At 34.8% G+C, this 144,179-nt stretch overlaps 4 protein-coding genes across 4 annotated transcripts; 3 read left to right on the plus strand and 1 right to left on the minus strand.

Annotated features, from left to right (window-relative positions):
* Positions 1 to 19,693: 19,693 nt before the first annotated feature.
* LOC144450559 (uncharacterized) lies at positions 19,694 to 107,256 on the plus strand. The gene is made up of 17 exons (XM_078141203.1): positions 19,694 to 19,908; positions 72,817 to 73,038; positions 76,321 to 76,430; positions 76,983 to 77,117; positions 85,128 to 85,258; positions 92,681 to 96,691; positions 96,857 to 97,036; positions 97,528 to 97,671; positions 98,520 to 98,597; positions 99,104 to 99,178; positions 99,672 to 99,846; positions 100,229 to 100,362; positions 100,735 to 100,896; positions 102,507 to 102,828; positions 103,566 to 103,725; positions 103,968 to 104,062; positions 106,131 to 107,256. Exons 1-17 carry the CDS (start codon positions 19,694 to 19,696, stop codon positions 106,202 to 106,204), a joined length of 6,423 nt encoding a protein of 2,140 aa, XP_077997329.1. The 3' UTR covers positions 106,205 to 107,256.
* Positions 107,257 to 113,649: 6,393 nt separating this feature from the next.
* LOC144450560 (multicopper oxidase mco-like) lies at positions 113,650 to 115,602 on the minus strand. Its single transcript, XM_078141204.1, has one exon. The coding sequence runs from the start codon at positions 115,600 to 115,602 to the stop codon at positions 113,650 to 113,652; it is 1,953 nt and encodes a 650-aa protein (XP_077997330.1).
* A 16,654-nt stretch (positions 115,603 to 132,256) lies between these two features.
* Positions 132,257 to 133,213, plus strand: LOC144450561 (adenosine receptor A1-like). Its single transcript, XM_078141205.1, has one exon. The coding sequence runs from the start codon at positions 132,257 to 132,259 to the stop codon at positions 133,211 to 133,213; it is 957 nt and encodes a 318-aa protein (XP_077997331.1).
* Positions 133,214 to 140,444: 7,231 nt separating this feature from the next.
* Positions 140,445 to 141,401, plus strand: LOC144450562 (adenosine receptor A1-like). The gene has a single exon (XM_078141206.1). It carries the CDS (start codon positions 140,445 to 140,447, stop codon positions 141,399 to 141,401), a length of 957 nt encoding a protein of 318 aa, XP_077997332.1.
* Positions 141,402 to 144,179: the final 2,778 nt, after the last annotated feature.

The following is a 144,179-nucleotide window of genomic DNA, read 5'->3' on the forward strand; positions in this document are numbered from 1 at the left end:
TAAACCATCTTTAGTCAATAAAAGGACATTTTTTTGATCAGATAACGAAATAACTCGAATACAATACAATAGTCTCACTAATCACAATGTGATGAGTATTAGATATATGGCATTTCTGAAAGAGATGTCGATTCTTATCAAAACAACTTAAAACTTAGCGTACCATTTAAACCAATTATCTATGACTCATTTAATCTGACGATTTCTTTTCAAGTACACGAAATCCGTCGTTTCAGCACTCTGTGAAAAGATGTCAGTGAAAGTGACTCACTAGATAATCATATAAATGTTCAATTTTAGACTGATAATAAATTATCTGTTATGTTGAACAGAGCTGACTGATTAGATCTATAGATACACAAATCTAATAATACCTGTATGAGTCATAGTATTATTATTTCTTCATCTTCAGTGTTTTCCTTGAGGCTAATTTTTTTGCAATATAGCTTTTTACTATAATACCTTCAAATTTGGCTTTAATTTGGCAAATATTTTGAAATATCATTTTTTTACTGTAGAACATTTTATTTTGGTTAATTGTTGGCGATATTGCATTTTATTGTAATACTGTCAAATTTTGGCTCTAATTTGGCTACTTTCTTGGTAATGTCGCTTTTTACTACGCCTTCAAAATGATGAATCGATAGGTATAGGTTCACACAGGTGATGTGAAAGAAACAAAAACTGGCATGGAATTCTCACTTTTGGCCTCATTTTGGCAATGCTGCAAATGTTTTGCAATGTTCATCTTTGAAAATGTTCTGTGGTGCTGTAATGTCTTCAAAATAATGAGACAATAGGTTATAATATAACAGAGTTACAAGAATGAAACAAAAAACTGCCATGAAATTCTGACTTTTGGCTGGCTTGACATTCAGTCTTGCAATGAGAATTCCACTTAGGTGTCATTTTGTGTGCATGCAAAAAATAATCGACAAAAAATGACCTCGGCAATTTTGAAGAATTTGTATGCAAGCCAAAAATCTTTGACAAAAAAGAATTCTGAAGAATTTTTGCAAATTACTACATAAAAAGCTACGATTGAGAATCCCATAGAAATGGATGTACACTAGACTGTATCCAAGGTACAGAAAAATATGTTGCTGTTACCATGGTGACTAATTTGAATTCAGGTCATGACCTATTCAGGTGTATAATTAAGATGAGTATTTGCAAACAGGAGACAAGATATGTAACCAAGCAGATGACATATGTACGGTAGTCAAACTTCTGTCTGACTACTGCTGTACTTTGAGATGTTATTACCCAATCTTTTTCTTCGTTCAGGCAAGGAAAATACAAGTGACCTAAGGGGTCTTTGTCACTACGAGTTGCTAAATGAGTAGTGACAACCCTTAGGTCACAAGTATTTGAATCTGAATGAAGAAAAATGTTGGAGAATAACGTAAGTTACGAGCGGCAGTAATATCAAAGAAAAATTGGGGAAAGTAATGACAATTGTGAACGCTTTGACTCATATTATCTGTCATATTTCGAACACAGGCAGAGCCAGTGACACTACCAAGCCTCTTTGTGGGATGGCAGCGGGATAAGGGTGAAGGTGGGGGCTTGGGCTACGTCAGTGGGTTTCATCTACCTGCCCATTGATCTCTGCATCCATGCATAGCCTTACAGCTGAAGTTGAGGCTTGTATTTGTAATGGCAGCTACCTTTCAAACCCAAAACAAAGGTGATATACTATAGGGCCTATATATAGACACATCACTTTGTTTAGTGACCTTATTTCATTTGAACGGTTACCCTGTAATGACAGCCATTTTTAACATAAAGAAAAAAAATCCCTGATGATGCGTGAATAGAATAATTTGTTGAATAAAATATCAACCAGTTTAAAAGCATTTTCATAGATTCATAATGGCATGAATGTATAATGTATAACTTTGATAAATTTAGACGCTAAACAGCGGTATGATTAGGGTTGATTTGTATACGAGCTGACATAGTTAAATTATATCTTTACTGATTTATTATTAATAATGATAATAATGTTGGTTTTTATGTCGTGCTTTTCCACTCTGTGCTCAAAGCACTTTACAATTATTACCCCTGACATGGATCTATAGCGACGCAACCTGAATTTGTTATTTAATAGACAGACAGACAGACAGACAGACAGACAGGCAGACAGACAGACCGAGAGACAGAGAGGCACAGGCAGGCAAGCAGACAGGCAGACAGGCAGACAGACAGACAGAGAGGCACAGGCAGGCAGGCAGACAGACAGACAGGCAGACAGACAGAGACAGACAGACAGACTAATGTGAATTATAATATGACATATAGTTTCTGAAAGTCACACAGTTCAGTATTATCTCCATCTTATGCAATGTTTAGAAAGCTGTGTTTTTGCTAAATATTTAGATAACATATTCTCATGTTATATTCCAAAATTAATATGAAATATCACCATGGAAACTGAAAACTTTATTATACATGCCTTTGTTGTATTCTACATCTTTGAAAACCGTGTGATGTATATTATAGATGAATTACAACACTTCGCTAAAATTGAATTTATGTCAGTTACTGAGCACAGTCAATATATGTGTTTTGGCTTTATATCTCACTTAGCATATTTAGGTGAAACAATTTTTGTGTCAAAATAAACCACCGTTCAAATTGAACCACTTTCACCTGATAAATTGTTTATGTTTATTTATTGTACATGTAAATCAGTACGTAAATTTAGCTGTAATATGGCTGTAAGCACACTTTTTGTCAAAATTGTTTATGAAACTTAAAATACAGTGGAGCCAAAATATGAAAAAAAGGAAATTGTATAAATTTGTTATGCACTAAAAGAAATAAATAGACAGTACCTATTATTTGAAATTCTTGTGCCAAGAGATCAATAATTGAGTAGGTCATGCCTGCGTGGTTGTATAACTCGTTACTGTATGTAGTGGGTGGTTTGATTAACGAGATATGACAGCTCGTCAGGCATCCTGTAAACATGCGTTGATTGGGGGTCTAGCCTTGTTGTGACCCCAGGAAGTGTGTCGCAAAATAAGAAATTGATATTAAATTGTTTCGACGTCTAAGCTGTGACAATCTATAAACTGAACACTGTTTTAGGGAGTGCATAGCTGCAATTTGGCCATAGAGGGCGCTATACAACTTAAATTGCCTGAGGAAATTCTACTGCAATATTATTGGATGTTTTGTGATAATTATGTCTTTTATGTCATGTAACTGTTGGAAAGTTCTAGGACTTAAGTCATGTGTTTACTAAGAGAAATGATCACTATTGCAAAGTGTATTTTTTTTTTTATGTGTGTGTGTGTCGAACGTAGAATGGCATACTGATAACAATACAGACTTGTATATGCTTGTCAGTATTCGGAAGATATGAAAATTCATTATATTTTTCAGGAATGGAATTGGGAATGTGAAACAAAATTCACCCCTAAGATGCTGTAGACTTTTCATATAAAAGACTCCGTAGGGGAAGGACTTTTCATGCAAAAGACTCCCTAGGCCAATGGCTTTTCCCACTGCAGAGTAGGATCTTACCTACTCTGGAATAAAATATACAACCAATTCTATTATTTCTTTATCCACACACACTACATTTACCGGTACATTGTCAAATGAATATTAATTTACCCAGATATGAGGTGAAGAGGTGAAAATTGGGCTTATGCAAATGAGTAAAACTTGTCTGCATATAATTATGCAGATGTGGCCTGGGAACCAGGAAGGGACTGTCAGTAAGCATGGAGACATAGTGTTGTGGGGTTAAGATACACCCAAATACACATAAAGGAAAGCATGGACAATATTTTGTGTGGAAAGAACCGGGCTTGTAGAACAAAAAGAAAATCTCAAGAATGCCGTACTATATCTGCAGCAGTCTCAAATCATATATGAAACAATAAACAGAATTGTATTATCTTGGGAATTCATAATATTGAAATTTTCAACCATATTTTCTAGATAACATTTTTCTTCTTCATAATTGATGTTGAGAAATTTGTCTCATTTGAAAAATTATTGAATAACCTTATCTCAAATGAATGAAATGATACGTGCGAAAATTGTTGAAATATTGATGATGTTAGTTATTTTTTTTTATACAAAGGCTACTCAGATAGAAAACTATCATTGTACACCTGCTACTATCAGTTATTCAAATATGCTAATTTATGCTTTTTCTGTTGACAGGCAGTCTAACCTTCTGTGAACAAAATTTGTCATTTTGCATCAGGAAATAGGAAAAGCTTACATAAAATTGAATATGGAACATTTCCTTTGATCGGTGAGAATGCACTGTGTAGACAGAGTACTAGAAATAATGGAGCTTTTTTGCTAAGGTCTGGGAACCGTGGTAACAGAGGGGTGAATCTGGTAAAACTTGCATAGTTTCCTATATATTATACCATAATATTGATGGGGAACCCCGGGTAAAATGACAGGGGATCTCAGGTAGATTTTACCTACTTACTGCCCTTAACAAAAACATTGGTAGGGAACCCTGGTAAAATGACAGGGGAACTCAGGTAGATTTTACCTGCTTACTACCCTTAACAAAAACATTGGTAGGGAACCCTGGTAAAATGACAGGGGAACTCAGGTAGATTTTACCTGCTTACTACCCTTAACAAAAACATTGGTAGGGAACCCTGGTAAAATGACAGGGGAACTCAGGTAGATTTTACCTGCTTACTACCCTTAACAAAAACATTGGTAGGGAACCCAGGTAAAATGACTGGGGAACTCAGGTAGATTTTACCTGCTTACCACCCATAACAAAAACATTGTAATGTATGGGATTTCCTACTAGTTTGTAACACTGAGGGCTTTTTCCAGCAGCTTGTCGATGAAAATATTACAGTAAAATTTAAAAGAAGAAACTCTTTCATTTTATCAGTTTTGGATTTTAATGTATATCACACATTTGTGATTGTGAAATAGTCAAATACATGCATTTTTGTTGAAAGCATAAAATAATAACTACAATTTTTGAAAAATGAGACAAAATCTTGGAATATTGAAAGAGAGTAAATACTGCACACAGATAACTGTGTTGCACTGTAAACTATTTGTATTTTACAGAAAAATCGGACAAAATGAAAAAGGAGATTTTAAAAAAAGTGAAAAAATAGCACACAGAGATAAAGTGTGTGAAACTGTATGTATTTAACAAAAAATGAAGGAAAATGAAAGGAAAAATCTCAAATACCTTACACTGATAAATATCGTAAAACTATTTGTAGTTTGCAGAAAAATCAAAAGAAAAAATCTTTTACAAAATGGTGAAATGTAATGAATACCATGCATACACAGATATATGTATTTCACAGAAAAATGAAAGAAAATATTGTAAAGTAATATTATTTCAAGAAATATACATGAATGAATGTGTGTATTTCATAGATGTTGGGTTGTGAGTCAGATACAAGGTAATGGTATTTCCCTTCATGTTGGCCTCCAGATCTGATATTATTATGGTGAGATCCGGCAAAATTCTACATGATTCCCTGGAGATGAAGAAGTTGATGCATATCTTAGAGTCAAGAAATCTCATGAGATCTCATGAGAGTTCATATTTCCCTGTACTTCTTTTGTTAAAAATTTGTTTTTAAACAGTTGTGTTGTTGTTACATGGACAGGTCAAAGGTCATGAGACAAAGTTCATTGCTTTTGTTGAGGGTGGTATTAGTAGATTAAACCTACTGGTGATCCCTTGTAGTTACAATATTAGGGTACAAACAAAAAGATGGTAGTATATGGGAAACTGCTTTAGCTATATCCCCCCCCCCCCCCCTCCCACTAGAGATATTTGATCAAACTGTACAAGTAGGTCAAGCGAATTCAGAGCATGTCCTCAATAAACCATGTTTTCTAATCATACGGCAAACCTTGAAATAGTTGAGTTTGGAAAACGGAAATGGCAAGTAGTGTCAGCACTTCCTAAATCTTGAATTAGTATTTTTTCGAACAATATCCCGTTCTCTGTTTGCTAAGAAATCTACGTCATTATAACACAGATACACTACGAGTGACACCCTCTGAAAAAACCCACAGTTGAACGTATACGTCAGTCTCTCAGTGACATGTGTATCGTTGCAGGAAATTCCAATAAGTACTCCTGACAGACGTACGTACAGTTCATGCAAGAACAGTGATGTATTAGACGAACTGTTTTTTACGTCACAAAATGGACAGACAGGAAATGGAGTAATCTGTACTTGCAAACCACACAGAATTCAAATATATCACCCGAGATAAAACTATACAGTGAGGTTAATAAATAAGTAATTCGTGTGACTCCGTTTACCAATCATTTATTCTGGGTCACTGACTTGCTAATACATGATTTTTTTTATATATAAAGTAACATGATGTTTATTCAATTTTGTGCGAAATTTTCAAAACAGTTGCAAAATTGCTTTTCTTAAAATCATAAATACTGATGTTGACATGGAAAAAATCCATGGATTTTAGCCAATGTTTGTTGATTCTGTGTTTTTTCCTAAGCTGATGATGGTAAAAATGATGTTAGAGACATGGAAAAACCATGAATATCTACTGATGCCATGATTTTCTTTATGATAGAGAAAAAAATCCTGGAATAGACAGTGTGCAAATTTGTCAATCCCGCTTCAGATTATGAAATCCTAGATTTAAAAACAAAGATGGGGATATGCAGGTATCCGTTCGAGGTTATAATTTGTTTTAAAATAAAATTCCCTGTGACAGACAAAAGAAAATTAATCTCCGTAATTGCCTTTTCGAAATACTCAATGTGTTTTTCAAAACCTTGTTAAAATTAAGTTGTGGTAAATTTGATAGTATTCATTTAATCGTATCAAAAGGAACTGTATTTATGTGCAGAAACAGGGGATTTCTTTTCTGTAGAGTTATACCATCAAATGTATCTCACTAAGTCAGTGTGCCTTTATACTGAAAGACGAAAGTTTGTTCTTTTTGAATTTCGACTTATATACTTCAGTTTGAATTAATTTGTGTAACTCATTCCTTTACAAATTTTACCCGCTGAGGTGTGAAATTAGTCTGACTTTCCAACTGCCTTTCTCAATAACTAGATATTTGATAAGGAGGAGGATAATTAGCATATTTAAATGATGTGCTAATAGACTATGCAAATTTGGTGTTTGGCTTGTTTGGAGTGGTAGGCAGGGTTAAGGTAGATATGAGTTGTACGAGAGAACATAGAAACATGTACATTTCAACATTAGCATACACACACATACACACCCACACACATACACACACATTCCCCCCCCCCCCCCACACACACACACACACACCCACACACACAGATGTATATATGCATATGTTATATATTATATGTTATTGTTATTTATTCAGATTTCTAGTCATTTTGTATGACTTAAGCTTTCTAGTGTCTGATACGAGAATTGCAAATGTTTGTACATAAGGCTAGTGGCCATATAGTATTGATTGATTGATTGATTGATTGACATGTTATTGCCCTGATATACATTTTATTTATTTATTACTTATATTTATTATTTATTATTACTTTATTATCCCTCACAGGGAAATTTTTCTTTGTATAAATTATGATTTGCATCTTGTGAGATAACCAATATGTGAGAGTATCTCACCTGCATTAGATGTAACTGCATGATCACACAACCAACGATATACTTAAAATTGTAATAATTAGACATTGTAGATGTCAATTAGAGGTTTATTTTATCTATAAGTAGTATAGTAATTCGTTGAAATTGTGATTCATACAGACTCAAAAATCTTACATCATACTTTTAGATATGTATACAGCTACACAAATATGTTTATACCCACAGGTGATTCAATACTGTTCAGGGTGTACAATATTACAAGTAAGTTATTATATCTCACAAAACAGGTAATACATAAAACATCCCTGTCGCAGCTAGTGTACCGTTGACATGAAAAGGTATTTATCTTAATGATGTGCTGTGTTGTTGTGTACATAGCCCAAAGCAACTTGTAAGCTTCACTTGTTTGGCACAAGTGTCGACTAGGTTCCTATCTAAAACAATGGTATGATAACGTATGTATATTACTGAGGCATATAATGACCTACAACTTGCCATTAGCTAAGTAATTAATTGCCAACATGTTGTGAGATTAATTGATTTAGATTGTGTGACTAATGGATAGATGTCACAGCAATGTCAATGTCATTGTCAACAGAGCAGGGGTTAATTGATCCTTCTAATTCTTCCACATCAATTTAAAACAGGTAACTAAAAGAAAAGTGACTTTTATGTAAACACCACGTCTCTCAAACAGAAGATTAAAAATGTTTCAATTTCTGTTTACCTTGTGTAGGATATTGAAAGGTTGTTTGGCCATATAACGTAAACTCTTAGTTTCTCATATATCTCCTCTGGATTTCAGTGTTGTATATATTGAAAACTTGCTGAACAAATGTTGGACATATAAGTAAACTCTTAGTTTCTCATATATCTCCTCTGGATTTCAGTGTTGTATATTTTGAAAACTTGCTGAACAAATGTTGGACATATAACCTAAACTTTTAGTTTCTCTTTTATCTCCTCTAGATTTCCGTGTATATTTCCTGTATTGTTTATTGACAGCTTGCTGGTCATACAACCTAAACTCTTAGTTTCTCATTTTATTCTTGCAAGATTTTAGTAATTCCCTGAGTGATGTGGAGTATTGAAAGCTTATCAGACATATTAGTGAAATCTTAGTTTCGTACCTCATGAAGATTTCAGGGATTCCCTGATGAAGCTGTGTGGTGTATAGAAAGCTTGTTGGACATCCCATTTAGAATCATAGTTTCTCACTGTATTCCATGGTTCTGAGAGACGTGTATTGAAAGCTTGTTGGACATCCCATATAAAATCATAGTTTCTCAATGTATTCCATGGTTCTGAGAGACTTCTGTATTGAAAGCTTGTTGGACATACTATTTAAAATCATAGTTTCTCACTTTATTCCATCTAGATTTCAGTGGTTCTAAAAGCCTTGTGTATTGAAAGCTGTTGGACATACCATTTAAAATAATAGTTTCTCACTTTATTTCTGCTAGATTTCAGTCATTCTGAGAGTCTTCTGTTATGCAAGCTTTGTAGACATACAGCTCAAAAGCTTAGTTTCTCTTAGTTTGTCGTGATTTTAGCATATGGTCTTTTGTTTAGATTGGACAAATTCAATGGGGGGGGGGGGGGGCCTTCATTTGTCATGATTTCTGCATGTATTTCTCATGGCTAGATTGAACAAATTCATAAGGTAGGTGGGTGGGGGTGGGGGGCTGTAATGTTCCTGTACAGTTTTTCATATCTTTTAAGAGTCTAAGAAATACCTTCGGGGTGAACACAAAAGACAAGAAACTTGTTTCTCTGGCAGCTTTGTCATTCACCTCTATTTTAAACAAAAGACATTCCTAAAATATGTAAAACTATTTCAATTATACTGAGCTATATTTATCAACCTGAAAAAAAGGTGACAAAAATAAAAACATTCTATTCTCTTCATGTACGAAAAAATGTGATAAATTATTAGACATACAATACACATTGTGTTATATAATATTATGTATTAGTATTATGTATTGTTATTATTGTACCTATTGTGCAAAATAGAATTATTCTTTTCTGCAGTAGAGTATCTCAAATTAAAATAACTTTTTTTTGTATTGTTGTATTTAAAATATAAATGATAATGGTAAACAATTTTTAATACACCATTCACAATGAACGTCATGGTCATAGCACTTTATAGTTATTACCTCTGGTATTGAGTCATAACAGCATAGCGGCTGTAGATTTCCTTAGATTTCCATAAATTTCCATAGATTTCCATAAATTGCCATAGCTTTCCCTAGATTTCCATGGATTTCTATACTAGTACCATAATTTTAGGGGAACCTAGTTAATACCTGGAGAACATCGGTAGATCTTATTTCCGATTAATAAGAAAATACTACATATTACGGAAAATTTTCAAAGCAAAGGATGGTCAATATTTCAACTTTCAACTGTCATATTAGTAGTGAAAAGTATACTCCACAAAAAGTAGTGATTACTGAATTATTACCATGGCGATGTGTATTTTGTAGACTCCCATGACATGTAAATGCGTTAAGTGTCGAAATGACATGATGACTTTTACTTTACTGTTTGTAAAAAGTTTAGTACGCTATCAAAAATATGTATATCATGTTCTAACGAAATGTTTCATTTCGGATGGCAGAAACATTTTCCAGTCATAGAAAAAAATACTTGTAGGCCAAAAGATTATTCAATTTTGGGTTGTTGTTTTAGCACGTATACATGAATTGAAACATGACAACATATTTTGAATGAATGTGACATTGTACAGACTATTTCAAACATTTCCTACAAACATATGTTTATGATTCTGTTGGTGTGATCATATCGATTTTGTGTGATGTCAAATCATTAAGTTCTTTGACAGTGGTGGCATCGATTGAATCAGCGGAATATTGATTTTGTGTGATATCAAATCCTTAAATTCTTTGACAGTGGTGGCATTGATTGAACCAGTGGGATATTGATTTTGTGTGATATCAAATCCTTAAATTCTTTGACAGTGGTGGCATCTATTAGATCAGCGGGATATTGATTTTGTGTGATGTCAAATCATTAAATTCATTGACAGTGGTGGCATTGATTGAACCAGTGGGATATTGATTTTGTGTGATGTCAATCATTAAGTTCTTTGACAGTGGTGGCATCGATTGGATCAGTGGGATAATGATTCTGTGTGATGTCAAATCATTAAATTCATTGACAGTGGTGGCATCGATTGGATCAGTCAGATATTGATCCAATTAGACCTTTACGTCTACTAGCAGTTCAAATCAATTACAGTTGATAACCTGGTCTATGTCTTGAAGTAACGGCGCCATTGATGAAGCACTTAATGACTGAGTCTGTGTAGGTTAAATCAGGCAAACCTCTGACTTAATGAAGGACAATCAACCAAATGATACTTGTACGCAAAGAGTGTTTTATCCACTTTGGCTCAAGCTTAAAGCTGCACTGCTATAACTGGAGTACTGGGGTATAATTTTGTCAATCAGCAAACCAACGATACATTCACTCAAAATTTTGAAAATGCCAATAATTAGATGTTGTACATGTCAATTAGAGGGTAGTTTTATCCGCAAGTAATACCGTAACAGGTTGAAATCAATATTGGTTTGGATTGCTGACTTTTGGGTGTAGACCCAAAATCAATTTGATTTGATATATTTTTCCATATTACATGTCTAGCTATACATTAATGGTTTACCCACAGGTGATTCAGGATGTACGATATTATTAAAGTCATTACATTCAATGAAAGTTTTAAAAAAAACGTTTCAGTTAGACCTAGTGATTCCTTAATGTACCTCTATTTCCATCATTTTGATTTTGTTCTGGAAATTATTGCCTTCTTCCTTTCCGGAAAAACAAAATGGAAAACAAATGGGAACAAATGAAGGAAATAGAGATAAAATTGAGCTGTATTCCAACATTATAGTTTAATCAGATCGGTAGAAAGGGGATCATTCCCGGAATAACAAAATAAAAAAACAAATGAGAATAAATGAGGGAAATAGAGATAAATAAAATTGAGCGATATTCCTACAGCGAATTTTAATCAGATTGCGTCCCAGTCTAGATACGTAGAATTGTTTCACAGAACAGATGTAACTTGGCTGCCAACCTTTCCTTGTAAACGAGACCATGGAATGAACTATAGTGTCTTCAAATGGAATATGATCCCAGACTAAAAATAGGTACTGATTATTGGAACAACAAATATGCCTACAATTAATCAGACAAGTGTTAAATATCAGTGTGTAATTATGTAATTATTTGGTGGTAGAAATACCTTTATTCAGATGGGTATGTGATTACATACTTCATAAGATTATACTGACATTGCAGTACTCAACATTTGTAGATAAAATTCCATGTTTGAATGAGTTACGTAAACGGTTTCATCTTTGTAACAACAAAAGCAGTAATGTAATTAATATGATGAGTGTCATCAAGTATAGATTGAAGTCAGTACGTCAATCTGTGATCAGAATAATGATCGTGGTACTACCAAACCAGAGTGACTATAGAGTTTCAACCAGGTGGTATGTCATTACATCAATCTATGATCAGAATAATGGCTGTAGTACTACCAAACCAGAGTGACTATAGAGTTTCAACTAGGTAGTATGTTTTTTTTTTACATTTCACAAAGTTTTTTTGTTATGAATTACACAAACAAAGTACTGATAGCATGCACTTATATGAAGTGTTATTTTATCTCGCTGTGAACGCAAATACACAGTTTTGTATTTGAATCTTCCTTGTGGTATTTGACTGATGTTGATGTGTGTTCACAGTGAGATACATCTAAAAGTGTATAATTTTATATGCTTGCATGCTATATAAATTGTCTATATTTTGTTTTATGTAATTTGTGACAAAACATGTTGTGTGAGATGTAAAAACATTGTGCTGCGTAATTGAAACTCTATAGTCACTCTGGTTTGGTAGTATCTCTCGAATCAATATGAATAAAGAATGTGTGTGCACCACAGATGCAACCAGAAAGCCAGAAAGAGTGTTCTTATAATGGTTTTTGTGTGAAGTGGTATAAATGGTGGAAATACAAAAAAAGCACTACTAATAGAACTTTCTGCTGAACAGCACACACAGTGTACAGGCTATGTCATCGTACTATCACAAGAGGATACTACCAATAGACCTTTCAACTGAACAACATACCCAACTGTTCTACATGTATACAGGCTATATATCATTGTTTGTCATATCACAAGAAAGCAATTCCAATAGACCTTTATGCTTAACAGTGCTCCCAACCTACAGGCTATATCTACCGATTGTACATAACTGGAAGTGATTTGTAAACAAACTTGGGAAACACATTCAAGTAATCACAGTAATACAAACTATTTAGTTATGTTTGGGAAAGTGACAGACACATATACAGACTTGACATTACATAGCGATTACATCAGTCTATTTAATACCAAGATTCACAAACCACTTTTTTAAACAACACATTGTTTTACACATTTTTTTCATATTAAAAATTATTGTGTTACAAACGCAGTTTTGGGGATGTTGTTTCACATTACTTCTTCAAGTAGAAAAACATGTCGAATTTTTTTAGACATGAAACAATCGAAACTAAATACCCATTTCTCATTCATATTGAATTACATAGTGTGGAGATTGTGTGCCGTTTTCCATACAGGTCTATCATATTGAATTACTTAGTCTGGAGATTGAGTGTGCTGTTTTCCATAAAGGTCTATCATATTGAATTACATAGTGTGGAGATTGAGTGTGCTGTTTTCCATAAAGGTCTATCATATTGAATTACATAGTCTGGAGATTGAGTGTGCTGTTTTCCATAAAGGTCTATCATATTGAATTACATAGTGTGGAGATTGAGTGTGCCGTTTTCCATAAAGGTCTATCATATTGAATTACATAGTGTGGAGATTGAGTGTGCTGTTTTCCATAAAGGTCTATCATATTGAATGACATAGTGTGGAGATTGAGTGTGCTGTTTTCCATAAAGGTCTATCATATTGAATTACATAGTGTGGAGATTGAGTGTGCTGTTTTCCATAAAGGTCTATCATATTGAATTACATAGTGTGGAGATTGAGTGTGCTGTTTTCCATAAAGGTCTATCATATTGAATTACATAGTCTGGAGATTGAGTGTGCTGTTTTCCATACAGGTCTATCATATTGAATTACATAGTCTGGAGATTGAGTGTGCTGTTTTCCATAAAGGTCTATCATATTGAATTACATTGTCTGGAGATTGAGTGTGCTGTTTTCCATAAAGGTCTATCATATTGAATTACATTGTCTGGAGATTGAGTGTGCTGTTTTCCATAAAGGTCTATCATACATGATAATGCATTTCTTTTGATATTACATAGATTATAGCGCCAGTAGATTAAGTGCACTGTTCAGTAGAAAAGTCTATTGGGGATTCGTTCAATTTACCGACAACATTGATTGCGAAAACTATTTTGACATATTTTATCCAAGGTGTTAGTGATGGAATAATCAGGAAGCAAAATGTCAATGCTTCTGTAATTTTCTGTCAAATTTCCGATTGAAAGTGAGTGAGATTGATAAGTTTTCAATATTGGGATGTCTTTGATTGACATAAATGTACCGTAATCTATCATTGATGCCAACCAGACAATAGCATTATCTTTTCGTAGCTCTTTTTACGGCGCCTACATCATCATGTGCTCTATCAAATACTTTTGTGTCATCATTTTTGTGGTAATCTATACCTGCTCAAGGTCAAACATGGGGTTTGTGTGTCATTGATAGTTGTCGGGCTTCATGCATGTGTACATGTACTGTGTTGCAGTGAAAAAGGGAAATGCTAGGAAATCAGAAATTTGAAAAAAATAATTATCACAAAAAATATACACAGGATCAAGGTCAAGTTCGTTTTGAAGTCGCTGAGTTACCAATAATATCATTCATTTATGTTGTGTTAGGATTACCGTCAAATGTAGTGCAAATCAGAAATTTTGATAAAATGATTAAAATATGTTGACATTTTTTAATAACTAGTTCTTATACACAGCCAAGGATTCTAGTTACTTACGAGCAACGTTTCGCCTGTTTAGGTGTCGACAGGCTTTGTCAAACTGTATCCATTTGTTTACCTAGTGGTATTAACAGGCAGCAAACCGATAGTTTGACATAGCATGTTGACGTGCACAGACAAAAACACTACTTGTAAGTAATTCAAACTCTTGGTCGTGGTACAAGAACTAATAATTATTTTGTTTTACTGACCTGATGGTCAAATTTAATAAGTGAAGTAAAGTAAAAACATAAGTGAAGTAAAATGAAAAAATTCTTTAGTTTTTTACACAATTATGAAAGAAAATCAGTTGAGATTGTCACTAAGACAAAATTAGTCAAAAGTAACCTTAGAACCAATATCTACACACAGTAAGCAAGGTCTTACGACAATACCGAAACTTTCATCATTTTAATATAGCTTATATGTGGAGAAACATATAATTTTATCTGAGTGTCTCAAAAGACTTTGAAAGCCTCTTAGTGTGATGTCATTTATGTACTTTGTAACTTGTAATCAGTAAAAAGTGGAATATTTTTACAAATGTATATAGTGTGCACTTTGTATCTTGACAAGCTCTGTGATATGACAGACGTAATGACCATTGACGAGCAGCTTATTTTCATAAAGGATGTGAACACAAAATGTCACATGAATGGACTCTGTGTTCAGGTCAAAGGTCAAAAGTCTTAGTAGCTGACAATTATGATTTTGACAGCTGAGGATTCTGGATGATATGAAATGAATATATAAATATAAAATTAGTTGCGAGTAAAAGGGACTTCTACTTTGAGTAATTAAACTGACTGAGGAACTCAGGTAGATTTTTACATACTGTACTTTACCACTCTGTATACAAACATGGGTACATAGGAACTCTGATAAAATGACTGGAGAACTCAGGTAGATTTTTACATACTGTACTTTACCACTCTGTATACAAACATGAGTACGTAGAAACTCTGATAAAATGACTGGAGAACTCAGGTAGATTTTACATACTGTACTTTACCACTCTGTATACAAACATGGGTACATAGGAACTCTGATAAAATGACTGGAGAACTCAGGTAGATTTTACATACTATACTTTTACCACTCTCTATACAAACATGAGTACGTAGAAACTCTGATAAAATGACTGGAGAACTCAGGTAGATTTTACATACTGTAGTTTACCACTCTGTATACAAACATGAGAACATAGAAAGTCTGATAAAATGACTGGAGAACTCAGGTAGATTTTACACAGTTACATGTGCATGTATACCTCTTGGACAACACTCCTGGAGAACCAAAGTACAATGAGTAGGGGACAGTAGATTTTAAAGTAAGTATGAACAACCCCTGGTGACAAATGGTGGCAGGAAATATTGGTATTGATAATGACAAGAGAACTTGAATAGATTCTGTGTCTTTGTAATCATAGTAAAACAAATCACAATGTCCTTGTAAAATAATTTGAAACTTTTTTGCAGTTTTATAGTTGATTGTTAAATTCTTTTTCTATTGTGAATAATAGTTGACTAAGTTTGTATGAATATTAATAAATGTGTACTTCCTGACAATCACACATAGAACTTGTTTAGGCATGCATTGATGGTAATCAGTTGACCCAACCCAATAGAAAAATTAAATCTCTTAATCTAAATATGAATTAATGTTACATCAAAAACATTTTGATACAAAGATAATGGCATTGTATTAATCGGAATATTGAGGTGTCTTTGTGAATAGTTGAGAGATACGTTTGGGTTGGTGGTTGTCTCACTGCTGCATCTACAAAGATCTCACATCTACAGTTTGGGACTCAAAAAACAACAGCTTCACGATGTTGCGGGTTCTTGAGATAAGGTGGGTGCTTAGGGTAGGGAATGTTGATATAATTAAGAATATATACTTTTCAGTAAATAAGGTGGGATGGGAAAGTAAAAGTATTTTTTGGTTCACTTATCTGAGTAATGGCCCTGTCATGTTGTTACATGTTTGTTGTATTATATGTTGAGATTGGGTGGGTCGTGAGTGCATAAAATGGCTGCCTCACATAGTGTTTTTGCTTTGAAAGGTTTGGCAACCTAATAGGGAAATCTGGTAAACCTTACAGAGGTTTATATGCTTTGTACCATAGTTTTGGTGGCAAGCCCCACTATCTTATCTGGAGAACTTGAGTACATTTTACTACCCTTTACAAAAAAACACCCAAAACATAGTGTTTTTGCTTTGAAAGGTTTGGCAACCTAATAGGGAAATCTGGTAAACCTTACAGAGGTTTATATGCTTTGTACCATAGTTTTGGTGGCAAGCCCCACTATCTTACCTGGAGAGCTTGAGTACATTTTACTACCCTTAACAGAAAAACCACCCAAAACATAGTGTTTTTGCTTTGAAAGGTTTTGCAACCTAATAGGGGAAATCTGGTAAACCTTACAGAGGTTTATATGCTTTGTACCATAGTTTTGGTGGCAAGCTCCACTATCTTATCTGGAGAACTTGAGTACATTTTACTGCCTTAACAAAAAAACACCCAAAACTGAGAGTAGGTATCTGAATTGATTTTTGCAAAGTGGTTAAAAGTAATGTTTTTCTATTTAGTTAGAAGGTACATGCTATTTGAAATAAAATGATATCTCATTTGTCAACATTACTCAAATATAAAGTGAAATATATGAATTTTTGTAATTTTCAAAGTTGGTATGGCACGCCATGACCATTAGTTTTTACAAAATTTGAATATATGGCATTTTGGCAGTGTCCATTTTTCAAAAAAGTAGTCTATTAGTTTGCCCCTTTTCCAATTTTTACTGCAGAAAATAACCAAGGTAGTCACTTTACAAAGGTTAAAGCTACATCTAAAGTATATAGTGATTGGGACATCGGTTAGCATTACTGGGGACCTCGCAGGTAGATTTATTCTAGTCGCCAACCTTACAAAAACATCACCACGTCATAGCGTAAGCGGGTACACTGTACTTACAGAAATGGATTTTGCAATTTTTTTTCCTTCAGAAATGTCAGTTTTGTGTTAGCAACTAATCATAGTTGCTACATGAGAATGGAAAATGGTTTTTAATTTCAGAGGATGTCAGAAAACACAGTTTAGAAATATTTCATTTTAATAGCCTTCATTACTTTTTGTCAAGTGCAGTCTGCCAAATTAAACCTGTCAAATATTTTTATTCTTTTTGAAAATTTTTTAACATTGTGTAGTCTCATATTCAGAATCAGCTCTCAAGTTGATAAAAATAACAGAAACAAGGACGCATAAAGAAATTTGGGATATCACAACTCAATGTCAAATTCATGACTTAGTATATACGCGTATCTCAACCTTTTGTTGCATATGTATACACATGTATTAGCTGTCACGAGGCTCTATACCACAAAACAGGTTGTACACATTTATACAAAAATATGGGTTTTATACCCAGGTTGTTCTAGATCACAAAATCTTGTGTCTATGTTTCTATGTTCTGTGGTGCTTGAAATGTAAGTCAAAACGTTCCAAATTCTCGGTACCTGAAATAGAATATTACTGCCTAGGTGCATTATAAAAATAATGCACATTCAATTTCTTGGTCGACACCAAAACATCCACTGCATGCGCTTGACATGCATTACTGTAGGCGCGCATGAGAATAAAGTCGACCTTCTTGTTCTATTTTGACCTTCTTGCATAAGGTCAAATGCTCTTGCAGGTTCTGAGAATCGTCATTATTTTCCCCGGTTTTTCACAAATTATGTTTGATGTATACCAGAGTAATTATATTATTCTCGAATATTTTCTTCAGATTTGTCATTTATTTGTTTTTCGACTTTTAACAAAGTGTCTTAGTAAACTCATTTGTATTTTCCTTGGGTGAATGAAGAAAAATATCTAATTAATAAAAATACACGGTGTACATGTACATTGATGAAAAAATGGGTTTGCTGACTATGAGATTATAAAATTATAAAAAAATTATAGTCAGGAAAATTTATGAAGTTATCAGAACATTTTGACAGTAAAAGAGTGAAGAAATGTAAGGGATGGTAAGAAAGAAAATGAAATTGTAAAATACAAATTTTGTAATGATGGTCCTTCATATACATTTATACCTAGACAATGTAATTTACGATATTACTACGAAAATAGCTTCAAGTGTATGTTTTACCCAAGAAATGGCTATTTGCACTTTGTACGATAATTTTTTTTGATAAACTTAATTCCTATACATATTTGTAGAATACAATATTTTTAACAGATTATGTGAAAATGAAGTAATACTACTTACAAAATATGAAGACATTTGATTACAAAGTTAGCATCTTTATTTTGAAGTTATACAGTTTACAAAAAAATACTTACGTGATACAAAAACACCTCTTTTCCACTTTTAACCGTAATATAAATCAGTGTTTTTTATGTAAAAAAAATTGTATACACAAAACGGCGGCGTTTTTTTTACAAAAACAGTTGTAAATAGGACATTTAGTGCAATACATTGTTTACTATGCTTCATAAGTTGACAACCAAAATAGCCATGTAATATAACCTATCTGTCTGTGTATATTGAACCAATGTCTGTTTAAATTGGTGATGGACGTTATGACTAAATTATCAGATTTGTCAGAATAAAAGAAATATCCTAAAAACCAATAAAATTCTTCCTTTAGTGGAAGCATGGACGAATGAACTGGAGTGACGGTGATTTTGAGTGATGTATTTGAGAAAATGAAATCAAATTGCTTATTCATCTTAAGCAGTGGTTTCATGAGATATAGTCTGTCATGATCTTCATTTGTAGTCAGCAACATGCTTCAACCGTTCTCCCATTTTACATCCTAATTCTATGTCGGAATGCTATTAGCTTATTCATAAGGCTGATCAAATGAAACACTTGCTCGTCATTGGTGACTCATACAGGCCTTTAGTCACTGCTGGTTCATTGACAACCTCAGCCGTTCCATTCATTTCTTGCTTTTGTCAAGCAAGCAGTTTTCGGATTTTCATCTCATAATCACCGTTCTCTGCTTTCACTGGGAAATATACGTACGTGTACGCGTACATACAACACTGCATCGTGATGGTTTACGAAAGGGAAAATTTATCCATGGATGTTTTATCCGTTACTAGGTACTTGGACAAAGATCTGGAAGGTGATCTTGAGATTGAACTTGGATTTGAAGAAATGGGACGTAAACTAAACCTCAGTCACCTCAGTGAGGAGGAATGTAAGCAGATTCTTGAGGTTATCCAGCGTGACTTCAAGTTACGACAGTCTGAAGAAGAACGGTTAAAGTAAGTGATACCCATCTTTAATTCTATTCTCTATACTCCACTGCCAATTATAAAACATCGTCTACATTCCGTCAACTCTGAAAATGAATGAATCCCTAGAGATGTGAGAAATCAGTGAAGATCTTTTTATTTGCTCGGTCTCAACTTGACTACATGTTCAGTTGGATGTAAAAGCTGTCATTGTCAGTTCACTACTTGATGAGGTAAATAAGACCTTGCTTTAAGTACTGTTATTTGAATTCATTAAGTTTTAATACCTACTATTCGATGTCTGCTTGTCGTACTCAGGAACATTGACCTTTCATCAGTAAGATCTAATTAAATTGTAAATCATAACTGTGTATAAAATGTTGTAGAGTCAGAACACTTGAGGTCTCGCCAGACATAGTGCTTGAATAGGACAGCATACAAGTGTCCTTGTACGAACCGCTTCATTACCAACTAGTTTCCCGCCAAAAAGAACATTTGTCAAAAAATATCATTTTTTTCAGTAAAATTGAACTAACTCGTAAATCATAAAATCATTAAACATGTTGTCATAATACTAAATGTCTCTCCAGACACACTGCTAAAGTAGTACAGCATACAAATGTATAATAAATCACTTTTTCACTAACCAATATCCTCTGCCAAAAATATTTCTCAAAACTCATATTTCTGTATGCACTAATCGTAAATTATAATTGTGTTCAAAGTGTTATAGAGTTAAAACACCAAAGGTCTGTCCAGACACAGTGCTTGAGTAGTATAGTATATCAACTACTTCTTCGCCAACCAATTTCCCTCCAAAAATATTTTTGTCAAAAATTCTAAATTTTTCTGTAACTTTTTGATGCTGCTCAGCCTAATTTTGGATAAAATTCAGGTGAAACATCCAGATATGTAAATTGATTTTAAAACTTTGGCTGATAATTAAGATAATCAAACATGTCAGTTGTATAGTGGATTTTACACACAGTGTAACTAAAAAGAAGCGGGAATCAAATTTACATCGTCCAGTAAATTAGTCACTTTTTAAAAACAAAACCATAGCAAGAAAGACTCAAAGACAAGACAATTTCCTGAACATCTGACTGAAAAATTATAAGGATTCATTTTTTTGAAGCAAACCCATAGCAATAAAGAGAGTCTATAATTTCCTGACCTTTTGACTGAAATTTTATAGGATTTCAAATCACAAATCCAAAGTAAGAAAGAGACTATATTAATTTCCTGAACTCTTGGCTGAGATTTTCTAGGGTTTCAATTTTGGAAAGAAGGCACAGTATGAGAGATTAGGAAATAAAATTTATAGTTCCTACTTTAGAATTAAATTGATAGTTTTAAATACGTTTAATGTTGATTTTGGAGGCAAAGTTTAATTGAAATGCTGATAGATTATGTCTTCTTATGACCCTTCACTGTAGATATATATTGCATGGAAAATGTATGGGCTATCTAAAGGATTTTACTGTTGGAGAGGACTATAAACATGGCAGTGTAGTTTCCCTCCAATTTTTATCGGTCAATTTTATAGTCTGCCTGAATTTTAGAGGCTTCTTAATTTTATTTTGGATGGAATATGTAGAAATGGTTGTTGTTTATATAATTATTTCAAAATTTTCGTTTAAAAATGATCATTTATCTTCCAAACTCACTGTCAAAATTTTTGTTTAAAAGTGATCGTTTATCTTCCAAACTCACCGAAGTATTGTCTTTCTGTGTACCTCGAAGGTAAAGGTTAATGAATATTCAACATCGTAAGGTGCTCAGTTATGCATGTCTGTATAACGAGGACATTTAGTCAGTTGTTGTAAATGTATGCTGATGCATTATGGTAAATGATGTAGAAAAACTGCAAAACTACTAATCAAGTGTATGTCACCCCCATAGTTTGAGTAATTTGGTACATTCCTATTATTTTTGTTGGAAACTTGACCTATTCCATTTCATGATAGGTAGTTGATCAATGAAAGTAGGAGTTTGGGGATTGTAATATCAATTATGATGTGAAATTATTCTATCTCGATTATGGAGTGGCATCACGTGTGTCCCCTTAGGTTTGATGGAGTCAGCTGGACTATGGTGAAAAAACCCAAGTCAACTAAAATCTGATATCGATATTTGACCGTAGCTTTTCAACTATCTTCTCAAAACATTGTTCGTGTACTTAGCAAAACTGACTACTGGTTCAATTAATTTTCAAGCTTTCTTTGAGGTGTCTTTGAGTTGTTTTGGCAAATTTAAATAGAACTGTACCTTGATGGCCACTGGCCAAAAATAGAAACTATTGTTCTGTGTAAATATTAAACTGAAGATCCATTTTCAAAGTTTTCAAAGCAACGTTGATAACAATGATCTTGTAAATGTTTGAAACGATTGTTTAAATTCATATGATAATTTTTTTTGTTCAGCTAAACTGCCCAGCAGAGTGGAATGTGCAAATGCTGAACTGTCGTGTAGCATATCTGCATTTCATTCTGGTTAATTAAACTCCATTTGTCATTTGATTTCAGTTTATTTGATTTGGGTGAGGTTACTAACCTTACAAGGCTTGAGTAGTCAGGTGGGAGATTAGAGTGACGTTCTTTGCTGACTCAGCTCCATGCATAAACATGTATGCTAATATTTGTGAAGTAGTATCTACCTAACATCAATAGGTCAAATCTATACTGGAAATTTGACTAGCAGATATTGTTCCCAATATTGTACTTCATTCAGCCAAGGAAAATACAAGTGACCTAAGGGGCCTTGTCACTATGAGTCATTGACGAGTCATTATATGATTATTATATGATATGATTTATTTTTAAATCATAATTTATTTTGTGGTTTATTTCCAAATCATAATTTATTCTGATTTATTTCTAAATTATAATTTTAGAGGATTTTTAGAGGAAATCTTTTATACATGTTAAATGCTTTTAGAATTCAGTGATGTTGATTTTACCTACTTGCTGTCCTTAACGAAAAATGGATGCTGATAGTCATTGAATATTGGTACTCATGAATATTCATGACCATATTGGGTTATTTGTGCTCATGAATATTCATGGCATATATTAGGTTAGGTAACCTGTACATTCCACAACTTGTTTGCACTATTGTTCTGAGAAAGACATAACCTTGTGTAAAATTTTATAGTTTTAACTTTGATTTTGACAGAATGAAACATTTCTATTAGGAAATTTACAGATATTCACACAGAATTATGCACTGCCAACTGCTGGTGCAACAGAAGTGTAGGTTAATATATAGTCGCAGTTTTTAGGTTTGATCAAGATGCAAAATTTGTGAGAAATAATCCATTATATAGTTACAAAGCACAAACTTGGTGGACTATTTTAATAGTACACTCACAATAGTGATGAACATTAGAGATGTATGTTGCCAGGGGGTACTAAAAAAATAGATAAATAATGAAAAAAAAAAAACTAATGAAAAAATGAATTTTCATTTTTGGTATTGGTACAAATGCTTCATTTTTAGAACCATGATGATGTGTGTCAGAAGAGAAAACAAAATGTTATTGACAGTTGGCATTGAGAATTTTGAACACTTTTACCAAAGTTACAATTGATTGGGCAAAAGAGAAAATAAAAAATATGTATTTGATCATTAAAAAAAGGCAAATATAAGTAAAACTAGAATTGATTGAAAAAATGAAATCGGAATTGATAAAGAAAACAAGTAAATAAAGAGCTAAAATAATTGAATTCACACCTAACAGAATGTTATCTTTCAAAATCATGATGACTTGTCTGGCGTAAAGAAGATGTTGCCATGGTGACATTGAGAATTTTGAATACCTTTACAGAACAAAATTAGAAATTAGTAAAAAATAGTAAATAAAGTGATAAAATAAGAAGCAAGTACATCAGATACAATAACTTTATGTTTTGAAGTCACGACTTATCTTTTAAAGTCATGATTTTGGAGCATATGTTGTCTACAGTTGGTATTTAGAATTTGAATACTTGTAAAAGTGAAAATTTATAATTTAACAAGAAAAACAAGGAAATATCAAACAAAGTAATGCCATCAGGTACAATGACTATCTTTTGAAGTTAAAACTTATCATGACACAAATAAATGTGTCGTCGACAGGTATCATTGAAAAAATTCAGTATTGCCAAAAAAAGGGTAATAAGTAAAAACAAATATTAACTTGATCAGGTACAATCACTTTGTCTTTTGAAGTCATGATAAATGATCTTGGAATAAATGAAAATGTGTTGTTGACAGAATTTTGAGTACGGTTTATGAAAAAAGTTTATTTATTATGTACAGTGACTTAATCTTTGAAATCGCAATGACTTAATTTTTTTGGAGTAAACAAAATGTGTTTTTGACAGTTGACATTAATAGTTTTGAATTGAAGCTATGGCCAAGACGGAGAAGAAAATTTAGATGTACAAGAAAAAGAGAAGTATATTTAGGCTTCAAAAAAATTGTGTCGTTCCAATTACACTCAATTTTAGAATAGGTGGAGTAGGTAGTAGATTTTTTATTTCATTTTATTATTTCATTTTATGTCTAGTTCAGGTAGTTATGTTTTCTGTTGTTTTCCATATGGTCGCTGTATTATTGGTTTCTTCCCATCAGATGTGCAGTCATTACAGATTGGCTTTATAAATTGATGTAAGTTTCCGTGTCCACTATTTCTCTCGAGACTTCACAATTTTCATGATTTTATTATTTTTTTGAATATGTAAAAAAAAGTTTAGGGTCGGCAGTGAAAAACTTTGAAAAATTGCGATGACTAACTTTTCTTGGGGGCAAATTGAAATGTGTTGTTGACAGTTGACATTGAGAATTTTGAATCAAAGACATGGCAATGACAAGTGAAGTGGTCTTACTTCCTGTTTCATCTAATTGGTATTTTCTTCATGGTCTTGGCACACATTACTTGTACAGATGATTCACTGTCAACTTAATTATTCATGCCGTGTTGCATATATAGTTATTTAGTTACTCCACTGACATGATCTATGATGGCCAACCATTAAACTTTGTGACCTTAGCGATGGCTTCATCATTCAAATTAATTTTGATGAGGCTGTATTTATTAGTAATGATAGTATAGCCAGGTTGAATTGATAGTCAGTAAATTACAATATATAGTATTTACCGGGCAGGATACTGATTCCATTTGATTTGCTGGGCTGGGTTTGTAGGAGGTATTGAAACTGAAAGATCTGTTCATGCATGTCTCCTTTTTGCTATTTTTGTCATCATATGAGGTCATCTCAGTGGAGCTACAATATTCTAATTTTGAAAGGATGACTAAAAACTGTCCATCAAGGGAATTTTCAGCACAGTACCTGACTAAAAACAGCCTGTACACCAAGGTACTTTATATAACTATTGTTACCAACCCATCATGTGTGCCAATAAGTATATCTCTCGCCATACCTATGACTAGAGGGACCATTGAATAACTTTTATCCTGTTTTTATAAGGTTAGAAACCTTGATAAAGACTATAAAATTGCACCAGGTTCAGTAATTCATTAAAAAATTGTCTTTGGAAATTAGTTTTAGATTATAAAAATTCAACTTAAATTTGTACATTAGTTTGATGGAAAACTGTTCTTGTCAATTTGCCAGGTCCTATAATTCATGAAAATTAGTCTTTGAGAACTTGCAGTCCATAAAAATGCAAAAGTTTCTAGCTCTGAAATATCTAGATTTATTGAACAAGAGTATTGCCTACCCACACTTGTTTTTGTGTTCAGTTTTCTCAAAAACCTGAAAATTACTTGTAACTATAAATTTCTCCTCGTATGTAAACAATGCACTGTGCTCAGTAATCCATAAAAATTAGTCTCTCGGAACTTAATTGTAGACTATAAACTTGCAAAATTTTCTAGTCATGAAAATATCTAGGATTCACCTACTCTTTATCCGTGTTTTTGCTAAGTTTGAGGAACCCCAGTAACAGAAAGGGAGAAAGGGGTAAAAATGGCAGTGTTTCCCCCATAGAGTATATGACAATTTTGTTTGGGAACCCAGGTAAAATGACATGTAGCCTTGGTAGATTTTAACTACTTACTGCCCTTAGCAAAAAACATTGTTTATACTTGTGATGTACGATTTTCTCCAAATCTCATTAATGATGTTCTAATTCTCGGTGTCATCACCTTACCACACACTTTAATATGATAGATAACTACATTTTCAATTACTAGCATATCAGACATGGCACCACTAAGTATGTGTATGACACCTTGAGGTATACCTACAACACCTCTGCTCACTTAAGGTCACTCAAATCAGCAGTTTCTCTGCAAGGCTGTTGTACGTAAGAGTATGAGTAGTGACACCTCTGCCTACTGTACGACACTCAAATCATGGGTTTTCCTGCAAGCCTGTTTTCTACCTACATTTCTACATCTACTTCTAGCCGGCCTCACTTTCTAAATGTCATCATTAGTACGTAATGCGTTGATGAGAACTGTACAATTACTACTTTTTGAATTGCAAACTCTTCAGACAAGATACAACTTTGTCTGACACACACTTTAAATCTTAGAAATCAATGTTCTCCTACAAAATTGCCATCCACCACACATAAAATTTCTTATCATATATTTCATTATTCTTGATGACATCACAAAATCCCACAATAGGGAAATGAGGAAAGAAAAATATGGAACTGTTTTAATAATAAGTTCAAAATCTGAAAGCAAATGTTTTATAGTTGTTTTTTGGTTTGTAACAAGAAGACAACGTCTTGGCTGTTGTTAACAGTGTGCTATTTAGGCTCGTTTAAATTTTTCGCTCTGTGGCTAAATGAAGGCTAATGAACTGCTTAATAACTGTTAATGCCCCCTATATACTGCTATCTGACCTGAATAAGTTTCTTTGTCTTTGTGTTATCTAAGAGCCTGTACATACTAATTAGAACTGTTAACTGCAGGCCTGCAAGTTCCATCAGAGAACCCATCATCCTGCAATGTATTGTGGGTATAAAAGACATAGTCCTAAGATAATGTAATTGCAATAAAGCTTATATATTTTATACTGCAAAGTTCCATACTATGGGGCTCCATGGCAGTTTAAAGGCTCATATCTTAAGCCTTTAATAAAGGCTAAATGCAGGCCTGCAAGTTCTGTAAGGAACCTATCATCCTGCAATGAATTGTGGGTATAGAAGACATATTGCTAAGATAATTTATGGTGCATCATAACTTAATAATTTATTGATTGAGATGTTTATCTTGTATGATCACAAAACAAGAGTATCCTAAATTACACTGACATTTTTAATAGCCTTGAAGAAAATAACAGATCTGCACTTGATTTATTCATGAAGTACATCTTGTTAGATGCTGACAGACCTGATGTATGGTCTCAGTAGGTAAACACAATAAACCAAATGTCATCCAAATATAATGAATTAATGATTACAAAAGCCTACATAAACATCATCAATTTATGTTTTAAAAAAGCCTGGGAATACATCAACTAGATCAACTAATTTACAGAATGCTTTTAAAAGTGGCAAATTTACGACTTTGACTTTTTGTAATGTGAGTTGGTACAGAGAAGTAGAAGCTAGCGAGATAAAAAGTGTGATTAATTACACAACTTGTAGACCCATAAATGTCAGAGGTACATGTTGAATGTACATGTAATAGAAAACTTGACCATATTTTACGCCATATATATCTTGGTTTGATCTGTTTTCTTGTACCGATTTTCTCCTCATTTTTGTCAATTGTTGCATAAACATGAAAACATATATACCTATTATTGATACCTTAGAGTTTGAACTTATTAATAGAGCTTTACAGTAAATTGGGCCCTCTCGTGACAAAGTCAAGTAATTCCAAAAGTAACGTCTCCCCATAAGTGATATCGTAGAGTTTGAAATTATTATTTTAATAGACCTTTATAGTAAATTAGGCCCTTTAGTGATGAAGTCAAGTAGTGAAAAAGTCACATGTCTGCCCATTATTGTACCTTAAGAGTTTGAACTGATTAATAGACCTTTACTGTAAATTATGCCCTCTGGTGACAAAGTCAAGTAATTCCAAAGTAACGTCTCCCCGTAAGTGATATCGTAGAGTTTGAAATTATTATTTTAATAGACCTTTATAGTAAATTAGGCCCTTTAGTGATGAAGTCAAGTAGTGACAAAGTGAACATGTCTGCCCATTATTGTACCTTAGAGTTTGAACTGACTAATAGACCTTTACTGTAAATTAGGCCCTCTGGTGACAAAGTCGAATGTTTGCCCATTACTGTCTGATACTTTGGAGAGACATTTACATTACAGTAAAGCTGCTCCTCAATATAGACATACATGTATCTAATATTTACAAAAAGTGGGAAGTTTCAGATTCCCAGGTAGTCATGTTAGTGTACGTGTACTTGTCGAAGAAAATCAAATTTTAGTTACTATGTATTTACAATAACCACAGTTGAGTGTATTATTACTGGTTCAACCTAAATTTTGTGTGTGGTTAGTTGTTACTTTTAGAAAATTGTATTTGGACTGGTTGTTTGTTATCTATTACCTGTCAGATGTGAAGCATGGGAAATGTACAGAAGAAACACCTGTCTTTAAACAAACATTTGAGCAGTGTATCCTGACTCGTGTGATAGTCTTAGAACTATATTTTATCCATTCCTTGGTTATGATAAGAACTGTCTTGTGCACAGTATGAAATTCTTAGTATTTGAAATCAAATTTTACCACCTACCCACATCATATAAATGATGTCATTGCAACTTGATTTGTGGTCAACGTGATGACTTCTATTCCATGTGCTACGTATATGTTACTATAGGAGTACGTGAAAATAAGTCAGTGCTGTTATATTTTTAGAATTAAATGGGCAATAATATAATATACCTCCTCAAACATAATTTATGCGAAATCAGGAGAAATAATGGCTCTTTGAAGCATCTTGATACATATTTCAATGACTGCTGAATCAGTGATGTAGACACGGGTTATCATGACACGAATGACCAGGATATATATTCCATATTTTCTGTTCAAAGAAAATAACTTGAGTTGTGTATGGTATAATATTTATAAATTATATTCTGTAATAAACTGGGAAATTTCCACTTATGGCTAATTTCTCATTTTTTATAAGAAAATAAAGCTTGAAAATACCTTAAAATGTTTTCTTACACGCATACTGAACTGTCAGACTTGATAAATCATAAAAATTAGTGTTTTGGAAACTAATTGAAGACTGTAAAATTGTAAAAATTTCTAGTACCTGAAAATATAATCTAGGTTTCTAGTACATGCTCATTTGTCTTGACATTTTGTCTCTTCATGCAAATATTGACCTGCCCCAGTAAGGTAAGGAGACAGCCTCGCCGTATGTACTGTCATAAAAAAACGAACCGTGATGAATTTTGAATGCATACTGTGACATAGACCGTAACTTATACTTTTTTCTCCCGGGGTATGCTATTTCTTATGTACATATAGATTATAAAATAATACGCAAAGATAATAATAATGATAAAAACTGTGATCAAAATTCTGTAAATACTGTTATGTGTATGATGTAGTATTATTATTTATGAGGCATTTCTAACAGTTGTCATCTCTGTACAGGAAAGCTTGGTGTGAACTTTGTCTAACAATCAATTTACAAAACTGGAAATTTAATGAATATATACAGGGTATAACTAGGAAAAAAGGATAAAATGAAGTGTATAGCAACATAGAAGGATTGTTTTATTGAGGGATTTTGTATATAAAAGTTTATTTGATTTGGGCATCTAATAAGGTCCCTGACCATGTAAGTTATATCACAATAAGAATGATCAGTTTTGTACAAAATAAAACGATGAGCACTACTTCACATACTTGTGTACTGTAAACCTGGAATTGTTCGTGATATAACTGGAAATTTTCGCTAAAGACTTATTATCACTTATTTCGCTAAAACAAAATTACAAAAATAAGGAGTGACTAAAATGCCTTCTTGTACATAAACATAATGTAAGAGTTGGGTAAATAGTAAAAATTAGTCTTTGAGAACTTGCTGAAGACTCTAAAATCACAATGTTTTCTAGTTTTACAGTATTTTGATAAGATAGGTATTTAAAGAAGTGTAACTATTCGACCTGTGAAGGAATCATAAATGATGAATTTGTAGAGTAGGGGGAATAGTTAAGAGAAGGGTAAAAAACATTGAAATGTGTGAATAAATAATGTAAACTCATCTTCAGATAGTGAATTGACTTCAGGCGGTAGAGGTCGAGAAAACGAGATAAGAATGAAGATGAGATGTATTACCAGAAACAGGTACCACTTCGTTACTTCAAGGTAATACTATTGAGTTCAGGTGCTTCAGAAGCCTTCATTAATGATGAAGGCTGATGTACGAAGGTTGATGTATTTCAGTAGGTCTATCATTTATGCAAGGTCAGGAGCTATGATGAAGTGCTGCATGACACGACAATGATCGTCATGTACGATGTAACGACAAAGGCATGAGATAAATTACTACATTTAAATATAATCAAAGAATGTTCACCATCTAATAGATGATGATTCCCTTGTTATTATGGTCACACTGGTACAAGCATATATTCTGTTTTCAATTATTTTTAGATTACATCAAATAGACTTGAATATTATAACTTTTCCCTCAATTTTATTGAAATCTGATTAACTTCAGAAGGCTTGATGTGCTATTTTAATGTCTTTGACATCTAGTCTGTTTGTCCTTATGTTCTCTATTGTTTACCGGTATGTCTGATATTCGCTTTCTTCCGAGGCAGACAGATACACACGTGAGAGAACTAAAGGACAAGAACAGCTAGCAGATAATAAAAAAGCAAAGTGAAAATAGCAAATCTAGCTTGTCCTTGATCAGAATGTCCATACCTTGACCAGAAATCGACTATTTACATCATTCATAAGGGGGCTACTCGGCATCACATTTGCCCTTGATGATTGTCATGCACAGTTTCATAGTCAAATATCTGATAATTTTATACATCAAGCATAAATACCAACATGTCCATATAATTGTATAACCACATACATATGTTTGAGGAAAAGTCTGGTAAATGAAACATTTGAACAAATATGACCTGTTGTGAGAAGACTGTGAAAACCTGGGAAATTTGCTGATAGTGTTCCATGTTGTCATAATGGGCAACAATTGCAATTTAATTTAAAGTATCTGTTATCTGTTTTGAGTCGTGCAGGAATTGTGTGAATAGAGGGATCATTTGTAGTTTGAATTGTAGGTTGGAAAATCCAGTTGAGGAAGTAGACAGCGCAGTTAGTATAAGATCGATAATGATATATTAGGTTCAAGAAAATATCGTCACAGTTGTAACTTGTAATTACTGTGTCAGGCTCTCAGGACAAAATTACAGGGGTATGTGAGCTTTGGAAAAGCAGATGAGTGTCTTGACTCGGATTAAATGGAGATTCTTCATTTAGAAACAGGTATTGATTGTGTCTGTTCTCTGTATCTTGTTGAATTACAATGAAGTAGCAACTTACGGAGATGCGTCTGTTGTGTGCATCTTGTTGAATTATAATGAGGTAGCAACTTACGGAGACATTTCTGTTGTGCACATCTTGTGGAATTACTTAGCAACTTATGGAGATGTGTCTGTTGTGTTTATCTCGTTGAATTACAATGAAGTAACAACTTATGGAAATGTGTCTGTTATGCACACCTTGTTGAATTACAATGAAGTGGCAACTTATAGAGATGTGTCTGCATTTAACTATTTGGAGCCATATGGTAGATTGTGATGCAAGATAGAGTGATGGAAAACACAAGTACAAGAAAGTAATGAATACCAAGTGATATGCAAAGTTTTAGTTTCTAGTGTTAGTGTATGCTCATAATACATTGTATGTACGTAAATGACATGTTCATGTAAAAGGTTCAACTCAAGCTGGCATCTCGCAAACAGATCTGTCTGACCTCATTCCCTCGATATGTAACTGTGATAGAAAAGGGTATACATATTACATCTTCATGAGTGAAAACATTAGCGAGTAAACAGTGGTGATAGAGAGGGGAGTGGGGGGGTTAATATTCCCACGATAAAGCTATAGATAAAGCTGGAAGTGGTGTCCAAAAGGGTCTACTTTTCCCTCAGTCAAGTCTGGAATGGGAATGGGGGTGCCTTTTGCTCTTGTTTTGTCTAAAAGTGGATCCCAGGAAAGGGGTTCATATCAAAATATCATATTTTATTTGTATGGTGAATCATAACTGTAATAACAGCTTGAACTCTGTCAGAAAAGGGGATAGGTAATTTGCTTTTGTTTATGTTTGAAAAGGGATAGGGGTTTTCTTAGGCTGCCACACATCCCTACCACTTCCCTTGGTTCAATTGATTGGCTGTACACGTGAAATCCTGGTTGTAGTGATTGGAGAATTTGGTAAAATGACTTCAAACAAACAGTTTACAATGGAGTACCTAAGTGAAAATATACAGATATTTGTAATAGCTTGATAAGTGGCGTTTACAATTTTTTGCTTTTTTTAACCAAACACTTTCAAATAAGAATTTATGATCCAATCAGTCACTATCAATAAATAAAATGCACAGAGGTTTGTACCGGTAACTCATCTACCTAGGTCCTAAGCTTGTGCACTCAACTGAGTTCGGAGATCATGTGACTAGAAAGATGGTTTTGTTCGAAAGATTATGAACAAGTATGGAATTTTATCCAGAGTTATCATGTTCAAACTTTGTAAAGTGCATGTATTTTTTCTCATATAAAGTAACCATTAAGTCATAAACTCACAGAGTAATAAAAATAGATTAATAAGTGTAATATTATAACTAATAAAGTCAAAAAGCAAATTATGAAAATGATTACTTGTATATAAGTTATATTATGTTTCACTGATGAGCGGTCATCTTGAATCATTATGTAGTTGATACTGTCATTTTATAGTTTGTTATTGTAAAATGCCCCAGGGAACAAAGTATGAATTTATTGCTATAAATGATATATTAGTGAACAAAAACGTTGTGTCAAGGAAGAATACTTGCGGCAGTTGTTTTAGAATTCCACAAGGGTGTTTGAGTGAGATCATACGATATAAGCAGCATTGTACATGGTAATGAGACTCAGAGGTGTTCTATAATGGTGTTTTTAGTTTGATGAGTTAGAGACAAACATGCCAGAAAAGAGATGGACACTTTACAACATATACTTCACAAACAGCTATAGACTGTCATATATGTGTGAGTGTGTTCTTTTCCACAGGGCTAAGGTATTTAAAGAAAAGCAGTGTTGTTTCTCATGACACAGTGCTCAAACGAAACCAATGGGAGTCATATACCTGAAATGGCAACATGCATACAACATATCTAGAGACCATATGTGTGAATGTGTTCTTTTCCATAGGGCTAAGGTATTTAAAGAAAAGCAGTGTTGTTTCTCATACACGCAGTGCACAAACCCAACCTATGAGAGTGACAGGCATACAACATATCTAGACAATCATACATGTGTGAATGTGTTCTTATCCGCATGGCTAAGGTATTTAAAAAAAGAACAATGTCGTTTCTCTTACATAGAAAGTCAAAAATTTCATTTCTCCTTTACACAAACCAAAGTTTTGAATGCCTCATCAAATGTTGACATAAACACAATTTATCTGCACCATTAAATATGTGTGAGTGTGTCTTTTCCTTGGGGCTAAGGTATTTAAAAAAAAAGCAAAGCCATTTCTCATGTGTACAGTGCAAAAGACAATTCTTTAGAAAGTCACACACCTCAAGTTGCAGCATACGCACAACTTATCTAGCCATCAGTTATGTGTCTTGTGCTCAAGTGTGTTCTTTTTCCTCAAGGGTAAAGTATTTTTTAAAAAATCTGTGCCATTTCTCACCTATGAAATGTGCAAACCAATGCTTAAGAAAGTCACATAATTTAATGATGACACACACACAACTTATCCAGACCATTATATATGAGCGAGTTTGTTCTTTTCCTCAGGGCTAAGGTATTTATAAAACCTGGGAATGTCATTTCTCATGTGTACAGTGTAGAGGCCACATACATCAAATGGTGACATGCAAACAGCTTATCTCGACCATCATAAATGTCTTGCTCATGAATGTGTTCTATTCCTGAGGGCTAAGGTACTGAAAAATGACAATGTTGTTTCTCTTGTATGCAGTGCACAAATCAAGGCCAGGAAAATCACATACATCAAATTGCAGCATGTATACACACAAGTTAGCAAGACCATCATGTCTCACTATGCTCTTTTCCTCAAGGCTACAGTATTTAAAAAAAGAAATATACTTTCTACATTATGCATAATTCAAGATGTGATTATTCATCATCAACAACATGCATAAATGGGCACGCAGTATTCATTGTTGCAAATAAACTATGTCATCATGGCTAGATGTACAGAGTGACGTATTAGACAACAAACCTCGATAACTGTAAGAGGCGCCAAATTTGAAATTTGTTACAATTTAAGTTACGACGTAACACAATTGCGATACATCTTTGATCTGATCCTACTAAGTTCTGTACAGACACAGACCTACATGTATTTTGGTAATGTATTAATATGTTGTAGTACAAATGTAGTTTTGATAGGAAGCACTTTTCAGTATATGATATAGCTAAAATGATGTCGGCTTGGTGTTTTACTCATGGGACATTATGTTTTTGACACAAAGATAAACGTATTTCAACTCTAGACTAACAATAACAGAGACACAGCAGGATCCTTTCCCCAATCACATTGAACAGTGATAAGCATTGCTACTCTTTCACACTGCAGTAAAATCAGGCTTCTAATGAAAACATTACACATGGACTTGATGAGTTTAGTGGCTGCAATTGTTTATTTTCTAACTGATTATCAACATTTCAACTTGACTACTTCTACATCCCCACTGTGTATGGCACTATGTAATTGTGTCTTTTGCATTAATTAAAAGTGGTCTGAGGGTGTGTATGAAATGTCATGTTTCATGAGTGAAACACCAAGTCTACATCATTTAAGCTGTATCTATGTGAACAACATATTAGCACAACTATAATATGAATAGATATTCAATACTCCATAAGGACAACTCCTGTGAACATTTTATGTATTTCCATGTTTATCAAAACCCTCTAATTTGTTGTATAATGAAAGAATAAAAAAATTGACATCCTCTTTCCTCTGATCAGAAAAAATCAGACTTTTTCCTATTGAAGACAAATTTATGAAAAAATTGGAGAAAAATTAGGGAATAATATGACTCATATTTTGAACACCGCCGAAATAATGACATAATCACATGTTGTCATAACTTCATATGACTGGCATATTAATTTCATATTTTCTGTTCAAACGTGTAGAACATATACACCTTAGCTCGTACATGTACATATGGAATGAAGAAGACTTGGGACATTTTAATATGACTATTGTCCAAGGTAGAATGACAGTGAATGATGTACTCATCAAAGGGCAGTATTGATATTAGCAGCTGTAAGATTGATGGCCATTCAAGCAGTTAATGTACTGATCAATAACTGTATCATACATGTAATATCGTAGCTGAGAATCTTTTCATGGGTGAGAATCTTTGAATGGGATGTGTGAAATGTTATTTTATTGGATTCCAAAATTGTAAATTTTGTTATATATTTGTGTACTCCTATGTCAGAAGTAGAAATGAATGATTGAGTGAGTAGATGAGTGGGTGGGTGGGTGGGTGGGTGGGTGGGTGGGTGGTTGAGCAAGTGAATGAGTGAGTGAATGAATAAATGAATGAATGAATGAATGAACTAAAGAAATATGGCAAACTAACAAATGAATGACTGAATAAATACATGTATGAATAGAAGTACGAATTAGTCAATGAATAAATGAACTGAAGAAATATGGCAAAAACATGGAATGAATGAATAAATGCATGTATGAACAGATTGTACAAATTAGTCAATGAATGAATGAATGAACTAACTACAGAAAAATGGCAAACTAGGAAATGAATGAATGAATAAATGAACAAACAAATGAACAGATGGATGAGGGAATATACTAAAATAGCTAAAAGTTCTAGCAGCCTGAAGAAGGGATGGAAGTTAATCTTGCCACATTGGCCTTTATATTAATTTCTCTTGTGGAGAACTGTCGTACCATTACCAAATCTTTGGGTAGTCGTAAAAGAGACGTTACAACATGCTGATTGAAGCAGATGTTGAAATAAGAAATTCATTATATATAACAAGGACCCTCAGAAATTACAAGAGGACTTGACACCCTTGTTAGTTTGTTCAGGGAGAAGATTGCCTTTTTTTAATGCCATGCCAGTTTTTGATGGCCATTACTTCGGTTGTATATATTTGCTGTTAGTTCTGTAGTACAAGTATTCTAGTATTAAAAGAAAATTACCTGCTGTAGGAAATTTGGGTAGAGTTTCCAATTAGGCATAAAAACCCCCCAAAACACAACATAACATAAACATTGCCTCAGAAAATAGGTAGGTTGGGATTTTATTTTATTTTGTTTTTACATTTTTAATTGTCTTTAAATTGCTTCGACCCAAAACAAAAATGTTGGTCAGAATACGCCTTTCTGTGATAGTTTGATGAATTTTGTGTTGACATCAGTGGGGAAAGAAAACAACTGTGCATAAAGGTCTAGAAGACAAAGAATTACTTTTTGTTTTAAATGTTTAAAAAATGTTGAGGGTTGGTGGCTTAAACTAGGGTCAGTCGGGTTATTGGAAACACAATTTTTGCCTTGTGCAAGACAGGAGCCACACAATCTAATAATTGTACATGTACAGTGTATGACATTGCTGTACTTTGCTAAAGGTTCACTTGCACAGCTTTTAGTGCACTGTTGGTTTTCATGTTTGTTTTATCATGTCAATTTGTACATTTGGCTACAATTGTTTGCATCATTCATGAAGTCATCACATGAAGTAGTGCAAAATAGTGAGCTGTTCACTCACAAAATACCGAAAAAACCTCCCAAGTGGCTCATTATACATTTTGTAGGCATAAACACCACTTTCCATAAGAATACCAGAGAGGATACGATTTGATATTCAATAATTTTATTGGTTGGTTGAAACAATTTAATGCGTTTTCTTATCAGGTCATATTGGGAATGACAATGAGGGGATGTACTCGCTTGTCATCCTGTCTGTTTTATTTCAGTCAGTTTGAGCCAAAAGATATTATTAAGTTTTGAAAAAAAAAGGAAGAAAGGTGCCAATTTCCTTAATCCAAGTGACTCAAATCTTACTAGACTTTACCACATGAAAGCTTGTTCCTCATTCTTTTGAAATAATAAAAGAAATTTGGAGTTCATCATCATCATCATCAAGGAAACTGACAATCTTTTGGATATAATAGAGGAAAAACAGTAGTCAGCGGCCATATTGGATTTTGAAATCAAACTTTTGATGTCATTTTGACCTTTATTTCAAAAGATTTGTATAGTGACCCCTGTTTTTTCATTTTTGATTTTAACTGAACATGAGTTAGTTTTTCTTGAAAAAATTAAGTGGAAAGTTTTTTATTTTCAAGGCAAAATGATTTAAATCTGATTTTCTAGTCCCTGTGAAGACCTACAACTGTATGTATTCTTGATGAATGAAGAACTGGACAGCTACATAAATAGCTAAACCCAAGGTTCTTCTCCTACATGTTATCTGCTGTCGGCTAAACACTTCGTTATCGTACTCCTTCATGTGTATTCTTATTTTATTCACTTGACTGACAGAAATCAAGGAAGCTTGCAGTGGTGTGACTCTCAGGAGTCCCTTAATAACATAGATTTAGATTTCAAGTTTGAGTCATTCTCACAGACATGGTCACACTCACTTGATGTCATCATGTTATCTTCATCAAAAGTTTCGAAAGAATAACTTTCTTGAGACAACATGTTTTTTCCAAAGAAATTGGCAGCAATGCAATTCCTTTAAGTAAGCTAACAACGTTGATGAGTCATTCATACAGACACGATCGCACTCAGATGGAATCATTGCGTTAACTTTCTCTGAATTGCCCAAAGCATAAATTTTCTTGGCACAACATGTTTTTGCGGAAGTTTTGCAGTAATGCGATTCCCAAGTGTTTTTCCTGGTAACATTGACATACATATTAAGTTGTGTCATCCCTTTGGACAGGATCATATTCAGGTGGAGTTAATACCTTCCTCTATAGTACCCAAAGCGTTAATGTTCTTTGAACATGTTTTTGTGAAAGTTTGGCAGTAATGCAATTCCCAGGAGTCTTCTCATAACAATTATTTACAGTTAAGTTTGTCTCATCCTTTTGGACAGGATCACACTGACAGACTTGTCATGTGACCTTTCTCTAAATTGCTCAAGAATAGTCTTGGCAGATTATGTTTTTGTGAAAGTTTACCAGTAATGTGATTTTGTAGGGTCTCCTAACAACATTGATTTACATTTTAGTGTGAGTCATCAACTGTGACAGGAGTCATCATTTCACCTTTCTCAAAACTGTCCAAAGAAAAATACGATTGTACATTCTTGGCGCAACATAATTTTGTTGAGTCTTGGGAGACTTCTGTACCATTTACAATTTAAGTTAGGAATTGCATTAGGAATATATGTTCTGGTATTAAGATAGATTGGCTACATGTACTTTTTACCCAGAAAAACAAAAAAATCCTGCACAAGTACATAAAACTCAAAAAGTACATATAGCTATTGGTCTCAAGGGTTTTACTATCGATCATGAATAATTGTACTTTGTACAAAACATTAATCTCACCATCCCTTCACAGGTGAAAACTCCATGAGCTTAGTATATCATTAGCGTCACAGTATGAAACCGTACTTTTTTGTAGCATGATTTTGATTGCCTATACTAGACAAAGTGTGTCAAGAAGTACAGATTATGGTAAATGTAATGACATCAGAGAGACTTTCCCATAAACCCATGTAAGAGTGTCATGACAGAAATTGTGGTAAATATAGTCACATCACCAGAGGTTTTCCCATAAACCCATGCAAGAATGTCAGAACAAAAAAGATTGTGCTATATATGACATCAGAGTTTTCCCCTAAACCCATGTAAGAGGGTCATGACACAGAGATTGTGGTAAATATGACAGCAGAGGTTTCCCATATACCCATGCAAGAGTGTGAAGACAACAATTGTGGTAAATGTCATGTTATAACCAGAGGGTTTCCCATAAACCCATGCAGGAAAGTCCTGAAAATGGTGGAGCATGTGCCTAGTACAGTGTAGCCTTTTTACAAGATTTCAAAATCAGTTTCCAAGGTGCCAATTTATCACCCAAAATCATGTGTAAGTTGATAGCACTGCAGTGATCAATACACGAGTACTAAACTAAAGGCACTGAGAAAGTCTGACTGAACTTTTCCTTTTATGAAACTTCAGGTCATATCCTTCTAAGTGGGTAAAATTTAATCTGTTTGTTTGTCGTGTTCACCCAACTACAAAATCACCTTTGTGAAGTCACTGACCAATGATTGCAATTCCAAGGGGTTCTTTCAGTGTAAGGAATTATATTCATTATCTGCGGAGTCACTGGAGATCATCTAACAGCAGCACAGACACTTTGTGGGATTTCACCAAATAGGTTCGGTACAAAGCAATAGGACCACTATGTCAGTAGGATATTAAAGTCTAATCTTTCAGTCTCAGGTTTACTCTTTACTGCATATATTGTGTAGATACTTACAGGCGACATCCAAAGATCATGTAGGATAAAAACCTAATTCTGTTGGGGTGATGAAAATGTCACTTTTTCCAAAACTCCAATAAACTTTAAAGTTAGAATACCAACCCTTATAGATTATAATGTCAGCGTGGATCAGCTATTTCATAGTATCATCGTGAAATGTCAGATTATTGAAATTATAGTCAGACTACTTAAAATCTAAAAATATCTCCTAAAGTAACTGACTTTAATAGGTTATAACTGTCAACTATGTTAAAATAGATTATGATGAGATTGCTTCCCTTTCATTTTGCAGTGATTTTTGGTCTTTATACACTACTAATACCATTTATGCATTAGCTTGGAGCTTGGTATTACAGTCAGAGTGGTTTCTATAGGTCTTTTGAAGATCTGAAATATAACACTTGGTACTTATTACAAAAAGAAATTTGTATTGTACACAGGTGAATAGATACATATTTGATGGGTTGAATGAAATTTGTTTTGCTATGTATGCTTATAGCACATACATTTGTACATACATGTGGATATTTTCAGTTGTTGTACATGTACCACATACAGGTGAATAGATACATATTTGATGGGTTGAATGAAATTTGTTTTGCTATGTATGCTCATAGCACATACATTTGTACATACATGTGGATATTTTCAGTTGTTGTACATGTACCACATACAAGCCAAATTCTACATGTATGTACAGAAAAAAATATGCCCTGGTAGTTCCATGTTGTAATAATGTGTTGCAACATCTTTGATTCTGCTTGAAATATACATCAATACATTTAGAATCTGGAAAAGAGGTGTATTTAATGTAAATCTTGTGGTCTTAACCTGTGCTACATGTAGCTGCAACTGGCATATTTTCTTTCATCAATTTGCAAAAGATATATTCACTAAAATTGGCCAGTTACTTATAAAAAGACATTTCATCTGTTAATTAGTGGTCAATATTATCTGTAGGTAGTGTAGTGACAAGTTTAAATCTTGAGCAAAACCTCGGGTTTTGAATCTGTCACCATGTTAAAACTATCAGTTGCCACTGGAATATCATTTTTCAATCAAACAACAATGTTACATTCACTGAAATTTTAAAATACAAATAATTAGACATTTTACATTGTGGTTGATAATATCATTAAGAATTACAGAAACAGGTTTAAATTTTGATCGCCATTGAGGGCGCTAATTTTTGGGTGTGGACCCAAAAAGAAATTTGATTTGATCTCAATCCTGTATACAGCTACAAAAATACATGTAGCAACAGGTGATGCAGTACTGTTCATAGTGTATGTTATGTTATACTTTCAAAACAAAATCATAAAAATGTTCTAGTTGCAGCTAGTGTGCAGTTTAAAAATGTCAGTGAAACACATGTACCCACAGGTGATGCAGTCCTGTTCATAGTGTATATTATGTTATACTTTCAAAACAAAATCATAAAAATGTTCTAGTTGCAGCTAGTGTGCAGTTTAAAAATGTCAGTGAAACACATGTACCCACAGGTGATGCAGTCCTGTTCATAGTGTATATTATGAGTAAGTTATACTTTCAAAAACAAAATCATAAAAACGTTCTAGTTGCAGCTAGTGTGCAGTTTAAAAATGTCAGTGAAACACATGTACCCACAGGTGATGCAGTCCTGTTCATAGTGTATATTATGAGTAAGTTATACTTTCAAAAACAAAATCATAAAAACGTTCTAGTTGCAGCCAGTGTGCAGCTTAAAAATGTCAGTGAAACACATGTACCCACAGGTGATGCAGTCCTGTTCATAGTGTATATTATGAGTAAGTTATACTTTCAAAAACAAAATCATAAAAACGTTCTAGTTGCAGCCAGTGTGCATTTAAAAATGTCAGTGAAACACATGTACCCACAGGTGATGCAGTCCTGTTCATAGTGTATATTATGAGTAAGTTATACTTTCAAAATAAAATCATAAAAAACATTCTAGTTGCAGCCAGTGTGCAGCTTAAAAATGTCAGTGAAACACATGTACCCACAGGTGATGCAGTACTGTTCATAGTGTATGTTATGTTATACTTTCAAAACAAAATCATAAAAACGTTCTAGTTGCAGCCAGTGTGCAGCTTAAAAATGTCAGTGAAACACATGTACCCACAGGTGATGCAGTACTGTTCATAGTGTATGTTATGTTATACTTTCAAAACAAAATCATAAAAACGTTCTAGTTGCAGCCAGTGTGCAGTTTAAAAATGTCAGTGAAACACATGTACCCACAGGTGATGCAGTACTGTTCATAGTGTATGTTATGTTATACTTTCAAAACAAAATCATAAAAACGTTCTAGTTGCAGCCAGTGTGCAGCTTAAAAATGTCAGTGAAACACATGTACCCACAGGTGATGCAGTACTGTTCATAGTGTATGTTATGTTATACTTTCAAAACAAAATCATAAAAACGTTCTAGTTGCAGCCAGTGTGCAGTTTAAAAATGTCAGTGAAACACATGTACCCACAGGTGATGCAGTACTGTTCATAGTGTATGTTATGTTATACTTTCAAAACAAAATCATAAAAACGTTCTAGTTGCAGCTAGTGTGCAGCTTAAAAATGTCAGTGAAACACATGTACCCACAGGTGATGCAGTACTGTTCATAGTGTATGTTATGTTATACTTTCAAAACAAAATCATAAAAACGTTCTAGTTGCAGCCAGTGTGCAGTTTAAAAATGTCAGTGAAACACATGTACCCACAGGTGATGCAGTACTGTTCATAGTGTATGTTATGTTATACTTTCAAAACAAAATCATAAAAACGTTCTAGTTGCAGCCAGTGTGCAGTTTAAAAATGTCAGTGAAACACATGTACCCACAGGTGATGCAGTACTGTTCATAGTGTATATTATGTTATACTTTCAAAACAAAATCATAAAAACGTTCTAGTTGCAGCCAGTGTGCAGTTTAAAAATGTCAGTGAAACACATGTACCCACAGGTGATGCAGTACTGTTCATAGTGTATATTATGTTATACTTTCAAAACAAAATCATAAAAACGTTCTAGTTGCAGCCAGTGTGCAGTTTAAAAATGTCAGTGAAACACATGTACCCACAGGTGATGCAGTACTGTTCATAGTGTATATTATGTTATACTTTCAAAACAAAATCATAAAAACGTTCTAGTTGCAGCCAGTGTGCAGTTTAAAAATGTCAGTGAAACACATGTACCCACAGGTGATGCAGTACTGTTCATAGTGTATATTATGTTATACTTTCAAAACAAAATCATAAAAACGTTCTAGTTGCAGCCAGTGTGCAGTTTAAAAATGTCAGTGAAACACATGTACCCACAGGTGATGCAGTCCTGTTCATAGTGTATATTATGAGTAAGTTATACTTTCAAAAACAAAATCATAAAAATGTTCTAGTTGCAGCTAGTGTGCATTTAAAAATGTCAGTGTAACACTACGGATGGTATACAGAAATATGCAAATAAAAGTGATGTCATGTTGGTGAGCATAGATCTACTTTTCAGCAGAAGCAAGATAGTTGCGTCAAGCATTGGACATCAAATTGTGTCATTTTTGACAAGTTACACTCAGAGCACGAATCAGGAAGTGGAAATCTCAAGCACACGAATTTTTTCCACCCACACACAAAATGTTATGTTACTCAACATGTATGACATCACACATTTATCAATACCATACAATTTCAGTTCTTATCGATGTACGTAAATGTCTGAAATAACAGTTGACTGCCTCAAGGCTTTAAGTCTTCTATCATGACTATATAAATATGAGATGAGATGAGATTTTTCTTTTTTATGGATGATATTTGGCCGGATAAAGGATATAGTCGGTGAAATCGAACTGGAAATTGTTATTGCCTACAGAGTAGAAAGGATTTTGACAAGTAGTATGTAGTATGTGTAGTATTAGGCCAAATAAAAAAAATAGTGTGTTTCTGATAACCCGACCGACCCTATTTTAAGCCGCCAACCCTAAAAATATTTTATATATGCAAAGAGGCAAAATTATGACAATTACTGCCTTTTCCCTGTAGATTTTCTTGCCAAAGTATCTTTGGTTACTTTAAAAAAAATCAGATTCCAGAGAGAAATAATGTCATTTTAGCGTATAACTTTACCCACTTCTTAATTTGTCATTATTTATTTTTCTGTATATGTTAATGTAAATATTGCAAATTTCCCTTACTCGACATTGTGTTAGAAGAGCTTTTGGCTCAACAATTTATCGAGTTTAAATAAAGTCAAACAAACAAACAAACAGTCTGCATATTGTGTTTGTCTATTTATGAATCATATAATTGTCTTCATTTACTTTTTTCGCACCCTATCAAGTGTTATTAATGTATTGTGACCGACTATCTTGTCTTTGGGTCGAAAAAAATAAAATGTAAAGTAAAATAAAATCCTGACCTACCTACCCTATTTTATGGAGCCATGTTATTAGAAACAAACTTTTTAAAAATGTTTGCCTTAGAGAGATTTTTCACACGTTTAGAACCCTTCACAAATGGTAATATTCCCATTTCTATAATTGTCAGCCGTAATGCATCATTTTAGGTAGGCAAACATGCATCATTTAATGACACTGGGTGTGTTACAAGCACCTCTTCAGCTATAAAAAGCTAGGTGATATTAAGACAAGAAATTATGAAAAACTAGTTTTCTGTACAAATCTATTTCCTTTTCAAAGCGTGGGGGTAATATTTAATATTTGTCACAGCATGCAATGTTAGTTCTGCATTGAAGCCTGCTGTTTATATCAGAAATATTTGAAAATTTCGGTTTTTAGATTCAAATGTGTGTTTTATATGTTCTTTTGAATCAGTATTAGTATAAAGTAAGTCATGTAAATTGACTTAAATTTAAAGAGAAGAAACATCCGAAAATTCCAGTGAAGCTGTTACTTAAAATGTTTGAAAATTTTCAGCTTTTACATCTACATCTAGATTTGAACAGTTAGTATGTTTTATATATTCCCCCAAATTACATGTAGGTAATGAAAAAAAGACCCGGAACTGGCTACCTGTGTGGTGGTTGTTAGCACCTCGTATGTCCTAATCTTGAATAATTAAGAGTGATGAATAGTAATGGCTTTTCAGTACTAGTAACGAATACTCCCAGTTCGATCATGTTTTGTCCAAAATTGACCATGTATAAATATCAACTTTCTGTAACAACACACACATTCCCAAGACACTCACATGTCCATTAACACATACCCAATTTATTACCAAAATCACCAGCTGCTCATTGTTGTCATGGATTTTCATAGAGGAATCACTGCATTGTTCCCTGTATGTATTCAAGTTTGACAATAACTTCCATGAAGTTAGGGGGCCTTTTATACCCCTGTCTCGCCTTTAAGTCAAGAGATTGAATCCCAGGTTCTTACATTAGTGTTATCTTATCGATGGAGCCAAAAGGATTATATTGCATCATTGAAGTCATTCTGGACCAACAAATTCTAAAACTTTGCCTGACAACTGAACTGTATTACATACCTCAATGTTAATCCTATTTTAAACTGGGTTTTTAAAGAGGACAGACATCGAGAGGATTATCTGTATAGTCCAAGATCTAAAATATATGAAATCGTATTTGTAGATACATTTTGTATTACAGTATGATGTGATGTTTCGAGAAGTTCAAAGGTTATTTATTGGCAAGTTCAGAATGCTATAAGATTTCTAGCCATGTACTGATGTAAGAGGATCTAAAAATAGAAGAATGTTCATTCTGGTATCCACAAAATGACTTCTGACCTACAACTGGGAAATCTGACCTCTGACCTATCACCTCTACGTGAAGCAGAAAAGTCAACATCATTTATCATTTTTTTCTTTGAAGTACACGTACAACATTCAAAAGCATGTAATTTTGATGACATAGGTTGAATCTAATGTCTCCTATCTATTATTCATGATAGCATTTAGTTATTTATGTTCTTGAAGGTCCCACCTGCTGTACATTGTCCATTTGAAATATGTCTTGTAATTCTCACTACCTGCAATAGCGTTTCACCTCATGCTAGAGGATCAAAATAGAAGAAGAAGGTCGACTTATTCTCACTCATGCCTATAGTAATTGACTTGACAATGTCATAACCCAGAGAGTTGGCTATCTGACTTGACAATGTCATAACCCAGAGACTTGGCTATCTGGCTTGACAATGTCATAGCCTAGAGACTTGGCTATATGACTTGACAATGTCATATCCCAGAGACTTGGCTATCTGGCTTGACAATGTCATAGCCCAGAGACTCGGCTATCTGGCTTGACAATGTCATAGCCCAGAGACTTGGCTATCTGGCTTGACAATGTCATAGCCCAGAGACTTGGCTATCTGGCTTGACAATGTCATAGCCCAGAGACTTGGCTACCTGACTTGACAATGTCATAGCCCAGAGACTTGGCTATAGACTTGACAATGTTAAGCCAATGTGTCAAGCTAGATAGCCAAGTTTCTGGGTGAACATTTGCCCTGAGGTGACATGGAAGCAGGTTATGTAGTGAGAATAGTAAACTGCAAAATCCTGCAGGTGATATATTTTATGTGAACCATGAGTGACAATGATAAATCTGCCCATTCCTGGTCAGAATCCAATATTGCAAATACATTTAGTTATGAAAAGGAATCGTGGCCCCAGGGATAAACACTAATGGCTGCTCACCGCATCTCATTGTCAGCTTTCCAAAGTCAAGAAATAAATTTTCACTCACAGCTCGTCATCAGGGAATATAAGGTGTCTGATCGGAGGAGATTTAGATTACAGTTCACATAAAGAACAGCTCACACATTAAACAACTGGATGGTGACCGCAATGTAAAGAAGATCCGTTCGTCAAGCGACTTCATGTAATGTGAAAAGACCTCGGGAGATTTAGTAATGCGTGGTACAGCTAATGAAGTTTTCATGTACGTCGAAAAAATAATGAGTTCCAGCAGTATAGTTAGAAACCTTAGGAGGATATAAGGTTGATTATAATTCATTCGACATGTATACAAACGACAATGCGGTTGACACTTTTTCGCAATCTGATGCAATAGAAGCGATGTTCTTCACTTTTTTTTTGTAAATTAAAACTTAAAAAGTTGCATCCCATGGAAGAATATGTAGAGTTGTTAATGACAAATCACTTGTTGAATACATAAACAACAATGTTTCTGACAGTTTTTGTGCTTTGACATCGTAACAGAAATGTTTGTCAAGCTCTTCAATATAACTTGCATAGTTATAAACTTTGACATTCATAGTTAATGAGGTATGTGGTTGATTGCAAATGGTTCACAAATATACAGAAAACAAACGGACACGTTTTTTGCACACCAAATTTTAACATATATTCATCACGTACTACAGCCCTTCATAACTATAAACTTCAACATGTACAGTTTATCATGGATGTAATTAGTTACGCATCTTTTGCAATATACAAACGTGGTGAGCGTATCTTTTGCAATGTATAAACAATGTGGCGAACACCTTTACAGACCAACTCGATAACATGAGATTTATATCCTCTCATTCTCCAGCCCTTCATTATAACCTGTGTAATTATAAACTTCAACATTTACAGTTCATGAGTGATGTAGTTAATTATGCATCATTCACAAATATATAAACAACAATGTAATGTATACTTTTTGCACACCAACTTGATAACGTATATATTCTTCCTGTTGTCCAACCCTTCGTTATCACCTGCATATTTCTAAACTTAAGTTAGCATTACTTTTAATCATGGATGTCATTGATTATGCATCTCTTTGAATATACAAACAACTTGACAAAGCCTTTTTACACACTAACTGGATAAATACGTTTTGTCAGTCCTTCATTATAATCTGCATAATTGTAAACTTTGGCATTTACACTTACAGTATATTAGAAAGCGTGGTTGATTACCTACTTTTTATTACCGACACTTTGTACACACCAATGTGATGACTAAAAGTTTCTTCAAGATCTTTATTGTAACATCGTAATTACAAAATGTGGCATTTATACATGGTAGTTCATGAAAGAATGTGGTCAGAAACACTTAACGTTGCAAATGAGCAAACAACCGTGCTTAGCATTTTTTTATGCACTGACATGATAAAGCAAAACCTTGATGCGAATGTAAAGTCGGTAAATACTTCTTGATACTGGTGGATGCAAGTCAGGGTTAATGGATGTAAACACAGTATTATCATTGTTCGACACTGAACATACATGTACATTCAGACCAAAGCTTTCTCTCGTCTTCAGGATGAAATTACTTTGCAAATTGGCAGTGACATTGAGCAAGTACATTACGTTTCTAATCTAAAATTAGTTACAAAGAACCAGTAACGCGTGCCATTGATGATATATACGTATACGTTGAATTCCTTTTCTGAGTAGCTTATTTGTGTCAAAGTCTAGATTATATTATGCAGTTGCTAGGATACCACCATAATGAGCTTTTAAAACAAGATTGTGATCTGATGTGTGGTGTGTAAAATTTATTACTTTTACAGCAAAAAGTGACAAGTATTGAGAATGAAATTGTGTAAATTGATAAATACAGTGTTTAGTGTTTGTAAGAAATGAAGAAGTGAATTGCTATGAAAGTACATAGAAAACATTAAAAAGTGTATATGTATGGAGCAAAACTCTTGAGGCTGATGAGAAATGCCTAAAGAACGTGGGTATAATATATACAGGTATTTGCCAACATCCGTGATGATCCTGCAACACCCACACCCCTTCCCACCATGTGGCCATGGTTGTAGACTCTCTCATAGCCTCGGGAATGTCGCTAGCAGAAAGTGGCTGTTTTGTATGTAGCGATCTATACCACGTACTTGTACTTTATCTAATATCCTTGTACTGTGCGTCCTCTTTGACTACATCAGACTAACCATTCCTTGACGTGTTATTGCGACCTGTCGTTTTATGTATAGAATATCGCAATGACATGGCAGTTTGCAATAACACGTCACCAAAGTATCGGTACATACAAAACAGTTGCTTTCTGCTAGTTACATTCCAAAGGCCGTGAGAGAGTCTACCATGGTTGTTACACGAAAGTGAAAAATGACATAAATTTACAACTCTTTACCACATTTCTCATATCATATTCTTTTATTATTAAATCATACATGTAGTCTTTAACATCAAAAGTGAGGAAAATATCAAGTCAGGGTATTTTATTGCATAATATAAAAGTGTACAATATACTTTGATTTATAACATGCCTCACGATACTCATGCAGTCTTGCGATTGTTTTAAATAGGAACTTCCACCTAATAGTTGCCTCGCAATGAAAACTTTATATGGCCCTAAGGGAATATACATGAAAAAGGTAGTAACTTGCCAAAAATTAATATTTTTGAAAGATACTCATATATTTGCAATCTATGTTCATAAATTTAACTTTAATAAATAGCTCACCAATTGAACTTTCAGCAAGTATCCATGATGGCTTCATCTGTTTGCAATTTAATTTGATAAAAATGATGATAAAAAACGTCAGTTTATGTCATCCGCACGACACAGTGTAAAATGTAATGAAAATAGTATAACCCCAATATGTAAATGTACTTTAATCGGAGGTTTATTTGCTCTCCTTACACCTGGCGGTTGACTACCACATCTTCATAAACGCCCATATTTAGGTTTAGCCGCAGTAATAAACACACAGTCTACATTTGTTCTGTTTACCAGTAACTACGTATATATAGAACTGCATTTGGTATTCTGTAAGCGAAAACTGTAAATTCCAAACAAATTCATTTAACGCATGAGAGTATGACTTCAAAGTACTCCCCAAACACAAGTGCAAATACCACAAGTTCACTTCACTGTCAAACACTGTAGTCGTGATCTTATTCATTATATGCACATGATATACCGGTAGCCTTGGTTACCCAGACTCCCTCTGACTACTACTAGTACTGGCCCCAGAGAGTATGGGTGTATGTGTCAGTGATTGGAGCAGAATGGCTGTGTGGAAAGGCTGATGCACAACATGACCTCTGTGGAAAAATCACTGTGGCAACTGTTGCTAAGAGTACTTTTGTTGATCTTCTAACACTAGCCACTAGTTCATACCATGTGACCAGATCTTCACCAATAACAAGCTAAAGGCCATATGAAAACAATGTTTCATAGACATGTATCACTTTGTCAATGATACAATGTATGAGATAGCGTTGGACACATTTACATAAATTTACATTTACCTTCTGGTAGAAACATGTTGCAAACTAAAGTTTTGGGTTTTTTTCTGTTAAAGAATAAGATGCATGAATAATCATACTGTGTTTTACTTAACAATATTACATTGTAATTGTTAACCTTTGAATGCAAACACAACAAAAGAACTAGAAAAAACAACACTTTTTATGTATACCTTGTATGATATTGTTAAAAACAAATCACACGGTCATAAATCTATACTTATTATATAATGAAAAGGAAGTAGATATCTAGACAGACCTATTGTATGTTTATGCATACTATATTTTTACCATATTTCACAGGGTGTCAATTTAGCAGTGTCATTGACTCTTCCTGAATTTGCATTTTGGACCACCAAATTTAGTTTGCAGTGATTGTGGGCCACTTCCAAACTGAGATAGGATGAAGCTGTACTTTGAATATTTAAAATATAGAGCAAAGAGTGTATGATGGTATGAATCAATGCATTTGATCGATTCATCAGATTTTATTTGCAGAGAAAGCTAGCTATAGTTTATTTTGGTCCTGAATAAAAAATCCTATGTAATTCTTTGGTTCCGCTGATAGGATAGCACTGATGCAAGAACCTGGAATTGAATTGTAGGTGTTTTGTTGGACAGGATGGATAATAACCTGTCTCCTAAGTTATTGCTTATTACCTTTAGATATATGGTTCAAAATATTCATTGTTCATCTAATTCATATGAATGCCTGCTAAGTCCAATGAGACTATAGTGGAGGACTAATAAAACTTTGGAGGTGAAATAGAGTCTCAGTTTGTGTTTCTTGGCAATCGCACGAAATCTAGGCGATGTGAAATCATGAAATATATCTTCCTGCAGAACCTAAAGTTTATGAAAATCCTTTTGTTTTCTAGAGTGGTTTCCCGGTTAAGTACACATCATGCATGTACACATATGTAGATCCTGGATGTCAATTGCCATACATTGATTGCGTAGATTAAAATAGATTGTGTTCATGGTATTGATGTATAAAATCGTCGTCGTTACAATTTTCACTCATCAGGTTTCAAGTCAAGAAGTGATGTATGATACAAAAAGGGAAGACTGATTTAGAGGCAGCGTTATTATCCTGTCTGCCGTCGTACAACATCTAAATCTCAAAATATACAACATTCTTTTGTTAGCTAGTTTGGCACATCGACAAAGAGTCGTCCCTTCTGCAATAAGCACTAATGAGATCAAGAAAGAGATCTATTCTGAGTGATTTCAAGTGCTTTCATGAACCCACAGTTCCGTGGATCACATTTTAAGCCGAAGTGTTGAACCATGTCGAACCATATATTTCCCTAGGTGTTTGCTTTTAAGTCTATTGTCAGATATATTAGAGGAAAATAGAAGCCGTAGGACTATAAACGTGGTGCTTTGAAACAGCAGATAAGGTATATTTAGAAGTATACAGTGATTCTGTCTTGTGCACATACATTCAAAATTTATAGATACAGTATTACATGTACCATGACATATTTTCCACCACATTTTCAAAAATGTGAGAGCCTGAAGGTTAATCCTTGACACGTCAGCTTCCATCGGTTTCATTGGATTATAAAGACATTTTATCTCACCAAGTTGTTATACCATGATATACAGAAAGCAGTCCATGTGAAATACTGTATGAAATACTGATATTGGTGAAGTAGTATGTAGGAGTTATTTAAGGATATACAAATGCTTATCCTGTCTACAGACTAAATCTGTGACGCCACTACACTTCTTCACTATTTCTGTGTATAACAGGAGAAAGTATCAGATTCAGCAGTAGTCAGTAGACAAATACTATTACTAGACTGTCTTCCATACAATGAAAAACACAATTTTTAAACTTTTTTTCTGTCAGAATTATCTAGTAGTTTTATGTATACAAAGTTAATAACATGAAAGGGAAATATTTGTTTGCAGGAGATTCATGTAGATGTACTTGTGTACATGCAGGTGTACAAATAGAGATAGACCTCCGATGTTCTTTCTCCTAAGTACTCGCATAGGATACATGTAGGGTTGGGTCTTAGCAGACATGCATATTTATTAGATGAACAATGCATATTCATGACTTTATCTGAAGGAATAAGTACTTAGAAGTTATGAATATTCAGTGTTCATCTAATCCATATTCATGTCTGCTAGGACCAATGAGGCAATAGTGTAACACTGAAAGAACACTAGAGTTTCAATTTGGTGTTTTTGGCAACTGGGCGAAATTTTGTTGTGTGAAATCATGAAATGACTCCAGAACCCAAAGTTTTTGAAAACACCTTTTTTTTTTCCAGCTAGGCATTCCCCTTTAAATTCATGAAGTCATAAACTCGTTCATTATTCATAAAATTTACCAATAACTTAGCCAGCATGAAAGAAGTATCTTGCATTTTTCACATGACTTAAATTCCGTAAGTCACGACCCCATTCATAATTAATGAAATATATAAACCAATAATGTTGAACAGCAAACACGAAAACAGCTTGTATCTTGCATTTTTTATCATATCTCACTATATAGATGACTTTAGACGATATAAATGATAATTAATGAGTTGATAATTAACTAGCATCTTTACTATTATATTGGTCCTCGGGAAATGCTAGAACCCTTGATTCTTTACCCATGTTTAATTTATTAGGGAAGGTATGAAAAATTAGACATTAAGTTAATAGTTTATGTGATGAGAATTTTAGAAATGCAGGTATCATACAGTATTCAAGTGTTGTGTCAATTTGATGTATATCGTATCCCGAGGGCCAAGGCTTGATTTATAGTCACAATTTGTCCTTTAATTCGTACATACCTTTAACGTGTACTGTACCAAGCTAGGTTATTGTTAGTACCCGTAGTTAATAAACCTTAGTTTGTAACACTACACTAGATGTACATATACTTGTAGACATCTTGAAAATAAAATACTAAAACGTAGTTTTTCTTCAGAATATCTCAACATTGTCTCTTTTAAAAGTAAAGGATGAATGTGTCCGACAACATTTGTAAAATTCATTTATCATTGAAATATTATACACGAAAATGTTATTTTCTCGCACTGTTCAGTGTCCAACTTTGTGTTCAAAATGGCTGCTACACTGGTTCCAACTTCCAGTGATTGTCTTCCGCTAAAGATAAAGATAAAGGCCAAATTCATGTTCCTTTTCAAGATAATCAAAAGATGTATGTTCCTTGATGGGCTTTAAAACATGTCATACTTAATAATGATGATGCCAGCTAGACTTAAAGTTTCCTTGTAGTAGAGTATGAACAAAAACAATCTTATTATTTTGGTGTAGCCATACCAAAAAGGAAACCTTGTAAAAGTAAGCCTGAAACTTGAGAACCTAGTTTGTTTTCTGTTTTAGCATGAATAGGGAAATACTAGATGAATAATTATGTACAATGTACATGATTGTATGCTAGTCTGACAAATATGTGATGTGTATGTATGCAGTGGATAAAAGAATCATGTTTTTTAATATTTAATGTCTGCCTTTCTTATGTGGTTCAAAGTAGTTGCTGTTTTTAATACAATTTTATAAACAAAATTGTAGATTTTGTTTTACGAACAATCCAACCATCTGTACAGCACTATACTGAAAATATTGTCCATTGGGTCTAGCGCTTAGTGATATTTCAAACTGAACGAGACTCTCTGAATGATTTTGAAAGAAGCTTGCTGATTGGTTGCAGAAACCTTACAAGATCCTTTAGATTCAAACAGGATTGTCTATTACACAGGGTCAGATATGAGATGGCAGCGATCACCCGGACACAACAAAAGACATACAGCAATGGAAGTACAAGTAAATGAATGCATCTAGCTGCTTTCACCACATCAGATTGTAATCAGATTGTGTTGATCAGTACTACATTTTTGTATTCAGTCATTTCATTTTGACATTTTTCTTTCTTAGGATTTTCGTCTGCTTGCATATATCGGTCCGACAAGGCCTATTCATCACTATTGACTGTAAAATGTCACGAATAAAAGCAGAAGAAACTGTACAGAAAGTAATACTTTAAAACCAGGATTGTGGGCACAACACTGTATAGCATGTAAATACACAGTGACTGTTTGACATTTTGGTTTATTAACTACTTAAGTATAGCTTAAAAACGGCTTTTAAAGTACTTTCAAACGAATTCTTTGATTATAATTACATGAATAAATTACATGTCATTGTATAGTATTCGATATGTGGTCATAAATTAACATTACTGTACATAGTATTGGTATGTTAATGTGTGTGTGTGGGGGTGTGTGTGTGTATGTGTGTGTGCGTGTGCGTGTGCATGTAAATGTATGTATTTCTTTTAAGGGATTGCAGGGATTGGTGTTTGCAAGAAAGAATACCATTATGAATTTACTGTGGCTTGAATGCACTGATAACATTTGATATCAGGAGTTGTTCTGTATACGAAAACACCTTATGAAAGTGAGACTTTGTATAAACTGTACACTATTCACTTGAGGCCTCCTGTCCGGACTCCATGTGGAACATGCATTATTTTCAGTATCTGGTAGTAAAATACGTCATTAATAGCTTAAATACTGGTAGGTTGACTATGTCCTATATAAATAGCCACAATCTATGGTATAGGGATGATTCCAGTAATTTGTGAGAAGTATGTAAATTTTTGTTGCAGCAGACATTAAAGCCCCAGTGTAATTTATGTCATTTTTATTGATATCACCTATTGCGAAATATATCGAATGTTTCATTGGAACAGCTCAATCCTTCTAATTAACTGTTTTTTGTAAATAACATATATGAATTGTTGAAAGCATTGAGTACAGTAGTTTGATGCTCTATGTAAACAGCAATGAATCAGGTACTTGTTTGTCAACAAACTGTAAATTTGCGGAATGTTGATAAAGCCAATTAGCATATGAAAAAGAAGCTGTGTGGCACTAGTGTGTGAACCTGTGCAGTGCAGCACTTACATTTGTATGTGCCACACAGCATGCGAGGCTGTACAGAGCTGTGTGGGAAAGCATGCAAGAGGCCTTAAATTTTCATAAGGGTAATGTTTGATCTTTGATGTCAATCATTCATGCTTCAGTGATTTAAATAAGTCACATTGTACAGTTATGAACATTTTTAGTTTTCATTTACGCCATTGGTACTTTTTTACTTCAAGCAATGACATTTCAAGTCTTGTTTGTTATAGATAAAATCAATTTATTTAGCCCATGTGAAGTTGTATGGATTTGTCTGACATTTGAGTTTAACATTTCACTGTCTGGATTTTTAACTGTAGGCTATATAGTCAGACAAAATGGATCATAACGATAGAGCATTATGTTGCAACTGCTCTGTCCTTTCCGCTTATTAATGATAAAAGTTGTGTAATGTTGTAAATATGTCGTACAAAATTGTGCAGGTACGTGAACGGGTCAGTGCACTGTGAACAAATAGGTTTCCAAGACAGCTTTTAAGTTTTATACTTTTAAATTGTAGTCAATTTTCTAGTTCCAAGTAATATCACACACCCATAGTGCTCCAATGATAATTCCAGCCCAACAGTTCAGCACTCTGTACCTGTAACTAGGTAAATCTGTGTAGGGAAAATCAGTTCTTGTATCATGACTGAGTGTTCTTAGTTTACAAGTAATGTTTCACCTGTTCAAATTGATTGACAGGCTTAATTTTCAAACTATCTGTTTGCTGGCTTTACCGCGAGGTGGCGTAGTGGAGATGACGTGATCATAGATATGAAGTAATTGGTATGTCCCTTTGTCCTTGTTCATGGTATTGCCCCCTTGTCTTCATTCTGTGTTGGTGATATGAATATAGAGTTATGGAGATAGACTGTATATCAGAAGCCTGCCCTTGGGAGAAATTATGTAAGCTACAGGGCTGAGAGTGAGATCCGTAATCCCAGACATTGAAGATTTACATGTTTTATCATATACGTGTACATGTACATGACACCTTTACATGACATTAAAACAATGCAGATGATCATCTCCTACACAGTCCCATGGCAAGGATAATGATACAGCGAAACTTTAGGGTAAAGTGTCTAATCAAAGCTGTAGCAAGAAGCAGCTTTGATATTTCTGAATGTAGTGTAACATTTTTGGATGTACATTTAGTATGTGTGTTGGATAATGATGAATAATCCTCTTTTTCCCAACTAGTAATTACGTGTTTACAAATAATACCCCCTTGAGAGAAATAGGAATAAATATGAAGATAATTCATGGCGATCGCAAACTATTCATGGTTGTATCCATTCCTAATTACATACATCAGGGTTGTCGATGGGTGGGCAGTTAACTTGTGTGCTTCTTACCTCTGTAGTCAGGGTTCGAACCTGCCCATGTCGTTCAACTGTTCACCAGACAGATTAGCAATTTAAATGCCTGCTCCTATCTTATATTAGTGTCTGTACAGTTTTAAATTTCTTTGATTAATGCTAATATGTTGATTTGTTGTAATTTGTGTCAATTTGACTATACATACAATGGGTTTTTGTATCTTCCAAATTCACTGTTAAGAAAACAAAGTACTGAGTAACACTGTAGCAATAAGGTATGTTAAATGAATCAAAATACATGTTATCATACTGTGAATACCTCTTCCACTTATCAAAATTGGATTAGACAATGTATTACTATTACTGGTGTTAAATAATCACATTTTCTGTGTTACCATTGTCTGTATACTTTGTGTTCATATCCAATGCAAGTAGCTAATATTATTATGGGATTTCAGACTGGAATATACCAATATTCTATAACACAGAATGTATCAAGTATACATGTATATATATATATGCTCTCCCACCCCCCCCCCCCCCCCACACACACACACATACACATACACACATACATACATACATACATACACACACACACACACACACATACACATACACACATACACACACACACACACACACACACGCACATACACATACACACATACACACACACACACACACACACACACGCACATGCACACACACTGTGGAACACCTTCCAGATTAATTTTGGAAATTCTGATGGCTTTCGGAAAACATCTGTCTTTTCACATTTCAAAGCAAATCAACCATTAAACACAGAATGTATATGTCCATGTATTACTTACTCAAAGACATGTACTTTGTGCATTAAACCCCATTGTATTACCTTACCAGTAGAGCCACAAGGATAGCATAGGAGATTTCTTTTGTTCTATACCATCTTTTTCGAAACATCTGCCAGACTGTTTTTCAAACCTAAATTTTAATCCTTTTTTTTTCTAAGTGGGCCTTTAAGTCCCATAGATTTAGATGACAACTACGTCATCAGTGGAACTACACATATACAATCAGTAACACTGAAGTAAAGCACTTTCTCCTTGTGCTTCACTTGTGTTGAGCATTCATATCAAGTGTAAAAGTATACCATTTCAATTGGTTTATTTACAAGCCTAGTATGTGGTCTTTCCAATGTTATCAGTTTTAATAGCAAATGAAACAGTATACTTTTACACTTGATATGGATGCTATGATTGTGGTACATACAGAAACTGCTTTACTTTGGTGTTATGGGTTGTATTTGATATGGATGCTATAAATGATTGTGGTACATACATGTACAGAAAATGCTTTACTTTGGTGTTATGGGTTGTACTTGATATGGATGCTATAAATGATTGTGGTACATACAGAAAATGCTTTACTTTGGTGTTATGGGTTGTATTAAGATTTAATCATTGTTAAGCTCAGGACCAACTTTTACTTAAGTTCTGCCGGATGACCATTTTTCATACCCAAAGTTGAATCCTAATTTGACATTGCCCTGTATGAAGTATATGTTTATTAGTTGCAAAATACGCGGAATATCCGAGTTGCCCGTGATTTGATCACTGGCTGTGATTTTCTCAGGTCTCTTTCTGTATCTCTCTCCAATTACCTGATCTAACAATCTAGTACTTCAGTTAATTTAGTTCACCTAGGGCAAAAGTAGATGTATGTCATCAAGGTGAATGGGATAAAAATCCCTCATGTATTCTACTATAGCTGACATACATAACACATAATTAACTTTCCTTTATAGGTAGATTGCAATTTGAATGTAATGAGATGGTAAAAGAACATCTGTCAACACATTGGATGTAGTTCCTTTGTGGACATCATGTACTCCATGTGGAAATCTTATCCTTAGCATAGCCAAAGGATCTGAACTTTCATGTATATAGAAGTTTTAACTTAAGTGCTATTTTGTTACGGAGGGATGAGTCAATTTTAACTGGGTACATGTATCTATTTTGTTAGTTAGAGATTAGTCAATTTTAACCGGGAGCGTGAGTAGCAGTGTGCCCTCTAAGCCAATTTGACACACCACTGATGTACACAATTTCTCGTGACGCACCAACATTTCTTCTTCCCCTATCTCTTACTATGTGGTGACTCGCAAGAAATGCCAGTTTTTCTTATTTTGACTCACAACAACAAAATTTGGCTATCATTTGAGGGCACACTCTCTGAGTAGGTATTTAACATTCAACATGGGTTTCTTAAATTGTTAGTATGTGTAAAATGTTTTATGCCTATCTAGTTAGGGGAAGGGTTGGTCAAGTTGTGCTGCATCATTTTCACTGGCAGGGGAGAGGGGCAAGGGGTGATATAAAGTTGACATTGGTTTCACAATATCTCACCTTCCCCTGACAACCAAATTTTAATCAAAAGATCAAGGATAAAGACCCAAACCCAAGATACTTACGTGCAAGGCATAACATTTCTGTTCCATTTTAAAAATAAAGATAAAAAGAAGATAGAAAGATTTTGGAATTTTATGTAAAAATAATCAAAAATAGAGCCACATGTTACACACGAGACAAATTTTCAGTTTCAGATAAAAGTAATTATGAAATTTAAAATATGGATGTTTAGTTAAAAATATTCAGGAATAGAGACCCATGATGTTCACATGGGAGACATAAATTTTCCGTTCCACTTGTCAGACAAAGATATGCCTACTTCGTAATCACATGTTAATCACATGATCTTGTACAATTTATAGTGTCAATGCAGATAGCCAGTGAAATAGAACAGAGTGTTAATGGAACATCTGTCCATTTATTTCTGATAGCTGTTATTCATATAGAAAGTTAAAAGTCTAAAAGTGTGAATTTGGATGTTTTTAATGCCATAGATATTGTGTTTGCATGTATAGAGAATTAAATGGTCGAGTACATAGATATATGAGAATTTAGAGTAGTATGATTTTGCTGGCTGAGATTTTTTGAAAATCGTTTGAGTTGAGTTTTTTTGAGACTATCCAGGTTTCATTTGTTTTAGGGTTGGTAGGAAGCACTGGAGGTAATCAGGCCTGTTGCCTCCCAAAGTGATTGTCCATTGTGTAGGAAGGTGTGAATTCTATTCCATTTCCCAACCTTCTTTCTTCATATTCAAAAGCTTAATATCTGTACATGTACTTTGAAGAGGAACCCCATCGTCGTCCTACATGTAATAGTATTTTACCCCCTAAGTATGTCATAAAGAACAATTAGTCGACACCCTGACTTACATGCATATAGGCACTGGACTAAGGTGATCCGACTTGTTCTATTTTGACCCTTTACTATGATGTACAAGAACATTACAGCTACTGGTACTGAGAATTTGTTAGCCGTAGTAGTTACTGTTCATGGTTATTAGTCTTTTCATCCTGTCCAGCAAACCGACGCTTATGTCATCTCGTTTCAGAAAGATATACATATTAGATATTAAGAGTCTTGTAATAGAAAAAATGCCCCTCTGCAAAAATTGGAAAAATTGGCTCTCTTGTCAATCTAATGCAGTTTAAAGGAAGTGCAAGGATACAGCTTGAGGAACGTGTACATAGAACTACCTCATATACATTGTATATATATATAATTACCACAAATAGAAATTCTTGTTGAAAACCTGGGGATGGATTAAAGTAATTACGATATCACTTGATTGTGATATATGTGTCCATAACATCTCCAATGCACTTTGAGAATGAAGATACAGGAAGTTGTTTCCAGGGAAACTGGACTTTTTCCAGTTCCATTTTCAACATCTGTCAGACATTGAGGAAATATTAAACTTTATCACAGCAAATTCAGGATAGAAAGACGATATTAAACCTGGAATGTAATTATTAGATGTATGGCATCATAAAATTCTGTATTTTATGAATATATTTGATGTTAACTCATCCTGCCCATCTCATGTGTAAATTATTAATTTAAGAATTTCTAATAAAATGGAAATGATTTAGCACTTCCTCAATAAAAGTTTCAACACTTCAGCCTGTTTATATATATATATATATATATATATATATATATGTGTGATGTGAGACTACATGACTACAATGAAAAATAGCACCTTGTGTTTGTCAAAACTAATAGCATATTTCTTATTTACATAGTTGCAAAATACATATTTGATGTAAAAATCCAATATTCCGGCAGCTCTACTCAGGAACAAAAAGATATTGAAAAATTTAATTCAAGTATCTGTCACCATATCATTATTTATGATCAATCTGCTGTATCTTGTTGGTCAAACCTCCCAAAAACAATAAACAAACAAACAAACAAACAAACAAACAAACACAATAAAAGCTTCATTTCAGCTATTTCATACTTGATCTTCTTTTAAAAAGTATATGGGAATGAGGGTAGGGTAGGGTGGGAGTCAGTATGGAATAATGCACAGCCCAGAATATACAATATTATGTAGATACAAATGTCATATGTATATCCATAATAATGGGAACTTGCTAGGAGGTGATTGTTTTGTGAAGGACCATTAATGTGTACACTGTATGTGTTGTAGCAAAAAAGGATTTTTTGTTCCTTAGGCCAGCTAGGGATTGAGAAAGACAATCTATATGCACAGTGTACATTCTTTTTAATGGGCAGTACTTTTATAGGTCTGTGCCTGAAGTATTGTATAATTCTACATTAGAACTAAAAGCACGTTTGCAGTAAGTGCCGTATAAAATGTGCAACGTTGTTATTTGAATTTTAAGTAAAGCATTATATCTGTAGGCACGGATGTGGGTTTTATGTTAGTAGGTCGAAATGGAACAGTAATGAAGAATGCGTAGTTGTGTCTATATTTCAATAAGAGCTCTGCCAGTAGGCGAAGATGTTTTATTAACTCAGTAGGTAGCAATGGAACAAAATCAGTGGCTTTTCTTGTGAATCACCAGTATGTAGGAAATGTAGCATTAATCTGACATCTATGATAACATGTCGGCCATATTGTTTTTTTGATCACAAGTTCTCTTTGCGTACGTTGGTAGAACACACTTTTTTGTGTGAGAGTGGGATGAATACTTTGATTTGCAAGAATGAATTTTCACCAAAGACAACAAAGTAATAAAATTATGACGATATATATTTGTAAAACATTTCTATGTAAGCAGAAAAGTTGGGTTTGAAGACCAGAACTTTTCAAATCCAGTTTCTTCCTTCATATCACATGCGAACACTTCGTAGTATTTATTTGTTATCACAATTTCTTTAAAATCACGTCATCATTCAGTCACATAGGCTCATAATTTTTTTTAAGTATTTGATGGGGTGTGGGGTTGTATGTTCTATGAAGACAACGTTACATGAACATTATTGCATTTGCCCATGTCAAAAATTGTTTGTTAAAAAAAATGTCCCTCTAGTGTGCAAATGATAACATATTATAGTTGATATGGATTGAGAAGCTATAGAATAACGTAATAGGTCCACAATTTCCAATGTAAGCATATACACATTTTTTTAAATAAAATTTTTTTTTAATTTAAAATTTTTTTTTTTCTCTTTTTTTTGTTTATACACATTTTGATATTTTGAAAAAATCGTGTAGTGTGGAGAGGAATTTATTTTCTTGATAGAAACTACATGTACAGCATACTAAAGCCTAGTTAGGTACATGCTTTCAAATATTACAATATACATTTATTTTTTTATTTTTATTTTGCAATATACATGTTGATTTTTTTTGAAAAACTATGTGCCCATGTGTAGTGGGGAGAGGAATATTTTAAATGTTGATGTGCATTAAGAAATATGTACAAAATGTATGTAGCAAACTAAAGCCAAGGTGTATGGCTTTCAATGCTACAAAATATACATGTGTATAAGTGTGCACTGTAAAGCCAAATTGATGTGCCACTGATGCACATACTTTCTAGTGATGCACCAAAATTTGGTGTTCCCCTCTTAGTCTTACTATGTGATGACTCACAAGAAATGCCAGTTTTTCTCATTTTGACTCACAACAACAAAATTTGGCTATCATTAGAGGTCACAGTGATGTGTATATTTTGAAAAATGTAGTGCGCAAAGGGATAATTTTGTTCATACGGATTCAGTAACTATATATGTACATGTACTGTAGCATGATTCCAACTTTACAATGTACACACACGTTGATATTCCTTTCAGCATGTGTTCTAGACAGTCATTGCGTCTTCAAGTGGGCAAACCACTGAAGCATTCATGAGTGATATCTCTATTAGCATTGCAAAAATTACATTCCAATCCAGTCTAAGTAAAGTACATTATATTTTCTCTCTTATGCCCCACATTGTGGCTTCTTAAATGCATTTTACAAGTTGATCACTCTTGTGTCTATTTGCAGATTGCAATGTAATGGGAAGAGCAGTCAATGTTGATTTTGATGTAGATTCTTTATACGTACTCGTCTGTATATACTTCTGACCACCTCTTTATGTTCTTAGAAATCTGAACAGCATTGTACTGTATGCTTATAGAAATTAATGGCTACCTGAAATAATTTGAGCAACTCAGCATACATACATGTACTGCTAATAGTTCCTGTCGAATGCTATGAATAGGACTACAAATTTCATCGCTTGGACAAATTTATTTCTATTATCAGAAAGATATTGCCTATCTGATCATTTTTCCTAAATAATGAGATGGAAGTACATTTAGACCATTAATGTGTTGAGGGCGCCATATACTTTTGTTCAACATTCCCGTCTAAGTGAATTTCAAAATGTATTTTCGAAACATTTTTTTTTTTCAATTTCAAAATCTACTCAGTATTTTCAAAAAAATTTTTACCAGAGGGCTTGGAAACTGCAATCTTGTTTTGTCAGGGATTACGTAGGATTATTGTTCTGGAGCAATTACTTTATCTTTCTCTCAGCCAGATAAGTATTTTTCTAACCTAAATGTTAATCCTAATTCAATACTGTCCTTAAAGGGGCATGTTTCAATCCCAGGCTGTTGCATTAGTGTTATCTTATCAGTGGCACCAAAAGGATTACAAGTTAGAAGAGGGTATTCTTTTTGTTCAGGACCAACTTTTTCTATGGCTCTACTCTACCACACAATTCAGTGTTTCTTTCATTGCCAAGATTTAAACCCTTATCTGAAGTGGGTCTTTGAAATTGCCGAGCTTGCCTGCTGTAAACACCAGACTGACACTAGGCTAGAAAATCAGCAAGGAGTCTTGTGTAAGCCCTTTTAGCTTATGTGTGTATACAGCTACATGGTATGTTTACCCACGGGTGATTTAATAAGGGTAGGCTGTACAATATTATGAGTAAGTCTTGATATCTAACAAAACAGTTTCAAAAAACATTCCAGTTGCAGCATAATAGTGCAGCTTCATCTCATAGAATCCCACAGCAAGATGAAAGTAGAAAAATAAGGCTAGGATAAACTCAATGTATGGAAAAAGAGACTAGTATGTCAGTGTTGCAGTATCCCTGTAATTACCAGCTTTGAACGCAGGGGTAGGTCATTAGATTCTAGTTTGTCAGTGTTACAGTATCCTTGTAATTACTAGCTTTGCACACAGGGTAGTCATTAGATAGATTCTAACGGTAATGGCATATCTTACTCCATTATACAGAGGTCATTTATAATTCTAAGTGGATAGGACAGCTGTTAAGAGCAGTCCACACAAACTGACTAGCTGTGATACAAAGGGACATACAATATAGTGAATCAATGTAATTCTAAGATGGAAACTAACACCAGACTTTTCATTGCATTATATCAAAGTAAATGTAATCTTAATTCAGAGAATGTTAACCCTTCACATGCCCATTTCTATTAGACACAATATGATTTAATTACATAAGCTTAGGGGGTTCTGAATCATCTGTACTCCCTAGCCTTTAGCATATAAAGTAAATACAAGTTTGATGCAGAGAATGTTAACCCCACATACTCATATCTATTATACACAGTATGATTTAATTATATAAGCTTAGGGGGTTCTGAATCGTCTGCATTCCTTAGCCTGTAGTATATAAAGTAAATGCAATTTAAATTTAAGGAATGCTAACCCCATATTTATTAGACACACCATGATAACACCACATTAGCTTAGGAGGTTCTGAGGTATCTGCACTCCCTAGCCTATAGTGTATAAAGTAAATGTAAACATTCAGAGAATGTTAGCTCTCCACATGCAGACACAAAATGATAAAATTACATTAGCTTAGAGGGTTTGTGAGTGGTCTGCATTCCCTAGCCTTTAGTGTAAAGTAAATGTACATGTAAGTTTGATTTATAGAATGTTAACCATCCACATGCATACCCATATCTATTAGACATAGCATGATCTAATTACATTAGCTTAGGGGATTCTGAGTCATCTGCACTCCCTAGCCTTTAGTGTAATGTAAGTTTTATTCAGATTTTAACCCTCCACATGCCCATATCTATAAGACACTGATTTAATCGCAATAGCTTAGGGGGTTGTGAGGCATTTACGTGATGTACACTCTGTAACCTTTAGCATATTAATACATGTAAATCATTGATTCAGAGAATGTTAACCCTCCACATACCAATATCCATTAGACAAAGTATGATTTAATTGTATTTTCCTAGGGGGTTCTGAGCAATCTGTACTCCCTAGCCTTTTAATAGCATATACAGTTCGTATAAGTTTGATGTTTGATCTGTCTGTCTGTCTGTCTGTCTGTCTGTCTGTCTGTCTGTCTGTCTGTCTGTCTGTCTGTCTGTCTGTCTGTCTGTCTGTCTCTGTCTGTGTGTGTAACACCAACTTTTTGTCACAAAGTTTGCTTGATATTAACATCTGACGTTGAGTTGTTACCTCCTGCTACATGGTCAATATATCCTCATTTATTGCTCTAGTAAAGTCAGCTTATAAATGTATACAGGTTATTGTCACCCCTGATTATCATCTCGCGTAACCCGTAGGGGAAAAGGTCACTGAGTGATGGTATCTGCTCCCGAGTACATGTATTAACAATGCTGCTGCCAGACCCAATTTATGGATCATTGATTGCTTTACTCTGTCACATCTAAAATTGATGGATGAATCAGTGGGTGTTTATGAGACTAATTTACCTTTCTGTAGAAAAGTAGGGCAGCGAGACTACATTCAGTTCATTTGTATGTATCTAAACCATTATTTCAATTAGCTGAGAGTAAATTGGATTAGCATACAAACCGTGAATGCTGGCTAGACACAATAAAGTTGTCTACACCAATCACAATTTATGTACAGTTTCTTTATATGCACTGTGATGTTTTGATAGGGGCACACTGTTCAGATCTTGAGGGGTTTCTTTATAACCGATGGAAGTTAATTTGTTTCACGTGAAAAAAAGGATGTTTTAATGATACACAATCTGGATGTGAACCTTTTTTCTCAGCTTTTATTTTATTATATGCAAAATTTGGGATGTTTTTAAAAGGGGTAAAGTCGAGATTTAAATTTTTTTGTTATTGTTTGAGTCAAATATACAAGAGCTATCAGTTGTTTGGCACAATTCAGTGTAATATAGAATTATGCAATTAGAATTAAAAATTAGATTTTGAAATAACTTTATTGTCCATAGTGTAAACCTGGAAAATTGTTTCTAGTCACTCGCGACAAAAACAAATGATATCTATATAATAATCAGAACAATTACAACAATAGTAGAAGGAAACAAAGAAAATAAGGTAATGACACTGGCTAAAATTACAGACTTTGCAAAGAGCTGATCAACAGCGAGCCAAAAAAAACGACAGTATAAAATAACAGATCTATGATGAAATTAAAGTTTTCTGGAATCTAAAATTGAAATCGCTGATGGAATAAAAGAACGTTTATATAAATTTATACATACCTTTGGTACACGGAATCTGTGACCAGAGGGAAATTTTTTCAAAATAAGGGGATGAATTTTAGTGATTGCAATATGAAACAAAGGTATAAACCACCAAAAAACTACAGCGAACAGCACCTTTCAGTGCATATTTGGCAAAAGCTACATCTTTAGTGAAAGGAAATGTCTCGTCAGGTCAAATTTATGCCTGTAGTACATTTTTATTGACTACTGCTATCAATTTGAAGATTATGAGTGATAAAATAGCACCTCGGTAACTTACTTTAAACTTTGAAATCTTGTTTAGAAGTCCTGCTACTGTATGGGAAATCCGTGCTGCATAACTAAGTGTGTTTGCTGTAGATATATATTTGTCAATGACATTTGAACAGATTGACCTCTGTACTGCAATGTAAGTAGAAAGAACTCAGATTGTTTTTTCCGAAACTTAAAATATCAAAAAAATAATCTTTTTATCTCTATTTAGTGGTATCTCCTCAAAACCTGACTATTATCTGTGTTGAAATTGTTATCCTAGGCACGTGTCATTCAAATTGTAGAAAGGGCCACCAAGAAGTAGGTCTTAATTTGCTAAGCCCCTTAAAAATGACAAATTTTATCTTTGTAATATGACACTAAGTGAAAAGAAAATCCCTATTAAGAAGATTATTGGTAGGCGGTCTAGAAAGTGTTTTGACCTCAGAATTGACATTACCACCAGAGGGCGCTATAATGTAATACGAATATCCCTTGATATTTAAAAGAATAATACATCCACTAGGCTAAAATGTAAAAATATGGCTAAAATGAGGCTAAAATGTACAAGAAAATTACAAAATTTGCAGCACATTACCACTAGAGGGCGCTGTAATGTAACATGAATATCAAGCCCGGATACATTTTGTATTTCAAAGAATAATACATGCACAAGGCTAAAATGTAGAAATATGGCTAAAATGAAGATTAACGTTTCAAAATTTACAGCTTTATTGTCAGAAAGCTCAGTCAAAGCAGAGAATTCTTGAAACTTAGTAACTTAGTAACATTTATATGCACAGTAAGTGATGAAACCTACACCCAATAAAGCTCAAATTTCTGTCTTGTAAAAAATATCTTAAAATATTTTTTTTTTTTATAATCTGTTTATTTCTCAAGCCATATCAATTGATCACTGCTAATCATTGGTTTCTTTTGGACGATTGTACACGAGGGTATCTTTTTTTTTTTTTGCCGTTGGAACTTCGGAACAAATTAACATGCAGTTGAAGTACACGGCAGATAGTGATCTAGATGTGGATTTTGAGAAACATGAGCAATACAGGGGAAGTAGCTTTACTAGTACTACAGGGAAAGACTGGCGACGATCAGACTACAAGTCCATCAAAAGAATTCACCTCTTTGTGAAATATGTATTGCACAGGAGACCAAGCCATCGATTTTAATAACACCGTACGGGATATTTGCTCATCTAGTGAAGCGTGTGTTGCCCCATTGCCTATTGTTACGCTTGACTAGGTTCACTAGTATGTTAGATCTTTTATCGCACATGCTTTTAGTCTTATATGAAAAATTATTACATTCTCACGCAGATGTCTTTTTGTGAAGTGACCCAATGACTTAGGCCATATGGGAGGTGTCCCCGACTGTAGTAGATCCCAGAGTATGTTAGAGTTGTTATTGAATATGCTTTCATTCAATCATATGAAAAAATATGCTTTTAGTCTTCGGCAAAATTATTAACGTTCGTACACATATATATGTATAATATCTCTTTACGTAATGACTCAAAAAATGCATGTGTTTCCACGATTCAGGCCACAGGGGAAGTGTTCTTAATCGTAAAGGTAGTACCCCATCAAGCAAGATGAAAGAGAGAGAAATAATTACCTCTAAGAGTTGGGTGACCACTTTCATTCCATTTGTAGATTATCCAAAGTAGCTTGTAAAGTCATTTTCATTTTTATAGCGGATACTATATGAGGCAATAATTACCATGTTTTTGTTGTCATGGGAATGGATTATTAGCAATATAGATGCCAAGTTCTTTTCAGTGTGTCGTGAAATCTAATGATATTCATTGATTATCAGTGATAATGTTTTCTACAGTTTTGTTAGTGTCTCATTGTGAAGCGTGTAAAGGTTTTCAATTTGATAATGCAATAAAATAGATAATTCTGTAATTTTATGGACTGCTATACAACACATAGAATTGTTGATAGCTTAGTTGTTATAATAAGCTCATTTGCCTGTACCATTACAGTCTGTGTTTGAACTGCCAAGTACCGTACTAACTTTGATTGAAGTGACCAGGTCTGTAAATGAAAAGGGTGTTGTTCAGTTCAACTCTACCCAACTCAGGGGGTTGGTTGGGATTTGTGGCTGAGGTGGGGGTGAGAGGTTGGGGGGGGGGGGGGGGAGGAGGTTGTGATGAGTGGTTGAGGTGGGGGTTGGGAGGAGGGGGGGGGGTACTCTCATTGCAAGGCATATGGTATGGGTATGTTGCTGCCCAATTGGATCACTTTTCATGAAAATTTCCCTAAACATGAGTCAATTGTTCATTTGAAAATCAAATCATTTGGTCAATAACATGGCAAATGTTTCCATGCTGTAGAAATACCTTCATAACATCAGAATAGAGGTAACTACCAGACTGAATGATTTTCCCCAATTTTCTCCTAATATTAGTAATAATGGGTCTGTGTTTGGATTATGCATGGATAGATGTGTTGCATACCCCCCATCTGAAAATTTGGGGAGTAACAACCCTCCTCTCATCCCATCCCAGGCTACCGAATAAGGCAGGTTTACCCAGGTGACAGTGAGGTACTCTAGCTGCCTCCTCCCAATTGATGCTAGGACTTCTAAATTGACAGTCAAAGCATCATCTTCATGTAATGATATATCGATACTAAAAATCAGAAATGTACAGATAAAACATGAATTTGAAAGAAATACACATAAATGAGAATCGATTATGTTTTTTAGTCTTTATATCAACAATAAATGTCATGATGATTCATGCACAAACAGGAAGTGACATTAAAATTGAATTTGATATTTAAAATTGATATAGCCATATTGTCCCACGTATTGAAAGTGTGTAATACTGAGAACCAAGAAATACACAAAACAAATAAAAATGAGAAATAGTAAAAAAATATTTTTCTTCAGATTTTGCTAAAAGTAAGCCAGTTTGTAGGTCATACATATATCTATTACCTATACATACAAACATACACAGTAAGGCCAGATATAGACTATTCAAACATCACATAAAATGTCTGAGTTATTTTAGTCCTTGAGTGCACTCAGTAACAAACATGTCATTATCACTGTTAATAGCTAGTAGTAGCAATACAGGTAATTATCTCATCACTTTTAGGCCAATCTGTTTTATTTCTATGTTTCTTGTGAGTAGACAGAACCTACATTTCTTTAATTCCCACCAAAAATTGATACCTATCAACTGATAAGAAAAAAAATTGAAATGTCAGTGATGGTGAAATTGATATTAGACTTTGAAGTTTATATCTTTTTATAATAATTAATAATTTGATTTCTTAAAAACATGCACTACACTGCAGTGCGTCTCAATATTCAATATTCAAAAAGGAAGAAAAATGGATAAAATGACAAGTACAATTTACGTTATACTTTCCATTAGTATTAGGGAAATTGCAGTATGTCATCAAATTGTGGATAACCCAGAATACACTTAAGCTGAATGGTTACAAAACGGAAGTGTTGTTTATTAGATCTAAGCCTTCCATGCCCAATAGATAACATCTCTATTGATGCAAGCACCATTCATCTGACACACTCAACACACAATATAAATGTAGGAGTCATCTGATCATCACATAAAAAGCACTGCTTTATAAATTAATTGATTGATTGATTGATTGATTGATTGATTGATTGATTGATTGACGGATGGACAGGTGGATTGATTGATTGATTGATTGATCTGGGTAAACCTTTTATTTATCGCTGAAATTTTGAACTTTTATTAAAACAAATGGTTCATAGTTTCCTTCTATTAAACTTGAATTAATTAAAAGGTATAAGCTGACTGTATATATTTTTGGATGTAACTTCTGCATTATATCCAAAAAGAACATGTACTCATAGTATTCTACTTACTGAAGCATACGTAACCATCACCTGCAATTGACTGAACTCAAACCTTGTATTAAGATATAACTTAAAAACGATCCAACAATTTACTATATTGAAATATGCCAAGAGAATCCCTACTGCGCAATCAACCATTCTTATAATTCCAGAAAACATTTGTAATGTTATTGAAGACATGCATTGACATTAACATTAAACTAGAAAAGTTTCAAAATGGATTTATGGAAATATTTTCACTTGAGTCAATAGTTTATAAACTCAGTTTGTGCCACTTAAAATTAATTGTCATTTCTTTGTCACCCAGACTGTTAAAAATATATGGTTCTAATTTGAAAGTATCACTACCATGCAGCCTTAAACATACACATTTTTTTTACACTGGCTGACTCACCCATTATTTTCTCAAGTTGTGATAACAAGAAACATAAACTATAAATGCGTGGCCATAACAGACTAGGTTCGTCATATTTTACAAAAAGTAATTATCTTTGTGTCAATAATGTTGACATTCTGTGTAACTACTAATGATGGTTTGTAAAGGAGAAGTACATTAAGAAATTAATTTATATGGTTTTCAATTCATCTCAACAACGTATCTATCATGCACGGATTATCTATTGTTCTCTCATGATCGATCAATGTGATGAGTTGTGAATATGACTAGTTGTCTATCATTAAGTGTTAGATGGTAACACTCTGTCATGAATTCTGAATATGACCAGTTGTCTATCATTAAGTGTTAGATGGTAACACTCTGTCATGAATTCTGAATATGACTAGTTGTCTATCATTAAGTGTTAGATGGTAACACTCTGTCATGAATTCTGAATATGATCAGTTGTCTATCATTAAGTGTTAGATGGTAACACTCTGTCATGAATTGTGAACATAACCAGTTGTCTATCATTAAGTGTTAGATGGTAACACTCTGTCATGAATTCTGAATATGAACAGTTGTCTATCATTAAGTGTCAGATGGTAACACTCTGTCATGAATTCTGAATATGATTAGTTGTCTATCATTAAGTGTTAGATGGTAACACTCTGTCATGAATTCTGAATATGATCAGTTGTCTATCATTAAGTGTTAGATGGTAACACTCTGTCATGAATTCTGAATATGATCAGTTGTCTATCATTAAGTGTTAGATGGTAACACTCTGTCATGAATTGTGAACATAACCAGTTGTCTATCATTAAGTGTTAGATGGTAACACTCTGTCATGAATTCTGAATATGATCAGTTGTCTATCATTAAGTGTCAGATGGTAACACTCTGTCATGAATTCTGAATATAAACAGTTGTCTATCATTAAGTGTTAGATGGTAACACTCTGTCATGAATTCTGAATATGACCAGTTGTCTTTCATTAAGTGTTAGATGGTAACACTGTCATGAATTCTGAATATGACTAGTTGTCTATCATTAAGTGTTAGATGGTAACACTCTGTCATGAATTCTGAATATGACCAGTTGTCTTTCATTAAGTGTTAGATGGTAACACTCTGTCATGAATTCTGAATATGATCAGTTGTCTATCATTAAGTGTTAGATGGTAACACTCTGTCATGAATTCTGAATATGACCAGTTGTCTATCATTAAGTGTCAGATGGTAACACTCTGTCATGAATTCTGAATATGATCAGTTGTCTATCATTAAGTGTCAGATGGTAACACTCTGTCATGAATTCTGAATATGACCAGTTGTCTATTATTAAGTGTTAGATGGTAACACTCTGTCATGAATTCTGAATATGACCAGTTGTCTTTCATTAAGTGTTAGATGGTAACACTCTGTCATGAATTCTGAATATGACTAGTTGTCTTTCATTAAGTGTTAGATGGTAACAGTCTGTCATGAATTCTGAATATGACTAGTTGTCTATCATTAAGTGTTAGATGGTAACACTCTGTCATGAATTCTGAATATGACCAGTTGTCTATTATTAAGTGTTAGATGGTAACACTCTGTCATGAATTCTGAATATGACTAGTTGTCTATCATTAAGTGTTAGATGGTAACACTCTGTCATGAATTCTGAATATGACTAGTTGTCTATCATTAAGTGTTAGATGGTAACACTCTGTCATGAATTCTGAATATGACCAGTTGTCTATTATTAAGTGTTAGATGGTAACACTCTGTCATGAATTCTGAATATGACCAGTTGTCTGTAATTAATATATATTGAATATGAGAGGGTAATACTTAGTAGTCTTAAAGGGCTAAGTTTCAATCTCGGGTCAGTGTTACTTTCAAATGTGTGTCAAGCCAACAATTTTATGAATACAGTCCATAAAATGCAACGAATTTCAAAAATACAGTGACAGATTTCTTTCCTGTAAGTTAACGCTTATGTCAAGTCTAAACTTAGTGAAGTTATCAACATGTAAATAAATTACTAAAATATTTGATTCTAAAATTTGAAATTGCAGTATACCAAACAGAAATGAAGTTGAGTTTTCGACATTTTTTAGCTGCAGACGATAGTTTTATACAGTTGACACACTATGATGTAAAGAAAATGATTCGCTTGTTTACTTTTTTGTTTGTTTTTAGTTGTCATTTGTAAGTCGTAACAAAATCTTGAAAGTACAAATATTTCATTGACAGGATATGTGTTGTTCAGTTTGCCTTCTAATGATAGCCAAATTTTGTTGTTGTGGGTCAAAATGACAAAAAGTGGCATTTTCTGTGAGTCACCACATAGTAAGAGATAGGGGACACCAAATTTTGGTGTGTCACTAGAAATTGTGTGCATCAGTGGCACATCAAATTGGCTTAGAGGGTACACAGGTGTTGGTCTACAATAAATTTGTTCTCTTTTTTTTCTTTGCAGTAAAATACAACAAGATATTAACCAGGAGCACACCAAAGGAATAATTCTTTCCAAGAAGAAGACGTTCAATGAAAACTATTGTATAAGATGTTATTCTACCTTCTTTTTCATCTTCAACCGTCGTGTCCAGTGTATTCTGTGTGGCTACAATGTTTGCAAAGATTGTGCTGAGTGTAGTGAGAAGACAAAAAAATGGACTTGTACAACGTGCCTTACTGAAAGGTAAGACAATAGTACTTTGTAGTTGTTGTTATAATTATTACATATGTAAAAAAAGTTTGGTTGCACTGGTATATACTAGTGGTATTATCACTGCAGTGCAATACTGAAAACATTATTGCATACCTGCATGCAAATGATATGCAAATTAGGACGCCATTGTTTGTTCTACACAAAAACGCGTGATCGCATAGTACTAGTGTTATTTTTATTGAAAGTTGTTGTCATGAATATGTAATAGTAACAGAATCCCATGCTGCTTGAATTCCAGTGTGGGTACTGGGGGGGGGGGGGGGGGGTATTTGCACTCCTCAAGAGGTCATAAGATCATAGAAGTATGAAAAATTCCACCTTCTATATTTGTCGGATATGAAATAGAAAACAAATATGTATCACCCAGGAAACACTGATCTATTACCGACTGCATAATTTGTCATTCATATGGTATCCTCAGATTAAAATTTTTAGAAGTTCAGGAAACCAAAGTCATACAGTAAAAAGTGACAACCTATTAAACTGACAGATTGTAGGATGTGCAGGTGTTGAGCCCAAAGAAACTGAATAAATTGGCATATTAAAAGTTTAAGGTTTAACCAACTGTCTTGTCTCATCATAAATCAATATGGCTGCCATGAGAAAAAAGGTCAAATGTCAGGAAAACCAAAGATGCATGATATAAATGACACTCTAACTGACAGGTATGATTCAGAAGTGCAGGTGTTGAACCCAAAGAAATTGGATAAATTTGCATATTGAAAGCTATAAGGTTTAACCAACTGTATCACATGAATCAATATGGCTGACATGAGATCAAAGGTCAAAGGTCATGAAACCATATCAACATTCAAATTTCGTCCAAAATTTTGCATTGCGTTCATAATCTGTGGTATCAGTAGGTACATATGGAAGTATGGATATCGTTTGTTTATAAATTATTTCCTACAAAAAACAACACATGGCCGTGAAAGAGGCCCAGACAGATTAATCAGATGTTTAGTCAGCCAGAACTGTTTCAGCTCGTCTTTAGTAAAAGTTCCCATGGGGCACAGTAAAATTTACATCGACAGCGAGAGAAGATAACGGTCGTACTATTCCGTTAACAGCCTTAGCTGTCACGCCGGTAATGATATATATTAAAACATCTCAATGTTTGGCGAGTGCAAGGATTTTCTGGCTGACCTTGTTAGTGAACACCTGCGTTCATTTGAAGTCTCCCAACGGTCAGAGATGTGTACACTGAGATAGCACTCTGGTTGAATGAACATGTAATTTGGAAAACTTGGTTGGATGAGAAATTGGTATAAGTTTAAGGATTTATAATAAAACAATTAACTTTTGTTGTTCTGCTTGAAAAATATTGTGTTTGTGCGCATGTGAATGTGTGTATGTTATGTGGGGGGAGGGGACAGGCAGACAGACAGACAAACAGACAGACAGACATACAGACAGAATAGGAATACAGACTTGGTATATATGGAAGGGATAAACTGTACAATACATGACGTACATTGTACTTTATATTGCAATTGTTGTTATAGTCATGTTGTATAATTTAGAATGCTGCCAGCTCTGTGAACTATTTGTTGGCTAAACACTGTCATTATGCAAGACCCTCTCTGAATCTAAAGGGTAGTTCAGCTATTACATGGGCACATACGTGTTATGTTGTAAATAATTTAGAAGCTGTATGTGGACAGAATACAGAATTACAACACTGAATATTTCATGAAGTACAGCAGGACTTTTCTGTCTGCCATTATCAGAATCTCACATAGCACGTGCTAAATTTTAGAGTTACATAATAATGAAAAATGGCATTTTTTCTTGGACGTCAATTCCATTTTTATCGTGAAAATTTAAATGAAGCCAATTCTGTGCAAAAATTTGATCAAATTAAATAAACTGAGGTTTAAATTTAAAGCTGCAACGAGTGAATATCGTACATCCTGAACAATATTGAGTAAATTTTGTTATTTTTATGGTAGAACAAAGCCAATCAAAAATTGATTTTTCGGTCTGCACCCTAAAATCAATGTGATCATGATTTCAACTTGGTACTATACTACTTATATATAAAATCAACCTCTAAGTAACATGGAAAATGTCTAATTATTGGTATTTTAATAATTACCAGTGAATATATTGTTGGTTGTCTGATCATAAATATAGTCCTCTAGTTACAACAGCTATTGCAGGTTATAAAAAGATGTGAAAAATTACCTTTCTTCTTGGACATTGATATTCAATTTTATTATTTAAGTGTAGCTAAGACTTTGCAAAACTTTGATCAAATAAGCTGACTTTGTGTACATAGGGGTAAATGAATTTGAATTTGATTTCTGATAAATCATCTTGTCTCTGTGACTGCAGGGAGAAGTGTGCGTGAGATTTAGAACGTTATTTTATTTCATTTTTTGGGTGTTATGACACTCATTTTTCTGTTGTTATTTGTGCTGCTATGGTTTACTGATTAAATAAAAATAACTTGTAGTCTTCTCAGGATTTTTATTAGTAAACTGCCAAATATATGTAGATTGCAGTGCAGGGCATGAAAAGAAAAGTACATTTAGCAAGGGCGCCCTCATACAACTTAAATATTATTACCTTCTTTTTTTCATCTCAGCATTCTCACAACAGAGGGCGATATTCTAGAGTTTGCCAGTACCACAAATAACTTTCAAAAATGAACTCATGTAAAATGTTTGTTTCTTATTATTTTTTTAACTATTAAAGTTTGTTTAAAATGTGATAAATTTGTCTTAAATCATAAACTTTTATAAATTTGATGCATACTGAAAGATAACTTGAGGTACAAAATGATCTCAGGTTTTTGTATAGTGTTTTCTTATCATGACGATTGAATTTGATTCATTTCGGCAAAACTAAATTTTTCTAAAGCTCTGCCAGACAACTGGTTTTCACTACTCTAGGAAATACAGGTATTCATGACTACTTGTCTAAAGCAATAAGCACTTAGGAGTCATGAATATACAGTGTGCATCTAATACATATGCATATCTGCTAAGTCCCATGATGCAACAGTGGACCACTGTGTGAACAATGAAAGTGAACTAAAGTTTCATGTTTGTGTTCTTGACAATCATGCAAAATGTATGTGATGTGAAATCATGAATTGACTCTCCAGAACCCAAAGTTTATAAAAATACCCATATTTCCTGGGATGGCATTCCTCTTTACTGTTGATAACTAGTCTGAGGTTTAGTTTTTTAAAGGAAAGATATATTCTGAAGACTCATTGTTCTACCTTTATTTGTCTGTTTGCAGGGATATGAAAGCACAATCATGTGAATGGTTCTACAAACAAATTAAGTCAAGATTTCGTCGATTTGGAAGTGCAAAAGTTGTCAGATCTCTCTACAAGAGGAAAGTTGAATGTAAGTTGTATTCAGGACTTTGCATTTTACGTTATATCTAGGTTTGATGTTATCTAGGTTTTTTTAAATTTCAACTTTAATTTCATATTACCCCCTGAAGGCACACAGCTGCGTGGTGTAATTTTTATATATATCACTACATGCCATGCATTCAATCTCAATTCATCCCAGTAAAAACGCAACCCAATTGTAAATAGCAATGTATCCTGTAGAGATTGGACATTTCCCTTAACTTATCCCAATTATGGCGAGTTGAAAGTTGGACAAATTACTGTAGATTTGAAGAAAGTGATCAGACAGTTGTCAAAAATGGCATTTTCTGTAACTAACTGAAGATGTGTTTACTTATTTGTCATTTGACCACATGGTAAGACTGATCATACAATAAATACACTATTTTCAATCTTAGAAGTCATATTCAGAGCTTAAACCCTCTTACCTTAATCATGTTTTCATGTCTATGAATGTCATGTCCAATTCTGTACTACTCAGTCTCATCTTGAGAAGGAAACAATATTCTAATTCTTCACATTTCTTGTAATAATTTTTCAGCTGAAAGCGACCACAGCAATTCTGATTCTGGATATGACCACACCAATAGCAGTCCGATGTCTTCTATGTATGGTAGTAATGTTATGTTGCCACGGGAACAAGTACCTACCAAAGACAGCGCTACTAATACGACAGGTAAGGAATATAATCTAATTTACATACTTAGGTACCCTTGATTTACTAATCACTAATCATAGCTGCCCAAAGGTGCCTCGGTATATCACAGAAACGCAGCCAACGCTTTTACTCTCCATGGATACATCAACATACTTCAAGTATGGGTATTGTGATCTGAGTAACAGATTTTGAGACAAGCTTTTTCAAAATTTTGAATACTCACAAAAGTTTTCAAAATGGAATCCAAGTAGAACAATTTTACCAAACAAGTTATAAGCGGGCAATTCTTACTTTGCATATCTTAAGTTCTTGAAAAGGTAGAAATATGTTTATAGTGTTAGATAGATTGTTTATTTAAGAAATGCAATTATATAATTGTTATATGGCTTGCTAATGTGAGTACATCTTCATGTCTTTTACTTCAATGATTCACTTATATAGTGCCCGTAGTGTTATCATTTCAAAAACACTGCCCTCTAGTGGCAACTTATTTGAATTGAATGTCAACACAGGGTGTTCATTTGATTTGCATAATGTGGAGTAATTAAACACCACTGAAGAATGCAAGACTGTAGACACTGGATCATGATGGTGATGAAAAGTGTACCATTGTTCACAGTATTTTGAAATGTCATTTTACCCTGTCATACACTAATTGCTAGTGATATCATTTGTACACCTCAAATCCAGATATTTGGTAGTGTTGTTGTTTGTTTTCATGTCGTGAACAGAGTGCCCAATCGCACCCAAGGTGTAACTTTTCACTGAAGAGAGCGCCCTCTTGTGGCATCATTTGGTGTCTATGTTCTCATTCAGTATGACCTATTCCAATTATCAAGCAAGTTATTTTTGACAGAAGTGTACATAAAGCAATCATTTAGTTCAACCACAAACAAATGCCCTTTATTATAAGGGAAAAATACTGACAAGGAGAGAAGTTCAGAAAGATTAGAAAAGTATTGCTTACAAGATAACCAATACTATGGTATGTGAATTCAAGCTGATTGATTGTTTACGAAGACATGTTTTCCTTTGAATATGAAGCAATTGTTGATGAAGACATTTTGTCCTGTAAATTAAGCTTTCTGAGATAATTATAATATCTGATGTGAATGAGCCAAATACATCATATGCAAGGGGGAAATTGTTAAACAACCTAGTATACTGTTCAAAGTTAAACATATTATTGGAATTTCAAAGAGAATTTGTTATAGTGCTGTGTATATTTATGTGTTGAACTTGAAAGGTCATTTGTTTCCAGCAAGTTCAAAGATATTTGTTATAGCGCTGTGTAAAATTATGTGTTGAACTTGAAAGGTCATTTGTTTTGAAAGTTGAAAGATAGTTTGTTATAGCAATGTATATAATTGTGTGTTGAACTTTGAAAGGTAATTTATTTTGGGTGTTTGTTCATTGTTAAAAAATTCAGCATGATTAAGGTCATACTGTACATTTGCCTATCCAATGAATATCCCCCTCTAGTGGTGATGCAGCTGCCATCGTCAAGTTATTGGAAAAACAAAAGATTGTATATCTTTGGCCACTGGAAGTGTTGTTTGGTCCAAAAGTGAAGGTCACAATTTCCAGCATTGCACATTGCTCGTCAGTATTCTTTGCCAGTAGAACTCTAGTCAATATTTAACCCTTCTTTCCCATCTCACTAGAATGTGTATCACAAAATACCTGTTCTCATGGTTGTGAAAAAGTTCCTCATTAACATAGGTGCAATGCTACCACTAGAGGGCGATATTTATTGGAAAGGTACCATATTGGAATGTACATTTTGATCATTATTGACCCAACTTATTCTGTAATAAATTTTTTACGGTGACGTGATTTTTCATTAAAAAAATAGAGTAATGCCCTTTTTTGAAAATTATTTTTTCAGAATGGAAATAGTGAATACCCTTTCTCCCCCTCAGTAAAGTATGAAATTCTAAGTCTTTTTAAATGCCTTTTATCGAACCTTTATTTTTTTCGTAAGTCATTTGCACTAATTTTAATTCTGCCACCATTTCCATTAGTTTGATTTTTAAAGAGATATTTTTTTGCATTTGAAACATTTATTAGATGCTTATGCTCTAGCATGCATCCTAGCACGAGTCTTTCAACATTGCAGTGAACTATACATGCCTAACTAGATCATTAGAATATTTGCCTAACTTCACTACAGATAGTTGCCTAACTTCAACTTCAACAGCGCCCTCACCCTTCTCTGCATGGAACAAGATATGATTTTTGAATAATTTTGAATTGTAATTCAGTGTGCATTTTAATGCTGTGCTAATTGTGTTTCTTTTTTCAATGTTATAGAAATTTTGGGGTTTTTTGATCGCTTTACTCTGCTATTTGTCATCTTCATCTTGAGTTTTTTTTTGTATCAGAAATGCGATAACAAATTCACCCTCATTGTCGGACATTTGCTTGTTAATAACGTTTACTGTTTGTGCATTTTTGATCGTGCTATGGTTTTTTTCCCATCTGCTCTCTGTTTATTTATTTGTTTGATTTCCTGCACCCATTTTCATTGCATGCTTTGTTTTTGCAGATTCTGCTTCTGAAACCGAATCTGATTCTGATCCCGATTCCCCAACTTTCCATGTGGTTTGCCAAGACCTAGAGTACATGGTAGCCCAATTGCAAGAACGTAAGTCTTGGAGGACGGGTTTCCATTCAACAATGAGATTTCAATTTCTTGTGGTTAATCCCCCCTGTTTGCTTGACCAGTAGATGTCTTTCGTTCCTAGCTTGTACTTGTAGAGTGGTCTCTGGCACACAATTCAACTGAAACAAAACTTTACCAACTAAGCATGTCATTGAAATAACAACATTCCAGTTTCTTGGTCGACGTCATGACTTCCGCTTCCGCACACGCATCATAAATTGACCATATTCTATTTTGACCCTCAACAATTATAAAAATGCATTCACAGCTACTGGAAATTTTTGGGTTTGCTGTGATGGGAAGCTCATCATTCCTTACCCCGTTTATTTGACTGCAACCCAACCATCTCAGCATAATTCAAGGATAACCTTTCTTATCCAGGGAAATGTAAAGTATCCCTTCAACAAAGTAACTACTAATACATGAACTGTTGATGTACGTGCCAGAATCATTGTACCATTAAGTACAAGCTAAGGAAGGGGACTTTAGGTAGAGTTACATTAAATTCATCACACAGTGACACTACTAGTGATAATCCCACAGAAGATTAATTTATTGATCCCTGTCTAGACACTAAGCCATAAATCCCCTCTAATCCCTAGAAATCAAATAGTTTTTCAGTACCAAAAATGTTCAGAGTTGTTGTCATATATTATAAGAATATAATAAATGAGTGTACTACATATCGACATAGTCTAGTTCATATACAGTATTGTTACCATTTACACCTCCACTCACATAGTCTAGTTCCTATACTCTATTGTTACCATTTACACCTCCACTCAGTCTAGTTCCTATACAGTATTATTACCATTTACACCTCCACTCACATAGTCTAGTTCCTATACACTATTGTTACCATTTACACCTCCACTCACATAGTCTAGTTCCTATACAGTATCGTTACCATTTACACCTCCACTCACATAGTCTAGTTCCTATACAGTATCGTTACCATTTACACCTCCACTCACAGTCTAGTTCCTATACAGTATGGTTACCATTTACACCTCCACTCACATAGTCTAGTTCCTATACAGTATCATTACCATTTACACCTCCACTCACATAGTCTAGTTCCTATACAGTATCATTACCATTTACACCTCCACTCACATAGTCTAGTTCCTTTACAGTATCGTTACCATTTATACCTCCACTCACATAGTCTAGTTCCTATACACTATTGTTACCATTTACACCTCCACTCACATAGTCTAGTTCCTATACAGTATCGTTACCATTTACACCTCCACTCACATAGTCTAGTTCCTATACAGTATCGTTACCATTTACACCTCCACTCACAGTCTAGTTCCTACACAGTATGGTTACCATTTACACCTCCACTCACATAGTCTAGTTCCTATACAGTATCATTACCATTTACACCTCCACTCACATAGTCTAGTTCCTATACAGTATCATTACCATTTACACCTCCACTCACATAGTCAAGTTCCTGTACAGTATCGTTACCATTTATACCTCCACTCACATAGTCTTGTTCCTTTACAGTATTGTTACCATTTACACCTCCACCCACACTCACACTCATACTCACAGTCTAGTTCCTATACAGTATCGTTACCATTTACACCTCCACTCACATAGTCTAGTTCCTATACAGTATCCAAGTATGGTATATTTGTCAGCTCAGGATGCTACTTATACACTTTTACCTCACTATAAGAGTTGGGATTCACTGATTGGATGAACAACTTTTTGTGCTGATTGAGGGACTTTGACCAGACATGGCTTAGTTAGAGACCACATCCAGACTAATAGTGACATTGCTTTTACTTTAATACTACTGGTGTTACAGGTTATAGTCTTTGTTAACTTTTACCAAGCAACACTCCAATCATGATGGCTAAAAACTAGTCGATTTTCTGAATTCAGAAAGCTTAGTACAAGGTTTTAGTTCTGAATTTTTTTCTGATGAAATAGTGAATGTAAAATAGTATAAAAGTTTAATGACATGTAAGGCTGTGTATTCTATGAAGAGTAATTATTGTAAAAATGTTATAGATTATCAATATTTTTTTTTTGTCTTACCAAGATACTAACACTTGGCTAATTGTTAGCTAACTTTTCCTACAGACTGAAATGATACCATTCACAAAAGACTCATCAAGGTTTATACTAATTTTGTGGTGAAAAGTGGTTTGAAAGGTCCGGTTGTTGGTCCGTTTATATAACCACTTGCTACCCCATAAGTTAGAGCATATCACATAAACGGAAACAACAATCTTTCAGGCTAGGTGAAAAGTAGTCTAGTTGCTAAATGTTTGGCTTGATTTTCCATCTCTTTCTCCACATCTAGTCAAATGAACATAAACTACCCAAATTCTTGCGAAATCTGATGTTGGGGAAAGGGTGAACAGCGCATGTCAGTCGTAATCTAAAAAAAAAACGATATAAAAACACAAACACTGACAGGCAGTTGTAATTGGTTACTTCGTTCAATTTTAACTTACTCAACCTCCAGTTTGAAAGAAGGTCATATGAGGACATGACAATGTCATTATGTTTATATCAATGCTTCATTAGCACTACCGCTGTTGATGGTTAGAACGGATTGTTGTGCACGATAAAGGCATTTCACTATACGTGGAGAGAGATCGTAGAACCCAACGTATAGCAACTAGATTAGACGAAAAACAGAATAATATATAATGAATTTGCTCATCTTTTTTCATTGATTAAGTTAATATAAGTGTAAATTTACAGGAAAATGTGTGATTTGAATGTATGAAGTAAGGATATAACAAAAGTACCCTTCGCTAACTGTTAGCTAACTGTTTTTATTCTGGAAACACCTCTTGTGATTGAGTGCTACTTCCTGGTGTCTTCATTAATTATGCCAGCCAACCCTAATAATACACATCAATTTTCTAACCAATCTCTTTCTGACAGTATTCAAGTTAAAACTACTAATTATTTTAATTCTGTACACTTTTTCATTTGTTTTTCATCTTTGGTGTGATGGATACTTATCTTTTTGAAGTCACACTTTTGTTGCTCTAGCTGTTTTCCCTTTTCTGTTGTGAAAATGGAATAATCCCCCTTGAAACTCAGAAAGTGGAACCAATGTACAGGACAAAATAGGGGTGTTTCCTGTTGTTGGTGTGATATATACTTTAATATTTAAAAAAAAAAGTCCTCTGTTGTCGACCTAGCTATTTTCCCCCTTTCCATTATAAAAATGGAATGATATAGTGTGAAAATCACTGGTCGGAACCAAAGTACAGGCAAAATAGGGATATTTTTTTCCATCTTTCATATGATAAATACTTATGTTTTAAATGAAAAGTAATCTTTTTGTTGACCTTGCACTCCCTTTTCCATTATGAAAATGGAATGACCCACCTTGAAAATTGCTGGGTGGAACCAAAGTATAGGGAAAAATAGGGGTAATGAGATTAGAACATTACATTTTTGCATATCTTTTCTTTGTAATAGATTGGAAATTTGCATATTTTATCAAGATCTTTGAAATGGTATATTAAATTGAATTCACTCAATGAGAACAGGAAATGAGAAACAGCAGACAAATACTCATCTTTCATTACCATTATAGTCAGTTGTTGTCATAGAAACCTGTTAATCTGAAAGAGAATGTTGTCTGGCTTGACTTAATATCTTACTAACATTGCTACATTTAATCACCTTTCTAGACAATAATCTTATAATTGCATGTTATTGTCTGGCTAGACAAAATCTTACCAACATTACTACATTTCATTGCCTGGAACAACAAAAAATCTTATAAATTGCTACATTTTATCATCTGACTTAACAACAATTGCTACATTTCTTTGTCTGTTTCAACAAAAATCTTACCAACATTGCTACATTTTATCACGACTAACAAAAATCTTACAAATATTGCTACATTTTATCATCTGGCTCAACAAAAATCTTGACAATATTGCTACATTCCATTGTCTGGAACAACAAAAAATCGTGTACGTTGCTACATTTTATCATCTGACTTCACAAAAACCTTACCAATATTGCTACCTTTTATCACAGCTCAGTATCGCTACATTTTATCATCTGGCTCAACAAAAATCTTGACAATATTGCTACATATAATGGACTTACTCATAACATTGTACACCCTGAATGGTATTGAATCACATGTGAGTAAACATATTGGTGTAGCTGTACACACAATATGGTATAATATATCAAATCAAATTAATTTTTAACCTCAAATTAACATTTGCTATATCGTATTTTAACAATTTTCAGTGAATATATTGTTGATTTTCTGATCACAAAAGTACTCCAGTTATAACTAGTGCAGGTTGAAAAGGTTAAAATGTAATAACTCTACTTAAATTTTTTTGAGGCAAATGATAAAAAGTTGCTGTAATGTTTAAATACTAAGTTTTTGTTAAGTCAGACAATAAAATGTTTAATTAAGATTTTAATTGACATTTTGAGTCATGTTAAAGGTGGTAGTATGGATGAGAACTGGGTATTTATTTTGGATTTATAATTAATAAAACAACTCCACTATATTTTCTACTTGAAAAACAATGTGAAACAGCAACCCTTGTTTTTAACTTAAAAATGCAAAAAAGCTATAAAATGTGTTCAAATAAACTTTTTACATTTTTTTTTTTTTTTTTTTTGCAATTTATTAAGATGAGTTAAAATAAATTGCAAAAATCTACAAAATGTTTACAAATAATTTTTTTATGTAGTTTATTGAGTTATAAACACAGACTCAGTCAATGCTGTTTCATTTAGTTTTTTTCAAGTCTAAAAATATAGCAAAAATAATAATTATTTTATGAATGAAAATCATAAAAATTAATACCCAATGTTTATGTCATATCTCATTTACTGTCTGACAAAATTGTACTGAAAATGTCGTGAGATTATTGTCTTTTTATTTTGAAAAGTTTCCACTGTCATAGATAAATCCATGCACATTTTTGTGTATTGTAAAAAATTTTGGATGATGGCTATAGTATTTGATTTCAGTTAATGAATAGTGAGTGGAGAAATAAAAATGTATCACCTCACATATGTTGCCATAGATACAGCAGACAATTTGCATGAATTTGAATGATACTGTAGTCATGCCTGAGGGGTCAATTTGATGTAAAGTATTCAAAATGAAAGATTAACGACTGTGTGCGTTTCATTGTGTCTGAATGGAATAATAACTTATGATAATTTGAACCTGAATACTAAACAAAGCTTTTAGTCATCCCTTTGGCTACAAAACCTTTGGGAAAACACATGCTGTCTGAGTAACAGTGCACAATGCCTCAAAGATCGTCAACCAACGTGGTTCTTTTGAAACCGAGTCTCTAAATTTCCAAGCTTTCCTTTTGTTGCAGCGGAGGATATTGGAGAAGCTATTGCTAAATTTTCAATTGGTATTCAAGTCCCTAAAGATGCAGTGCGTGAAGTAGAGGGTTTAGTTCTTGATGCTACAGACGGGTCAGGAAGAAGCCATTCTAGGAGACGGGTAGGTCATTGTCCTTCTTTCCCCAAATTTTCAGTCTAAGAGATCTGTTATTACATCACTTAGAAGATCTGTGTTAAGGTTATAGCCTCTTTACCATTGTCTAGTTGAACAATGGTATGTGGCATTGTTATGAACAATACATGTATCTAGCTAGTATTAGTACAGGAAAACTTATAGTAAACAGACAAAAATATAGACAGACAGAGAAGAACGTGTGGGTGATAGTAGGTCGGGTAGATTTTAGTAGGTTCGGGTAGATTTTATTGAAGAAATTCTCGAAAACTGTAGTCTAACTTCATTATGAAACTCAACTATTCCTCCCAAGACCTGGTTTCAACAATTTTCAGTGTTTGCATTGTAATTGGACTGATTCTAGTTCATTTGATATGTTTGTCGTAGGTAATAGATTTTTACTACTTCATACAAGTAGTTATAAGCTTTTCTGAAATTAATTACTAGACTAGACACCGTTTAACCTATAGTCTAGATCTATACCTGTGGTATCAAATTATCTCTTTACTTTATACATTTAACCCAAAACAGAATATGATCTGTTTTGACAGAAATCTCACTTAACAAGCCAACCTTTAATCTTGTATTGTCTAACCTTGTCTCTACTACTAGCTACATTCTCAAATTTATAATTTGCATGTTCTTTATCATAAAAAGAGAGAGAGGATATTCACCATGGCATAAAGATTATTTGTTCATTCTCTATGTAGGGGTGTACACCAGATACAATGAGGATTTCAGCTAAAACAACTATTTAGTTTGAGAAGGAATGAATTAAGTTGGGATTTGAGTTGGTTCTACCCTGACAGTAGACATTTTCCTTTGTAACCTATTTAGTACTTATTTATCAAAAATTGTTCTCCAATTTTTCGTGTGCTTTATTTCCAACTACTACTACTAGGGGTACTTTTTTGAGATTTTCGACAGACTCCAGAATTAATATATATGTGTATTTCTGTATAAAGCCAATGGGTTAATGCTCTTTCTACCAGGAGGGTATTTGTTTGTTTATACACTAAAAACTACAAGTTTGGAACAACAGGATTGAATTATTGAGTTTGCAAAGGTGTTATGAAGAATTCCTTTCTAAAATTACGGCTGTAGAATTCAAAAACTTACAAATTTTACTAAATAATTCTTTGTGTGACTGGAGTGATTTTGCATCATTTTTCTCTCTCATAAATTGTTAGAATATTCCACTCAGATCACTATTTCACAGAACACATTTTGATCAGAATAACTTTTAAAAATATTTTACCATTCATTTTTCAGTTACTGGAGATTTTTATACAATTGTCAAGCAAAAATCATTTTCTGTGTGTGAAATATTTTACTCGTATCCCTTTTTACAAAGAAAATTTCATTCCAAATATAAAATACAAATTTGTTAATTATTAATCCACTTTTAATCATTTTGTGTCTGAAATATTTCACCCATGTCACTTTTTCCAGAGAAAATTTCACAAAATAAAAAAAAATTGTTAATTAACATCCCTACTTTTAATGTAACTGTTGCATAAATAATTCTGCGTGAAATATTTCACTCATATCAATTTTTTTAGAGAAAATTTTGTTCAAAATATAAAATACAAATTTGTTAATTATTAATTCACTTTTAACGTATATTGCATAAATCATTTTGTGTCACCCATGTCGCTTTTTCCAGAGAAAAATTTGTTAAGTAGTATCATCACTTTTAATGTAACTGTTGCATAAATAATTTTCTGTGTGTGAAATATTTCATTCACATCAATTTTTTCAGAGAAAATTGTGTTCCAAATATAAAATACAAATTCGTTTTTTTTTCAGAGAAAATTTCGTTCCGAATATAAAATACACATGATTAATTATTAATCCACTTTTAATTTTCTGAGTATTTGATCCTTAATTTATTATGTACATAATTCATATATGTCATTTATCAAACTGTGATGAATTGTACATGAAGGCCAATGTCAACATTACAATATCAATATGAAATTCAGTGTGTTTGATTAATTAGACGAGAGTTCAAAGGTCATACTAAGCAGTAGTGTAGAAGAGAGTTCAAAGGTCGTGAATAGAAAGCAGTGTTGTCAAAGTGAAAGGTCAGGAACTCATTTTTATTGACAGTGTAGCTACATGTGTATGCACGTAACTAATTTTTGGAACTCTGAAAATATCATGGACTGGCTAAAACTATTTGCGCTAGAATAAAAATGAATCTGAGAAAATGGAATGACTTTGTTTTGTAAATTCTGATATATTCATACATAAATGTGTGTCTGAATGTTCTCAAACATCCAGGTATGAAATTGATAACGACATAATATAATTATAATCTATCCTACTGGACTAGCTTTTGTTGCAAATGGCATAAATGTGTTGATGTCACACTTATGAATGTTCATTTAGGGTTTGGGGAGGGGTTTTGGGTATTGATCTTGTGTGACATTGTGCGATCATCCCGAAATTATTTTTTTGTACTTCTGTGAATTTATGAAATATCTAGCCAATCGGAAAGTTTTCAACTTGTACTGTAAGTGAAGTATGAACTTTGACATTTGAATCACATGACCAGTCATGATTTCAACCTTATACCATGTGACCTGCAAACAGCCAATCACAATCCAAATTCAGATCATGTGATCACAATAGTATATATCAATTGATCATAGTTTTCTGTTGATGTCACATGATACTAGATGTGACAAATCCATGATTTAATTTCAAGCCAATCACTTGTACCGGAGATAAGTAATGATTCTTGTTAAACCTATGAACCTGCAAATACAGTGATATATATTGCGAGAGTATTTGAACAAGTAATTGTATCTGATCTGCTTCTTCCCATCATCAATGAATGAACTTTGACCTTTCCTAGAAAGATGATAACTATCAAATTTAACAGCATAGCTATTTAGTATGCAGACGACACTTCAGGTTACACACAAAATATTGAGAAATTTCTAATTTCTCCTACAAATGTGCCCAACTTGTAAATATTATTCATGAATTGTAGACGAGGTATATCTTTTTGTTTTAAAACATGTGTGATTAATTTTATAAATTGTCAATTTATGCAAGTAAAGTGATGTCAGGTTAGGTAGGTATGCGTGTTTAGGAGACGTAGACATGAGTCATCCATGTGATTCACCGTCCTTACAGTCTAAAGAGTGAGTCAGCTGATCATTTCCGTGCAGGATTTTGACAGCCAGACAGCATCTGAATTTGTCAGTTTTTTCGCAATGTTATCTTCCAGAATGTGGCTTGCATCTTTTTAGGTTTTTGTAAATCTCGGTATCGGCGTTTTTTGGAGAGGTGAGCAGCTCCATATTTCTGTAATATTGTGTATGGTACAGAGCGAGTCACCCGATCATTCATGTATAGTTTTTTTGACAGCTAGACATCGCCTAAATTTGTTAGCTTTTGCGATATCATCTTACAGCAGAATGTGGCTGGCAACTCTTTGCTAGATTTGTTGTCAGTCTTGGTATCGGCATTGCTTGGATAGGTGAGCATCACCATATTTATGGGATTTTGTGCTATAAAATTTAATATTTTTGCTGCCATTGTTTTAGAGTTTGCTAATTTTTGAAGGTTATAACCCTTATAGATTTTTGACAACACCATGCAGTCGTCACAAAAAATCAGTTCTAATTTTATTTAGCTGATGAGAACTTCACATTGTCTTCATAAAAGAGATGAAGTTTTGACAAAAAATGTGTTCCTGTATGTGAATGTCATAATTTCTGTAGGTGTGTTCACAAAGGTGTAAAGATTGGAGATTTTTTTCAGGTGAGACTTTCAAGTGATAGAAAATCTGTTGCTTTCTTTACATGAGTGAAAAAGAGATGTTTAGGTTCTCTCTTCATTTAAGATATACGATGTACTGAAGGCTGATTTAACTGAAAATTCCTTTGTCGTATAAATCCATATGATATGTAAATGATGGTGTCATCGTAGGGATGAGTCAATTGATAGAAATGATTGAATGTGATACATATATCTGTGTCCCAAATTTTGAGATTTTAAATTTTACTAGATTACTGATTAGTTAGGTTGTCCTAGCAGTTAGGGTGAGATATTTTGCTAAGGTGTTAAAATTGCAAAAATAGAAAGTAGGTATATATTTTCAATTTCAAAATTTTTTAAGGAATGAAAAAGTGATACGGGGACTCTGCAGTAATACCTGTACATTCCAGGTTTTTGCGAAGGCATTAAAACTGCTAGCTGGAAAATCTCAGAATTTTACATTTTTGCTAAGGCATGAAAACCTGATACAAGAACACTAGGAAATCTGTAAATTCTAAATTTTGTGAAGGCATTAAAACTGTACACACAGATAGTGGGAAAATGTGTGAATTTCAGATTTTTGCTAAAGGCACAAAATCCTGATATGATGACTATGGTAGAATCTTTAAATTCTAGGTTTTGTGAAGGCATTAATTTTAATCTGCACACACAGACAGCGGGAAAACTGCGAGTTTTAGATTTTTGCTAAAGGCACTAAAAACAGCAAGAATAGACAGTTGTTAAATCAGTAAATTTTAGATTTTTGCTAAGGCATGAAAACCTGATATGAGGACTGGTAAAATTTTAGATTTTTGCTAAGACATGAATACCTGATATGTGGACTCCAGTGAAAGTTGTTAATTCTAGGTTTTGCTAACTTAAAGGCATTAAAACTGCAAATACAGACAGTGGGTAAATCTTTTTTAGGCACAAAAACCTGATATGAGAACACTGGTAAAATCTGAAAATTCTAGGTTTAATGAAGGCATTAAAACTGCAAAAACAGACGCTGTGAAATCCTGTAAATTTTACATTTTTGCTTAGGCATGAAACCAGATAAGGAGATGGTTGTAAAATCTGTAAATTTTAGGTTTTGCGAAGGCATTAAAACTCCAAACACAGACACAGGAAAATTGGTATATTTTAGATTTTTGCAAGGCATGAAACCAGATAAGGAGACAGTTGTAAAATCTGTACATTCTACTTTTTGCTGATGCACTAAAACTGCAAAAACAGGCAGTGGGAAGAAAAATTTGTGAATTTTATATTTTTTTTGCTGGGACTTTTAAACCTGTGAAAAAGACAGGGGATACAATCTTTAAATGTGCATAGTTTCCAGCAAATTTATTTATAATATTTGCTTGGAACCCAGATAGAGCTTTGGGAAAATAGGTCTTATTTATTCCATGAAGACTATAAATTATATTATTAATACATTTATAGTGACTAATACTTTAGATCTGTTTATGATCACTGCTATCCATCATTGTAATCTACAATGGTGACAAGAAATTAATTCAGTCCAAGAAAAAGTCACTGATTTCTAAGGATGTGCTTTGATTTTTGAATGAGTTAAGAAAATGTGTGAATCTTCCACTAGTTTTGCACCTTATTGGTATTTTTCAAGACGTTTGATTCAAATTTTAATGTTGTAAGTTGTTTCATTTTTAGAACCGAAATGAACACAAAAATGGAGGTGATTTTTCAAGTCATTTCATAATTCAGTGTTCTTTTTTTCAAGACATTTGATTTAAAGTTTAACTTCGTTTGATTTTAGGTTCAATAAATGAGTTAGCTTGAATCTTCCACTAGTTACATACTTCTGTAGGCTCTTTCAGGAAATTTTTAATTCAAATTTTTATGTAACAGTAAAAGTCTGAAGAATGAAAAAATAATCATGAAAGAAAAACATGTGAATCGATAGTAGTATAGCTGGCCCTGAATTGATTGAAAAAAATATCAAGTTTCAAACTGACCAAATTAATAATAATAATGATACTACTAATTGCAATATCTGTATTTCTTCAGGATGGGGTCATAAAGTTGAAAATTTTAATAGTTAAAAAAAATGACTATCTTCCTGTCTTGTTTCAGTCAATACACAAAGAATCCATGCAGAATATATTGTTTATATGGTTCATGGTTCAAGAATCAGTAGGACAGTACAATATACATGTAGTTTCTTTGGAACGATAAATTCTAAACGAATGCGACATTTCAATCCATCTACTATGGACCTTGATCATGCAATAATTTAATTATTCAGCTGTGAAGCGTCTCTCTGAAATCGAATCAAATTGGAATGAAAGATCGCTGTCATTTTTAACTTACTGTTCCAAAATAACTATATTTTACTGTCCACAAAGAGTCCAATCATCATATATATTAATTTTTGATAATATCTAGCATGAATAATATCAAATTACAAGTTTGACTCAGGCTGATTTAGGCATAACATAAATTATGTATGGTAGCTCAGAATTTTATCTCACATGGCAGATTTAGTAATGACGTAATCACATATAGAATTCTATGTATCCTGAATTATTTATTAAAAAAAAGCTAAAAACAAAATCTGAATATATCTAAATCATCGAAATTGTAATTAAAGATTTTGAGTAGAAATAAAAAAACATTAGAAATGAATTCAGGTGAAAAGTTCAAAAGACACAAGAACTAGAAACTAATTTATTTCTGAACTAGTGTAATTCAAAATTTTGAGTTGAAATATGAACATTAGATTTTTAATTTAAAAAAATTATAAACAGACAAAAAATAGAAGCAAATTTATTTCTGAGTCATCAAGATTTTGAGTTGGAATAAAAACATTAGAATTTAGTATAAACAAATTATAAACATATTTGAACTATTAGCTAATTTATTACCAAATCAAGATTTGAGTTGAAATAAAACCATTAGAATTTAGTATAAACAAATTATAAACATATTTGAACTATTAGCTAATTTATTACCAAATCAAGATTTGAGTTGAAATAAAACATCAGAATTTCATATAAAAATATGAACATAAAGGAACTAGGGCATATTTATTTCTGAATCATCATGAGGTGAAATAAAAAAAATGATGTCAGATGAAAAAAAATTATAAGACAGAGGAACTGGAAGCAAATTTCTTTCTGAGTCATCGTGATTCTGAGTTGAAATATAAACATTAGAATTATATATAAAAAGATTATAAACAAAAAAACTACAGGCAAATTTATTTCTGAATCATCATGAGGTGAAATTAGACGAGTTAAAAATTTCTGTATATAAATATGTGAGGGGACAGGCCCAGACTAGCTGTAAGCTATTTCCTGACTCCCAGTTTACCCACTGTTATCTTTATTTGGGGTAAATAAACTGATTATGTTAGTTAAGATAAAAAAAGAATCCTAAAGATAGAGGGACAAGAAGCTTATTTATTTCTAAATCATGATCAAATTCAAAATTTTGATGTGTTGTAACATTTATCGTCAAAAGTTGAAGAGTTACAAACTGCACATCTAATAAATGGCTCAGTACAGTTGCTTGGGGCTTGTGATCTTTGTAAAATTGTTTTCCATATTTAAATAATTGATTGCCTTTTTCATCAACTCACTGCTATTAATTTACATTTTCTGCTTTTCCCCACAGGGCAAACACCACAGACGCAAGCATTTCTCAAGAGACCCAGACAATGGCATAGTAGGAAGCATACCTAGTCCTATAGAAGAACAGATTACGCCTCCGATAGAAACATTACCAAAGTTGGAAGAGAGTGAAACGAAAACTGCACCTCCCGATCTCATCATAGGTGAAGAAAACAAGGCATCCGTCTTAGAAAGCCCAAAAAAGGTTAGATTCAGCGAAACCCCAACCTACGTTGAACCAAGTTCACCTGAAGATGGCGGACAGTTATCACCTATTAGAGAGGATACTGTTATGAGCGGTGCCCCTCCACCTGATTCGGCAGCAGTGGATCAAGGAGTAGGTACATCAGAGGATGACAGGTTTATGCATGGTCTAAAGAGTGGGAGAGAAGCTTGGCCAAGAGATGCTCTAGATGGTGGAGAAGATAAGAGTTTAGTAAACAGTGATCTTGGCACAGCAGATTCAATGGTTCAAGAAAATATTCCAGTAGTAGAAGAGGTAGTTTCTTACACTGCACAGGAGGACGTCAATACTGCTATCTCTACCGATTTTCTGAGTGAAGGGGGAGAGCAGGAACCAGACTTTGAAACGGATTTAGGTCTGCAAACGTTAAAGTCAAAATCTGACTCTTTAGACTCAGCAACAAGTGTTGAAACTCATTTTCCTTCAGAGAGCAGCCAAAGTAACATATCTTCTCCAGCGACGCCTCCTCCTAGCATGGCCTCTAATGCCTCTGAAGGATCAAACGACTTTAATACTTCAGATGATCTCGAGCCAGAGCTAGAAAATCTACAAATGTCTGCAAGTGCTAGTTCAGAAACATTGAAAAGTGAAGGTTATTTTACACCAACAGGTGGCATCCAATCTCCTGAATTCATTGACAAATTGCAAAAGTATTCCCAGGAAAACTCGGATGATTATTCAAAGAGCGATTGGGATAGGCGATCGGCGGCAGCTTCAGAACATTCAACTGATTCAAATTTAGAATATTTGTCTCCTTTATCAGAGCCTGAACAATTTGGAATAACAAGTGACAAGGAAAGAGAGACTGAGGCAAGTGTCGTTGAAGAAGAACTCTCTAAATCTGAACAGCTTCTGGAAGAAATCAATGAAGATACTCTAGCTGAAGAAAAGGAAGCAATTGATAGAGTTGTCAGAGAAGTGATAGAGTCACTTGTCAATTATGTAATAGCTATGTGTGACAGATTGGATGAAGTTGCCAAGGAAACAGACACTAAGGAGATGATTCAGGCAATTGCAGAGAAAACAGCAGAGAAGTCGATACTTCCTGAGCAAGAAGCAACAGTCATGTTTCTGCCAGAATTTGATGAAAAGCACTTTGCTGTAGATGAGGATGAGGAGGGAGTTTATAGTCTTGTGAAGGAAGAAGAAAGAGAAAGTGTACAAGAGAGAGACCTTCCTGATGTTGTTCAGGATGGGAGATATATACAGCAAGATGGAGATGATGCCCACATCTACAGTGATAGTGATGATGATGCGCCATGTGCAGAAGTAGACTCACATGGCAAGTATGTGCTTGATGCAGATGTTGTTCAGGACCAGAGATACCAGGATGAAAGATACCACATTCTGAGTGATAGCGATGCTGAACCTGATGCAGGAGGACAGCAGAATGGATATATCCAAGATGGAGATATTGTTTATGATTCAAGATATCCAGATGAAAGATATCATATCCTAAGTGACAGTGATGTAGAGCCTGAGGATGTGGTCCCGTCAGGAGAATTACGCGACAGTGATTCTGATATTGAGGAAGATGTTGTACCCTCAATTCATCAAGACACCCTATCCAGCCAACCTCCCCCTCTGCCAGGTACTCTGCCTCCTGTGAAAGATGTTAGAAGTCATGATCTTGACAGTGATGATAATGAGCTAGTAGAACACTATGAGATCTCCTTAGAATCAACAGTTGATAATGAACCAGTCATGCACTTGGATATCCATGACAGACGCCAACAGTTTATCGCTGTTTATAGTGATGATGACAGTGCAACAGAGGATCTAGTACCGCCATCGTATGAAAGTGCAGTCACTGGTCAACATCTAAAGGATATCAGTGATATTGTCATAGAAGTCAGTGATGAAGATATCGAAGATAACATAGATGGAGTTCCAACTATTGAGATAACTGAGCCATCTCTGTCACCTGATGTGAGGAAATCTCCACCTGCTGTAGAAGCACTTACAAAAGTCTTTGTTGTTGAAACTGAACATGCTTACACTGATGATCTTGAAACAAAAAATATTAAGTCTGAATCTAGAGATGATGCTGAATCAGGAGCTGATAGCGATAGTTCTATTAGTAGATCACCAACCATTGAGATCCTTGAATTAGAACAGAGAGCTTCTGGATCAAGTAGGCCTAGTAGTGATGCAGAAGGTTTGTCTAATCCTGCCAGCCTAGAAGCAAGCGCAGAGTTTGAGGGGCCAGAGGATGTTGCATTTGAGGGACACATGCATCGCTCCCCGAGTGATGACACTAATGGTAATTATATGGACTCCATGCCAGTCGTTGTGGTACAGGAACCATCACCAACAGAATATGAACTTGACATTAGCCATGAGATAGCACCATCTGAGGACAGTGTAATAGAAGAACCTGAGAATAGTTATCAACAAGTTGAAGTTGAGGGAGAGGAAAATGAAGAGGTAGTAAGTTTTACAGGCACTGAAGAGGAAATTGTAGACAAGAAAGAAGAGGTTGAAGATTTGCGTGTATCTTCCAGTGACATGCAGGAAGCCATTCCTAGTGAGCATGTGGATGATGTAAGTAGTATGCATCCACAGGTAAAAGAGGTATTGATTATGCAGGCTCCACCACCAGTCTCAGAAAGTGCTCCAGAAACTGATTACACTGCCAATGATGAGGATCCCTCTCCAAGTCCAGTGATGGAAGGGGAAATGATAATTGTAGCAGCAACACCTGTCATTGTTGAAAGTGTTCCAATGACAGATTACTCTGTCAATGAGGAAGATCCCTCCCAAAGTCCAGTCATTGAGGACATTATGGTTAATCCGGTGGAAACATCTGATATTGTGGAAAGTGCTCCAATGACAGATTACTCCATCAATGAGGAAGATCCCTCCCAAAGTCCAGTTGTTGAGGAGAATATGGTTATTCCGATGGAAACATCTGGTATTGTGGAAAGTGCTCCAATGATCGATTATGACATCAATGAGGAAGATCCATCCCAAAGTCCAGTCATTGAGGAGGTTATGGTCATTCCGGTGGAAACATCTGGTATTGTGGAAAGTGCTCCAATGACAGATTACTCCATCAATGAGGAAGATCCCTCCCAAAGTCCAGTCGTTGAGGAGGATATGGTTATTCCGGTGGAAACATCTGGTATTGTGGAAAGTGCTCCAGTGACCGATTATGCCATCAATGATGAGGAACTTGCTGCAAGTCCTGACATTGAGGAGGTTATGGTTATTCCGGTGGAAACATCTGGTATTGTGGAAAGTACTCCAATGATCGATAATGCCATCAATGAGGAAGATCCCTCCCAAAGTCCAGTCGTTGAGGAGGTTATGGTCATTCCGGTGGAAACATCTGGTATTGTGGAAAGTGCTCCAGTGATCAATTATGCCATCAATGATGAGGAACTCGCTGCAAGTCCTGACATTGGGGAGGTTGTGGTTATTCCGGTGGAAACATCTGGTATTGTGGAAAGTGCTCCAGTGATCGATTATGCCATCAATGATGATGAACTCGCTGCAAGTCCTGACATTGAGAATGATTCTACTACTGATGCAAATGATGAGAATGACTTGAAGATTGAAATCCATGAGAGACGACAACCTATCGAAAGTAACATCAGTGTAACTGCTTTGACGAGAGAAACATTACGGCAACATTCGGAGCATTCCATAGATGGCTATACAACTCTTGAACATGAGAGAGTTGGCAATGGGATAGATGGTCACTTCAGAGTTGACCGGTTGACATCTTTGCGGGGTCAACATGATGACCTTGGTGCTGATTCTGATTCGGTGCGATCCATTGCATCCTCTACAGTCGCATCATATACAGATGATGATGATGAAGTTCTTGAAGATGATGATGATGATGATGATGACGATGATCTATCTATTTCATCCTCTGATGACGAACTTGACTTTACTGCCATGGCAACCATCTATGAAGACTCTTTCAAGAGATCAGGGGGTGGGATAAAAGATATGGAGAGACCACACCGACCAACTCCACCACCATCACCAAAAGCATCACCAAAGAAGAAAGAAAGTTTAGAGATTGACAACTTGACCAAGAAGATGTCATTGAAACAGGGTGAAGTATTGGAATCAGCCGAAGATGTCTTGACCTCAGCCACTCAGGTAGGGAAGTTAAAGTTAATACAGCCATTACAGAAATTATCTAATAAATTTACTTGTATCTACCAGTGACAAAATTGACATGGGCACTCAGCTACATTTACCTGCTTACGACCCATAACCAAACGAAGGTAGGGAATTTTGATGAAATGACTTGGAAACTCACATAGATTTTACCTACTTACCACCCTTAACAAAAACACTGGGAGGGAACCCTGGTAGAATGACTGGGGAGAACTCACAGGTAGATTTTACCTACTTACCACCCTTGACAAAAATGCTTGTAAGGGACCTTGGTAAACTCAGATTTTACCTACTTACCACCCTTAACAAAAACACTGGTAGGGGACCCTGGTAAAATGACTGGGAACTCGTAGGGTAGGTATCACCACCCTAAAAAATGTGGTATGACAGAGATCACAATGATAATGATCAGTAATATGATTTGACATTGAACTAAACCTATGTATGTCTATTTGTTTTATTTGTATCAGATGAGAGAACTCCATGATCAAGTTGAGGAACTTGAAGCTGTTATTTCCAGACTGGAGAAACAAGTCGTTATGGATGAGCCTTCACAGGAAAGTGGTACCAGTGATACAGAAATGGCAGCAGCTCCTCCGGTCGAACTAAAACAGGTATATATTATACCCTGAAATTTTGATTTAGAAGGGATTTGTTATTCTGAAGTATTTCTATAAAAACGTGAAAAGTACTGTCAACAACTGTACATATAATGGTGATTTTAGTGTCATCAAAATACTGCATCAACATTAACATTTTACAGAATAGTTTAATTAAAGTTTAATTGCACTAATATCATCTAATTAAAAGTGTTTATAAACTCTTTAAAGGGAATATCAAAGGTACTTTCATGAACTTTAGATTCTGGAGTAATTTTATATAACCTACATTACACACGATTTCAGAAAAAACATTGTCTCACATTTGGAGATTTTTGTTGTGGGCCACATTGCCTCATTGGAGTCAGCAGAAATGTTTATGCAATGGTTGAACAATGAATATTCATGACTTGAGTAAAAAAATTCATAAATATTCATGTTTTCACTGAAGGTAATATTACTTAGTAGTCATGAATATTCATTGATCACCTATTACATATGCATATCTCCTGACACCCATAGCAAAACATGGCCCACACCAAAGATCCCCTAATGAAGGACAACTTCAACTTGATGTTTCTCTGAAATTGCTTGTAATGTAGTAGGTGATGTAAAATCATGAAATGACTCTAAAACCCATAGTTTCTGAAAATGCTGTTATTTCCTGGAGCAGTGTTCCCATTTAAGAATAGCCTGGACGTCATTGGCAAAATGTTTGATGTTGTGATGTCACCCTTTTCTTACCAAAGATTAATGTTTTGTGTGCGTTTTGTCAAAGTTTAAAAACCACCGTTATGATTGATGCTTTTACAAGAGTTTTATTCTTTTGAGAAATGTATTTTCTGAATGATTTTTATTTTCAGGGTCAACAGTTAGTCGTTGCTGAGGTGAATTTCCAACCAGAGGATAGACCAGTAACTGATGAAGTTAAGAAACCACAGGTAAAAAAATAAGAAACAAAAGTGGTCCGCAAGGCACATTCAGTGTTCAAGCTGCATTAGTTGTAACTGGAGTGTAATTATTTCCATCAGATAACAATGATATATTCACTGAAAATTGTTAAAATAACAGTGTACATGGAAATTAGGGTATCGATTGTATCCAAAAATAGTACTGGTACAGTAACAGGTTCAAATCATTATCATGTTGGCGTTGTTGGTTTTCGGGTGCGGACCCAAAAATCAATTTGATTAGATTTATTGTACCATGTTATGTTTACAACTACAAAAATAACCTTACCCATGTGTGAGTCAATACTGTTCAGGGTGTACGATATTAAGAGTAAGTTGTAAAATTTAACAAGGCAGTTTCAAAAAAATGCACTGGTTGCAGGTATTGCAGCTTTTAAATTCATTAAATTTGTCACTTACTTTTCTTAGTCATCACAAATGTGTATTTCAATTATTATTGCATGGATGACTTGATAAAAATTGTGTTATTCATGCAGGAACAACTTGTAGAAGATGTTCAAGCACTGGAAGAAGAGTTGCTTGAAGCTACAGTCGACAACACTGAAACTGAAGTAAGATTTCTTGTGTCATTTCATCAGTTGTTTGTTGTAAGGTGTCCAAGTCAACTTTGTTAGTCACCTATATTAGTCATTGCAATACAATGGCATACATTTATGCATATTGCTAGAGGGCACTATATATTATGCCCACTTGAAGATGCTGTTTATCATTTCTACCACTAGAGGGCACTGTTTGCCATCTTTGTCACAAATTGGTGCCGTTTATTATCTCTGCCACTGGAGAGGGCTATTTATTGTCCATTTAGCCCCCATTTTTCCTCATCTGGGTGCGTTTTTGTGACACTTCTTTAAAAAATGATTGAGGTTGGTAACTAGTTTATGGGCATTGTGTACACTGACATTCATCAGGAATAGGCTCATGATGACGCTATATATTCGGCTACTGTAATGTAAGCAAGTTTAGTGTACAAAACTTGACATCTACTTTTGCAAGGTTAGTGAACATTAGTTGATATTTGATGTCTGGCTTTTTCGATAATCACAGAAAAGTGCAGCCTCAGCAGTCAGAATGATTACTGACACAGCACTCAAGGTGATCTCATCCACTGAGAAGTTCATCTCAGATGAGCAAGGAGCCGCAGGAAGTAATTCCGACAATGATGATGGGGAACCACTGACAAGATTACACATTAGTGAAGAAGAAGAAGAACCAAGAGAAGGTAAACTTCCTGTTGTGTCATCTAAGCCTCTTTGATTTCTTTCTTTTTATCTCCTTTTCTGTCTAGACTGGAAGGTTTGGTGTTGTTACATTTCTTTGATTACTGGTCGCAAACTACCTACAACAGCAGCTCAGACTGACAAATCGTTGAGCCTACTTCTCTGTGAGACATTGTCACAACTTGAGTGCAGCATAGTTGATCTTTACAAACACAAAATTACCATATACGAATATAATGAGTCATCTACAGTATCAGATAGCATTGTACTTAATTCTGACCTCCGACCTTTCCATCTCTAAATTACAAGTTTTAACAATCTTGTGAATATGATGCAAATTACATTTACTTGAGATTTTGACCTCTGACCTTTCACCCTCAATAGAAAAACAGCACTGGTTAGACATCAAATTAGAAGTGATGGAACCAGATATTACAGTGGAACCTCTAGAAAGATCATCCAGCACTAGAAGCTCAGGCTCTAAAGTACATGATGAAGTTGCTGCAATTGAAGAAAGGGTGAGTAGTACTGGAGAGTACCCAAAGAGCCATACCACTAGAGGGTGGTATTTATTTTCCAGGCCTTCCTAATTTATTGTTCATGCCACCAGATGGCGCTATTCATTATTCGTGCCACTAGAAAGCGCTATTTATTATTAATGACAGTAGAGGGCACTGTTTATAATGTAATTAGAGGGTACCATTTTTCAACAATTGTTGAACATTATGATAATGTAATTTTATGTGCGTGCAGGTGTCTCAGCATTGGTATTGCAAGTACAGAGACTGTGTTGAATAGTGCAGTTACATTTCATCTATCAAAGCTGATCTTGAAATCAAAGTAGCTGTACGCTAAAGTCTTGAATTTTCTTTTCTTTTTTCATCTGCCAGGTTTACATGTCAGCAGGGAAGGTGTTCTCGTTGGAGGATAAAGTGAAACAACTAGAAAACCAAGTTGAGGACATCAATGAAAACTCACCTGAACAACAACTATTAGATTTAGAAGACAAGGTAGCACTAGCAATAGCGCAAGTAGCACAGAGTGAACGACAGGTAAGGACGTCCAAACTGAGCACGCTCAAATACAAATCCATGCCCAGATGCAAATCCTAAAAGAGCATGCTCAGATGCAAAGGACGATATAGGCAGTATTTGTAGCATACAGTGCTAGCAAATCTGGGGTGTTCAGTTGGAGACCCCTCCTTCAACGGTCATGGTAACCATGACGATTCAAAGTGACAATGGCAGGTTGTTTCCATAATAGTGATTAATTCAGTGGAATGATACATTTCCCATAATGCATCATTCAAGATGGCACCCGATGCAGAATAAATTTGCACAGTTTTCAAGTAGCATGGATACCAAGATTCACAATATGTAATTGAAAAACGTAATAATTAATTGTTTGTTTTATTTTGTTTTATTTTGTTTTTATTTTGACCTAATGTGTATGTCATAATTTTTTTGTTACTAAATATTTTCTTCCTGTGTGCACTGCACCGCACCAGTATTTTATTTCACAAATAGTAAGTGTGTAGTTTTATTTTATGTTAATAGGTGAGGGGTTGTCATTTGATTCATGGTGACATCATCATCAACTCAGATAAACATGGAATAGAACATTCTGAGCATCTGTCCGTCTGTCTTATTATGCCTGTCTGTCTGTCTGTCTGTCTGTCTCTCTGTCTGTCTCTGTCTGTCTGTCTGTCTCTCTGTCTGTCTATATCTATTACTGCTTAATTGACGTGTTCACCCTAGTTTGTTGACAGTACATGTCTCATTGTAATATCATTAACATTAGTCCCATCTTAACTTCATTTTTCAATGAATGCTTCATATTACTCCAATATACTGAAAACGTGTTTTGGTTAACTGTTTTCATTTGCTGGACATCATGGTGGGCATTCATAATTTTCCATGTTTTGGGTACAGACCTAAAAGTATTTCCATAACAATTTAATACCTGTGGTATAAAGCATAGTTCAAGGGTTACAGTGTGTGTAACTTTATGATTTGCAACTTTATGGACTTTGCATATTTAGTGAAAAAAGCAAAAAAAAAGCAAAAAAACCCCCAATCTGTAGTAGTAACTGTATACATGCTCAGTCTAATGGACATTTGACTATTGCAATTTTGGTATTTGACTCAAGATCAGCTCATAGGCTATATGATATGATATGATATAGTATGATATGATATGGTACAGTACGGTATGATACGATACAATATATATGATATATGATATGATATGATTACCTTTGTGTCAGGTTAAAATATACTTATTTCACCCCAACCCTACAGAGTCATGTGGAAAAAAGCCTAGATAAATACAGCTCTCATCTAGAATTTAGATAATCTATAAAACTGATTTTGTGACAAAATTTTCAATTATTAGTTTATATGTGTAAAAATCACAACCCAGTCTAGTAGGGACTTAACAAATGATGAAATAGCCCCCTCTATAGTCAATGTTCAGTATATATTTAACATAGAATGAAGTAGTGGGATTTCAAATCTAAGCCAAAATTATTCAAAATTTCTCATGTCTTCTATTACTATGGCAACGGATTGTATCTGTTGAAAACAATTGAAAAGTGTTTTACTCCATACATGTATATGAAATGAAGTAATATCTCCTGATGTTTCTGTTACTATGGCAACAGGTGTTATCAGTTGAAGCAAGAATAGCAGCCTTAAATCAAGCCAGCAGGGGATCTATAGGGGGCGCTAAAAAGTACAGTGCGCAGTATTCCCTGGACTCTAGTCTTCCAATCAGAGCTGAAGCCAGCCCTGTTCTACCGCCACGGAGAATACAAAGTGAAAAAATACCTGAACAGCCTCTGGAGGAAAGGATAACTGTTCAAAAGAGACCAGCTACTCTTCACGTGCATCCCAAACATAAAAAGGAAGAATCGAGCTCTAAAAAGAAAGGGTTTCTAAAGAGATTGACATCACCGCTTAAATCCAGGGCATCATCAAGTACGGGTAAGTACATGTCAAAATTACCTAATGTGTATCAAATATTTTTTGCCTTCTTTAGACTATGGAAAAGGTAGTGTTTGTAGCCAGGCAACCATTGTTCATGCAAATGTAACCACGATTTCTTAATTTACTTGTATCCCATGATACAATTAAGGAGTCCAAATATACAAGTGACAAGTAAGTTAAGGAGTCTAAATATACAAGTGACAAGTAAGTTAGGGAGCTCACTTATACAAGGGACAGATAAGTTAAGGAGTCCAAATATTCAAGTGACAAGTAAGTTAGGGAGCTCACTTACACAACATGTCTAAATTTGTAATATGACAAACTCATTAATATTAACAGTAATCCTTCAAAAAAGAGCCATTTCTGTCTTTAAACTTAGATGGCTAATAATTATGAGTATAAAAAAATTGTGGAGATTGTTGGCTTTGTCATCACTATGGCGATCCAAAAAGCTAAAACTGGAATATATGCTAATTACTTAGAAGCGTTAACAATATGAATATAGAAATATGTAAATGAGGCACCAATTGACACAGAGATATGTAAATGAGGCACAAATTCATACTGATATGCAAATGAGGCACCAATTGACAGGTAACTACTGAATATCATCTGCCAAAAGTCACATTTACTGTATTTATTTTTAAAAGATGTGTGACACACACAAACACAAACAAAACAAAAAACTTCAGAATTGAGTGACTTTTGAGAGCCAATTTTATTTTATCTTGTAGAAGAGCATGGTGCAGCTGGAGGTAGTGACAGCAAACAATCCAAGAAATCACAGAAGACTGAAGGTGGAGAAGTGAAAAAATCAAAACATCGCCGTCGTGGATCTGTCAAAGGAATTGCAGCGATGTTCGAAAAACGGTCATCCAAAGATACAAGTGACAAGTAAGTTAAGGAGTCCAATTATACAAGTGACAGTTAACTAAGTTATGGGGTCCAAAGGTACAAATGACAAATGAGTTAGGGAATCCAAATATACAAGTGACGAGCAAGTTACGGCATGCAAAGATGATTTTATGCCCTGTCGCATGCACAAAATTCATTTCACACAGTATCTCCAAAATACCAGGCAAAATATGCATACAAAAATAACTTTTCTACAAGCATGTTCTGTCTTTCTACATCAGATCTACAGGCAAAAGTGGTTCAGCAAGTGGACAGTCAGTGAGGGAGCCCTCTGGAGACAGCAGAAGTGAACAACCAGGGGAGCGGTCTTTCAAGGGTAAACTATCACACGAATATTTTGTCTCAAAACACTTGAACCTGAGAACACTGTATTGCGTGGAGGTGTGTGTGATCTAGGGAGTGGATCTTGACCTTGGCCAGCTGCAATTTTCAAGGGTAAAAGTCTAGTCCTCTGTGTGTGCCATTTATGCCGCCTGGTTCCAAGGTTTATTCACCTGCATGGCACAAATCCATCACTTGGCAGCTATAACTTGTGGCAAGATCTGAAAGAGTATTACAAGCTTACGCTAGCTCATATTGAGTTATCACTCATTGCTTAATACCTTATCTACCAGCGGCTTCATTCTTATTGCTTCAAAAAACATCCCTAAATGTCAGCTTCACGATATAACCAGCAAGCTTTTACCAATTTTCATAGCCATTTATCACCAATAAACTTTTTTTCTCGCTGAACTAATAAACCCTTTTCACGTTTCATAATCTATTGCACCATTTTTCATCTTTTTAATATAATGATTTTGAAATTTGCTATCATACGAAAACAAATACTGAATTTTTAGATGATTCTAATGTCAATTTTTCTACAATTTTTTGTCTTTTTTCTATTCAAAAGAGGAGTCAACATAACAAAGAAAAAGGTATACATATCTTGGAAGCCTCTCTATATTTAGGCGGGTGGGGTTAAAAGTTCTTTGCATGTAGCGCTTTAGAAATATGTAAACATTTTACTTTTTGTTGTCGGTTGTCTTAAGTTTTTGCGTTGTCCCAAGTCTGTTATCGTGTGGATAATGTTATTGTATTGACTTATCTTATTCTTAACCCTAAAACTTATTCAATTTATAATAGCCCCATGAAAGTCGAGTGGATCTCCCTGGTATGTGTTCTTTCTACACAGCCTGTATACTCAGCATTGACTCAATTGTAGCATTTCTTGGCCACGCCTCATTATCAAATCACCGTAAAATTAGCATATTTTGTGTTGACAGTTAAGGTTACTTTTGGAAAGGTCACATTTCCATATATGGCCAAGTAGGTCATATCTGGCTATTAGTGTGTAAAGGTCACATTTCCATATATGGTCAATTAGGTCACATGTGGTTATTTATGCAAAGGGTCACATTTCCATATATGGCCAATAAGGTCACATCCGGTTATTTGTGCAAAGGGCACATTTCCATATATGGCCAAGTAGGTCATATCTGGCTATTAGTGTGTAAAGGTCACATTTCCATATATGGTCAATTAGGTCACATGTGGTTATTTATGCAAAGGTCACATTTCCATATATGGTCAATTAGGTCACATGTGGTTATTTATGCAAAGGTCACATTTCCCATATATGGTCAATAAGGTCACATCTGGGTCACTTATCTCAATCAACATGATATAGGCATCAAGTCTACTTATTCAACCAATCAGGTAACCATTAAAAATACTGAATTTGAATTACTGACTTCACAGGCTGTGTGGAAGGACCACTTACCAGGTTGACTGACTGTCCTGCCTGCTACAGAGGCTATATTTATATTAACACATTTTTAGCCCCCACCATATGCATAATTCATCTAACCCATCCAATAACAAGCTTTTCAACATGAGACATGTTAAAATAGATATCTCTCAAATTAGCTAAATAAATAACAACCTGTCTAGCGTTCCATTTTCCAACATGATTCTTATCAACATAGATAAATTCAAAATTAGCCAAAAGTCTAAAAATTTGTGGCAGGCATAACTTTTGACTGTTGTGAAAATGTGGTTACAAGTTACAAATTGAAATGAAAAATTGAAAGATATACTGCTCCAATAACAACATTGAATGAGTTCAAGTGTTCAAAGTGTTCATTGGTCCGCAAAAATGTCCAGAAAAGTTTAAAATTTTAGCATAATTGGTATTTTGTGAGAATGATATAATGTAAAGGAACACTCAGTTCAAGTGTTGCGGCATCAAAATGCTCACAAAAATGTTCGGAATGTAGAATTTCGGGATAATTTGCATGAAGACCAAAATGTAAGTGAAACGATAGTGACAATACAAATGGCCTTGTCGTCATTAATTATGATTTAACATGTGATGACCTTGACCTTTGACCTTCATATTGCAGGATCTTCAAGTCGGACGCAGTACTACCTTGATAAGAAACCAAACAGAGTACAAATAGTCACAACTTTGAGGTGAAGACATCAAAATGGAAAACTTTAGGTCAGTGATTTTAGGAAGGAAGTGTTAATTACCGTCAACAAATGTGATCACAATCAGTAATGTCATGAAGAACGCAACAAGCTATTACATCATCAACAGATGTGCTCATAGCCTGAGATGTCATAAAAAAGAGCACAATAACCTGTGACATCATCAGAAAATGTGATCCTAACCAGATGTGAAGAAAGAACACAACTTGTGACATCATCAAAGGATGTGATCATAACCAGAGATTTCAGGAAGACCACGTTAATGTATGGCATCATCAGAAGACGTGATCACACCCTGGGATGTCATAAAGAAAGAACACAATAACTGGTGACATCATCAAAATATGTGAAATGTGCTTGATGGAATACCAGCATCTGAAACCCTTTATGCAATCACTGCCAAAATATTTCTTTTTTAATCTGACTTATCATACATCACCTAAATTAGCTTTCTGATCGGCTCAAAAGGGGGAAATACTGTTTGTGTTTCTACAACAACCAAGTGAGTGTCTTTTGTAATGTACATATTTAGTGTCCATATTAAAGGGTAAAGTAGTAATATTTAGTATATATCTACACTTACAGGATATAATATAGGCGATACATTTTAAAAATATTTATTAAATTACATTAGAACTGTCACTGGCAAATGTACTTACGCTACAGTGAAAGGTCAAAGGTCATGTCACACCACATCTGTCATCCTGGATTCATAATCCATGGCAGATACTAGTTTTCAGTATCTCATCTAATCTCAACCATTCTCATATTAGCTCACTCTCGATTGAAAGACAGAAATTTTACATCTTGGGTTGTGTCAGCCATCTTTCTTATGCTGTGTCGTACTCCTTATTGGAATGAAGCAGCAGAAAGAGCTGGTTGGTTGTCATACTACTTTCACCTGGTTTATGTGCATATTACTCAATATTAATTTACATGCAAATTACCATATATTGTAGCATCCAACACCTGATTCTTCAATATATGCTGACTTTAATTGCAAGTACCACATTGTAGAACCTAACACCTGTTGACACACTGTAGGTTCATTTTCAAATAATTAACATAGTGTAGCACCAAACACATGTTTATACAATATCTGTTGACTAATAAATTACCATATTGTAGCACTGAACACCTGTCAACATAATGTCAGTTGTAAATTACCATATCGTAGCATCTAAAACCTGTTGACATAATATCTGGTGTTGATTGGGACATTACCATATTGTAGCATGTAACATCTGGATTACAATACCTTGCGACTTGCAAATTACCATATTAGGATCTAACACCTGCTTCAGATACAACATTTAGAAAAAAAATGTCAAGCTTGCTGTTAGTCATCCTCCATGGGCTGTGTCTGGTTCCGTAGGGAATGAAATGGCCAAGAGGAAGGACCAGCACTCAGGCTAACATCAATTCAGACTAGTTAGGAAACATCTGATGAAGCTCACCTCCAGAGGGCGATATATCAAATGTATTCAGAATTTGAAATCATAAACAAATGTTTGATCAATATGTGGTTTTGAACTCAAGGTGGTGCTGTAACAATCCCAATTGCAGGCCGGGTGAGGTCACTAGTAGCATATTATGTGGCCATTTGACGACTTGTACTCCAATGATGTGTTTAGCAGAACTTTATTAAGTAAACGAAACATACTTCATTGGAAACTGAAAATATGTAAAATAACAGCAATAGCTAATACACTTTTTATATTACAACTTTTTTGATAGAAATAGAAAAAAAAACATATAAAAATGGTCAACATTTCAACTTGGCATACACAAATATTTGTATCGGACTATATGTAATACATTTAGTTAACATTGTGGTGTATAGGTATGTGAATTTAGAATTAGTCACTCATTAGTCATCATTTTGTGTGTACTATGTCATCAATCTAAGGAGTATGCCAGTACATTCAAATTTACCGAAAATCCTGGAAGTCTTACGGATTCCTTAGTTCTCAAATAGTGTGTACTATGTCATCGATTTTTGGAGACAACTCAGTGTATTCAAATTTACCCTTGAAATCTTATGTAGCTCATGCATCATCAAATGGTGTGTACTATGTCATCAATTTTGGAGACAACTCAGTGTATTCAAATTTAATCTTGAAGTCTTATGTACATGTAGCTCATGTGTCATCAAATAGTGTGTACTATGTCATCAATTTTTGAAGACATCTCAGTATATTCAATTGTCTTCAAATTCAAAAATTACCTTTTTATACTTGTCTTTTGGGAGTGGATTATGAGTAATTTGGAAACGGGATGAATGAGAAATATGTGATGGGGACAGCAAAATGATGCAGTCTTAGAAAAACAGAAAATTAATCTTGTCATCCTCAAACAATATAAAAAAAAAACTGGAATAAAAATATTTGAGTCTCCAAGCAAATTACAAGAATGCATGCATGCATGACTATAAGTTTACTCCTTTTGATGACAATACTTATCATGAGTAAGTTAGGTGGCCTTAACCTAGCATGTTGATCTTTAACCCTCAACTTCCTACCTTGAGAATCACTATAGTAACCACACTTTTTGAAATCTGGATTTGAAATATTAATATATGCAATCATAAATTATAGCCATTAGAAAGGAAGCAAAAGTTAAACCACAAATTCTCCCCACTGCCCATATTTTGGTATAAGATGAAATTTTTTTTTTTTTTTTACAGAGAAATGACACCACTTTGGTGTAATAATCAAGAGTATCGGAAATTGGGGAAGGGGATCAAAACTTTGGGAACATTTTATACTCTGTATATATATAAAAGGGAAAGAGATGTATTAATGTCTGAATAGGTAGAAAATCCAAGAGCAAATTTTTCATTTTGGTGATGCGTTTCAGATGGTGCCGTATATGTGTAAAGAAAGCCATGGTCGGTACGACAATGAGAAAATCTCATGCTTTGAATATCGTAAATTCCTTTCGATTTTGTCTGTAGTTGTAAGATTGGATGAACAAAGGAAGTTTTCTTACGAGAATATTAACAGGAAGACAACCAAAAACAAGGAAAAAACAGAGAAAAATTTTTTACTGCCTGAAAGCCACCACTGCCAAGAGTGTATATAATTATGTTCTCATATTATAGATTCCAGTTTTTGTGTACTTGTATGTTAACTTATGTATTCATGTATTTTATGTTTTCAGTATTTGGCACATTTTGATGTTTGTATGTTGTGGTGGTTTAGTGTCATGTTGTGCTTAGTTTTGACAATTGTAGTAGCCGTATGATTATTTTTATGTGCAATAACACAGACTTTAAAAGTTTAGAGTTTGTGTGTACAATTTTTCAGAAAAAAACTCAAATAATTCCAGTATTATTATTATCACATTAAGAAAACTAGCACCACCATTTTGTATTGCAATCCTGCTCTACAGAGATGGAGTTGTTACTTGTCGTTGGTTTTCAAAAATAGTCTAGGTTAAAGGTCAGTGATGTCATAATGTGTCAAAGGTCATATGTATGGTATTAATTTTTGATAGTGTCATATTTTCGTAATTTGATTTGCTATATTTTGTCATTGCTTTGGCGCAGCAATGTAATCATGTATTCAAAAAAGTGACAAGTGTTTTTGTAGGCCCCCCTCCTCCCATCGCTATGTACTAAGAATGACAAGCATTACTTCATCATAGCCCACCCCTCCCCCATGTACATGTAAATAATGTTGTCATGGAGGTGTAGCTATACTCTAGTGTATCTTACAAATTCAATAATTCCATGTTTGTATAAAAAAATAAAAAATTGTCATTTTATCCCTGAATAAATCTAATACAAAAAATGCCCTTTTTTCAAAATAGAAACAATAATATTGTGGAGTACACAATTAAAACGGAGACAGAAATACATTTTCTTTCACCGAGAGTCTTAGTTTTATTAAAAGACAAATAATTTTAGGATGTCTCTTCTCAAAAAGTATGATATACATAGGATGTGAAATAAAATGAACAACCCACCAAGATAAACATAGATAAGGAATAATTCTTCAAAAGTTAATCATTTTAAGATGCCGATGGTTTCTTGAACCCGAAAATCTGAAAATTGTTTATGTACAAAACATCCACAAGAATTATAAATTTTTGCCATGCATTTGGAGGAATTAATGAAAAGTCTACTCACAGAGTCAAAAAATGTCGTAGAAAAGAATAATTTGAATAACTATGAACCTAGAGTCCATGAACATTCATTACATTGTGAAGAAGGTTGTGTACTTGGCAATAAAGTCCTGCATTTATTACGACTTATACAACACTTTTGTCCAAAAATTGGGACGTTGATTTTTAGACTTCTTTGTTTCATCATTACATGTTAGAATTATTTCCACATGCACTTTATGTTCATAGAGTTTTATAAACCAGTTAATACTTTTTTGAAAAATCACAAAACGTCTCAACTTTTAGGTTCAATTTGGGTGTGTCCCAGTACACAGGTGACAACTCAGTGGAGTCCTGAAGCTCTGTATTTATATGTTTGAAAACATATTAAAGCTGCACTGGCTGTAACTGGAGTGTCATTTTTCGATCAGACAACTAACAATATATTGACTGAAAACTGTTAAAATACCAATTATGAGACATTGTACGTGATTAGGGGTCAATCATATCCATAATTAGTACAACATAAGGCGGGAAATCACGCCCAAATTAGGGTGCTGAATTTTAGGTACAGACTCAAAAATCAATTTGATTGGATTTATTGCTCCATACCATGTATACAGCTACACAAATACATTTAGCCATAAGATAAATCAATACTGTTCATGAATAACAATGAAATGAATGTCATTATATCAAACAAAACAGTTTCAGAAAATTTATCGATATATGCAAATTAGTTTCATTTTGTCACCATTATTTATATTTTGTATTTATTTCTATTTATGTCCACCATATTTACAGTTACACAAATATTTATTTCATTACGACTTGTTTATATTCATCAAGTGTTGAAAAGATGAACAATGAAAATTTGCATATCCAGGGTGACAAACAAACAAAACAGTTTGTACTACTGTAATTAGTTACATTGGGAAATATTTGATCAGACTTTTTGCTTTAATGGAAAATGATTTTAAGAATTGTTTTTCTTGTCCTGCCAAATCTTGCTCTCTTTTTTTGATAATTATTGATGTAAGGTGCTGGAATATTTCTTTCCTTCCATTTTGGTAGGGCAGTATCACTTTGCATATTGTTTTTTGTAAAACAAAAGAATTTTTAAAGTGGCCACAAGGGAGTCGAAATTCTCATCTATTGTACCATGAGATGGGAATTCGTGGTTGCAATGTAGAACACACCACAAAACTTAGAAAAGGTGTTTATGGATACCATTTATCTCTGTGCAATTGATGAATCAAAAGTGGGGATTGTAATAATAAAAATTTTGATCAGAAATTCCCGACTGTTTTCATGTTGATGATGTGTATGTGTGGCAAGTTCAATAGAGTGTAGTACAGTGTGGTATGGTTACATACATATTGAGGTATAACACCTAAAAAATGATGGATCAGTTGGGTCCGTTAAAAAAAAATATAAAAAATAAAATAATGTATGTGTACATGTTGCTGATACCAAAATAGACATTGTCTAAACAAAGACACTGGGCGCTTGCCCATGTGAGGGCGCTAATCCAAGTAGGTACGGTACTGTCAATTCATAATCATACTTAAACAGTCTGAATAACTTAGAAATGACAATTAAATCAGAAGGAAATTTTGAACCATTTTTTAAAAATTTAAATTCCCAAATTTCAACAAATGATAATTTTCACTCAGAGATATACACTCTAGGGGTGTCAATCATAACACCAGTGATGTTTTGATTTGTCCTAATCCTGCCATAGAGGGCGTCATTTCAAAAATTGTTTTGCCTTATTTAAGAAATATAGGGTCGATTGGGTTATGAGAAACAGCATTAAAGGGGCACAAGCTGAGTGAAACCATTAAAGGGGCACAAGCTGAGTGAAACAGCATTAAAGGGGCACAAGCTGAGTGAAACAGCATTAAAGGGGCACAAGCTGAGTGAAACAGCATTAAAGGGGTACAAGCTGAGTGAAACAGCATTAAAGGGGCACAAGCTGAGTGAAACAGCATTAAAGGGGTACAAGCTGAGTGAAACAGCATTAAAGGGGTACAAGCTGAGTGAAACAGCATTAAAGGGGTACAAGCTGAGTGAAACAGCATTAAAGGGGCACAAGCTGAGTGAAACAGCATTAAAGGAGCACAAGCTGAGTGAAACAGCATTAAAGGGGTACAAGCTGAGTGAAACAGCATTAAAGGGGTACAAGCTGAGTGAAACAGCATTAAAGGGGTACAAGCTGAGTGAAACAGCATTAAAGGGGTACAAGCTGAGTTTATAAGTTTTTACTCATGTGAAAATACTTAAACAAAACCACATTCTAGTATAATGTTAATGTCAATGCATGTCTTCGATAACATTACGGTTGTCTTCTGGCATGATTGCAGAGGACGGATTTCCAGAAATGTTTTTGATACGTATGATAAAACACATCATCGGATCATCTATGGATTATATCTTGATACCAGGTTTGAGTCCAGTCAATTGCAAGTGCTGATGAAGTGTGCATCAGTAAGTACAATAATGCAAGTACCTTTTATTTTACATATGCAGCAAAATCTACGCCCAAATACATATAAATTCAGCTTGTACCCCTTTAAGAGTGAATGCCCTTATATACCTATAATGATATACCTGTGTATTGCTGTGGAGAAACCATGAGCTCTACACATGCAATAATTGTCTGTATTACCCCGAACACTTTTTGCCCCAAATGAGGTCATTACGTATATCGATCTGTTGGGATATACAACAGGGATTTGTTTTTAAGGCAGACATAAACATGTACACCCATGGATATAATCTATCGCATAATTAAACATAGGTTTATGAAGTGTATATTATTGCTATGCAGCTTAGAAATTTTGCAAATGTACAAGGTGAACGACTGCTCTTGATGTTTAATATGATTGAAATCATTGAGCACAATATTTTGTGCCCTTACAATGTGAACAATAGCCATTCCAGGCAAACTAACAAGAAAGCCAGACCGGCTAATCAACTGTTTACTTAAGCTGAGCAGAGTAATCTTTTCATACAATTAAAATATTCAATGCTTCGCATGCCAAACCCCCCCCCCCCCCAACCCTCATTTTTCCCTACAGAAAAGAATATATCCATATTATCACTCGGGTGAAAAATTCAAATTGTATTTAAATTTCACCGCAACAATCTATTGAACACAGCCCATACTTTATCCGGTGTATGTAAATCGCAATCAGGTTAACTCTCTACGCATTTTTACTCTTCACTAAATAGAGATCGTCTGTTTCCTGTGAGAGAAAGATGTATATCAAAGTCTGTTCCCCTGTGGTCTGAATATGCGCTGTGAGCGGCACCGAGTGATCACTGATTCTTCAATATGTAAATTGTATGCAAATATAGTACCAATCCAAGAATAACAATTGAGGGTGTCGTTATTTTATCTGCAGTGGATGTGTTTTGGTTGTTGGCGTTGTTTATAACATTGTTCTGTTGTGGGCTTTCAGTTTGCGTGTCCAGCGTAGATTTTCTGTCAACATAGATAATTTCCATCATACCGCTGTCTTCAAATTCTAGGAAAGAATTGTGAATCACTACTGGCCCATAAAACCGATTGTCGAATTTGATCCGTATTAACATGGTACCATCAATTGGCAATGTATCTCTCCATTCGCCAATCTCATAAAGCACGCCCTCTCCAGTTGAATTTGCAAATAGAATCTGGAAATGATTTGCATGTACGTGTATCGGATGTAATATGGTGGGGCCTCCAGAGAGAAGCCATTCTTCCACGTTGCCACTCTCTGTGGAGTAAGAGTAGTTAGACACTCCCTCAAAACTAACACCATTATACAGGTGTTCACAGGTACTTCGAAAGTGATGACATTTTATCGTGTAGTCTGCCTCACTCCCTTTATAGTTTGCTCGCAATCCAGATAAAATCACCTCATCATGACCGCCAAGATAAGTAGGTAATGTTGGCAACCGGGAAGGAAGGGGCATCACAGGGCTAAAATTTGGGGAAACTTTCAAAACCACAAGCCCTTCCTGTATGAATCGATTGTTTCTGCTGAAGGCCCTAAACATGTAGTCCAGTGAATGATTCCGCTCTGAATGAAGGGAGAATGTACCAGCAAATGCACAAGAGACAACCACATCAGCTCTAGACCCGGGGAAAAGAATAACGACTTCCACATGAGAGGGTTGACTCCGATAGACTCCATCCCGTGCTATCAGATGCATGTCACACCCAGGCAACACAAGTTCTAATATTTTAGCATGAGCTGCATTGACTAAACGGAATACTATCCTTTCATGTGTTTCCATTGTGATCGCTTCTGATGGTTTACCATTGACAGTGTAAAAATTGTGTTCTTTATAACCTTCAATACCGAGATCCAGTTGGTCTTCAGTTCTTTGGTGGTCGCATAGAATTGAGCTGCGAATCCTATCTTGTCGGGGGGAACATCTACATGCAATAACACTACCACCGATGAAATTAAAATTCTGCAAGACCATTACGTAGTGTTCCAGACTACCCAGAGAAGATGGTATATCTGAAGGATTGGCAGGGTCGACAATAATGGCACCTGCCAACCCGGTACCAACATGATAGGCCGAGGTGCCGTGATAATGGGAACTGTACCAATTCAACCCTGGAGCATGGTCCGGGGGAATATGAATTACATAGGTGTGATTTTCCTTGGGTTTGATACCAATTTGCATTCTGTCTTCCTTTGGGTCAATATGTAGACCGTAGGTGTAAAAATTCACAATGTCTGCCAGATTCACGTCTTGTGTTGGAGGAAATATCATTGACCGGGCCCGGGACCTGAGCATAGATTCGTTGAATGGACGTTGAAGCGGTCTGATGTTAGACGGTCCTCTATGTGGTCGATCCACTGCACCACCACCAGTAAGTTCACTTTCTGACGACCAATCCGAGTAATCCGAGAAGTAATCGGAAAAGGTATAGGAATGAGATTCGGATGAGGAATAACTCTCTGAATCCAATGGCGATTCAGTGTTTGAGGTCCCGTGGTCTATTTCATTCTTGAGGGTGAGGTAAATTGTGTCTCCGGCTTTCACTCGTAAAGTTGGCCCTGGAATCGATCCCACACCATTGTAGTAAAACGCACGAGTGTTAAAATTGACTTTACCAAAGAAACGGTACTTTGCTACCGTAAGTTGAATATCAAGCCTCCCATTCTGAGATTCAACTTCAGTTATCTTTCTTTGCATATCTGGTAGCCGATCAACCCTTGCATCTGCTGTCATGACAACAAGCAGGACCAATGAGACTACCGAAAATGACATATCTTAAAAAGTTTCTTCCTCGAATGACTGGTCAAAAATCTGCAAGAAAATGGAAAAAGAATCGGAATCAGATTCGGATGACGAAAAAAACCCAGCTGGTTAAAGGACTTTCAATATTTCGCTCAATGTAATTACAACAAAGGTATTTTGCCTCACAGGACACCTAACATTAAAAGAATAATTAATACTCGTATTGTTCATGGTTTCAATTTTAAAGCTTCGAAGCATAAACAAACGTGACGAGTTGTATAAAGAGGAACGCCATACCAGGAAATAAATCCATTTGCATAAACTTTCAATTGGGTTTTGGAGAGCCATTTCATTATTTTACTTCAAGTTCATTTATACATGCGATTTCACAGAAACACCATTTTGAGCTTGTGACGTCATTTAGGGATTTTTGCCGTGGACCACATTGCCTCATGGGAGTCAACATAAATACGTATGGAAGAGGTGAATAATGAATATTCATGACATTTCCACTGAAGCTAATAAGAACTTAGGAATATTCATGTCGTCATTACTTAATGCAACACAGTGTCTCAGAAATAAACTGTATATCCTTTTTTGTTCAAGAAAACTCAAATCCATTCTCAGTTCAAATCAAGTGAAAAAATGAGGGGTCACCATAGTAACTTTTAAAATAGAGGTCAAATTGATAGCAAAGGTGATCATATACACCATTTTAGAATCCAATATGGCGGCTGCCAAATCAATGGGAGAAATAAATAATGGCCGATTGCCATGAAAACAAGCTGGCGAACCTCCAAATTCCTTTTAATATTTCACACGGACCAGGAGCAAGCTTTCATATGGCAAAGTTCAGAGGGAGTTCAAGAACTATATGTGAACTCGGTCTACCTTATAAATTGCTATGTTTAGAATGAGTGACAGACTTCACGTACCGATCCTAACTTCTCTCATATGCTAATTTGTTTGATGAGTATGTAATCCTTCATCAATGCCATCAATTCAACTTCTGGGACTTAGGAACTAATTGGTAGACTGATTTTGGATTAAACCCAGCCTTCTATTGATTATTTTCTTTAGAAGAAGCTTTTCAATACAAACAAGAGATGTCTTCGGCCCTACAATTGTTCTGTGTACAATAAGTAATTTATCATACCCAATTGACGACTTCTCCCTTTACTTCATGGTAAGAATCGATGAAACAATGAAAGAATTGTCTCAGTAAAAGCGATGGACCCCGACATGTCACGCTGTGAGCTTTTAAGTTCTATGTTGAAATGTAGTCCGGAGAGCAATTATAACGGGGCGATTTCCAAATTGGGGCTTAACACGAAGTTGATTTCCCCCCAAGATTTTTCCACGCATCTTTATTTACCATCTACGTTTATTTACATGTAATCACACTCACTAGTAACTCAAGAAGCATACATCCACAATTAAGAGTAACAATTGACGGAGGACGAAACGTAATTTAAACGGCAAAGCCTCGTAACTTTAGTTCTTTTGGACGTCTGCTGGATGGTACCGTTACTTCCGTTATAAACTCTTAATCGCTAGCTTCTATAAATTATATAGGTGTGTATTCTTTCTGTTTTACGTCCTGATTGGTAAATTAGGCAATTAACAAGCAATTAAGCAGTGTAGCTAAATGGCTCAATTAAAATTGACAATGTGGTACCATTCTATTCAATTTACTAGTATTTGCATAGTGGGATTAGACATGTTAACCCGACAGTTCCATCATGTTGAACATTTTGTTTACTATCATAACTTTCACCTGATATAGTCTTATATCTTAGATGTTACACTTCTCGTTGATGACATCAAAATAATAGATTACATTTGGTACCCTGCAGTTAGTAAGCTGATATGTTCCGTGCACATAATGTAGTATTCATGACTGGTGGAATTGGAAGATGAACAACTTCGAATGAATGAATGTATATATAGATATATACTTCATTCAAAAAGAATAAGGATGTTTAAGTCGTTACTTGGAGTTTCACGCTTCCTCAGATTGTTGATCGAGGAAACGTGAAACTCCGAGTAATGACTCGTAACACCCTGATTCTTTTAAGTAAAGTCGAGTATACTCTGCTGCTAATGTTGCACCGAGCACTGTTTTCTCCAGTGAGTCATTTATGAGTATATATATATATGTAATGCAGTTATAATATTCGAAAACACTTCAGATTCAGCACGTTACAGCTGTCATCATAAAAAAATTATATGCCATCAATAGTTAATACTAGTTCTTAACTCTAGTTTGCTATAGGTAATTTAATGCCCCAAAACGTTGCTATAGTAACGTCAAATAAGTTAGAAGCTAGTATACTATATGTACAGGTTGATAGTACAATGACAGCTGCATGCGTCTATCTCAGGGAAGATACGGGATAATATAGTACAGGAATTCTGAACATCGGTACGATAGTTCCTTTCATATGCCTACCATGGGTTGTTTTCTCGTCAAAGCTCGTATCTTGTCATAAAAAATGTATCCTTGTATTTCTCGTATTTCAATTTTATCCTTGTAAATTCATACTTCAAATACACCGAAGCATTAATATTTTTGTCCCTCGCACCAAGAAATTCCTTCGACTGTGACCATTCTCTGATTACTATATCCTAACACATTTTGTCACCAAAATGTACCAAGTGTTCCTGAGAGTCGTATGTTGTTGATTCATCTGTTCAAAGATCTTACATTTACATAATGTTTGTCCACAAAGTGTCACAGCGGATGTTTCACGTTATTGTCTCCAGTTAAAGCTCATACTTGTACACGCTTCACAAGTTTCGAATACTACTGTGCACGATCGATATACTGTCTGAAAAGTAACATAATGTACTTAACCACTTTAGCACATTTTCCTGTCTGTTGCAAGCAAGTGACCACATCACGTATCACGTATATATGGCCATGTTTTCTCGAGATAAGAAGCATTGTCATAAGATACATGTAGTAATATCATCAACGTAAAATTAAAGGGTTCTGAGTCTGGACGTTAGGATAAAATATCCTCGGTCCAAAGTTGAAAATAGTTAACGATTCAATTAACTCCAAAACAGAGCTAGAGCAAACCCAAACACTTCTGAAATTGTGTGCCATAGATACATATTGAGTAAAGACGATTAAATATACAAGTAAAAACGCGAAAGCGTCCCAAACCAATTTGCCACCTAGAAATCATTCTCCTTTAGTTACCAGATACTAAAGTCATTGCTCTAAGTATGGACATGGTTCACACCCTTAGGGATGTATAACTTAGATTCCGTTAGTCTCACGCACTCATAGCCCAAAGGCAAGGATGAAACCAGCATGCACAATTTGCCTGCAGGGGTCCAACTCGGGACCGCCTTAGGCAGTATGTGTATGATGATGCCCAACGCAACAGTTCAACAAACTCACAAACTTATTGACGAGAAGTATACATTCTCATACATGCATTTCTTTCATACTTTTCACGGACATATAGCTGTATTACTCGATTAATATATAATTGCAAATCTTTTAGGTGGTTTAAAGGGTCATGGGTGGTCAACGATATAACAATAAGACGATTAATTTCAATCATGACAGAACAATGTGAACCGACAGAATAGTGATAAGCCCTGTACAAGGACAGTTTTGCAACCCTGTGTTTCCAACCCTTTCTCGCAGCTGATAAACTCATGTTTTAAGACCTTCAATCTAATATATCTCTTACCATTGAAATAATCTCATTGATTTTGTATGAATACGTTTGAAAATTAACTTCTTTAAAATTGAAACTATGTTAAAAATGTCAACTGCATTGTTTGTTTATTTTCATGAGAAAGTGTCCAGATCGTTTCGAGTTATGTAACTGAGAGATCTCGCCTTTATCTGAATGATGTTTACGTACACGGAATATTATAAGTCTTGCCTAAGAATTTTCTACAACATTAAAGGGACCTTGCCAACTTAAGGCACTATCTTATCCAGTAAATACAAACTCACATGAACGTCATCTGGTATTAGTGTAAGCTTACATGTATGTCTTGAAATGAGCACAAAATCTCCACATAATGTTGACAAGTTTGTGTTTCGTATACAGGTGTGTGCATTTTCTGTGCGCGACCGTGATGGCAACTAAAATTTCGTGTGTACTTAAAAGCTGCGTCATCGGATCATTTATTTGGGTTGCCTAAATGTGATGCAACACGGACAGATCCTACGATCACTAGTAATAATTAAACATCTGTCAATATGTAGAATAACATTATGTAATTCTTTATATGGAACAAAAATATCACACAAAATAGTTCAAATATGGGGGGATGTTTACCGTCTTCGAATCCCTCTTTTGATTCACAGTATGTTTGGTTTGTAAATGCACCATGGAATGTCTTTAGCAACATTTAGTCAACTATTCGTTAATATTCAAAGATATTTGACGGGAAACAAATTGTCATTACAAGCTCACTAAAAATGACAAGTAACAAAACTTACCGTTAGCTGTTCAAGTTATTCCGTTCTCAGTATCGCAGCAGTGGAGATGAAGTCACGGCAAAAGTTTGTTTTGATGATGACGACCACGCTCTTTGGAATGTACCATTGTGAATAAGGGGATTATCTGAGAAAGGTGTTTATCTGTTTGTATACATTATTTATTTTTGCATGAGCGCGAAAGACCATCAAATTGTCACTGCTTGAGATTGCACAAATTATCTATTCAATGCTGCACATTTATCACAAAACTGTCATCTCGAATGTAGAAGTTACGATTGAAATTGCCCCAGCCTACGTCAAGTATACTTGTAGCAACCCATGTTAATGACTCGGAACCCCTACTGTGTTCGGTTGAAAGGCGTTGGTCTATATGCCCAGACGGTAGACCTTTACTAGTATGAAGCCCTCCTACGTTGCTACACAGGTCGATGACGCTTGCACCATCATACTTTTGGAACGAAGAAAGTCCCCACAGACCATTTCTTTGCGCTCATAGTGTTTGAGAAAGGGTATACATTTTAAAAAGGTTTTGGAAAAACATGCCCAACTGGACCGGTAGGTTTTGCTCCAGTTTTAGCTCAGAATATTAGTACGATTTTCAAAATTATGCGTACAATTATTGAAGTAAGATCTAATTTGTCAGAAACAATTATTTTCATCAGGTATAAGCTAATTCATCATAGGAACTACCGTCTACATGCATCGCAGACCCGTATTGAATTTATTTTGCGCAATATAGTTGGTATGAGAAAGGGTCTCCTTTTTTGATGTGTGGTTGACAATTAACAATTTGGGTTTGAAGGTCTCAATGGAGCATCCCTATATCTTTTTACAAAGAGTTTCCCACGAGGGTAAGAACACGAGGAATGTCGATCATGTACAATATAACCCCCACAATTTGCACGATTAGGAATTTTGCTCTCACAAATATAGACAACCCGACTGTGTTCTTTGCAATTACTACACAACAGCACGGACCTATATCGGCATAACTGCCCTCTGTACTTCTGAATTGGAGAACTTCAAATCCCTGGGTAGTACACAGACGTCCATTACAGCCTCAGTGAACACATATGATTAGGTCATTCACATAGCAAGCACTGTCCTTAGGATACCAGGTTCCCACTTCATATATATATTGATGTGGTCACACCTCAAACGCCCTCTACGATGCACTTTGTCAATTTTAGGGAATTATGAGAATTAATATTTAATCTATATATTGGAGATGTTGAAAGGCTCGGCTCATCCATGCGATTTGGGTGGCGATGGAAGTGGTCCAATTGTTGTAATATGTCGTAAATCATAATTTCATTCATTTTGTTAGTGACGTTGGTATGTAAATTAATATATTTATTGCATCTAATTGTTTCCTCATCAAAGCTTCTCTGTTACCATAACAACAGACGGAGTCGTAGGTCGTTGACATAAAATCTATTGATATAGAAAACTGTATGACTCAACTGATATGACTGTACGAAGAGACAAAACAAACTCAGCCCACTTTTAATATGTTTACTTTTTACTTAGATAATTGAATGATGGGGCATTATGTAAATAAGACAATTGAATATTACTGAGAAATTGTCGACGATTTCCTGTGAAAATAATGAATTGTTTTGAATGATTGCACTGCTGCAGGAAGTCAATTAGTTTCAAGTTGGCCCGTACCGTGGTTTGTCGCAGTCTCTATCAACTGTGCCAAGAGCGAACATCAGATTACCGTTACGGCTTTAAACAGATGTATGTCTTGCCACTATTTCTCAAAGTCAACATCGGTCGCGATCGAAGTTGGCAGATACCAAGTGACAAATTGCTGGGAAGAAGCTCTGAACCAGTTACGGACAACACACACAGCAAATAGTTTGGCTAAAGTTTGTCGATTTCATGTCTAACCAGATCACGTGATATATATATATATTAGGGAACACTGGCAAAAGACAATGAACCCTATCTTGGAGTGACCGAACACAAATCTAGGAAGAAGCTCTAAATCATTCGAAGAAAATCTGGTAGAAGAGTGGAGGAGAGAGACAACAAACTATATACTTTGGAGTGAGCAGCTGTTTGGATCCGACACATTAACGATATATAGAAGTGGCATTATTCGTTGGATTTTTTCTCTGTTGAAAAACAGAAAAAAATAAGGTTTGAACAGATTTGGTCAAAGTTAATTCATTACTATATAACTTTTTATTGCATAATATGCAGTCACCTGTAGGCCTAGATATTTTTGAGGACGATCTAAACTCGACTTTAGAAGAGTTCCAACATGGAGGAACGGTTTCTATGGTTACCAGCATCTGTTTGGTTATATTTTGCATCGTGATTTCAGTCGGTGGCATGTTGTGCTTCTTTTCCATTTTGCTGAACAAAAACTCCCCTACGGCTCAGAGCCATCTTGACGCTAGTTTAGTTTTCTCTGGCCTTCTACTGTCAATCGTCTGCGTGCCTTTGTTAACCGCGATGTTGAACTTTCCGAAATCTTTCACAAGTTACGCCGCGTGTGCATTCATCGGATTCTGCTGTATTTTCACCTTTACAAGTTATGTACTGAATTTATTGGTGTCTGTATCCTGCATTTATTATAAAATAACTCATCCTTTTAAATCTTTACAACGTGGGACTACGCGCACCACTATAATTTCCTTAGTAATGGTGTGGGTGACGTCATCTTTGGCCGCCATGATTACGCTCATCTCAAACCCGTACCGATCTAGGCTGGATGATGATAACTTCATGTGTACTCCGTTGACCATCGCAACCAAAGCCTACTTTTTCGTCCTCGTGGATGTTTGCTTCGTCTCGTTCTTTATCATGCAATACACGCTTGGATTCATGCTTCTCTGGAAGATACGCAAATACGCCAAAACTTTTTCAGAGAAAATGGGCAAGAACGCCCCTGCATGTCCGAAGAAGCACCCCCTCAACGGTCCAGCAGTTTTACGATACAAGCTACTTTTTATTGTCATGGTACATTTTCTGCTTGTTGCCTGGATACCAATCATCGTTGCTTTGAACTGTCTGTATTTCTGTTATCCCTGCGTGAAGCCCTTCAACACACAACTCTTCGTGTCAACGTGCCTAACGTTGGCAGCGATTGGTCCACTCATTCAAACCGCAAGAATCAGAGAACACAGGAGAACCATCGCACAGTTACTCAACACGAAACGTTGCTGGCAGAAAACGATGGGACGTCTTTATCGAAAGATGCGACCTAAACCTAATAATGTTGCTCCATTATAAAGCCATAATAAATGACATTTATGTTTCGGATATTAGCTACCTAAGAAAGTGGGGCAAGGTTTAACAATTTAAAATCGTTTTCCATTTCATTTTACATTGTATTAGGTGATTCAAGTGACCTGAAATAACTACCTACAAAGAATGATGACGTCACACATTTTTCTGTAGAAATATTCCAAGTTTTCAACAATTTCTCTCGTGACATTCTTTTCGCTCTATTTCCAGTAAAAACATTCATAGTAGGCATAGTGGGTAGAGTCAGATGATGGAAACAGGTCATTGACCTTACAGGGACACGTACGTGTATAATTACATAGATTGTTGTGGGCAAATATCACACGAATCCTGCTACTACAAATACATCAATGTTGTAAATGTGACCTTCGACCCCAAATGATGACGTTGATTATGAAACGACAAGTGCCATTTTCAACTTCTCCCGAAAAAATCTCGCCAGCTGGAGCATATTTTCCCGTTGGCGCAAAGAAACACAGGGCACATACGTAAGTGACGTATCGATGCCTAACTGCAATAATTGTAGCTTTGTTTTATTTACAATACTTTTTTTTAATATTCTTTTCTATATTTTCTTTTGTAATTCAACATTTTCCAAGAGACGGAACGAAGCCGCCACAGTTACTGCAGCTAGTAGTTGTCACACTAGACGACAACGGTTTCTGTTTCCGTTGGCTCGGTAATACCCCAGGGTAATACTAATAAGTATCACGCCAAGTTGTTACGTCGATGAACAGGTGCTACATACGGGAATTCAAAGGTCATCGATTTTGAATTGGTTAATGTACACCTATCATGACATTTGCGAACAAACTGTAGAACCCATTTTAGAAATGTACCGCCTTTTGGTAATTTCAGAAACCTATTATCCGCAAGACAAACTTTGCTTACCATGAAGAGCGCCACCAGTGACTGATGTGGCAAAATCGTTTGTTTTTTTCAGTTTGTCGAAATGCTCAGAATAGTACATTTTGCACCAATTCATATGGTTCACGAGTAGTTGTTTGTACGATTTTAAATAGTAACAGAGTTCATATATGTCTAAAATGTCTCTGTAGGAAGGATTTTCTAAACCACTGTTGATTTACCTTTTACAGCCACTCATACATGAGGATATTACAAAGTGCGTTGTTTCTTTTGTATACGGTCAAATTGTAAGCTTTAAGGTTCTCATTCTTCTTGATGTTCCCTTAATTATCGTATGTATGTATGTATGTATGTATGTATGTATGTATGTATGTATGTATGTATGTATGTATGTATGCATGTATGCATGCATGCATGCATGTATGTATGTATGTATGTATGCACGTATATATGTATGTATGTATGTATGTATGTATGTATGTATGTATGTATGTATGTATTGTGTGTGTGTATGTATGTGTCTGTGTGTGCACATGTACAGTTCGTACCTTCTCACATACACTTACAGCAAGGCTATGAGGGCTCTTATGTAGCAACTACTAAATTCCCTCAGCTATACTATTGAGGAAAATAGTTACTACATAAGGGAACCGTCATTATTTACGGTGGGGGGGGGGGGTTCGGAGGAATGGGTGGGGGGTCACTTGAAAATTGGAGTTGGTCGGGGGGGGGGGGGGCTACCGAAAAATGAGGTGGGGGGGGGCTACATCGAAAATCTGTTTCGAAAAACCTGTGTACACAGTATCAGGATTATTTAACCTGTTACATAAAATATAACTTTATTAACATTTAAAGCTTTTGGTTTTCCTAAATATTTGTTTATGTACTACATGTACAATGTGGAGTTGTGTGTGAAGTAGAAACTAAATTATATAACAATATCTTAAAATAAATATGTGAGTAATATATAACTACTAGTATAAACTCTGAAAGCAAACTTTGAATCAATTAGTTGTCAGGTTGTCACCCAGTTTGTAAATATGTACTGAAGTCATTATAATTTGACAGGTGTCACTGTAACACTAGCTTGTCATCACTACTTTGTTTCAGCTTAGAAGTGTGTCTGCTTTGTATTAAATAAGGTAAAAATTCTGATTGCAAATATATCAATGGAAAGTCTCGACTAGTAAAACACATCGTAAAAAAAACTCTTACAGTCTCGTAAATTTCACTTGATTATTTCACTCTTTGGATAATTGACTACTAAAAGCAAAGCAATGCATTGATGCAATACCTGTGAGCAGACAGATGACCATTCCAACAAACTTTGGGTAATTTGGCTTACTTTAATATCACACATTATTGTGATGGTTACCCTTACTCTCACAAGACTTGCCTTATTTCTGGTGAGTCTAAATTATTTAAATTACAAAGAAGTGAGACAAGGGTTGTAACTGGATTTGTTGATGCTTATCTGTCTTATCTGTGGCAAAACTTTATCAGCACACTATTGTTTTTCTTTTAATTAAAAAAACCAAATAAAATATAAACTTTTTCATATATTTGTGTAAAATACTGATATAATTATGTGTAAATGTAAGAAATTCCTTCTGCAAAAACTGTTTTTCCAATAAAATTTGAATTAAGTGGTGTCAGAAATTATGTACATATTACATTTACTGTATACTGTAAAACAACTGGTACTTGTACAGATCATAAAACTTTCATTACCCTGAAAACTTCGAAAGAAACCTTCAACCCTGTATGCAGTCAATAACATCAGCCAAACACTTAAAAACAATTACATCTAAAAAATCACATATTGGTAATATCCACATCAAGTTATCATTATGATTGGTACAGTGGATTTTGACTTTACTGAAGCATAGCAATTTCTAAGGTCAGGCGGGGGGGGGGGGGGGGGGTCATTGATTTTTTCCCTGCAGGTTGAATTTCCACTTCTTATCAACCAATTCCTCCGAACCCCCCCCCCAACCGTAAATAATGACGGCTAATAGCACATTCCCAGGCATGTATTCTTTCCAGAGTGAAATAAAATTAATGGTAACACCAGTCTCCTGCTACTGTAATAGTGCCCTAGCGAAAATAGAAAACGAACACTGCCCTCTGCATGCAAATTATGGTCACTATGAGTCACTAGTCCATACCACGTGACACAGTCTAAGCCAATCACTGAAGGTGGTAGGGAAAGGGCTTGTTATAATGCACTATATAAATTACTTGGCTTGAAATAATACATGGTAGTTTTGATAGTGTTTTTTGAAAGATCTTCTGAAAATCAATGCTGGTTCTTCACACAGAATATTTCAATCATACTGCAATATCAATAATTTGTTGTAATGTAACATTTCCCTGGAACAAACAGACGAAAAGAAGTTGATAAATGTTCAAATACGTACTTAGAACTACTGCACTGAGATTTATTTGCCCTTCATGGCTTAGACATATGATAGCGAGTAATGGGTTAGTGATTATCAGCGTCTCCGAAAAGTGATGTGTGAATGAGGGTCAAGGTTGCAGTCAATCAGTCAAGACCCCAACTGTTTCCATCGTGAGTTAAACAGTGAGAAAAAGCTTTTAAGAAAACCATTGAGCAGTTGGAGCTCTTGAAATTTACAGATGTTTTTGTTGATTCCGTTTTCAACTTTTTTTTTTTTTACATCAAGGCAAGATGAAGATGTATGAAAATGTAGGTAAATGGTGAATAGCAGCGTTTTTAAAATTCGGATTTGACAGACACACATATACACACAGACACAGAAACACACACATATATACATGTATATATGACATATACCAATATCAAGTAAGATACTCAGGAGCCATTACACAGTGTTTCATGCTGTTGCAATCATCAGACTGATGACGATCGCAACAGCATAAAACACTGTGTAATGGCTCCCGGGTATCTTACTTGATATTGTGTTATTTATACCGCTCTACACATGTATGTATTGAGCACTGTTTACTCCAGCATAGACTGAGTTTATATATTTGATATATATTAAATATTTTGGGTGTGAATTGTCTAAAAGTGTCTCTTGCCATTATAAATAAGAGAATATACATATACACGAAGTGATAAACTACACATATGCCAGCACACACACACACACACACACACACACACACACACACACACACACACACACACACACACAGATACAGATAAAGATACACTATGCAAATTTTTTTATAAAACACTGAAATGGCCCAAAGGTTAGAATATTGATTTTTGGCATGTTATATGATACTTTTCTTCTGCAATGAACCTGTACAATTCAGCTGTACAAATCAATGAGGCTGACATCCATATCATGCATGCCAATTAAAGTTATGAATACATGTGTACAGGGGGTCAATCTCTTTCACATCTTGTAAGAGGTTACATGTGTCATAACAAACTGGTACATTATACCTTTGAACATGTTATACAGACAGGGACTGTCTACATATACTATATTGGCTGGTTTTAATCTTACGTTGAGATTATATAACCTTGCCAATTGTCAAAGTCAGACCATTTCTTAACTAACATGTGGCTTATATCAATAAAATGTGATACAGGATAAAAAAGGTTATAGGAGCCATTATGTAGTAGTAAGTAAAGTGTCATGTATAGCAACTTATTTTTATCTACCCTACAGGAACTGTGTCTGCTTCTAATTAGACATTGGTATCTCCACCACTGTCATGGAAATAGAAATATATATATATATATATTAAATTGAGGAAAGAAAAGTGACACGTGCAGGATTTGAACCCAAGTCCCCTGAATATTAGCCAGAGAGCTGACGAGTCAACTGGTAGATTACTATGGGCCGTCCTGGTGTGTACCTTTCTTATTCCTCAGGGCAGGTGAGAAGCCAGTACCCATTAACCTTAGCCTGTCAACCTAAGGATCCAAATCTAATTTCACAGGGACCCTGCCTATGAGTCACCAACTTAGGAATCATTATACCAAAACAATGATACATCAAATTCTGTTTGATCTTTTGTCATCCAAAACTTGCGAAAAAGTTCATTTTTTATGTTTGAAATAACATGGTCTTACTATATACTGCATGACCAATCAAGCATGAGCTAAATTGTATGCAAATCACAAAAATTGTACGTCCAATCAGACACGAGATACCTTTTTAATATGCAAATTACACACACAAATAGCTGCATGACCAATTAGAAGCAATATCAATATCCTACAACTTATTATACCAGCGGTTGTCTTACAAATCTGGCACGGGATATATTCTATGTAAATTACACACAGGTAAAGGTGCATTCAGTGGTACATCGTTTACGAAACTGAAGCAGCATAAAGTAAAAACAGTACATATTCGAAAGAACATTGATTCATAAAGAGAGAGTTCAGGCAAAGGAAGTAAATATATTACTTCAAACAATTAACAGATTAATTATTAATTAAAAGATGTTCTTTTGTATTGCAAATAATGTATGGAGGAACGTTTTCAAATTTGCCCAATTTGCCAAAAATGTGCGCGATACACATTTGATTTGACTCTGAACCCTGGTTGGCCTTGAAATTTCAAGAATAAATGTTACATTTGAACATGGCTCTGACTGCTTTCGTTGTTTCGCTCTTACGTATCCAGTGAGCCAATGGCCCAACAGCTACAAACAGAAGAGCGAACATAAATATAATCGAACACATTTGCATATCAACATCCTGTCTGTAAAAATAAACCAAATTTTGAATTATAAATATCGGTAGCCAACCTCCTATCAGTAAATCTAACATAAGTAGAAACACAACACGTCTAGATTTAGAACCATGTGATCCATGGTTGACAGATTCTTCAGATTGCTGGGTGTGTCTAACAGCTGCTTCTAGGACCTGAATTTGTCTGGCACTTTCCCGCGCTTTTAGTAGTATTCTCGTTCCGATGATATATTCAGTTATGATGACCGGGACCATAATTCCGTATAAACAAATCATCATGTAAGATTTTGTTGGTACGTCGAGTGGCGAGCATACAAAATCGCCAAGGTCCTGATAGTCTGAATATTGGTTCCACACGAACAAGATCCCCGCAGAGAACAAAGCCAGACTCCAAGCGACAGCAGAACTAATGTAGAATTTCCTAGCCGTAACGTCTAGCTCTGCATGAAACGGGTAGAATACTTGCACATAGGCATGGAGTATGATGTTTAAAACGTGTAACACCCATGCTGTTATTGTGAATGAAGTCACTGCAGCCGTCGTGACACACGCGTAGTAGTTGTAATAACTCTCAGGTACACTAAGCATCCAAATATGTAGAGGTACCGTGAAAGTAGAAATGATAAAACTTGTGCACAACATTTGGCTGTGTAGGCCAATCATTAAATTATGCAGTTTTTTGTTCAGGATTACAGCTAAAAGAAAAAGCACACATAAAGTCGCCACTACAATGCATACGACCGCCAAAAAGACTGTTATTCCGATGTGTAATCCAGGACCAGGCATTGTCCTGTCCAGATGGGGTTCAAATGACTGTTTAGATATAAACACTTGAATATTGAGAAAACAAGTGAACACAATAAACAAACATCACACTATTAGAGTCAGAGTAGCGATCATGATTTTCCAATGTACGGCGTTGACAGATGGAACGTTGAGTAAAAGTATAGGTTTTACATGTTTCAGAGTTCCACGACACAGGATATGTCGAGATGGAAAGTGATAATGAAATATCCACGAAGGTTGAAAGAGAAGCGTATGCTCCGTGTCCATCCGAATGCTTCTCGATGTCAAAGGGACTTGGTCATTTTGAATGGCTACTTTCTCGCCTCTTTCTATGACTAGATATTGTTCAAGCATTTACCTCGACTACGTGCATATTGGCAACGACCACATCACTGTTGCATTGGTTACCCGTACATCAACACCACCTGCTAGCATTAACCATCTAGAAGCGTCTCAGCACGATCAGATCTCTGCTGAATTCTTAATGCAAACAGAAGTGTTCCGAAATCAACCGTTTATCAACCATTATACCGTCACCCTAGAGGATTCACTCAGTCATAGAAACAACCTCTATAACTCAATTCACGAGTATGAAGTTCATTATCACAGATTTAGGTGGGTAAATTTGAGTACGAAGATGATGTACAGTGTAGCTGATATTGACCCCAATAGGATCAATAAATATATTTTATGAAACCTATTAGATACTGCATTTGAAAGCAATTACGGGGCATTACATTAGTGTCATAAACATATCAGTTTTAAAACAGCGCATGACGTTTTTTAAATTGCATTGATTTTTGATGTCTTGCTATAATGAATGCAACCATAAGACACCTTCCGGCTTATCATCTTAATGGCCGTTCCATGACAGCCTGGTTGTCATCACATAATATACCTATTAGTAACGACTATTTGTATGTCGGAGCAACAACAATATCATGATATATTTGCCACATCTCACTGTCTCTAATATAATGGATACCATCGGCTATGTAAATGCTTTTACGTTATTCACATGCAAACATTGTAAAATTACAGATAAAAATAACCACTTTAGTGTAGTGAATGCACGACTCACAGTTGTCCAGAGATCGACATTCATCTATTGAGTAAACATAAACACACGTTTCGATTTTATATCCAATACAGGTCTTTAAATTTCCAGCTTTCGAGCAAATGTTTGCAAGAGATGGTATCTAGGAGACGGTTAAGAGACGGTTGCTAATGACAATATTCTCTTCATCTCACGTGTAAAGGATTCTAAAGGCGAATAAATCATCTTCCGGATTAATACATCATAAAAATTTGAAATTAGTTATATAGTACATGGTGCGCGGTCAATCAATATTTTGAGTTATACAAAGTAAGGTGTACGGTAATGAATATTAATATTAGACAATGAAAACATGTCTTTAACGTTGTATGGACCATAGTATGTGTCTTTCAAATATTAGATGAATCTCAATTTGTGCCGTTACTTTGCTCATCAACACTCAAAACATCGCAGTTACAACCAAGAAAAGGTAATCAGAGCACCATGCAAATTGTTTAATAAGAGATCAAAATGATCTGAAAATTACTCTATTTTAAAAAGATTGCCAAATCGTGAATTAAAGATTGTTGTCTTCTTTGGAAACGAGATGATGAACACCGAATATATTTTATTATTCAAAATGATGAAGATCACTGTTTCACACAGCACACTTTGGAGAGATTTTCTGAATTAGGGAAATTGGCCGTCGAGGCATATTCTACCTTAAATACCACACCAATAGTCAATTTATGATAGTGGCAGTCATGTAGTATTTGATGCCATTTACTTCAATAAATCAAATCATCTATAATAATTATGTGAGAGAGGGGATGAATATTGAGATGAAAAATACATAAAAGTATAAACTGTAACATGCATAGACCCTTTTCTTGTACTTGTTCTCTACAGAAATACTCTCTCGTGTACATGTTCGAACTTTAGAATTGTATCACATACAAACCGAGATGTTTATTATCAGGTATTACACCTCACTGCACTCGATCGTCCTAAAGCTTACTCTTCAATCCGGAACATCTATATATAATACACAGTGTTTTGCACTTTAATTTGTATTTTGCTGCAATGTCTCATTTTACATAGCTTAGTTTACCATCGTGATTAGGACAAATGCGAATACTATCCACCATCTTGAGATATACAGGTTTACATACCCTACCACTTTGATATTCTATTGCGTATGTGCATCATCCACAGTACTATAACACAACTCAAGAATTATGTCTGGATGAAACGTAACGCAAATGTTCCACCTGTATTTTGAAGAACCCTTGACAGCTTATACAGGCAAACACCTGTTCATAATCAAACAGAAGTATACATCATTAAAATGTATATTAAAGCCAGTAATATATGTAAAGTAGGTCGTCCTATTTTCCCGTTACCCCTTCCATACTTATTTAAGGTAAAATAGAATAGATGAATGATTTCACAATAAAGGGTGATGTACGAACTGCACTGGATCATGTCTACAACGGGTTCCGATTTTGAAGTTCCTGTAAATGTCACTCTGAAGAACTTGTTTGTTTGAGACCAAAATATGTTACAAATGGAACATAATTCTACTGCTGATAACCCAAGGTATCATACCATACCAACAGCGGTGACTGCTTTCCTTGTTACTATGTGTATCCTTAACCTTCTGGGCAGCATAGTCGCTGTAGTCGCTGTTGTTTTAAACAGGAGGCTCAACTTGCTTACAAAGATGATGCACGTTAACGTTCTTGGGTCTACTATTCTTACTGGTACCGTGACTGTTCCCTTGGCTACTTGGATGCTTAACGTTCCAGAGAGTTTCCGAAATTATGCAGCCTGCGTTGTTGTCGACTGTGTTATTGTCCTCAGCCTTGCAACTTCTGCCTTTGGTATCATGTTATCGTCAATATGTGTGTACTACCAAGTTGTCCACCCCTTTCGAGCCAACTTAGACAAGACAAAGAAAGTGTTTGTGAGAGCATCAATAATTTGTTGGATTGCCAGTGTCACCATTGCCGTCATTCCAGCTACACCTTGGAACAATTACTGGAAGTCAAGACACGAAGATGATTTTGTTTGTTTCCCACTGTTATTACCAACCACTCCATACTTCGTTTTCAGCATATACTTTACCATTACACCAGTTATCATCATAGGATACGGCTTCTACTTCCGTGCACATTATGAAATAAGAAAAGTGATCAGACAGATCAACACTTCGTACAGAGGTGCACTTCCACACAATTTATTCCTCCAAGGAAGATCACAAAGAAATTTGGCGACACTGGTTCTCCTCCTTAGCATATTGATACTTGGTTGGATACCGATGATTACATTTGGAAGTGTTATGTACTTTTGTCCTGAATGTTTTGATCTGTATTTAGTCTTAGCTTTGGCGACTCTGATGTTGGCCACTGTTTCTCCTTTTGGTTCTCTGTTGTATTGTCTTAGACTTAAAGAAAATCGCCGAGCTATATATAAAATTATGTGCTCTTGTCCATGTAAGAAGACCCAAGTATGAAGTCATTAGAGTTTTGATTGGAATAACACATGCACATTAAATTATACGCCTGCTGATATGTATTCTTATCTACCAGAAGGAGGGGCATTCTTGACTTGATAATGAACGAGATTTTCACATTATTGGGGTTTGATCAATCGATACCCCTCTAAGTTAGCAACAGCAAAACACTATTTCACTAGCACTGCTCCATGACTTTATAACCACGATGTATCAACTGTGCACTAGAAGGAATATACAAAATTGTACCTTTATCTAAACGAGGAAGTAAGAATGAAGTTTAACGTCACCTGAACAACTGGTGTCGATAGATTTCCACCCCTTCTTCATACTTGTACATTATGGACAACTAAACAAAATTGAAAGGGTGTACATTTAATTAAGATGGGTTTGTGGGTTATGTTTCAATCCTAAATGAAATCTCATCTATTGGCCCATTCGTCGTGTTAAATTTCGCATCTATGTGGTGCATTTGTGACTTATTTGAAAGTTGTAGGGTTGCATTTTTCCTGTTTTGATTGGATTGAATATCAAATCATGAAGACTACGTAATTTATCTAAAAAGACTGATTTATCTTTCCACTGCCCGTAGCCATACACCTTTGAAGACTTAATAGATTTTTCAACGTGGTGGTTTTGTTTTGAAACTTGTGTTATGCTTTACAAGTAATGTCTCCATTGGCCGTCGAATGATGGTTTCAAACATAGAAAATTAGCTCATGTATATAGCGTGAAGTATTACTTTAAATTACAACCTGGCAACGCTAGAAAATATTTCGATTGGCCATTAAATTGCTGTTGACAATTACTAGTCACGTGTTAAATCATCCAGGTACTCACGATAGCATATTAGGAGTTGTTGCGTTCTAGCAGGTGTATTGATTTGCGATTACGGCTACAGTTGTTTGATATATTTGTAGCAGCTGTACTGATATCGTTCTTAGCCATCTACTGCTTCGATTCTTCTACTGCAATACAGAACAAAGAAGATCGAAAATATTGTATCATACGCTATGGAGTAGAAACGGGTTTTGACACGTACGACATTGATGATAGCTAAGAGGCTATGATAAACAGAATTAACACATTGTTCCAGCTATAGGAACATTTTTGGTTTCCAACAAGCTTAAGGACTTGTCCAGGCTCGCTTTCAAGACACTTGTGACACTTCTTGGTTGTAGGATCGATTGGAAACTTCTGATGGAACATCTAAGAAAATGATGGATGGAAACGACACACAACCTAGTGTTAACAACCAAACTCCCATCGGTATCACAGTTATAATAGCCTTTGTCTGTCTGTGTGATGTCCTGATCAGCACATTTGCAATCTTGGCAGTGTATGTCAACTCAAATCTCCACAACGTTGGTAACTACCTGCAAGTGAATTTCATGTTTGCCATCGCGCTTTCGGCGACCGTAACGGTTCCGTCATTTCTTGCGGTAATTATTGCATCTGATTTCGACAGTTATTGGGGATGTGTAATACCGTTCTGCCTCCTCATTGTAAGTCTAATATCGAGTGAAACTTCGTGTCTTGTGCTTCTAATTACAATAAATTACCAGCTTACAAAACCATTCGAGAGTTTAGCGGGAAACACCACTAGACAAGCTTGCATATTAGCAGGTATAGCATGGGTGGGAAATATCATTTTCAGCTTTATTCCTGCGTTAAACATCAATGCCCTGTACGAAGAACGCAACAGGCAATATTTTTACTGTACTCCGTTGGCTGTTCCAACAACTGTCTATTTCTGTGTCTTCTTGTTTGTTATAATTATTCCTATTTGTGTGGCCAACCAAATGTTCTCCATTCGGATCATGCGCATGATTAAGAAAACAGTTACAAACAAAAATGTTTCAGGAGGAGCAGCTCTACAATCTACATACAACAAAACGGTTAAACTCTTCCGGTTGATGAAGCTTTGCTTGTTAATTGTATGGGTACCTTTAATTGCTATCTTGAATGTGGACCACTTTTGTCCAGATTGCATCGACGACTACACAGTTGTCGTGGTAGTTACATTACATATCACTGGAGTGAACACTGTACCGACCATATGTATTTTAATCCATCGAGAAATTCGAGGTACAATAAAGAAACTGTTGACTTGTTCATGTACTTAAACATGGACTAACTGTAACTAGGAGATTATCTTTTGATCATAAAACCAACAATATATTGTGAAACGTGTTAAAAAACTCTAATATTAGACATTGTATATGTCAATTCGATGTTTATTTTATCTATAAGTAGTAAAGTGATGACTTGAAAACAGGATCTATTAGGGGGGGGGGCGATTTTAGGGCACCCCCCAAAATCAATTTGATATATTATATGAAATACAACATTATGGTTATTAAAGCCATTTTATCTGCCAAAGCAGTTTTAAAAATAATCCCAGTTGAAGCTAGTGCACCTTTTAAAGCCAACTGCGGATTAGGATGTCATTTTAGGTGCAAAGGAAGCAGCCAGAATTTAGAAAAACTTTGAGCTAAAACAAAAGAATGGTCCTACATAATCCTTATAGCTTCAACAAGGCAGCACTCATGCGAGAACCTGGGATTGAAACTCTGGCCTTTAACACCAGGCTAGATTCTTTACATATAGGGAATCACAGATTTGAAAGAAACAAAATATGATTTATTAGAAGCTGGCAAAAATTTAGCATGTTGTATGTTGTCAAGATATTTCATGCAAGTTATTTCGATTAGATATCATATTGTTATATTGTTGGGCATATGCAAATGCAGACATTCGGATGATTAGGCCATTTAAAGTGGCACAGCTGAGTCATAGTATTTCCTACCCCCACAAGATATTACAACGACGATTAGCTGATCTAGTATAATATTAATGTCAATGCACGCCTTTAATCTTTCTCTTGTGCTTTTAGTACAGTTGATGACGTAATAGGGTTTCCTCGACATTTAAGGATACGCATACTAAATTATGCCGTTTAATTGTTTTAGTACTTATGTCTAAATATAAAGTTTAATCTCCGTCAAGAAGGAGTATAATGTTAAGTTATATATAGCAATGTAGATAGAATACTATACTGCCACTGGTACAGTTTAATAAGTAGCAATAATACAGAATGTTCAGTGTAGCTAAAATGGGTATTGTTTTGATAAAGTGATTAAAAGCTACCAAGCAGAAAATACTCGGTCAGTTTCTTCCGGTATCGATTTCCTATGTCGGATCATTAGAGTTCATTGTCTTATAAATTGAAAATTAAGCAAATGTACTACAGTATGTCATCTTATTTATTTCAATGACGTTATTCTCTTTGACTTAAAGTATAGAGTTTGTGATAATATGATGACAAATGTATCTGTTCAAACCACTGTTTACAGAAAATTTCAAAGTTTCATGTATTAACAAATGATATTTGACTACTTTGTCTTTACTTGTATTTTGCTGTATTTCCTTGATTTTTTGATTCATAACAAAATGAACATACTCGACACTGTCACGCTAACATGATGTAACGAAGTGATGGTTAAATATGTTTGTAATGTAAAGCCAGGAATGTGTACCCGATCATCTGTAAACTCTCAAAAAGTCAGACGTATCAATTATTCAATAAAGTATTTGCTTGAAGCAAACAAATACAATGCATTCTAGTTGGCCTCGAAATTTCAAAAATAAGTGTTACATTTGAACATGGCTCTGACTGCTTTCAATGATTCACCCCTACGTATCCAGTGAGCCAATGGACCAACAGCTACACACAGAAGAGCAAACATAAACAGAATCGAACATAATTGCAAATCAACATCCTGTCTGTAAAAATAAACCAAATTTTGAATTATAAATATCGGTAGCCAACCTCCTATCAGTAAATCTAACATTAGTAGAAACACAACACGTCTAGATTTAGAACCATGTGATCCATGGTTGACAGATTCTTCAGATTGCTGGGTGTGTCTAACAGCTGCTTCTAGGACCTGAATTTGTCTGGCACTTTCCCGCGCTTTTAGTAGTATTCTCGTTCCGATGATATATTCCATTATGATGACTGGGACCATAATTCCATATAAACAAATCATCATGTAAGATTTTGTGGGTACGTCGAGTGGCGAGCATACAAAATCTTCAAGGTACCGATAGTCTGAATATCGGTTCCATACGAACAAGACCCCTGCAGAGAACAAAGCCAGACTCCAAGCGACAGCGGAACTAATGTAGAATTTCCTAGCCGTAACGTCTAGCTCTGCATGGAACGGGTAGAATACTTGCACATAGGCATGGAGCATGACGTTTAAAACGTGTAACACCCATGCTGTTACTGTGAATGAAGTCACTGCAGCCGTCGTGACACACGCGTAGTAGTTGTAATAACTCTCAGGTACACTAAGCATCCAAATATGTAGCGGTAACGTGAAAGTAGAAATGATAAAACTAGTGCACAAGAGTTGACTGTGTAGGCCACACATTAAATTATGCAGCTTTTTGTTCAGGATTACAGCTAAAAGAAAAAGCACACATAAAGTCGCCACTACAATGCATACGACCGCCAAAAAGACTGTTATTCCGATGTGTAATCCAGGACCAGACATTGTCCTGTCCAGATGGGGTTCAAATGACTGTTTAGATATGAACACTCGAGTATTGAGAAAACAAGTGAACACAATAAAGAAACATCACACTATAGAGTCAAAATAAGTCAAAACGTGAGCATGTTTTTCCAATGTGTAACATACTGTTTGATGGTACACTTAGATATAACATGTTTCAGAGTACAGAGACACAGGATATGTCGAGATGGAAAGTGATAATGAAATATCCACGAATTATCAGCAATGCAGACAAACATAGGACCGTACGATCCAAGTCAATCCGAATGCTTCTACATGTCATTGGGTCCTGGTCATGTTGAATGGCTACTTTTTCACCACTTTCTATGGCTAGACAGTTTTCAAGCATTTACCTTGACGACGTGCATATTGGCAACGACCACATCTTTGTTGCATTGGTTACCCGTACATCAATGCCACCTGCTAGTACTAACCATTTCAATAGAGGTGTCTCAGGACGATCAGATCTTAGTTGAATTCTTAATGCAAACAGTAGTGTTCCGCAATCAACCGTTTATCAATCATTATACCGTCACCCAAGAGAATTCATTCTGTCATAGAAGCAACCCCTATAACTAAATTCACGAGTATGAAGTTCATTATCACGGATTTAGGTGGGTAAATGTGAATACGAAGATGATGTACAGTGTAGCTGATATTGACCCCAATATGACCAATAAATACATTTTATGAAATTTATTAGATACTGCATTTGGAAGTTATTATGGGGGCATTACATTAGTGTCATAAACCTGTCAACTATAAAACAGCGTATGACGTTTTAAAAAAAAATATTGCATAGATTTTTCATGTCTTGCTATAATGAATACAAAAATTAGACACCTTTCACCTTCCGGCATGTAATCTTAATTGCCGATCTATGACAGCCTGGTTGTCATCACATAATATACTTTTAGTTATAGTGTTTGACTCCTTGTTGTTTATATGTCATGATATATTTGCCGTATCTCACTGTCACTAATGGATACCATCGGCTATATAAATGCGTTTACGCTATTCACACACAAACATTGTAAATTACACATTCAACTGAGATAAAAATAACCACTGTAGTGGTGTCAACGTGTATGCACGACTCTGTTTCCCAAGAGATTGACATTTGTTTATTGAGTAAACATAAACCGACATGTTTCGATTGTATATCCAATGCAGGTCTTTTAAGTCTTTCCAGCTTTCTAGCAATAGTTCATTCTGAATGTTTGCTAGAGATGGTATCTAGGAGACGGTTAAGAGATGGTTGCTAATGACAATATTCTCCTTATCTCACGTGTAAAGGATTCAAAAGGCGAATAAATCATCTTCCGGATTAATACATCATAAACATTTGAAATTAGTTATATAGTACATGGTGCGTGGTCAATCAATATTAATATTAGACTACGAAAACAAGATCAATATCTTTAATTACTACAAAAGGACGAAGATCACTGTTTTATATAGCACATTTTAGAGGGATTTAATATTTTCGATTTTCTGACGTAGGGAAATTGGCTTTCGAGGCATATTCTACTTTAAATACACACCAATAGTCATTCGTATAAAAACCCATTTGTGACAGTGGCAGTCATGTAGTATTTGATTCCATTAATTCAATAAATCAAGTCATGTATATAACAATTATGTGAGAGAGGGAATGAAAATGGAGAAGAAAAATACATGGTCATATGAGCATAAACTGTAACATACATAGATGATCCGGGGTTTCCTGGCATTGCTGCAATATATTTAACGGCAGATACATTTCATGAAGTAAAGTTGGTCTGTGAGAAAAACCTTTCAATCATGAATCCCATTTTTATAAGTGATAGCGCAATGGTAGGTTTATGAAAGAACTTTTACAGAGTTTAAACTTGTCATGGTAGTAGTAATAGTAGATTTAGTACTTGCTGATCCTGTTGTTGTTGTTGTTGTTGTTGTTGTTGTTGTTCTATTTCATATTGTAGTAAACGTTCTTGTTCTTGTACTTGGTCTTTACAGAAATACTCTCTCGTCTACTTGTTTGAACTTTAGAAGTCTATCATATACAAACCACAATGTTAACTATTATAGTATTACACCTCACTGCACTCGATCGTCCTAAAGTTTACTCTTCAATCCGGAACATTTATATATAATACACAGTGTTTTGTACTTTCATTCGTAGTTTTCTGCCATGCCTCATGTTACATAGTTTGGTATTCCATCGTGAACAGCGTAAATACGAATACGTTCCACCATCTTGAGATATACAGGTTTACATACCCTACCACTTTGATATTCTAGTGCGTATGTGCATCATCCACAGTACTATAACACTACTCAAGAATTATGTCTGGATGAAACGCAGCGCAAAATGTTCCACCTGTATTTTGGAGAACCCTTGACAGCTAATACAGGCAAACACCTGTTCATAATCAAACAGAAGTATACAACATTAAAATGTATATTAAAGCCAGTAATATATGTGAAGTAGTTCGTCCTATTTTCCCGTTATCCCTTCCATACTTATTTAAGGTAAAATAGCATAGATGAATGATTTCACGATAAAGGGTGATGTACGAACTGCATGTCTACAACGGGTTATGATTTTGAAGTTGCTGTAAATGTCACTCTGATGAACTTGTAATTGTTGGTTTGTTTGAGACCAAAATATGTTACAAATGGAACACAATTCTACTGCTGATAACCCAAGGTATCATACCATACCAACAGCTGTGACTGCTTTCCTTGTTACTATGTGTATCCTTAACCTTCTGGGCAGCATCGTCGCTGTAGTCGCTGTTGTTTTAAACAGGAGGCTCAACTTGCTTACAAAGATGATGCACGTTAATGTTCTTGGGTCTACTATTCTTACTGGTACTGTAACTGTTCCCTTGGCTACTTGGATGCTTAACGTTCCAGAGAGTTTCCGAAACTATGCAGCCTGCGTTGCTGTCGACTGTGTTATTGTCCTCAGCCTTGCAACTTCTGCCTTTGGCATCATGCTATCGTCAATATGTGTGTACTACCAAGTTGTCCACCCCTTTCGAGCCAACTTAGACAAGACAGAGAAAGTGTTTGTGAGAGCATCAATAATTTGTTGGATTGCCAGTGTCACCATTGCCATCATTCCGGCTACACCTTGGAACAATTACTGGAAGTCAAGACACGAAGATGATTTCGTTTGTTTCCCACTGTTATTACCAACCACTCCATACTTCGTTATCAGCATATACTTTACCATTACACCAGTTGTCATTACAGGATATGGCTTCTACTTCCGTGCACATTATGAAATAAGAAAAGTGATCAGACAGATCAATACTTCATACAGAGGTGCACTTCCACACAATTTATTCCTCCAAGGAAGATCAAAAAGAAATTTGGCGACATTGGTTCTCCTCCTTGGCATATTGATACTTGGTTGGATACCGATGATTACATTTGGAAGTGTTATGTACTTTTGTCCTGAATGTTTTGATCTGTATTTAGTCTTAGCTTTGGCGACTCTGATGTTGGCCACTGTTTCTCCTTTTGGTTCTCTATTGTATTGTCTTAGACTTAAAGAAAATCGCCGAGCTATATATAAAATGATGTGCTCTTGTCCATGTAAGAAGACCCAAGTATGAAGTCGTTAGAGTTTTTTTTAATGACATATGCACATTAAATTAAATGCTATGTATTGTTATCTACCCGAAGGATGAGTGAAATTTGCAGATTATTGGGGTTTTATCAACGGATACAACTTAAAGTTAGCGACAGCAAAACACTTTCATTGCTCCCTGACTTTATAACTACGATGTATCAACTGTGCACCTCAGGAGTATACACAATTGGACCTTTATCAGGCAATCGTAATGAGGAAGTAAGAACGAGGTTCAAAATCACCTGAACAACTGGCGTCGATAGATTTCCACCTCAACATCATACTTGTACATTGTGGACAACTAAACATAATTGAAAGGGTGTACATTTAATTAAGATAGGTTTATGTTTCAATCCTAAATGAAATCTAATCTCTCAGCTCATTCGAAATCTTAAATTTGCATCTCTGTGGTGCATTTGTGACTCACTGAAAGTTGTAGGGTTGCATTTAGCCTGTTTTCATTGGATTGAATCTTGAAGACTATGTAATTTATCTAAAAAGTGTGATTTATCTTTCCACTGCCCGTAACCATACACCTTTGAATACTTCATAGGTTTTTTAACGTGGTGGTTTTGTTTTGAAACTTGTGTTATGCTTTACAAGTAGTATCATATCTATTATATTAAATATTATCAAAACACTCTGTATGATTTCCGCAGTTTCCATACTTTTAACACAGTAATGTCGCCGTTGGGCGTCGGACGATGGTTTCAACTTCGCACATGTAAATAAACATGGCAAATTAGCTTATCTACATAGCTTGAAATATTACTTTAAATTACAACCTGGCAACGCTAGAAATTATTTCGATTGGACATTAATTGCTGTTGACAATTAGCAGTCACGTGTTGAGTCATCCAGGTACTTGTGATAGCATATAAGGAGTTACTGCGTTCTAGAAGGTGTATTGATTTGTGATTACGGCTACAGTTGTTTGATACTTAGCAGCTGTACTGATATCGTTCTTAGCCATCTACTACTGATCAAGGACGATTCGTCGAATGCAACACAGGCCAAAGAGGATGGAAAATATGGCATTATGGAGTGGAGAAGGGTTTTACGATGTAGAACATTGATGATAGCTAAGCGGGTATGATAAACAGAATTAACATATTGTTGCAGCTATAGAAACATCTTTGGTTCCTGACAAGCTTAAGGACTGGTCCAGGCTCGCTTTCAGGACATTTATGACCCTTTTCGTTTATAAGAGAGATTGGCCACTACTAATTGAACATCTAAGAGAATGAAGTATGGATGGAAACGACACACAACCTAGTGTTAACAATCAAACTCCCATCGGTATCACAGTTATAATAGCCTTTCTCTGTCTGTATGATGTCCTGATCATCACATTTGCAATCTTGGCAGTGTATGTCAACTCAAATTTCCACAACGTTGGTAACTATCTTCAAGTGAATTTCATGTTTGCCATAGTGCTTTCGGCGACCGTAACGGTTCCGTCATTTCTTGCGGTAATTATTGCATCTGATTTTGACAGTTATTGGGGATGTGTAATACCGTTCTGCCTCCTCGTTCTAAGTCTAATATCGAGTGAAACTTCATGTCTTGTGCTTCTAATTACAATGAATTACCAGCTTACAAAACCATTCGAGTGTTTAGCGGGAAACACTACTAAACAAGCCTGCATATTAGCAGGTATAGGATGGGCGGGAACTATTATTTTCAGCTTTATTCCGGCATTTAGCTTCAATACTCTTTACAGTGAACGAGACAGTCAATATTTCTACTGTTCTCCGTTGGCTGTTCCAACTACCATATACTTCTGTGTCTTCATGTTTATCATCGTTATTCCTACTTGTTTACTCAACCAAATGTTCTCCATTCGGATTATGCGTATGATTAAGAAAACACTTACAAACAAAAACGTTTCTGGAGGAGCAGCGCTACAATCTACATACAACAAAATGGTTAAACTCTTCCGGTTGATGAAGCTTTGCTTGTTAATTGTATGGGTACCTTTAATTGCTATCTTGAATGTGGAGCACTTTTGTCCAGATTGCATCGACGACTACACAGTAGTTGTGGTAGTTACATTACACATTGCTGGAGTGAACACTGTACCGACCATATGGACTCTTATCCATCTAGAAATTCGAGGTACAATAAAGAAACTGCTGACTTGTTCTCGTACTTAAACCTGCAAAAACTGTAACTAGATACATTTTTTGATCATAAAACCAACAATATATTGTGACAATTGTTAAAAACTCTAATATAAGACATTGCATATGTCATTTCGATGTCTATTTTATCTATTAGTAGTATAGTGATGACTTGAAATGAGGATTTATTGGGGTGTCGATTTTAGGGTGTAGACCTGATTGGATATATATATATATATATATATATATATATATATATATATATATATATATATATATATATATATATATATATATATATATATAGTTTTGGTAGTACTGGAACTCTTTCTTGGGTGTAACTCGGAGTTTCACGCATATTGCGATCATCAGAGAGTGTCTGATGATCGCAATATGCGTGAAACTCCGAGTTACACCCAAGAAAGAGTTCCAGTACTACCAAAACTATTACGCTCTGCCACTGCGGTATAGAGCACTGTCTTAGCAGATTGATACTCACCGAGTTATATATATATATATATATATATATATATATATATATATATATATATATATATATTTATATATATTTATATATAATCCCATGAAATCAATGTTAGTTTTACGTCATAATGCTCCGAGTATGATTCCGCGGACTA

The sequence above is a fragment of the Glandiceps talaboti genome, chromosome 20 (genome assembly GCF_964340395.1).
Source record: "Glandiceps talaboti chromosome 20, keGlaTala1.1, whole genome shotgun sequence".
Lineage (NCBI taxonomy): Eukaryota > Metazoa > Hemichordata > Enteropneusta > Spengelidae > Glandiceps > Glandiceps talaboti.

What these genes read in the sequence shown, in the direction of transcription:
- LOC144450559 (XM_078141203.1), top strand. Translation starts at nt 19,694, where the DNA reads ATGGTTTACGAAAGGGAAAATTTATCCATGGATGTTTTATCCGTTACT. An exon ending in TTGCTGCAATTGAAGAAAGG is followed by an intron (nt 100,363 to 100,734) that starts GTGAGTAGTACT and finishes TTCATCTGCCAG; the next exon opens with GTTTACATGTCAGCAGGGAA. An exon ending in CAGGGCATCATCAAGTACGG is followed by an intron (nt 102,829 to 103,565) that starts GTAAGTACATGT and finishes TTTATCTTGTAG; the next exon opens with AAGAGCATGGTGCAGCTGGA.
- LOC144450560 (XM_078141204.1), bottom strand. Translation starts at nt 115,602, where the DNA reads ATGTCATTTTCGGTAGTCTCATTGGTCCTGCTTGTTGTCATGACAGCA.
- LOC144450562 (XM_078141206.1), top strand. Translation starts at nt 140,445, where the DNA reads ATGTTACAAATGGAACACAATTCTACTGCTGATAACCCAAGGTATCAT.
- LOC144450561 (XM_078141205.1), top strand. Translation starts at nt 132,257, where the DNA reads ATGTTACAAATGGAACATAATTCTACTGCTGATAACCCAAGGTATCAT.